The following is a 144179-nucleotide window of genomic DNA, read 5'->3' as shown; positions in this document are numbered from 1 at the left end:
TATTAACCAAAATAAATAAATAAAAATAAAACTAAATATAAAAAAAATAATAAAAATAAAAAAATAATAAAAGTAAAATAAAAAATAATAAAATAATAAAATAAAATAAAAAAATAATAAAAATCAAATAAAAACGACAAAAATGTACATAAAAATATCTCTATCGCTTACCTATACTTCAATAATCCACGCACCCCTCATTGAAAATATAAAATATATAAAAAAATGTATCAATCCCAGATACTAAAATAGATGGGCACTTGCAAGTCAGACGACACAAATCATAGGGTCATTATTTGTCACTAATGAAGCAGTTGAGGTCAAAATCTACATTCAGGCCTCTGGGCACTAAAACTTTTGCCTCAAATATCCAAAAGGATTCCCGCCTGCTAAGTTGGCGTATGTAGTTACCACCTCTCCAGTGCCTCTTCACATGTTCTATACCCCAAAATTTTAATGAGTCAGACTTTCTATCATACACTTCTCTAAAATGTTTTGACACATTATGTGAGACTTCACCTTTCTTAATATTCTTGATGTGTTCAGCCATTCTCACATTCACGGCTTTGGATGTGCGGCCTATATATTGGAGTCCGCACCCGCACTCCAACATATATACCACACTAACAGTAGAACACGTGATCAAGTCTTTAATCACATATTCCTTTCCTGTGCTGTTAGCAGTGAAAGTTTTCTTCTTGTTCTTGTTATTCTTTGTGTGGCGGCAAACGCCACATCTACCACAGGCATGGAAGCCTGATAGAAAGCTGAAAAGGGTTCTGGAAGATGTGGTCCAAGGACCCTATCCTGCTTTAAAATATTCCAATGTCGTTTGACAATGTGTTCCACCTGTTTATATTGAATCTTAAAATCAAAAACCATCCTAAAATCAACATTAGTGGATAAAGGTTTGGAAGTATCGGCCAGAAGCATATCTCTATCCATTGCTGTGACTGCCCGTTGATCTGCTAGGACTTTATTCATATCATATCCTTTGGCATGGAAACGTTCGACAAGGATATTTGTTTGCGAGATGTAATCAGTCTGATTAGAACAGTTCCTGCGTATCTGGATCAGCTGTCCCTTAGGAATGTTGAATAACCAATTCCTATGGTGGCAGCTGTCCATAGAAATTCCTGTCTGTATGTTTAAAGAAATTTTTGGTCAGAATCTGACCATGGCTTTTAAAGATTTCTAGATCCAGGAACTGTATATTATTGGTACTTACTTTCCATGTGAGCTGAATACCCCTATCGTTCTTATTCATTTTTTCCTGAAATGCGTTAAACGAGTTGATTTCCCCCTTCCAAACAATCAGTAGGTCATCAATAAATCTCTTGTAACAGGGTTCTGCAGGGCGGTTATTTAGAACCATATAATTTTCCCACTGGGCCATAAATAAATTTGCTACACTGGGGGCAAATCTTGCCCCCATAGCAACACTTCTTATTTGAAGGTAAAAGCCTCCTGCGTACCAAAAGTAGTTATGGCTTAAACAGAAATTTAAACACTCCAAAATACATTTAGAGTGTTCAGTCTCCAGCTCTGAATAACATCTCTACTGCTGGATAGCATGATGACGTCCTCACAACCTTGTATGGCTTACGTGTTTTCGAGGGAGGACCCTCTTCCTCAGAGCCAAAGTTGCCACTGACCCACCATAAACTCTCAGGAAGTTGTATAACCAGTATACACCGCCCACACCACCCTGCCATGCCCTGGGAGGGGCAAAGTTCAGGGGCAGGTGCATGTAATAGATGGTGTTCATGACATAACATAATATTATGTTATGTTATGTCATGATGAACACCATCTATTACATGCACCTGCTCATTGGGGCTTGCACCCCAGTTTGTTTTCTCCTACACCTGTCCCTGAACTTTGCCCCTCCCAGGGCGTGGCAGGGTGGTGTGGGCAGTGCATACTGGCTATATAACTTCCCGAGAGTGTATGGTGGGTCAGTGGCAACTTTGGCTCTGAGTAGGAGGGTCCTCCCTCGAAATGTGTAAACCATAAAAGGTTGTGAGGACGCCATCACGCTATCCAGCAGCAGAGAAGTGTACTGGAAGCGAGCAGTCCCTATTTCCTACATGCTCGTACACATCCTATGTTTGTGAGTATATTGTACATACCTTTGATTTTAAAAAACTTTTTTATTGGTAATGCGCAAGGTCGGTGCGCCCTTCTCTTGTCGTTTACTTCCTGATTTAAGCCATGTCTCTGCACTTCCTGTTTGCCAGATTATTGTGCTCTCTCAGCTGGTATCTTGCTCCTGCCTTCCCTGCTGCCATCCATATTGTGCTATCACACATTATAGACCCTTGGCTTGTTCCTCGACTATGCTTCTGCCTGATGCCAACCTGCAGCTGCTCATTACTGACCTTTTGGCTTGTTTACTGGCTACGCTTCTGTTTAATCCCTACCTGCTTATCTGGTATTGGACCCCTTGCTCACCTCCTGGTGGGGCAATCCTAAGGACCTGGGATGGTGGGGGAATCCTGACGTAATGGGATGTATCAGGGATGGGGAAGAGATTGAGTATAGGACTGTGGTGGAGAAATTTGTCACATGGTGTGAGGATAATCACCTGCATCTAAATGTGACAAAGGAGCTGGTTGTGGATTTGAGAAGGAGAAAGGCACCAGAGACCCCCATCTCCATCTGAGGATTGAATGTGGATTTAGAAGATAATTACAAGTATCTAGGTGTGCACATAGATAATAGGCTGGACTGGAGCAAGCACTGAGGTGCTCTACATGAAGAGCCAGAGCAGCCTCCATTTTTTGAGGAGGTCTTTTAACATCTGCCGGGTGATGCTGAAGATTTTTTTTTGAGTATGTGGTGACCAGTGCTCTCCTGTATGCATTGGCATGCTGGCAAGCTTATGGTGGCTGACACCAACAGACTCAACAAACTGATTCACAAGGCCTGTGATGTTGTTGAATTGAAGTTGGCCACTTTAACAACAGTGTTGGCGAGGAGAATGTTATTCAATGTACATCAGTCTTGGAGAACTTGTCCCAACCACTCCACAATATGCTGGTCAGTCTGCAGAGTACCATCAGTGATAGATTGTTACAACCACTATGTACCACAAAGCGAAACAGAAAATAATTTTTGCCAGTGGTCATCAGGTTATATAATTCTTCTCTGTGAGGGCTTGAGGTGAAGATTTAAATCTTCTTGGTTTATGATCAGGATTTTTATGTAGTTTTTATAGTGTGTTGGTATTATATTATATTATATTATATATTTTATAATATATATATATATATATATATATATATTATTTGAGGTAATGCATTTTGGTAGTTTGATTTTTTTTATTATTTTTAAACTGTGTTATTTATTCTATCTTGTATTTTAATCGTATGGATGGTTTATTAGAGTATAGTTTTTATTTGTTTTATGGGTGCTAGTTGCTGCTATTGGTAATTTTTTTGTGTCATTGTGTCTTGTTCTGTTCATTGTTGTGACCTTGTGTTGTCTTTGTCAGTGTAGCTGTGCCACAATAATTTCCCTTGGCATTAATAAAGTATTCTAAACATGATCATGGTGGTCAATCCCTATGGAGTTTGTAATTGATTTACCATGTTAAAGCCAATATGATATTTTACTGATTGAGTTTAGCTCTACATTGATACAACATATCAGCCACAAAGCCGATGCAAACGAAAACATGTATTTAACAAAAGTGGGAACTTTGATAGATCATTTATAGGAGTGCTCATATTAATCAGCAACACAAGCCTGTAGTATTCATAGCCATTTCCCCCTGTTCTTGTGTATTTCATTCTAGCAAATAAAGCCCATGTGTAATTATGATGTAATTAGTACATTAGACTACATTTTTCTCAAATGGGGACTGATATTGTGTTTCATAAAATGCTATATAATATGATAATTGCCTAAATATGGAAAATAAATAAATTATATTTATGATATTTGCTATGGAAAGAACTAATAAACTGACTTTTGGGATAAACTGAGTTAAGGGACAGCTGTAAGTAAGTTAATAGTATGGTTGGAATAAATGACCAAATAATTGCTGTCCCCACAGCAGTTTAAAAGGACGGAGCAGCTAAAATATGTTTCCCTCACTCTGTTTTCTGTATTCACATGCAATTGGTTTCAAATTCTCCTCAGATTTTGTCTAGCATTCACAATTTGAAGGAAGCGTTGTTTATTTGGCAGCTACACAATAACAGAATGGCAAGGATCAGCAGTAATTAGAAATGTAATTACATTTTAAAAAATGTCCTGTTGTTAATTAAAATAAAGCATATTGTTATCAGTGGAACTTCTCTTTAATTTGCCTGATCAGTTTTAGACACAATTTGCTAATGTTCTTTTCTTGGCTTTAAGAGAGTGCCTTGCTGCTGGTGACAAACAGCTGATATAACTGGAATAAGCTTCTTTTTAATGAGCCTATATTTATCTTTCCCTCAATACCACTGTTGTTTAACCAGTGAAATTACACTTTTTGGGGTTATTACCAGTACAAGTAGACCGCAAGTATTGATAAGAGGTGTCTATTATAGGTATGGGAAACTGTGTTCTATAAAGATGTGCTATCATGTTAAAGTTGAAAATAATCTGCCTTTAATATAGGCAAAGAAAATCTGAATTGCATTGCATAGTTATGCAAACTCCTTTCATTCTACCCTTGTATAAAATTCCATGTCAGAGACGTGTTGTTACAAAAAAAAAAGGATTTTTTTGTATTTGCTGTAAAATACTTTTCTTTGCATTAATTGGAGGTTACAGCTTCTGATTTAGATCAATGCTTATTAGGTACAATTCCACCTGCAGGAGTGGTACTCTACGCCCCTCTTCACATTGGTGCGATTTGACATGCGATTTGACAGGTCAAATTGCATGTCACATCGCAGTCTTTTGCAGGCAATGGGAGTGTCCCAATCGGTGTGACGCCAACCTTGCAATTTCCAAAAGTAGTTCCTGCACTACTTTTGGCGACTTCATTAGACATCTGTGCATGAACCCGCAGTCGGACTGAAATTTGGCTTTGAAATCATGCGAGTTCAGATGAAGTTGCACAATTTCAAAGCCACGTTCAGTGTAAACAAGGGCTTAGTGCATCCAATCAAAAAGCAGCACTCTGTCCTCAAGCACAGAGAAAAGGATTTTATGGTAAAAACAGATTGGACGTGCTGATGTCACCATGCTACAATGATCCCGGAAGAGTTCTACTGCCGACCAGCTTTTTATCAATGCGATTTTTATCTGTGACAATTTATGTGCAACAATTTGTATAGAATTAAAATTTAATATGTTGTACACTATAGAGTATCTCTTTAATTTCTATGAGGAGTGTTGCCTCTACAAGGCTCTGAAGTGGAACCACTGGCCTGACTACGCTGAGGATACCAAATTTGTTTATTTACTCCTCCCCTGGCTGGTTATAAGCCAAAAGCGCTGTTGACCAGTTGAGGTCTAACGCTGGATACACACTATACAATTTCCTTTACTTTTTTCTTTAGATTTACCAAAACCAATTAATATTAGGTCAAACTTAAACACTTTCAATTTTGTATGATATCAGGAAGGCACTTGCACTACATAGTTGAAGGTAAATCTAAAGGAAATCAAACAACAAAAGTTGTATAGTGTGTATCCAGCTTAACACTTCTGGTAAGGAGACAACCTTGTCCTAGTAGAGGATATACACTTGGTGGGACCTTTTTTACTGTCGTGGGGAAGATCCAATCCAAGGAGCTTGTTGGACATTTGTTAAACTCACCTAAATTTATCTATTTAAGCACTGGTGGAATCTTTTTCATCACTGAAAAGATTTAATTTTAGTATTGTGTTGAATATTTGTTTATTCACTTATTCAAATGTAGGTACTGTGTCTAATTTTCAAGGTGTATGGATGGTTTGTAAGAAATTGCATATTATTAATTTGTGCTAATCTCATGGGTTTTAGCGCAACCTCACTTTTTATATACTGCACAAGGAATGGCACATTTCTATTTGTGCTAATCTTATGGTTTACTTAGCGCAACTTCACTTTTATATAATATGCCCAGCAAAGCAGAGCCCATTGGCAGCTCCAGCACATTATTGAGAAACAGGCACTCTTTCATGCTCCAAGTTATACAGACTGGCACTAGTCATTACTACATTCATGCATAGTGGGATCAACTTTCCTGCGAGTAGCAAAGTAGAGAGAAGCCACCAAACTAAACCTAACTTCATCAAGTGACTTTACTGTAAATACTGGTGTTGAGGAAATTATTCTTCCCCTATGGCATTTGGAATATGATGATGCATGGTATGAGGGTATTTTTGATCATAGAAATTTCAAGTTTTTCCTTAGAATGGATGATTTGATCATTTATTTATTAATAGTCACCAGCAGACCTTCAAGTGACTATGCATATGCACATAATAATTTCTGAAACTACTATCTCTGGTGCTAACTAAATATGCATGATTGTTGGAGCTTTGTGGTGCTGAAAACAAATATTCAGCAGACAATTTAACTCCCAGAGTGAAACAGTAGATATTGCACACTATGGGTCACATTCAGTTAAAATCCTCTGGACTTGGTCTGTCCACTTAGGTCCAATTACCAAAAGGAGATCAATCATTTGGGAACATTGGCACTCCCCCTGACACTTGGATGGACCAATGTAATACTCTGCTATGGGGTCATACCCATGTTTATGAAGCTGCAAGCTCAGGGGTACAGTTTTCGCATGTGTATTAAATTGCATCCTTCAAACAGGGATTGAGCAGGATTCAGTGATTTTATTTGGGTAGGTGTGGTAGGTGAGGTTTTTACCACTTCAATACCATGGATGTCCTCCCAGAACATGCCTCCTGTGCACCCACTGGGGCTCTCATTAGGCATGCTAAAGGGTAGTGATAAAGGAACACTCACAGTGGTCCTTTACCATGTGATCAGCTGTGTCAAATCACAGCTGACCACATGTAAACAAACTTGCCGGTTATTGGCATACGTTTTGTCACGCGCTGTCACATGAGAAAAGGAGAGTTGTAACAGGTCAGAGTGACATAAGACATTTACACTGATAATCAGGGCACTTATCATCAGTGGCCTAATAAGTGAAGCCCCAACAGTGCCAATCAGTGCCCATCAGTGCAGCTTATCCGTGCCTCTTTTCAGAGCTCATCTGTGCCACCTAGCAGTGCCCATCAGTGCTTTCTATCAGTGCCACCTCATCAGTGCAGCCTCATCAGTGCCCCTTCATCAGTGCTGCCTCATCAGTGCCTAACAGTGTGCATCAGTGCCAGCTCATCAGTTCCTATCAGTGCAGCATCATCAGTGCAGCCTCACCAGTGCCCATCAATGTACCCTCAACAGTACCCATCAGTGCAGGCTCACCACTGCCATTCAGTGCAGCCTTATCAGTGCCACCTCATCAGGGCCCATTAGTGCTGCTTTATCATTAGACAACAGTGCAGCCTCATCAGTGCCCATAAATGCAGTCTCATCAGTGCACATTAGTGAAGAAGAAAAATTATTTATTTGCTAAATTTTATAACAGAAACAAGAAAAACTTTTTTTTTTCACAATTTCCAGTCTTTTTTGTTTTCAAAAGAAAACCCAGCGGTGATATTCATCCATATGGGTACAGTGTTTCATGGCTGCGCAATTGTCATTCAAAGTGCGACAGCACAAAGAAACTGGTCTGGGCAGGAAGGGGGTGAAAGTGCCCAGTATTGAAGTGGGTAATGGCGATAGGCATACTTATATGCTGTTATATTTTGTACAATAAATGGGGGAACATGGTTGATGGTAGTATATGTTTTAAGTTAATACTATGATAAAATATATTTTTTTACACATTCTATATAGCAAATGTCAATAGTAGTTTACTATCAGTAGTTGTTTGTGGATCCTAGTTAGCAGTAAGCTAACAAAAGTTTCTAACATTTCCTCATTCTATCCAAAACAAAAAAAATGTTTGCTTAAAGCAGAAGAATTTTTTTATCTTAATGTATTCTATGCATTAAGATAAAAAGCCTTCTGGGTGTAGCAGCCCCCCCCCCCCCCAGCACCCCTAATTCTGAGCTGCTCTGTGCAAGACCAACTGCACAGAGAAGGTAAGTATAACATGTTTGTTTTTTTTTAAACAAAACTTTACAATCCCTTTAAACAAAAGTCTTAAAACTTTATCACATTTTTAGCCAAGGAAGATTGTTGACCGATGATGCTTTCTACTTCTAATACATATATAACTTTTAAAGACGCTCCATATGGTCACCCCAGTTAAGATGAAAAAAAAATGTACTTCTATGTGTAACACATGAGAATGGTAAATCTTGTTTAACAAGCCTTAAGCTGGCCATACACTATACAATTTTCTTATTCAATTTCCTTTAGATTTACCTTAAGCTATGTAGTGCAAGGGCCTGACAGATTGCATACACATTGAAAGTGTTTAGGTTTGACCCTATATCACATGGTTTTGGTAAATCTAAAGCAAAGTTGAACAAGAAAATTGTATAGTGTATGGCCAGCCTTATGTATAAAACTGTTAAATTGGGTAGAGATTACAGGTAGACATCCCTATTAGCAAATATGAACAAGTGATTTGCCCAATGCCTTTAACAAAATCAACACAGTTATTTCTTATATCCCATATATTCATGCTAAATCAAAAGTGACCTTGCTGACTAGCCGAGGTGTGGGTATTACAACAATGACCGGTCAAATTACTAATATTTGGTGGGTAGAAATGTACACACAAAATGTAAAGTAAATGAACAGCAGAGAAATCTAAATCAAATCAATATTTGGTGTGATCACCTTTTGACTTCAAAACAGCATGAATTCTTCCAGATACACTTGCACACAATTTTAAAGGGATTCAGCAGGTAGGTTGTTCTAAACATCGGCTAACCACAGATCTTCCGTGGATGTAGGCTATATCAAATCCTTCTGTCTCTTCATGTAATCAAAGACAGACTTGTTGATGTTAAGATCAGGGCTCTGTGGGTGCCAAACCATTGCTTCCAGGACTCCTTGTTGTGTACATGATTTACACTGAAGATAATTCTTAATGACATTGGCTGTATGATTGGGGTCATTGTTTTGCTGCAAAAATACATTTGGGGCCAATTACACACCTCCCTGATGGTATGGCATGATGGATAAATATCTGCCTGTGTTTCTCAGCATTGAGAACACTATTGATTCTGATCAACTCTCCAACTCCATTTGCAGAAATACAGCCCCAAACTTGGGAACCTCCACCATACTTCACTGTGGCCTGCAGACACATATTATTGTACCGCTCTCCATCACTTCGGTGAGCAAACTGCCTCCTGTTACAACCAAATATTTCAAATTTTGACTCTTCAGTCCAGAGCACATACTGCCATTTTCTGCGCCCCATTTACTATGTTTTCATGCATTGTTGAGTCACGCATAGTTTCATGCATAGTTGAGTCACGCATAGTTTCATGCATAGTTGAGTCCACATCAGATGAGTCCAGGTATGGCTTTTTAGACCCAAATCTTCCATGAAGACCACTTCTGGCCAGACTTCTCCAGAGAATAGATGGGTGTACCAGTTCTGTGTTGATGGCACTGCTGGACATATTCTGATGTCAAAGGGAAGTAAGCCAGATGTGACTTTTATTTGCTGTGTTAGGTTTTCTTGGCTGACCACTTCATCTACGGTCCTCAGCATTGCCCATTTCTTTATGCTTCTTTAAAAGACCTTGAACAGCACATCTTGAATCCCTAGTCTGCTTTGACGTCTTTGCCTGGGAGAGACCTTGCTGATGCAGTATACTTCCCTTTTGTCTTGTTGCTGTGCTCAGTCTTGCCATGATAGATGGTATGACCTGTTACATGAAACTGCCTTACACAACCTCACCTTAGTAGAGTTTGATGGTTCCTCACCCAGTTTTAAGCCTCCTACACCACTGTTTCTGTTTGCGTTAATCACCGTGTATCAACCTGCATATGAAATTGATGATCAGCACCTGCTTGGTATAATTGGTTAAATATACACCCTACTCTAATTCTACACAATCCCTGACTTTGTGCAAGTGTAAGAATTGACACTAGTTTGAAGCCAAAGGGTAGTCACACGAATTATTGATTTTATTTAGATTTTTCTTCTGTTTGCTCACTTTTCATATTGTAAATTGATAAAAATAAGCAATGAAAAAATATTTATTTTTGAAAGCATTCATACTGCAGCACTACTCCCAAGGGAGCTCCTGATTATGGGTTCCCCTGGGTTACCATTAGCAACAGTAGAGCAATCTGGCATTTCTCCATGTGTTTTTACCTCAGACAAGAATCAGTCCAGTTTCTTTGGTTTTTACAGTCGGTTTTATTAGGAACTTGGATAGGAGAAGGGACGAGTGGGATACTCCAACTGAACAGAATTATGCACAATAGGCAGGGACGCCTTGAATAAATGCTGGTTAACGCTGAGTAACTCTGAGTAACACTGAAATTGAGCTAGTCACGGCTAGGCCACTGGTTTCAGTTTGTCACGAGCTGTGACGCAGAACTGAAGGAATTATCTGAGGTAATCTGTACTCTGAAGTAATCTTAACTGTACTGCTGAACAACCTCAGGGCCCTTCCTGGCCTCCCCTTTGCTCCTAATCTTCAGGGTTCACTACACGGCACCCCCTTTACTGTAACACTCTGAGTGAGCTGGCTCCTTGATCCCCTGACTTCTCTGGAGTGGTCCCCTCTCTTAGGCAGAAGCCTAGGCAGATCCCTCAGTACTTACAATACTGTTTTTCCCAAAGTCCTCTGCCCAACAGCTCCACTGGTAAGCACACTGGATCCTCTGCAGCCCAGCTCCACTCCTGGTCCCTATCCCGACCACCTGGACCACCTTCCTCACTCTGCAGGAGGAGAGACAGCCGTCCACCTCCTCCTGGGATTTGCTCCCGCCAAAAGAAACCCTGCCTCATGCGCTCCCCGTTTTTATCCCCAATCCCATCATGCACCTCTCCAGGTGCCAACCCACTGGGACAGTTACAAAAGCTTGTGTATCATTGGCCAGGTTACCTCCACTGTCCAACAGGCCTCCCTATTGGAGACAGTGGAGACACTCCCTCATACCAGATGAATACACACTGAGCACAGAGAGCAGGCCTAACTAAAGATCAAGCTCTCCTGATAAGCAGCAGGAAAATTAGATGCCTTTACCTAGCACCTGTGTAGGAGGGTTCTACAATACTTTACAGCATTTTACCACACCTGCCTAAAACTTTTTCTGATGTACTTGATGGATATTTAACTGCTTACCGACCACTCGCCGTAGTATTACTGCAGCAGATCGGTTCTGCCCTGCGAAATAACGTATCTGTACGTCGCTTTATGGAACAGCTAGTGGGGGCACGTAAGCATGCCTATTGACCACAGAGGGAGCCAATCAGGGGGTCTGGCGGCCATGATTTCCGCCAGGCACTCACGATCGCTCTCCATGAAGACGGAGCGGCGGTCTGCTGTTGTAAACACAGCAGACCGCTGTTTTGTCAGTTATGAACACAGGGATCCTGTGTTCCTCTTATTTAGGAACACAGGTCTCTGTGTTCATGCAGCAAGCCCCCCCCCCACAGTTAGAAAGCACCCCCTAGGGACACATTTCACTCTTTGATCGCACTGCCAGTGTCATTAGTACAGTAACAGTGCAAATTTTTAAAATTGATAATTGTAGTAATGTCACTGGTCCACCCAAAAGTGTCAAAAATGTCAGGTGTCCGATCTGTCCCCCACAATTTCACAGTCCCCCTAAAAATCGCTGATCGCCACCAATCCTAAAAAAAAAAAATTATATCTTTTCCCTAGTTTGTAAATGCGAACAAACCAATCAATATACACTTATTGGTCTTTTTTAGCAGAAAACAAATTGGCTTTAAATGATGAAAAAATTAGATTTTTAAATTTTTTGGGGGATGTTATATAGCAGAAAGTATAAAACATTTGTTTTTTTTTTTTTGTCAGAATTGTTGCTCTTTTTTTGTTTATAGCGTAAAAAATAAAAATAGCACAGGTGATCAAATATCATAAAAAAAAAGCTCTGTTTGTGGGGAAAAAAAGAACATTCATTTTATTTGGGTACAGCATTACATTACTGTGCAATTGTCAGTTAAAATAACGCAGTGCTGTATCGCAAAAGATGGTCTGGTCATTTGAGCAAATCCTTCTGGTGCAGAAGTGGTTAAAATACATGTTATTGTACCCCTATACGTGTATTTTTTTTCTGTTTTTTTATAAATAATTTTTTCTATTTTTGTAAACAATTTGATAAGGCAAAGCAAAGAGCAGTGTAGTTTTACTAAGTTCACTGACACCTTCCAACATCCTGATTAGTTGTTATAAGGTACTGCACTTTGCCATTTGCCCTGCTAAAAATATCTGACTGTTTTATTGTTAACATTCCGTCTGGAGCCATGTAAATGTAGCAAAAGTAGCAACCTTTGCATCAGGCTTTCACAGCTTATTGCATTAAGTAAATTCTTTCATTTCTGACATTTGCACCTCCATAATACATGCAGATCTATAAAACAGGTTATTTTCCTCCAGGTTATCCAGTCTCAATATGCTTTGCCTGACTGAATACAGTGTTATTATAAAAATGACTTATATTAGATTATTTCACCTCTTGTATGTTCATGGACTGTTTGGTATTTTGCTATGTTTACTTGTAGAAGACCTTTGTATTTTTCATCAGACCCATAAATTACTGCACTGACTGCTACACCTCAGCTTTGTTTCAGTGTTTTGTCAGTAAACCTAAGATGGATGGCTTCCTTTCCTCAAGCATTTTGAATATATGCATTACAAATCACACAGACTTGTGCTACAGAATACTAAATAGTAGTGCAGAGACAGAATACATCTTTGACAATATATGAGGACTGCAGACAAGACAGGCAGCAGTTAATATTTAAAGCCCAACTCCATCTTTTTTGCAATTTTCTTTTCTTTTACATTCCATACAAATAAAAAAAAAGGTTCCTGCTGCAATACTTTCCTCCTCTCTGCTGTCCCTCATAGGATCACTGCCCTCAGTCCTGGTTGTTGCTCCTTTTCTGGGTTAAATGACACCTAACATCATTCAACCCACTTCCTGTGAGCCCTGACTGTCATGGATATACCCCATGAAGCAATTACCATGTTGCCTGGGGCTTACCCCTGACCACAATGTCAAGATGTAAGGAATAACCATACCCACCAGAGGCTGTCCCAATAGTGTTACCAGACTGGCCCGAAGGCTGTAGAAAAAGGTGATTGGCAGGGAAGTGGTATACTCAAGAATGGAGTTTGGCTTTGTTGTATTGTTTAGTGTAGTTGGTAGTAGTACAACCCTACAGTAAATACACTTCCAGTGCTCTCATTGTGTATGGGAATCCAATATACCCACGTAACAAAAGGAGGATGTAATCTATATGCAGAATATCTATGTTTTTTAACTGATCTCGGGTATCAGATTATATTATTATAATAATAAAAACATGGGGATATTCTTTGCATGGATTTTGCTTGAATGGAATTTGGGATTGTTTGGAGATTTCAGAAATACTGATAAATTAAGATCTGCATGTTACATAGTTACATAGCATTTGAGGTTGAATAAAGACAATAGTCCATACAGTCCATACAAGACAATAGTCCATCCAGTTCAACTAGTGTAGGTGTGTGTGGACGTATTCATACCCCATACCCCTGAATGCTTTGATCATTGAGATGTACATCCAAGAGTCTTTTAAAAGTAGCCATACTCCCCGCAGTTACCACCATTTGTGGTAGAGAGTTCTACAATCTTATTGCCCTTACTGTAAAAAAAACCCTTGCGTAGCCTGAGGTTTAATCGCTTCTCCGCTAATCGCATTGTGTGGCCACGTGTCTTACATTCCTTGTGACTGAATAGTTTTTTTCTATGCTGAGATCACCATTGAGGTATTTGTAAATCGCTATCATGTCCCCTCTCAGGCCTCTCTTCTCCAGGGAGAATAAATCAAGCGAATTGTAAACGCTCCTCATAATTAAGGTCCTCCAATCCCCTAATTAGTTTAGTTGCCCTTCTCTGGACTATCCCCAGTTCCAGCACATCCTTTCTGAGGATTGGCGACCAGAACTGGACAGAGTACTCCAGATGTGGTCGGACCAGGGTTTTATAAAGTGGTAGGATTGTTTTATCAGGTTTTGAGCTGTTACAGGGAACTTAGTGATGAGACAGGTTAACTTTAAACTGCAATGCAACACTAAAGCAGGATCTTCTTGCAAAAAAAAGGTGGTTTCCTAGGGGAAATTTCAGATGAATGAACTGGGCAAAGTTCAACTCACTGGGCATTTGACAAACTTGGCAGGAGGTTATAAACCCTGAACATAGTGTCAAATACCTTTAACACTATGGGAGCTGAACTGCTTGCACCAACCCCTGGAACACATGACCCCTCCACTATGTATCCTAGACTACACTATCTCATCTGTGGGCCTGCATGGCAAGTGTCACCTCTATGTGTACTCTGTAATATTCTGTTTCTGCTGTCACTTTCCTTGGCAACTGTGGCGGGGGGGGGGGGGGGGAGTAAAAGGAGCACAGTCCATGCTTCATTCGCTTCAGTTATGTGCATAGAGAGATAAAAAAAAGGAGAGAAAAGTGCCACTTCTCAAGTGTAGAATTCATTTAAACATATTTATGAAATTAATAATAATAAATATTCACTCACATTTACAATGTATTAAAAAGTGTATTGGTAAGTCTTCAGCAGGTGGCAAACTTCCAGGTGGTCAATGGTGAAAAAGCCCCTCCAAATCGATGTGGTGAAAGGTGCTTGAAACCAGAAAGTTAACCATGAAAACACCAGGAAGAGCCAACAGAAGCAGCAGACTGTCTGTGTATATCCGATACAAACTGGAGAAAGATAGCAAAAAGAGGGGCGCACCGACCTAGTGCATTACCACTAAAAACATTTATTAAAAGAGTAAAATGCATAAAATATACTCAAAAGAATAGTGTGATAATACACACATATCAACAATTCCATGAATGCGTGAAAATGACTCAAAGGTGGTGCGGCACTGCGTGATGCTGAACCGCGTGCGATAAATCGCACAGAGCTGTTGTAGCTTTGGCTGACGTGTTTCAAGGGTGAAACCCCTTTGTCAGAGCCAAGAAATGCTGCTGTTGCACACTACACAGGCGGGGGGCTAAATGGAGGCTGGCTCCACCCACTCTGGACCTGCCCCATAGGGGGCAAAGGTTAACAGGCGGGAGATGATTGAAACCACTACCCATGCCAGCATAATATGCCCAACCCCCCAGCAGTAGTAGGCTGGGGCGGCTGCACTGATGCACTGCACTCCAGAGCTTCTAGACAGGGACCAGGGAGGGGGGGTATATGTATTGGAATAGCTGCCTCGCCCTCTCTCCCCCCTCCCCCCTGGTCCCTGTCTAGAAGCTCTGGAGCGAAGTGGATCCCACCCAAATCGCATCACAGCACCCAGATGACCTATCACCCACAGCAAAGGCTAGTACACTTCATGTATTTCATGTAGCTATTTTCAACATACCCACTGTCCCTTTTAAATTGGTCTGCAAGGTGATTACACTGTTTAAGTATTGTGTTATAAAATGTGTATACATGCATATATCATATTACATGTATGACCGTTAATTGCATTTACTGTATTTATGAATGTCACCATATTGACATCACCCGTTCAGGTTTATATTGTCCCGATGAGTGTTTTAGATGTTGTTTACTATAAGTGCAGCCACTCCAACCTACTACAGCTGGAGGGTTGGGCGGATTATGCTGGCGTGGGTAGTGGTTTCTATCATCCCCCGCCTGTTAACCTTTGCCCCCTATGGGGTGGGTCCGGAGTGGGTGGAGCCAGCCTCCATTTAGCCCCCCGCCTGTGTAGCATGCGGCAGAAACATTTCTTGGCTCTGAGGAAGGAGGTTCACCCTCGAAACGCGTCAGCCAAAGCCACAACAGCTCTGTGCGATTTATCGCACGAGGTTCAGCATCACGCAGTGCCGGACCACCTTTGAGTAATTTTCATGCATTCATGGAATTGTTGATATGTGTGTATTATCACACTATTCTTGTGAGTATACTTAATGCATTTTACTATTTTAATAAATGTTTTTAGTGGTAATGCACTAGGTCGGTGCGCCCCTCTTTTTGCTATCTTTCTCCAGTTTGTATTGGATTGGTCCCGAGGTGGCAGCAAGACCTTCAGTCATACCCATCCACTTTTATTGGAAACTTGCCTCTTCCTTCCCATTATTGCACTTGAGCACAGGAGATTTAAACTACATGTCTGTGTATATCACCTGGATGAGAACTACTGAGGACAGCAAGGAAGTGTTGAAGACCCACAAGTTGGCCATGATGTTGTCATGGGACATAAATGGGTATCACTGGTTAACTTCCTGATTTCAAGTACTTTATATTACATCCACTCGGAGGGGCTTGCTCACCATTGACCACCTGGAAGGTTGCCACCTGCTGGAGACTTATCTCTCTGCTTTTAAAAACCTTGTAAATGTGAGTGCATATTTATTGTTTTTTTCTCCTTCTGTTTATACAAAGTTTGCTGATGGGAGCCTCCCCAGATCCTGCTTGGAAGAGGGACTGCTGATGCTGCTATAATTTGAACTTCATGACACAGTGGTTTTATATGGACTTTTCTAAAGGACTAAAAATATTCTCTTTTTTATGTTGTTTATCATTTCATGCCTATTGCTATGTTCAGCAGTTGCCCCCTTTTTCTTGCACCAGGTGTTAGCCCCAGTTCACATTTGTGGGATTGCAGAGATCGCATGTAATTCGGAGTGCACTGCTCCTAAATTACATGCGATCTCATGTGCGGTGCGAATTTCAGCCATACACTTTGTGTATGGCTGAAATTTGCACCGCATTCCGCAATAAACTCGCACATGAGGCTTTTTTTTATCCACAGCAGAATCGGATCGCATAGTGGTTCACACTAGTGCGATCCGATTCTGTGCGAACTTGTAGATCGCACTGCGATATGCGATCGCAACTGGGGGTGTCGTTAACTTTTAATTGACACCCCCTGCGAATCGCATATGGCAGTGTATCACATATTCGCAGCGTTCCCACATCGCACAAATGTGAACCGGCATTTAATGCCATTTATAATTCCTTTTTTAGTCTAATGGACTCCTTAGGTCTCATTGACACTTCCATGCCTGGCCAATTCTGACACTCCACTCCTACATGTAAAAATCATCATTTGTTTGCTAGAAAATTACTCAGAACCCCCAAACATTATATATGCTTTTTTAGGAGAGACCCTAGGGAATAAAATATCGGTCATTTCAACTTTTTATGTCACAGTATTTGCGCAGCAATTTTTCAGACGCATTGTTTTTGGAAAAAAAACAGTTTCATGAATTTAAAAAACCGAAACACTAAAGTTAGCCAAAGTATTTTGTATAATGTGAAAGATTATGTTACACTGAGTAAATAGATACCTACCATGTCATACTTTGAAAACTGCGCACACTCGTGGAATGGTGCCAAACTTCGGTACTTAAAAATCTCCATAGGCAACGCTTTAACATTTCAACAGTTTACCTGTTTAGAGTTACAGGAGGTCTTGGGCTAGAGTTATTGCTCTCGCTCTAATGTTCACGGCAATACCTCACATGTGTGGATTGAATGCTGTTTGCATATGTAGGCGTAACGTACATATGCATTCATTTCTGCGTGCGAGCACACGGGGACGGGGGCACTTTAAATTTTTTTTATTGTTTATTTTATTTAATTTTTTTTTATTTTTACACTTTCCCTTAATTTTTTTATTTTTTTGATCACTTTTATTTCTATTACAAGGAATATAAACATTCCTTGTAATCGAAATAGTGCATGACAGGTCCTTTTTATGGAGAGATCTGGGGTCAATAAAACCTCAGATCTCTCCTGCAGGCTAAAAAGCCTGATTTAAAAAAAAAAAAAAAAACTATCTTGGCTGTCCAGCAGAGATTACGGCAGTATTTACAACTGCCAGGCCGGGCGTGATGTCATCTGGTCCTCAGTATTCTCTATGGTGTACTTCCGCTGTCGGCAGATTCCTTTTCCGGCTCGCTGATTGTACAGGCGAGCCAGTGGAAGCACCAGAAAAGTAGCTGCAGGCATCATTTAGATATCTCCACTCAAAGCCCATGACCTCATATGACGTCCAGTAGTATGGAAGTGGGTAAAGAGAACATGTTAATTGCCTGCATGTCTAGATAAGGATCTTTTACGCCAAGTGATGTGATTCCAAGTTGTAGATTCAACTCAGGATCTCCGACCTGTTTGCTTACAAAAACAAAGATCTGTCATTTGTTGGTAGTAAGAGCTCCTTCACACTTGCTCAAAATACTGATGCATATCAATGCACATTATCAGGTGCGGTTGATAAGCGCTTTTGGCTTTTTTTTGGCTATCGTGTCCTTAGCAACCTATGAGTCATCGGCTGTCAGCGGGATTCCCTGCTGACAGCTAAAAGAAAGAAAAATCTGGTAAAAAAAAGCTGCCATTCGCTCCCCCCCCCCCCCCCACCAAGTCAATACCAGCCTGATATGGATCTTGAAGGGGAACCATACGCCAACATTTTTTTTTTTTAAAAGGAGTGGAATCCCCCCCAAGACCATACTAGACTCTTTGGTCTGACATAGATTTTGAAGGAAAACCACACGCCAAATAAAAAAAATGGTGTGGGGTCCCCCAAAAGTCTGACTGTTAGGCTGACCATACATGAGTCAGTTTTTTAATTCAACCAGTTGGTTGAACAAAAAAACTGATCTGATTTCCTCATCCACTCCCATGCCATCAGAATACACTGATCAGCAGTGCAGCCTATTGCCTGCGGTGCTGGTTGAGCAGAAATATACCGACAGGGTAGTTTAACAGAAGTTGATCTTTAGATTGACTTCTCTCCAACCACAGTGCCCACATGTGTTCAAAATCAGCTGGTCCCTTCTGAATTGGACAAATTTCAATCCATGTATAGCCAGCTTTAAATGTCAGAATTGACTAGATTGCACCCTCTAACATTATCTCAGACTTATATCTAACAATAGCTGTTTGGTTCAGAAAGTTTGGCGTTTAAGGGATTCCTCTTACTAGCTAATTTATTGCAGTATTAAATCTAATAGTAAACATTTATATTTTTTATTCCTCTCATGATACTGCCAGTAAGTCTGTTGTTTTTCAACAGAACAAGCTGTCCTGCAGATTTATCAATTATGAGTGTTCAGACAAGCCATTTACCACTAACAGGGGTGCTCACAGTGATCAGCTTTTAATTATTTATGTAAAACCTTTATCCCAAAAGAAAGAAGAAAAAAGTGTTGCTGTAACTGGTTCGGTAACTGCAGTTTAGCTTCAATTTGTTAGTGTACTTAAATCTGCTAGCACCCCCTTCCTCCACCTAGATTAATAGTGTTGCTGTGTGCTGTGCTCCCTGTGCTCATTTATCCAGACTAGGAGCACTCTAATGCATTTTGCTGGGCACTCGCTGGGATGTTTGCCCGCAGAGTGCCCAACAATGCACTGCATGCTGCACAGTGCATTTTAGGACCCTAATTGGATGAAGCAATGCACCTGACCGCTCTGCATTCTAGGACCTAATTGGATGAAGCAACGTACCTGGCCACTGGGCAGGTGCAAGGCTTTGCCCAATCAGGGCACAGTGCACTGTCAGAACCCTGATTGGATAAAGTCATGATGACTTTGCCCAATCGTGGCTCACTGCTCATAGTCCCACCCCACACTATAAAAGTGTGTTGTTGAAGTGGAGATAAATAGAGCAGGGCTCAGTAATAGTTAGTGTTTTTGTGACTATGAGTGTAGAGTGTCAGTGTAGTGTCAGTGTAGTGTTAGTGTAGTGTAAGTTTAGTGTCAGTGTAGTGTGAGTATAATGTGAGTATAGTGTGTCAGTGTAGTGTGAGCATAGTGTGAATATAGTGTAGTGTGTCAGTATAGTGTGAGTATAGTGTGTCAGTGGGGTGTGAGCATAGTATAGTGGGAGTCTAGTGTGTCAGTGTAGTGTGAGTATTGTGTAGTGTCAGTGTAGTGTGAGTATAATGTGTCAGTGTGGTGTGAGCATAGTGTAGTGTGAGTATAGTGGGAGTCTAGTGTGTCAGTGTAGTGTGAGTATTGTGTAGTGTCAGTGTAGTGTGAGTATAGTGTGTCAGTGTGGTGTGAGCATAGTGTAGTGTGAGTATAGTGGGAGTCTAGTGTGTCAGTGTAGTGTGAGTATAATGTGAGTATAGTGTGTCAGTGTAGTGTGAGCATATTGTGAATATAGTCTAGTGTGTCAGTGTAGTGTGAGTATAATGTGAGTATAGTGTGTCAGTGTAGTGTGAGCATATTGTGAATATAGTGTAGTGTGTCAGTGTAGTGTGAGTATAGTGTGTCAGTGTGGTGTGAGCATAGTGTAGTGTGATTATAGTGGGAGTCTAGTGTGTCAGTGTAGTGTGAGCAGGGGAGTACTGGCAAGGGGGGCAGGGTGGCAATTGCACCCCGGGCCACTCTGAAAAGTGGTAAAAACTAGTAAATAGGCTGCACTCAGGGTTGGATTAATGTAGGGGCCAGACACTGTATACAGCTGTCAGTCCAAAACCAGGTGGGCATGGATAGTGAGCTGATTCCATGGTTCAATGGGCCACTTAAATGGACTTGCCCCCCAGGCCTAAGGCTGCCAGCCCTCCCCTGAGTGTGAGTATTGTGTAGTGTCACTGCAGTGTGAGTATAGTGTGTCAGTGTGGTGTGAGCATAGTGTAGTGTGAGTATAGTGGGAGTCTAGTGTGTCAGTGTAGTGTGAGTATTGTGTAGTGGCAGTGCAGTGTGAGTATAGTGTAGTACTACTGTAGTGCAGTGTTTAACAGCACTACATTACATTTAGTGCTGTATACAGTGCTGTATACCCCCTTTTTTTTTTCTTTTTATTAGTTGCTGCTTCTTTTTTTTTTTTAATCCCCTCCCTGCCCCCCTTTTTTAAATTGTCAGCTGTAGTCTTTCTTACTATGAAGCTAGTGGTCCTCCTTTTTATTTTATTGTTTTTTTTAAACATTTCTGTTAGGATTAGTCCTCAGTTTAAAGTGCATCAATCACCCATTTCCCAGTATCTATTAAATTTAAGTAATAAGCCCCCCCCCCCCCCCCCCCCCTCCCCACATCATTTCTGGGAGGCCTACAAGGAGAAGTGGATTCCAACAGCATCTGTGTCCACATGCAAAGGTCATGGTCCATTCTCAGGCAGGGCTTGTTTGTCTCTGTTTAGTGATGTTGCCTGTGCTATCCAGCCACAGCATGTAGAGGAGGTGATAGACTGGATTACTAAACCATCCCCATCCTCCTCATCCTCCATCACCCAAGCTGACACCAATTCGCAGCTGCCAGAGCGGCCTATCCTGCCTATTTGTCCACAGCTACTCCTGCCATAGCCCCAGCATCATGAACAGAGGAGTCAGATGAACTATTTGAAAGCAGTGTCACCCACTTGCTTCTTGAGGATGCACAGGCATCACTTGATTCTAATGTTGGTTCTGAGGTTGAGGAATTGAGTAACATGTGCCCACAGAGAGGGGAGATCACTGATAAACAACAAATTGGCAATCATGTTCCCCCAGCCGCAGTTCATTGCCAAGTTGGCTCCAGTGATAATGAGGACGGATGGGGTGATGATGATGAGGTCACTGACTGTCAGGATCAGTGTCATTACGTGGGTCACCTGCTGGTGGCACTGTTGTTCCTGGAACTGAGGGGCGCAGTTCCAGGGCCCACCAGCAGGTGTCTCCCAGCAGCTGGACTGTACTTTTAATTAAGCTGCACCTGAGGAGGACTGCTGAGGGAATATAAGCCCGCCCTTCACTGAGACTTAGTGCTTCAGTATTTTCTCTGCTAGCCGTGTCCCTGTCTGAGCCTGATCCTAAAACCTGCATCCTGAAACCTGTATTCTGATCCTGAGTCCTCTTCCCTGCATCCTGCTTCCTGTACCTGGCTCCCTGCTTTCCTTGTCTCCTGTCCCTGTCCTGTCCTGCTATTGTTTGCTTCATCCTTTTGTATATAGTTTGTTAGGTCACTATTGGGGTTTGCTGTTACATTTATATTTTGGTTACTTGTTTTTGTCCCCTGGTGTTGCTATTGGTATATGTCATTTGCTTATTAAATGTATTTGCACCTTATTCATTTGTGTCCTGATTCCTTAGTGCAGCCAATTGATCTGATCACCCTTGCTGGATGCCTGCATGTGGTATCCCTGACAGAATACTGAAGCTACTAACGATAAGATCGGTTGCACCTGGGACTTAAGCCCCGTACACACGCCACGAATATCGGCCGACCGATCATCCGACTTTTGTCCAGAGTTGTGTTGTGCTGGTTGGAATGTGCCTAGACTGCACACAAATTTTCTCGCCCAACAAAAATCTACTTCAGAAGTGATGTCATGTGTTGGTTAGCTTTCTTTGTGTTCTTTCTTCACTGAGCATGCCCAGACTTGCTCATTAGATTTTTCCCTGTCAAAATCTGTACTGACTGCACGATAATCGGCCATGTTTTGACGGCAGACAAAAATTTTATAGTCTGCACACCAGATTCTTTTCGGCTGAAAAGTCGGAGTCGGTTTTCGGAAGCATCATACTAACAAGCCGAAAATCGGCAGATCGGACGTTGACCGAAAATTCCCTGCCAATTTTCGATGCGTGTGTACGAGGCTATAGGAATTTTCTGTTTGTTGCAAGATGCAGTCAGAGGAGGTATTTTATGTTTCACTGCTTGCAACTGAGGACAGGGAATATTGCTGCCAAATTTTGAGTTCATATACTAGTGAGCAATTCTCAGAATGCATCCGTCTGGCTCATTCGCTTGTTGACCAAGGCAGCGTTTTGTTTTGTGAGATTCAGCCACTCATTCAACTCTGTGCAGATTTCATTTTTTCTAGTATCCCTAAGGGTGGTGATGATTTTTCTCCTCCTTTTAAGGCCCGTACACACGAGTGGAAATTCGGCCGGGAATTTTCGTCCAACGACCGATCTGCCAATTTTCGGCTTGTTAGTATGATGCTTCCGACAACCGACTCTGACTTTTCGGCCGAAAAATTCCTGGTGTGCAGGCTATATAATTTTTGTCGACCGTCAAAACACGTCCGATTTTCGTCTCATTAGTACAGATTTCGATGGGGAAAAATCTTATGAGCAAGACTAGGCATGCTCAGAGATGAAAGAACACATACAAAGCAATCCAACACATGACATCACTTCTGAAGTAGAATTCTGTCGTGCGGGAAAATTTGTGTGCAGCCTAGAGCACATTCCAACCAACAGACACCACTCTGGACAAAAGACGGACGACCGGTCTGCAGAAATTCGTTGCGTGTGTACGAGGCTTTAGTGTGTCTCAGGTGGAATCTCTTGTGTGGCTCCTTGAAGATGATAAACCCTATTTCATTAAACATTATTCTGTATTTTCTCCAGAGGATCTGCTGGATTGTATTAATGCTGTACACTCTCTAGTCAAGCAAGGGGATTGTAAATTGAGTTTTGTTCAGTCCTTACTCCAAACCTGGTTAGATCTCTCCCATCCTGAATCTGCTAACTCGCACCTAGACACTTCAGCCTCTAGACTTCAGTTAACTCAAAGTTGCCCCTCTCTGTTACCCATAGCAACCACAGCTGCAGTTAGGTATAGTTTGCTTTCTACTGCTTGTTCATATCCTGGCTTAACGAGTTGCACTTTTCCTGCATTTAACCTTGTGAAAACTTCCTCTACTACTCTGTTGCCCCTAGCAACCTCTCAAAAATTCTCCTCTGTAACTGTCTCTCCTTTTCCACCATCTCCCAATACTGCCATTTTGTTTCCATCTACTTCACAATCTATTCATACCCCTGCAATCACTAGCAAGATTCCTGTATCTAAACCTAAAAAGAAAAGGAGATTTTTCCTAACACATACAATTATACCTGCTACCCAGCCTGCTGATCCGGTGCCTCTTTCTCAGCCCGCTGTTCCGGTGCCCGCTGTTCTGATGCCTGCTGTTCCAGTGCCCGCTGATCTGGTGCCTCCTACTGAGCCTGCTGATCCAGTGCCCGCTGTTCTGGTGTCCGCTGATCCGGTGCCTCCTACTGAGCCTGCTGATCTAGTGCCTGCTGTTCCGGTGCCCGCTGATCCAGTGCCCATTGCTCCGGTGACCGCTACCCAGCCTGCTGATCCGGTGCCTGTTTCTCAGCCTGCTGTCCCAGTGCCCACTGTTCCGATGCCCGCTGTTCTGATGCCTGCTGTTCCAGTGCCCACTGAACTGGTGCCTCCTACTGAGCCTGCTGATCCAATGCCCACTGATCCAGTGCCTCCTACTGAGCCTTCTGATCCAGTGCCCACTGTTCTGATGCCTGCTGTTCCGGTGCTCGCTGATCTGGTGCCTCCTGAGCCTGCTGATCCAGTGCCCGCTGTTCTGGTGCTCGCTCATCCGGTGCCTCCTACTGAGCCTGCTGACCCAGTGCTTGCTGTTCCGGTGCCCGCTGATCCAGTGCCCGTTGTTCCGGTGACCACTACCCAGCCTGCTGATCCGGTGCCTGTTTCTCAGCCCGCTGTCCCGGTGCCCGCTGTTCCAGTGCCCGCTGTTCTGATACCTGCTGTTCCAGTGCCTGCTGATCTGGTGCCTCCTACTGAGCCTGCTGATCCAGTGCCTGCTGATCCGGTGCATCCTACTGAGCCTGCTGATCCAGTGCCCACTGTTCTTATGCCTGCTTTTCCAGTGCCCGCTGATCTGGTGCCTCCTACTGAGCCTGCTGTTCCAGTGCCTGCTGTTCCGGTGCCCGCTGATCCGGTGCCTCCTACTGAGCCTGCTGATCCAGTGCCCGCTGTTCTGGTGCCTGCAGTTACATTACTTGTTGATCCGGTGTCTCTTACTCAGCCCGCTGATCCAGTGCCAGCTGATCCAGTGCCTGCTGTTCCGGTGACCACTACCCAGTCTGCTGATCCTGTGCCTGCTGTTCCGGTGCCTGCTGACCCAGTGCCTGCTGTTCCGGTGCCTGCTGACCCAGTGCTTGCTGTTCCGGTGCCTGCTGACCCAGTGCTTGCTGTTCTGGTGCCTGCTGACCCAGTGCTTGCTGTTCCGGTGCCTGCTGAGCCACTGTCTGCCGCCCTGCTTGATGTGCCACGGTCTGCCACCCTGCTTGATGTGCCATGGTCTACCGCCCTGTTTGATGTGCCACTGTCTGTGGCCCAGCCTGGTGTGCCATTGCCGGATACCCTGCATGCTGCTGGCGCTCCCCTGCTTGATGTCCAGCTTGCCTTCAGTCCCAGTGTTGGGACATGTGCTGCAATGAGGGCAGGTGTATCCCTAATGTTACGCCTCTTCAGGAACTTGACCTGTGGGGTGCCTAGACGGCCTCCAGACCCTGGTGGTGGGGTGCATGATCAATCGCTGGACTCTGGTGGCACGCCTTCCGACAAGTTAAAGGACTTTGGCCTAGAGAGTGCTAGAAGACCCACAGACATGGAGGGGATACCTTTTTGGACTTTCGGGGTAGAACCACAATGGAGCATCTGGAGGCCGCTCCTCAAAGGGGGGGAACTGTCAGGATCAGTGTCATTATGTGTGTCACCTGCTGGTGGCACTGTTGTTCCTGGAACTGAGGGGCACAGTTCCAGGGCCCACCAGCGGGTGTCTCCCAGCAGCTGGACTGTACTTTTTTTGCACATGTGCATCTGATCACACTGTTGCAATTTGCAAACTCTGCCAAAAGCACATCTAGCGTGGCAAAAACACCAGCCATTCTGGTACCACATGCTTGCAAAGGCATTTAATCTCCCATCACTCAGCCTGTTGGCAAGAGCACCTGAAAGCCACACGAAAGGGACACCATTTTTCTCCTCCTCACTCCTCACCTTTCATCTTTACCCCCGCTATATCTCATGAACTCTCAGCAGCCTCCACTGACAGGGATGATGGTATAGCAAAAAGTGTCACAGGTCCTTGCAACACATCTGCCAGCAGCACATCACCAGCTGTAGAGTATAGCAGGCAATTTTTTCTTCCACAGCTGCTGCAGCGAAAAAAAAACAAAAAAACACTCCCTGCCACCCACATGCCCATCATCTAAAGTCCAGCTTGTCCAAATTGCTGGCTTTACAACTCCTGCCTTTTCATCTGGTGGATTCCGCCCTCTTCTGTGAATTTGCAGAATTTGCTGTACCCCAATGAGAGGTTTCCAGTTGCTATTTCTTTGAACGTATTCCAGCTCTGTACTATCACATGGAAGGCAATGTATTGGCATCATTGGGCAAGGCAGTCAGCAGCAAGGTCCACATTACTGCTGACACATGGTCCAGCAGTAGGGACATGACATGTATATTATAACATGGTTAGGGAGAATATACTGTATTTATTTCACAGCACACTGGGTAACTCTACTTGCAAATAGGAAGGATTCTGGACAGGGCTCAGCGCTGGAGCTTGTTGTACTGCCACTTCTCCATATAGCTAGTGGTGATGATGCAAGATCTGTCAGCTCAAACCCCTCATCCTCCTCCTCCTCCTCCATGCCCTCCGCTGCTGAATTGTCCAATGAACCACCAGAAACCCCTAAGTGTTCAAGGGGCTATTCAACGACTCAGGCTAAAAGATGCTGCTACACATTCAGTCTGTCAATACTTTACACAGGCCACCACTATTTACATGAACTTGTCATTCTAGCCATAAGAATCTGGTGGATGCAGCTAAATGGCATTGTGATGGAGGTGGTAACAACTCTACACTTGCAGTTGATTGGGTCACGTTTAGTAGACTTGTACGTCCTGCTGAATATATTCACCCTCCACTGCCTTTGCAGCATAAGGTGGAGCAGTTGGTAGGCAGTAAAAAAGCAGAGCCATATGTTTTTACCACCCCCAAAAACAAGTCTAAATGTGGCCTAAAGGAAATTATCTCACTGTGCTTATGTGATCATCATCGTTATCATCATTATGATTACACAATACAGGACCTATACTATGTGATCATCATGATGATAATGATGATGATCCCAAAAGCACTGTTTCATAAAGGGAGCCTACAGATTCAGATAAACCCCCTGCCCACAGACCCCTACAACCACCGGCCAAGGATGTGGGGAAGAGGCCCTTGTCCCCATCAAACATGGGGACAAGGTGCTTTGGGGTGGCTTCAAAACACCCCCCCCCCCATGTTGAGGGCATGTGGCCTGGTATGGTTCGGCAGGGTATGAGCACTCACTCGTCCCCTCACTTTTCTAACTTGCTGTGCTGCATGATCAGATAAGGGTCTGGCATGGATTTTGGGGGGACCCACACTATTTTTTTAAAAAAAATCCCCCTATGTCATTTTTTTTCCCTTTTTTTTTTTGCCCGCAATTCTTTTTTTCACATTCAGGCATCAGTGGGAATCCCCTGACAACTGATGAATCATCGGTTGGTAAGGATGCAGCGGCTGGCTTTCCTGCCTGCTCCTTAGCAACCAACTTATATACAGTGTTTTTACATTGTGTTTAAAGGGCAAAAAAAAAAACACAAAATACATGAAAACTGCGTGCAAAAACGCACCAAAAAAGAGAGTTTAAAAATGCAAAACGTGCCTGAAAAATGCATCAAATGCATCATACCTTGTAAACCAGCCAGAATGACAGTAAGGGTCCTTTCACATGGCATTCCACCTATTGGATTCTGCTTTGCTCAGCAGGGGGATCAATCCACTGATCCCCGCTGAGCAGGCAGGTGACAGGTCTGTCTCCACTCACTGTGCTGAAATGGACCTGTCAGAGCCCCACTCTCCTCTATGGGGAGATCAGATGAAAACGGACTGCCTATCCCTTTTCAGCCGATCCCATCCAAACCGATCCACCAGACGGACGGAAAATAGGACTACCATCCATCTGGATTTTGCGGACAGGATCAGATCGGAAAGCAGCGGGTGTCAGCAGACATGTCACTGCTGACATCCACTGCCCCATAGGGGTGAATGGAGCATCCGATCAGATCGGTCAGAAAAACTGACCAGCGGACCTGATCGGAAAGCCCATGTCAAAGGGGCCTAACAGTCGTAACTGCATTCCGAGTAGGTAGTAACACCTGTTAAATATTTCCCCCATGGTTGCCATTCTTCTAGAAAAAATATTTACCAGTGGGTTAACCACTTCTGGACCAGGCCTTTTTCTGACACGTGTTGTTTACAAAGTAAAATCTTTTTTTTTTTTTGCTAGAAAATTACTTAGAACCCCCAAACATTATATATTTTTTATTTTTAGCAGAGACTCTAGAGAATAAAATGGAGATCGTTGCAATATTTTTTATTGCATCGTATTTGCACATCGGTCTTACAAACGCAATTTTTTTTGGAAAAAATTAATTTTTTGGAATTGAAAAATTTGAAAAATTAAGAAAACAGTAAATTTAGCCCAATTTGTTTCTATAATGGGAAAGATAATGTTACGCCGAGTAAATAGATACCCAACATGTCATGCTTAAAAATTGCGCACGCTCGTGGGATGTCAACAAACATTGGTACTTAAAAATCCCCATATGCAAAATTTTAAAAATGTCTAATGGTTACTAGCTTAGAGTGTGGTCGCGACTTACATATGTGTTCGCTTCTGCGTGCGAACTAACAGGGACAGGACGCTTTACATTTTTTTTCCTACTTATTTTATCTTTTATTTTTACACTGTTTTCTTTTTTAAAATGTTAGTTTACTTTTATTCCTATTACAAGGAATGTAATAAGCATCCCTTGTAATAGAAATAAGCATGACAGGACCTCTTTAATGTGAGATCTGGGGTCAAAAAGACCTCAGATCTCACATCTACACTAAAAAAGAAAAAAAAAAGTATTTTTTTTTCATGATGAAAAAAAAATGGGCACTTTAAATCCGTTGCTAGGGAGCAATGTATGACGTTGCTCCGGTCCTCCAATGCCATAGAGTCGAGTGAGGGCCATTTTGCTGCCCTCACTCAACTTCCTGCCTGAGAGGAGAACAGACCGGATAATTTGCCCGCTGCCGGCGGGGAAAATGACCCGGAAGCGGCGGGAGGGGGGCACCTCTCCCAGCGCCCATAAGGGGGATCCCGTGGTTAATCTGCTGCTGGGACCACCCTTATATTAACCACTTTAGCTTCGGAAGATTTTGCTGCTCAATGACCAGGCCACTTTTTTCAACTTGGCACTGCATGAATTTAACTGACAATTGCGCGGTCATGCAATGCTGTACCCAAACAAAATTGATGTCCTTTTTTTTCCCACGAACAGAGCTTTCTTTTGGTGGTATTTGATCACCTCTGTGCTTTTTTTTTTTTGCGATATTAATAAAAAAGAGAGAAACTTGTGCGAAAAATTTACATTTTCTACTTTAACTGTTAAAAAATATCCAATATATTCAATTTTTGTCATATATTTAGGCCAAAATGTATTTAGCTACACGTCTTTGACAAAAAAATTCTCAATGAGCGTTTTTTTAGCCACTTTAAGACCGGAAGATTTTACCCCCTTCCTGACCAGGCCATATTTTGCAATTCGGCACTGCGTTACTTTAACAGACAAGAAATTTACGTCATTTTTTTCCCCACAAATAGAGCTTTCTTTTGGGGGTATTTTATCACCTATGTGATTTTCAATTTTTGCGCTATAAACAAAAAAAATAGCGACAATTTTGAAAAATAATTAAAAAAAAAAATAACATTTCCAAAAAAAAAACATGTAAAAATCTTTTTTTTTTTAACATTTTAGGCCAATGTGTTTTCTGCTACATATTTTTGGTAAAAAAAAAAATCACAATAAGTGTATTTTGATTGGTTTGCGCAAAAGCTATCACGTTTACTAACTACGGGAATGATTTATGTCATTTTTATTGTTTTTTTTTTTTTTTACTAGTAATTTTTTTTGCGGGACTGCGACATTTCGGCGAACAGATCGGACCCTTAACTGAAATTTTTGATACTTTTGGGGGTACCAGTGACATCACTACAGTAATCAGAGCTAAAAATATGCACTGTTACTGTAATAATGACACTGGCAGGGAAGGGGTTAACACTGTTGGTGATCAAGGGGTTAAATGTATGCCTCATGCTTACTGACGTGTGTGGGGAGAGGGGTTCTGTGAAACAAACAGAGATCGCAGATTCTACTATGCTGAATCTTGTGATCTCTCCCTGTCTGTCACAGATAAGTTTCGCCTGCTTTATTTACACAAGCAGGCGGATCTTCTCACACTTTCCCTGACGATCGGGGAAGAGAGGCGGCAATCTCGCACGCGTGCGCTCCTGAGATCACTAGGAGTCCAGCGATGTAGGTTTATGTCACTGGAAGCAGGGGAGCCGACCTGCCGCAGTAGTATTACTGTGAGCGGTCGGCAAGTTATCAGTATACAGTATCTGACAAAGGTGAGTATATTCCTCACATTTTTGAAAATATTTTATTATATCTTTTCATGTGACAACACTGAAGAAATTACACTTTGCTACAATGTAAAGTAGTGAGTGTACAGCTTGTATAACAGTGTAAATTTGCTGTCCCCTCAAAATAACCAAACACACAGCCATTAATGTCTAAACCGCTGGAAACAAAAGTGAGTACACCCCTAAGTGAAAATGTCCAAATTGGGCCCAATTAGCCATTTTCCTTCCCCGGTGTCATGTGACTCATCAGTTTCTGAGATGTGAATGGGGAGCAGGTGTGGTAAATTTTGTGTTATTGCTCTCACTCTCTCATACTGGTCACTGGAAGTTCAACATGGCACCTAATGGCAAAGAACTCTCTGAGGATCTGAAAAAAAGAATTATGCGCTACATAAAGATGGCCTAGTCTATAAGAAGATTGCCAAGACCCTGAAACTAAGCTTCAGCATGGTGGCCAAGACCATACAGTGGTTTACCAGGAAAGGTTCCATTCAGAACAGGCCTCACCATGGTTGACCAAAGAAGTTGAGTGCACGTGCTCCGCGTCATATCCAAAGGTTGTCTTTAGGTAATAGAGGTATGAGTGCTACCAGCATTGCTGCAGAGGTTGAAGGGGTGGGGGTCAGCCTGTCAGTGCTCAGACCATACGTCGCACACTGCATCAAATTGGTCTGCATGGCTGTCGTCCCAGAAGGAAGCCTCTTCTAAAGACGATGCACAAGAAAGCCCGCAAACAGTTTGCTGAAGAAAAGCAGACTAAGGACATTGATTACTGGAACCATGTCCTGTGGTCTGATGAGACCAAGATAAATTTATTTGGTTCAGATGGTGTCAAGCGTGTGTCGCGGCAACCAGATGAGGAGTACAAAGACAAGTGTGTCTTTCCTACAGTCAAGCATGATGGTTGAAGTGTCATGGTTTGGGGCTGCATGAGTGCTGCCAGCATTGGGGAACTACAGTTCATTGAGGGAACCATGAATGTCAACATGCATGATCCCCTCCCTTGGCCGCAGGGTAGTATTCCAACATGATAATGACCTCAAACACACCTCCAAGACGACCACTGCCTTGCTAAAGAAGCTAAAGAAGCTGAGGGTAAAGATGATTGACTGGCCAAGCATATCTCCATACCTAAACCCTACTGAGCATCTGTAGAGCATCCTCAAATGGAAGGTGGAGGAGGGCAAGGTCTCTAACAACCATCAGCTCCGTGATGGTGGTGGTGAAAGAGGACTCCAGTGGCAACCTGTGAAGCTCTGGTGAACTCCATACCCAAGAGGGTTAAGGCAGTGCTGGAAAATAATGGTGGCCACACAAAATATTGACACTTTGGGCTCAATTTGGACATTTTCACCTGGGGTTGTACTAACTTTTGTTGCCAGCGGTTTAGACATGAATGGCTGTATGTTGAGTTATTTTGAGGGGACAGCAAATTTACAGTGTTATACAAGCTGTACACTCACTACTTTACATTGCAGCAAAGCGTAATTTCTTTAGTGTTGTCACATGAAAAGATAGAATAAAATATTTACAAAAATGTGAGGAAGTGTACTCACATTTGTGAGATACTGTGTGTATGTATGTGTGTATATATATATATATATATATATATATATATATATATATATATATATACACTGTGGCAGGGCACATGGATCCGTGGTCGACGGAAGATACGTGTCACCGAGGTTCCTGGCCTCGGTGAGATAAGAGCCGGTAATTCTGTGTCAGCAGCAGCTAGTGCTGCTTGACAATTTTTATTTTTAGTATGGCTGCAAAGCCGAATCCAGGCCGGCTCTTATTGGGAGCAGTTAAGGTATGGGTGGGTGGCTGCTCCCCACGCTCCAGGCCAGGTCTTGCCTGGGGTTTATAAGGCAGACAGCCTAACAGGTGATTGAGAATTATCTCCATGCACCAGAAGGCTGTGGAAGTGAGTGCTGAGGCTGGAAAGGTTTCAAGCAGGTGAACTGATCCGTTGCTGTGTGTGAACAGCACCAAAGAGACACAGGTGAATGGACTTGTTGCTGTGTTTCAACCTGCCTTAAAAGACTGTCGTTTTTCCTTTTTGTTGAGTGTGAGTTAACACCAAAAAAGACTGTTACTTTTGTGTTCCTGAAGTGTAAATAAAACACTCCTGATTTACTTGAAGAATCATCTGTTTTGCCTCTATACTGCACCTGCAAAATCCTACCTACAAGAGCAAATCCCCACAACACATACACACACACATATATATATATATATATATATATATATGTATATATATATATATATATATATACATACACACATACACACACACACACACACACACACACACACACACACACACACACACACACACATATATATATATATATATATATATATATATATATATATATATATATATATATATATATACATACAGTATACAACAGACATATATCCGCTGACATCCGTTGCTCCATAGAGAGTTATGTATGGTCCAACCTGGTCTGCCTGTAAAAAAGGCCCTAATGTGTTGTTGTGCAAGGTAACAGGTCAACTTCCATTTCTGTATATTGGCATAGGGTCTTGTTCCTCATTTTGAAATTACAGTACAGGAAGAAAAAAACATAGGAGGAAGTTACTACAATGATATTTATTACATGAAAAAAAAACAAGACTTGCTCAATCCCATAACAGTACTTCAAAACACTAATTAAATCTAAATTAATCTGATGCAGGTGGCCGAAATACAGTATGTAATTATACCATTTATCATTAGTAACTTGTGTATCCAATTACGGTTTTTATAAATCAATATTTAGGTTTTTAGTGACACAAGCCTTTTTTTAAGGCTTGTGACCTTTTATACTCCAAGACCTATGGTACTGGTCACACGGATTGTGACATAAAGTATACAGTATGTTTTAATGTTTCATTTCATGATCATCAATCATGTTTTTTAATTCTGTGGTATGGATGGTTTTAATAAGATGTCACATTTGTTCAGGTTACCTATGAAATCCCTTCAGAACATAATGCAGGTTATACAGGACCAGTTCTAATCTCTCTATTATTCAATAAGGCAATCAATTAGCGCTCAGTCAAGGGACATGACTACGATTATAATAAATCCGACATCTTCCTGCTGCACAGTTATTGTGACTAATAAGATCAGAGAGGAAAACAAGAGGATAAAAGCATTTGTTAGATCTGTTAAACTGTTGCTAGCAAAATCTAATCCCCTAATTGTATCTCTTATGTGGCCTTTCCACCTGAGCATGCCTGATTGCATGTCATTGTTAAGGTTGTCAACCTTCTTTAGGAGTGACTTTTTATGTCTTTAAGATACTCATAGGAGCTTAATTTTACAGGTTGATAATGCTGCTTTGGATTATTCTTATTGTTTATTGCTATCTATTAGTAATAATCTGGCAGGTGGAGGCAGTAATCACTCAAGTAATTGATTCAACTCAGATGTATAACATTCAGAACAAACATATAGAAAGTGGCGCAAGCAGGTTTGCATTATGGGGCTATTCCAAAGTCCATGATAAAAGTCTCTAGAACTGATAGTTCAATCTCTGATAAAATAGGGACAGTCTTGTAACTCAGGGCCATCCTGGAGGGGAGCAGAATCGGACTCCAAACATGCAAAACAGAAGAGAGACAGGCGTCTCTGAGTGTAGACTGTTATACTTTATTAACAACACAATAAGGTAAAAAACTCACATGTGGTTAGAGGTGAATAGGCAAAATATATAACCGCATTGACCCAGAGCTGCACCATCCATCCAAGGAACTGTCCTGGGAACAGAGATCTGCTGTGTGTAGGGCTGTCCTGGCCAGCAGGAAGTGGAAGTGTCAGCTGTGATGGTGCACAGGACCTAGAGCTGAACCTCAGGCTGGAACACAGGGTGGACCAAAGCGTGGTCTGTGGTGACATCCCTGGTGTGCTCACGATGCGTTTCGGAGCATGCGCACTAGGGGGCAGTACCAAAGCGTACTCCTTCTTCAAGTGCTTCAGAGCTTGAAGAAGGAGCCCTACACATGGCGGATCTCTGTTGCCAGGATGGTTCCTTGGATGGACGGCACAGCTTCGGGTCACTGGTGTTATATATTTTGCCTATTAACCTCTAATCACATGTGAGTCTTTTACCTTATTGTTGTTATTAAAGTGTAACAGTAACAGTCTACACTCAGAGGCGCCTAGCTCTCTTCTGTATAACATTTGGAGCCTGCAGAGATGACACCCAAATCAATCAACATAATATACCATCCTAGACCAAAAGATTAGGGCCTGATGCATATAACATTGGATAAGAAAATACACCCAGTCACTATGGCAACAGAAATGCAACTCTTCCCACTGTTACATTCTCTTCAGCATGGGGAGCATCAGTAGAAGTTATTTCAATTTAAAAATACAATTATTTTTCACCACTTCTGCCACAGTAATCATGTTATGTAAAAGGTACACTGATTGCCCTTGGCATTTAGTTACCGTCGGTGCAAGGATTTTTGCATACAAATAAAATTTAGAGAAGAATGCCTCACAAGTCCTCACTCATAACCACCACTCTTAGGCTAATGGTACATGTGTAATTTTGTCATAAAAATTCAGTTTTTTATTGCTAAGTAAATTCTTATAAAGGAAATTACAGCTATTTTCTATGAAGTCACTAACTTACTAAATTTATAATAATTTGTAGCCTAATTGCTCAGCGATTGAGCTTTAGCAAAGTTTCATGTCAGCAACAAGTTTGCCAGTGACAATCGTTCTTCATTTACTCCTATGGTTTAGTTACAAATTACTGAAGGAGAGCGATTTGTAGCAGTGATAGAAAATATAATATTGTGGTATGTGTTTGATATGCAGCTGCTATAATGATTACAAGACTAAATACAAATAGCTGGCATTAGTGACTTGTAGCAATAGGGAAGGTAAGTGTTTTTCTAACTTTTCTTCACTGGTCTTTTTTTTTACAGCTATAATGTGGTATCTTGCCATAGAAGGGCTTGAAGTAATAAGCACACCATAGGATACCCATGTGGGAAAGGGTGGCTGACGGCCATAACAAATCGTGCTGAAGATGCTGGGTGCCAGCTAAGGCATGGAAAAATTTGACTTTTGTTCCTTCAGTATTTAGCCATTTTTAGAATTTCATTATTAAAAGGGTGTTACGCTATGGAAAGTGTTTGATTTCTTTTTTGGAGTACTATATTGATACCCAGTCAAGCAGTAGAGGAGAGGGAGTTCACTTGGGTGCAAGCTGACCCACCAAACATTGGGTCCTTACAGTACATCTGGTGAGTGGTAGGGTGTGCAGTGGTGGAGAGAATCACGATTCATAGCACCTATCACCTTTTATGCATGAACGGAGCACAATTAATGTATATAGTGTGCTCAAAAAGAATTGAAGAAGATTTGAAGAACGATCCTTGTATCACCCGTGAGTAATTAATACAATGAACTGCTTACCAGACCCATTAAGGTCTTCAGGCATATGGACAATCACAGACAGGCAGATATCATAGGTAAAGGATTCATCAGGAATACACTTCTCATATGTAGGGACCAGGCTCCAATGATGGTATAATGGAGAGTTATCATGAGAATATAGCTCATATATGGGCCAAGAAGAAAAGAAAGGGGCACATAGCGTGATACCGTTTAAAAATATGACACTGTTTATTTAAAAATTGCACTTACTAGATAAAAAGGACATGTCAGCGTGTACCAGCATATAGCATAGGCAGAGACAAGGCTGCGGCGTCCCGAAGATACAATAGAGGCTCGGACCGAATGTTGAGGGCGTGGCTTCGTCACGTCTGGAACCACCCGACTAGTTTCGTCATAGGTTGACTTCTTCAGGGGCGTGGAAACTTACAACGAAACTAAAACTTCACTTTTTAGTGAATCTAAAGCGTAAAGGTAATGATTTGAAGCATTTGTTTTTTAACAAAGTAAGCGCTTACGTAAACTGATGATTTTGGTTATATTTTAAAGAAATAAACACATAGATCACTTGTGATGCTAGTGTCATTGAGTGGTGTGGGTTATCAAAAAAGAAAGAACAGCAGTTTACTTTTAGGCTGTTTAATGAAAACTTCTTATGGCTGTCTGATCAGAACAGAAGGAAGGAAAAAGGGGGATTAACTACACTGACTTCAGTTTGAGCTTTTGAGCTCTGTAAACAAAAAACATATTAATGTAATATGTCATATTTTTCTGAATAATAAAAAAATATAATAATTTTAGTCTTGCACATAATAATTAATAAAGAAAAAAGACAGTATTAGGCCAAAAACCAACCTACCACTGATCTCCTTAAAGTTTAATCTCAGTGTAGCACCCTACAGGTAGGTGCTAGGTAAACGTATAGTGGGCCTTGTCTGCCTAACAGCAGGGCTGTGATTTGTTTAGTCAGGGTGTCATGGTTTCCAGGTGTGCCTGCTGAAGGGGGAGTCTCCCCACTGGCCCCTGTGAGAGGCTTCTCATAGGGCAGTGGAGAAAACCCAATCAGGGGACACATCCAGGCTTGTAACTACCCCAGAAGGCAGATTATGCTGCAAAGGATTCTGGGATTGGGTATAAGTTTGGGGGTGGCGCATGACACAATGTCTTTGGCAGGAGCAGAGTCCCAGGAGGGAGAGAACAGCTGTCTCTCCTCCTGTCTGAGGAAGAGGATCTCGGGGTGTTACCTGCTGATCCAGAGAGTGCTGAGCTAAGCTGAGGGGAACCGGTGTGCCGAGAACCTACGGAGAGTCAGAGGTGTCCAGTCCCAGGAAAGCCTAAACAGGTCGGGAGTACTGAGGATTGCCCCTGGGGGCCTGCCTGAAGTTAGAGGGGACCACTCCGGTGGAGGTTTCGGGGATTCAGTGCCAGCTAGCGGTGAAAGGGGCTACCTAGGTTGAGGACCCTGAAGTGACAGAAGGGGTACATAGTCAGTGGACCCAGAAGAGTCAAGGTTAAAGGGGGCACCTGCAGTTGGGCCCTGAATTGTAAAGAGCGTGCCAGTTGGAAGTTGCAGCTTTACAGAATTCTACAACATACTATCTCAAGCTAGTGCAAGGTGGAAGGGAAGTATTCCGTGAATTTGCAGTACAGCAGTGTCAGCAGTTCTACAATTCACAGTCCTGGATCTTCTGGACTTCAAGTCGAGGATTCAGCACTTCTATTGAGTGACAAAGTGCTCTCAGAGTTAGTGAGCATTGTCTTGCGCCGGCTGGCGTCAAGGAAGTGCCAACTGACATTTTTTCAGGAACAAAGTCCCAAGTGTATATAGTTGAAGCCTAAAGGAGTATCCCACTCTTTCCCTTCTCCTATCCCCTTTAAATCAAATAAAACAACAAACAAAGATTCTGGAGTTGTCGATGTCTCAGTGCTCACTACTTCATCATTAATGTAACTGCCAGAATTGTTTATGTTGTACCAATATGTTTCCCCTCTACGAATGGGATGTCATATCGTTATGTTTTTTGTGTTTTTTCTTTTGACGCTTTCATATAGACTATTCAATATAATGTTATATTTTTAAGTATCTAGTGCCTCCAAAGTCCACGTTTCTTTTTCTTTAGTTTTCCAGGTGTGAGTTGTAACACAAATCACAATAAAGGATAACACAGGTTCAGAATATGTTCTTGAAGTAGCTATTTAGTATAGGTAATATCAGGGTTTTTTTTCAGCTGGAACTTGGTGGAACTAAGTTCCACCACCTCTGGATCAGGACCTCTGCTCCCTGCTCACCACTATCACTTGTAAACACAGAAGTCTGGCTTCTGTGTTTATCAGGGACAGTTTGTCTCCCAATGGCTCCCATGGATCTGATCTCCTGAGTGGCACCCACTGAGTGCATGATGGGGACAATGGAGATGCAGGTGTCCGGGGTGCAGTGCACACTGGATGATCTCCTCACAAGTGAGAGAGGCAAAGCTAACTACAGTGTGGGGGGAGGTACTAGAGCCGACTCGGTGCTTTAGCTTAATACAGCAACAAAAGTAAAACACGTGGAAGATGGTGGAGCTTTTAAGGAGGTGGGGAGAAGCTTGGGGCAGTAGAGGGAGGGAGGGGTTGCATGCAGAGGTCACAGCTGAAGAGGTTTGAAAGTGAGATGTGGATGGGGTAGGCAGAGGTAAGCAGCTGTGGAAAAAGGCTGAACTCTGCACTCTGTATGCAGCTCATCACTATATCCTGCATTATGTACAAACTCTGCGCTCTGTGTGTAAGCCCCCTATTTCTGAACTCTGCACTCCTGGTATTTAATGCCCCTTTAAGACCCTCCCAGTGTCAGTGAAATTTGACCACACCCACTATTTGATGCTGTTCGGAGTTGATAAAATTTGGGGGGTCGTGGGAGAGATCCTGTACCTATTTTCTGAGGAAAAAAGCCCTTAGTAATATTAATAATAATAATAAAAGAATATCTGACCAAAATTATTTTCCAGTCATGCAGATAAAATTATTTTTTCTTTCTCTTTTTAAGGCTCTCATATTCTCGTGAGTGTTTTTATAAATTCTGGCGAAAGACCAAGAATTAAGGATCAAAGCAAAGAAGCACATCAACCTGAATCTACAGCTTGTATCATCGACAGATATGTATGTGTGCATATGCTCAAATATAAATTACACGTGACATATAATACATCTGTAACAAGTTAAATTAGCTAATCTTATCCAAAGATTCATAAAAAAGATTTACTTTTATTAGTTCCTAAAGGCACAGGAGAAGAATACAGAGTGCACAATAGTAACAATATAAATCCACAAAATAATATTGAACTTTTAGAGACACGGTACAATAATCTTGCACTTTGCTTTCCAACAATATGAAGTTTATATATATTACTGTCATTGTTATACGGTTTTCTGAAGCCAATCTTTTTCTACCAACACCTCTTATATTTCCCAGTGGACACACAAGGTTAAAAGTGCTGGGAATCTTCCTCCATTCACATATTGGAGGTCTTCAAAATTAAATTAACTGTGTTCAAGGTCGCTGCAATTTGTATGTAAATATGTCCAGAAAATAAATAATAAAAATAAATTATTACACTGGATAAAAATCATTTTCAGGTACCCATTACACATAAAACTTAGATCCATAGGAGAATTACAATTTATTAGCATGCCAATAAATAGGGATGCAATACATCACTGCATTTTGTATATTGATGTGTGTATATGTTATAATTTAATTACTAAGAATATAACAAGAATACCTTAACTGCCTGCACCATTGGTTATAAATATTTATTAGGAATTAATAAACTGACAGACATAAAGATACATCTCTTTCAAATATTAAAATGCTACATTTAAAGTGACCCAAGGGACCCAACCAAGGGACCCAACCAATCTACTATACTGGCTCTCATTTTCATCCTGAGATTCATCTTGGGTAGCTGTCAATCTTTTGCTAAAATCTATTGCTGCTGGCATCCTGTTTTTCTGAACAGTCCAGAATCTAAAAACTTTCAAAAATGCAAAGCGGTGTGTTTCCAGTGCAGACTTTTTTTTGAAAGCCCAAAACCCATATGTGTTTAAAAAATTAATCTTTTCTTTTTGGTGTGCTCCATTCAATGAGATTAATCTACTCCCTGATGTTGCAGTAACTTTTGTATTGCTGTGTGATGGGGAAGTAAACCTTTAGCTATATTTTTTTCAAAACAAAAGTTCATGTTACATAGTTACATAGTAGGTAAGGTTGAATAAAGACAATAGTCCATCCAGTTCAACCTGTGTAGTGTATGTGTAGTCAGTGTCGATAATAATTTCTCATATCCAAAAATTTTTAAAAAATATCAATACTCTCTGCTGACAACACCAATTGTGGAAGAGAGTTCCACATCCTTATTGCCCTGACAGTGAAAAACTGCCCACGCAGCTTAAGGTTAAACCAATTTTCCTCCAAACTTATTGTGTAGCCCTGTGCCTTCTTACACTTCCTGAGACTGAATAGTTTTTTCCTACGCTGGGATCACCATTGAGGTGTTTGTAAATCGCTATCAAGTCCCCTCTCAAGCATATCTTCTTCAGCGAGAACAAGTTTAGTGCTCGTAGTCATTCCTTGTAATTGAAGTCCTCCAGTCCCCTTTTTAATTTTGTTGCCCTTCTCTGGACACTCTCCAATTCCAGCACATCCCTTCTGAGGACTGGTGACCAGAACTGGACTCCAGATGTGGTCTGACCAGAGTTTTATAAAGTGGCAGGATTATACTTTTATCTCTGAAGTATATCACCTTTTTTATGCATGCTTATATTCTGCCAGCTCTAGTAGCCACAGCTTGACATTGCATGCTATTGCTCAGTCTGTCTTCTACTAAGACCACTAGATCTTTCTCCATCCTTGATTCCCCAGGAGGTTCTCCCCCCTAGTGAGTAGTTTAGGTTTATTTTTAGCCCCCAAGTGCATTCATTTTACATTTCTCCACATTTAACCTCATTCGCCATGTAGTTGCCTTTCACAATATTTTGTAAAATGTTTAGATCCTGATGTGAAATTATTGCCCTGCTTATTTTTGTATCGTCCGCAAAAACTCAGATTGAAATATTTATCTTATCCTCTATATCATTTATGAGTAAATTAAACAGAACTGGCCCAAAGACAGAGCCTTCGGGTACCCCACTTACCAATCCAGACCAGTGTGAGTACACGTTATTTATGACACCCCCAAAACCAGTTTTCTATCCAAGAACAAATTCTGTGGTCCATGCCTACAGATCTCAGTTTGTAGATTAAGCATTTATGGGGAACTGTATCAAATGCTTTTGCAAAATTCAGATACACTACATCCGCAGGCCTCCCTCTATCTAGATGACAGCTCACTTCCTCGTGGAATGTTGTCAGATTGGACTGGCAGAAATGACCCTTTGTAAACACATGCTGATTTCTACTAATGATACTATTTTCATTAGCAAATTTTTGGATATAGTCACTTATCATCCCCTTCATATAGATAGATTCATAATATGTTCATGAATTAAAGTGTAAAACCTTGTTCATGATATACAGTAGTACATTCAATTTTTTTCTCAAAAACACTGATGTGTAATAAGATCAGAGCAATTTCTACAGATTCCACACTAAAATGATGCAACAAAATGATGATGATAATGATGATGGGGTGTGTGTTGTAGGTTTGTGAGCTTATCATAAAGAGCACCTGTACCCAGATCATGGACAGTATTACCCCTCCTCAACAAACAGTAAAAGAGCTTTAAAAGAACCCTCTGCTGACTGCTATAGCTGCAGACACTATGGAAAAATGAATCTTCAAATATAACAAAAGAGTCACTGGAATCTCAGCCTCCCCCCTCTTGCTTCCTCAGACAGTAGGGTCTTGGCAGCCTGCCAAATGTCTAATATATACAGACAGCAGATGCTGTAAGTTGTTAGAAACTGACTGGACCCAAGCTACAGAGTGAAGAAGAAAATGTAAAAAAAAAAAAGAAGCTAATTTGCATAAAACACAGTTACAATGCCTTGAGTAAATTTCCATCCCCAGACCTCATGCATTAAAAGTAAAGGATCGTGTCTGATTTTAGAAATTAAATTAATGGTAACATGTTTACTGCAAAATCAGCAGGATGTCTTGATCAAGTTATCTGCAAAATAGTCTTTATGCTGGTTTATACTCACTATAATTAAAATATACATTTCTTAGAACAGGTTTTTCAGCAAGGCAAAACTCCCAGAAAATATATGTTCTATGAAAAAATAACATTTAAAACCTTAATATTGGCTGACTTGGACCTTTTCATTGTGACTAGCAGCTAAAACCCCAAAGAATGGGTCTACCAGTATCTGCCTACCACGTGGACAAAATCATAGTAATTTTTATTTTTTCATAAAAAAGCACTATTAACCACTTAACCACATTAACCACAGCTCTGGAGGATTTTATCCCCTTCATGACTAGGACATTCTATTGCTATTCGGCAATGCGCTACTTTTACTGGTAATTGCCGGTCATGCAACACTGTACCCAAAATACATTTTATCTATTTTCACACAAATAGAGCTTCCTTTTTGTAGTATTTCATCATCACTGGGTTTTTTATAAACTAAAAAAGGCCGAAAAAAAATTTGGGAAAAAAAATGTTTTTTATGTTCTGTTATAAATCACTAGACATTAAGCCCGTTAAATTAACGGGTGCTATAACATATGTGGTCAAACATTTGTAAAAACAGACTTCTTCCAGTTAAGCGAGAGCCTCTGTCAGCTCTGTGTCCCTGTTGCCCTAGCAACATCGGGGACATGCGCAGAGCTGACTGAGCTGCTCTCGGTTATCTCGTTCTTTTTTTCGCTCGCCCGCCGCCACTTGTAACGGCCGCTGCCGCTTAGCAGTAAGTCCACGTGAGCGCGCACCCGCCGCGTCCCCGTGAACACCTGCCGATTCAACAGTTTCGCTGGCCGCTCAAAGTCTCTGCGCTCCAAGTCCCAACGGCTGTCCGTGGGGCACATGCGCAGTAGCACAATCCCACGGACACAGAGACTGGACGCAGAGACACTTGGACTTTATTATATTAGATATCCAATGAAGACATTAAAAAATCTAATATCTTCAAAATATTCTAGCCAAAATGTATTCTGCTACATGTTTTTAATAAAAATGAGAAAAAAATACGTGTATATTGATAGATTTATGTGAAAGTTATAGTACCTACAAACTATGGTATATATATATATATATATATATATATATATATATTGGAATTTTTTTTTTTATACTACTAATACAGATGAATTGATTCAGCTTGATGCTGCTCGGCATGTGGGTGCTAGCCCTGGCTCACTCTCGAGTAACAGGATTTAGGAAAACAAATAACTGCACACCATGCCGGAGCCTCAGTCCATTAATTGAAATAACAAAGTGACACACATCAGGCAATAGCAGTGACAGATGGTTGACGCGTTTCACACAACAATACAGTGCTTATTGATAATCATTGATATTAATACAGTTTTCAGTGATAATACTATACTCTGTCACTGTACTAATGACACTGGCAGGGAAGGTGTTAATATCTAAAGTGATCAAGGGATAATCTATGCCTAATTGTGTGTAATGTGTGTAAAGTGTGCTGCTTTTTACTAAAGATTTCTCAGTTTCTCATCCCTGCTTTTTAGGGATGAGAAAATGACAGATCGCTCCCTCTGTACAGAGTACAATCACAGTGGGTGCCAGATGCGGGGTGCACATGTGCGCGCCCTAAACCCAGGAATAGGCAGCGATGTACAGGTATGCTGCTTTGCCTACAGAGGCTGCTCGCCAGCAGTACATTCACCAAGTAGCCAAGTGATTAAGTGACAATTAGTGATATGGGAATTGGGTAATACAGTATCTCAGAAAAGTGAGTACACCCCTCACATTTTTGTAATTATTTTATTATATCTTTCAATGTGACAACACTGAAGAAATAAAACTTTTCTACAATGGTAGTGTACAGCTTGTATAACAGTGTAAATTTGCTGTCCCCTCAAAATAACTCAACACACAGCCATTATTGTCTAAACCGCTGGTAACAAAAGTGAGTACACCCCTAAGTGAAAAAGTCCAAATTGGGCCCAATTAGCTATTTTCCCTTCCCAGTGTCATGAGACTCATTAGTGTTACAATGTCTATGGTGTGAATGGGGAGCAAGTGTGTTAAATTTGGTGTTATCGCTCTCACTCTCTACTACTGGTCACTGTAAGTTTAACATGGCACCTCATGGCAAGGAACTCTGAGGATCTGTAAAAAAGACTTGTTGCTCTACATAAAGATGGCCTAGGCTATATGAAGATTGCCAAGACCCTGAAACTGAGCTGCAGCATTGTGGCCAAGACCATACAGTGGTTTAACAGGACAGGTTCCACTCAGAACAGACCTCCTCATGGTCAGCCAAAGAAGTTAAGTGCACATGCTCAGCATCATATTCAGAGGTTGTCTTTGGGAAATAGATGTATGAATGCTGCCAGCATTGCTGCAGAGGTTGAAGTGGTGGGAGGTCAGCCTGTCAGTGCTCAGACCACAAGCTGCACACTGCATCAAATTGGTCTGCATGGCTGTCCTCCCAGAAGGAAGCCTCTTCTAAAGATGATGCATAAAAAAGCCTGCAAATTGTTTGCTGAAGAGAAGCAGTCTAAAGACATGGATTACTGGAACCATGGCCTGTGGTCTGATGAGACCAAGATAAACTTATTTGGTTCAAATGGTGTCAAGCGTGTGTGGCAGCAACCAGGTGAGGAGTACAAAGACAAGTGTATCTTGTCTAAAGTCATGCATGGTGGTGGGAGTATTATATGAATAGGAGAGAGAAGCCGCTCGGGTGAGGCTAAGTAGACCGATGCTGGTCAAATCCGCCATCCAACACTAGCATAAACCAAAGAAGTTGGACCGCACTTGGAAATATATGAAATCAAAAATGTATTTTATTCCTCATAAGCGAATCCATACAGACAGTGCATCAAGGGACATGCCAGGTTGAGGCGTTTCAATACACAGATGATCGCTTACTCCTAACCACACAGTGTGGTTAGGAGTAAGCGATCATCTGTGTCGTGAAACGCGTCAACCTGGCATGTCCCTTGATGCACTGTCTGTATGGATTTGTTTATGAGGAATAAAAGACATCTTTGATTTCATATATTTCTGAGTGTGGTCCAACTTCTTTGGTTAGTGATGGTGGTGGGAGTGTCATGGTGTGGGGCTGCATGAGTGCTGCCAACACTGGGGAGCTACAGTTCATTGAGGGAACCATGAATGCCAACATGTACTGTGACATACTGAAGCAGAGCATGATCTCCTCCCTTCGGAGACTGGGCCGCAGGGCAGTATTCCAACATGATAACGACCCCAAAGACACCTTCAAGATGACCACTGCCTTGCTAAAGAAGCTGAGGGTAAAGATGATGGACTGGCCAAGCATGTCTCCAGACCACAACCCTATTGAGCATCTGTGGGGCATCCTCAAATGGAAAGCGGAGGAGTGCAAGGACTCTAATATCCACCAGCTCCATAATGTTGTCATGGAAGAGTAAAAGAAGACTCCATTGGCAACCTGTGAAGCTCTAGTGAACTCCAAGCCCAAGAGGGTTAAGGCAGTGCTGGAAAATAATGGTGGCCATACAAAATATTGACACGTTGGGCCCAATTTGGACATTTCCACCTAGGGGTGTACTCACTTTTGTTGCCAGCGGTTTATACATTAATGGCTGTGTGTTGAGTTATTTTGAGGGGACAGCAAATTTACACTGTTATACAAGCTCTACACTTACTACTTTACATTGTAGCAAAGTGTAATTTCTTCAGTGTCGTCACATGAAAACGTATAATATAATATTTACAAAAATGTGAGGGGTGTACTCACTTTCGTGAGATACTGTACCCTCCCTAAGAGTCATAAAAATGTGCAGTTCCCACCAGCCCATCCTATTGTAAATGGAATAGCATCATGGACAGCAAGGCTTGGGGAGTACCTAGATAAATTCCTCCATCCAAGTGTTAAAGCCACAAAAGCATTTTTACTACTTCAGCTCTGGAAGGTTTACCCCCCCCCCCCCTTCATGACCATGCCATTTCTTGTGATACGGCACTGCGTTACTTTAACTGATAAGTGCGCGGTCGTGTGAGGCTGTACCCAAATAAAAACAGAGATCCTTTTTTCCCCACTAATAGAGCTTTCTTTTGGTGGTAATTTAACACCTCTACAGTTTTTATTTTTTTGCCTATAAACAAAAAAAGACCAACAATTTTGAAGAAAAAAAAACAATATTTTTTACCTTCTGCTATAAAACATACCCAATAAAAGTATTTAAAAAATCTAATTTCTTCATCAGTTTAGGCCAATATGTATTCTGCTACATGTTTTTGGTAAAAAATAATCCCAATAAGCATATATTGATTGATTTGCGCAAAAGATATACAAACTACATTCTACAAACTATGGGAAAGATTTATGAAGTTTTATTCTTTAACAGTAATGGTGGTGATCAGCAATTTTTAGCAGGACTGCGACATTGCGGCAGACGAATCTGATGCTAAGTGACACTTTTTGGGGACCAGTGACACCAATACAGTGGTCAGTGCTTAACCACTTAACGACCGCCCAACGACTATTTACGTCGGCAGTTTAAACCTAAATACCGGTGTTATGGCAGCAAATAGCTGCCATAACCCTGGTATTTTTTTAAACTGCGGGCGGTCGGCTTTCCGAGATGGGTGGTCCCAGCAGCGGATTCACCACAGGATCACCCTTCCGGGGCGGCGGAAGAGGTGCCCCCCCACCTCCCGCCTCATCCTGGGACTTTTCCCCGCTTACCGGACCCGCCGGCAGCGGGGAAAACGATCAGGTCCCGGATCCTCACAGACAGGATGTCGAATGAGGGCAAGCTTGCGTCACAGCTTTAACGTGACTTTATCAAGGGATAAAGTCTTGATAAAGTCACGTTTAAAGCTGTGATGCAACGCGTCGGAAGAAGCGTCTGACGTCACTTCTGGTCTTCGGTTGAGACCGGAAGTCCCTGGATCTCATTGCCTGACCGCTGCCACGCTACTTTGATACTACAGATATGCTGTTTTACCACTGACTAAATGTGAGTGTATTACTTTTTATGCTACCTAATAAATGTTTGAAAAGTTACTACACTATGAAGTGCTCCCTTTAATTTGTGGTTTGAGTCTCAAGCCCTACCCAGGTTATTTCCCCTTGATGCTTGTAACTGGTATTCCAAAGGATCCAAAAGAGCTTGCCTTAAAGGAACCATCACTGGACCTCTATTGAAGACCCTGTTACCCACTTATTGGTACAAACGCTCATTAAGAGTGTTTTGGAGGTGAGCGGCCATTTCACTCATTTATGGATTTATGCTCACCACCACAGTGCTATTAGTTTCCCGCACCATAGGAGTTTCCCGCACATCCGGCAATAACTCGTCACCAGCACTTTTTCTTATGAACTCTTGATGAACTTATGAACATTTTTTTAACGTTTTTTTATCTCCATTCATTTTTATCTCCATTTTGCCTGCTTTTTGACCATCTTTACCCGAAAATATTCTTTGTGCCCTTTTTTGCGTGTATTTATTTTTAGTCATTTTGAGCACGGTTTATCACTGATTATATTTATACTGTGCACTATTATCACTGGTACTGTGATCAGACCATTTTTTATTGGATCTGTGTTTTCTTTTTAGCATGTTGCACTTTTTAGTCTATTTTCACTATTTATTTCCTCCTAAGTGATTTTTTATCACCATTACCATTTGTGATGGATAGATAAATCCCAAGGGGAAATTGGGATTCAATAGTGCTTGCTAGTAGGAAATGGGAATATTATATGGACAATACATATTCAAATAGACTAAAATAACACTAAAATATAATTAAAAATTACATTAAAATTCATAAATAGTATACCCAATAAATAACATAAAATATTAAATCAAATAGGTGTCATAAAAGTGCATAATAGTGCCATAAAATTAGTCCGATAAAGTTCATATGTGAATTGGTGAAAACAGATTGCACTTCAGTGCAAAATAAACTGCAAAATGCTCAGTGCTGGATCTTCCAAAGGTCCGTTAATCAGTTGAGTGAAGTGACTTTTAGGGTAAATAAGATGTAAGCTTACCAGAAGTAAAGGGTCTAAGTTACCTTACGGTAAAAAGACCAATCATGCTTAGTGGCCCTCCTGGCCTCAGATCCGGTATCTGCTGGGCTATGTGCATTTCAAACCCAAATCCAAAAAAGTTGTGACACTGTACAAATTGTGAGTAAAAAAGGAATGGACTAATTTACAAATCTCATAATCTTATATTTTATTCACAATATAATATACATAACATATCAAATGTTGAAAGTGAGACATTTTGAAATGTCATGCCAAATATTGGCTCATTTTGGATTTCACGAGAGCTACACATTCCAAAAAAGTTGGGATAGGTAGCAATAAGAGGCCGGAAAAGTTAAATGTACATATAAGGAACAGCTAGAGGACCAATTTGCAACTTTTTGGGTCAATTGGCAACATGATTGGGTATAAAAAGAGCCTCTCAGGGTGGCAGTGTCTCTCAGAAGTCAAGATGGGCAGAGGATCACCAATTCCCCCAATGCTGCGGTAAATTCCTGTTAAATGTCAGATAAGCCAGCACTGGCATTGTACGAATGGCGGAAATGGCCACAGACTTTTCTGGCCTTCCTCAGGAGATCTTGGAAGCCCGGGTATCTGCTCAAGAAACGCTGCACCACAAGATTCAGGACCTATGCCAAGCATGGAACGTGTGTCAAGCGTCCCTGTCAGAGGGCGGAGAGAAGGTTGGTGCCATTGTCGCATACAACTATTCCTGGCTCAAGCTGTCATAGCATCAACCATCTCTGAGCCTGCCCCTGCAGAGCTGACAGGATCTCTGCCCCGGTGTGACTTGTATCCCCTAGACCATGGGTGTCCAATGTTTTGGCTTCTCTGGGCCAAATTGAGTGTAGAGAAATTTTCTCGGGCCGCATATAAAATATATACTATAGTTAAGGTACAAACCTGATTCCAAAAAAGTTGGGACACTGTACAAATTGTGAGTAAAAACAGAATGCAATGATGTGGAAGTTTCAAATTTCAATATTTTATTCAAAATATAACATAGATGACATATCAAATGTTTGAACTGAGAAAATGTATAATTTTAAGGGAAAAATAAGTTGATTTTAAATTTCATGGCATCAACGCATCTCAAAAAAGTAGGGACAATGCCATGTTTACCACTGTGTGGCATCCCCTCTTCTTTTTATAACAGTCTGCAAACGTCTGGGGACTGAGGAGACACGTAGCTCAAGTTTAGGAATAGGAATGTTGTCCCATTCTTGTCTAATATAGGCTTCTAGTTGCTTAACTGTCTTAGGTCGTCTTTGTCCCATCTTCCTCTTTATGATGCGCCAAATGTTTTCTATGGGTGAAAGATCTGGACTGCAGGCTGGCCATTTAAGTACCCGGATCCTTCTTCCACGTAGCCATGATGTTGTAATTGATGCAGTATGTGGTCTGGCATTGTCATGTTGGAAAATGCAAGGTCTTCCCTGAAAGAGACAAAGTATATGTTGTTCTAGAACTTGGATATACCTTTTAGCATTGATGGTGCCTTTCCAGATGTGTAAGCTGCCCATGCCGCACGCACTCATGCAATCCCATACAATCAGAGATGCATGCTTCTAAATAGAGGGCTGATAACAACTTGGGTTGTCCTTGTCCTCTTTAGTCCGGATGACATGGCATCCCAGTTTTCCAAAAATAACTTCACATTTTGATTCGTCTGACCACAGAACAGTTTTCCACTTTGTCACAGTCCATCTTAAATGAGCCTTGGCCTAGAGAAAATGCCTGCGCTTCTGGATCATGTTTAGATTTGGCTTCTTTTTTGGCCTATAGAGTTTTAGCTGGCAACGGCAAATGGCACGGTGGATTGTGTTCACCGACAATGTTTTCTGAAAGTATTCCTGAGCCCACGTTGAGATTTCCATTACAGTAGCATTCCTGTATAAGATGCAGTGCCTTCTAAGGGCCCGAAGATCATGGGCATCCAATATGGTTTTTCGACCTAGACCCTCACGCACAGAGATTGTTCCAGATTCTCTGAATCTTTGGATGATATTATGCATTGTAGATGATGATAACTTCAAACTCTTTGCAATTTTTCTCTGAGAAACCCCTTTCTGATATTGCTTCACTATTTTTTGCCGCAGCATTGGGGGAATTGGTGATCCTCTGCCCCCCTTGACTTCTGATGGACACTGCCACGCTGAGAGGCTCTTTTTATACCCAATCTTGTTGCCAACTGACCGAATAAGTTGTAAATTTGTCCTCCAGCTGTTCCTTATATGTACATTTAACTTTCCCGGCCTCTTATTGCTACCTGTCCCAACTTTTTTGGAATGTGTAGCTCTCCTGAAATCCAAAATGAGCCAATATTTGGCATGACATTTCAAAATGTCTCACTTTTAACATTTGATATGTTATCTATATTATATTGTGAATAAAATATAAGTTTATGAGATTTGTAAATTAGTCCATATCTTTTTTTACTCACAATTTGTATAGTGTCTCAACTTTTTTGGAATTGGGTTTGTACATGCAATTTCAAATTTGTATGGAATTCTTACCAGCAGGTACCGTTCCTGCACACAGCAAGAGTAATTGTGAGAGGTTATGGTATTCAGGCACCACCAACACAGGTGCATACAATTTTAATGTCGTATGTCATTTTTAACAGCAGACCCTGTCTCTGTGCCCTGTGCCCAGCAAGAGTAACTGTGGGGGGGTTACAATGTTCTGGCACCACCAAGACCAAAGGCCCAGTTTTTGGCACCTGTATGACAGGTACATGCAATTTCAAATTTGTATGGAATTCTTACCAGCAGGTCCCATTCCTACACCCAGCAAGAGTAATTGTGAGGGGTTAGTAACGGTGATCAGGCACTACCAAAATCCAAAGGCCCAATTTTTGGCACCTGTATGATAAGTACATGCGATTTCACATTTGTATGGAATTCTTACCAGCAGGTCCCATTCCTGCACACAGCAAGAATAACTGTGAGGGGTTGGTTACGGTGTTCAGGCACCACGAACACCAAAGGCCCAATTTTTGGCACCTGTTAGACAAGTACATGTGATTTCAAAATGTTATGCAATTCTTACCAGCAGGTCCCATTCCTGCACCCAGCAAGAGTAACTATGAGGGGTTGGTTATGGTGTTCAGGCACCACCAACACCGAAGACCCAATTTTTGGCACCTGTATGACAGTTTCATGCGATTTCAAATTTGTATGAAATTTTTACCAGCAGAGCCAGTTCCTGCTCACAGCAAGAGTAACTGTGAGGGGTTGGTTACGGTGTCAGGCACCACCAACACCAAAGGCCCAATTTTTTGCACCTGTATGGCAAGTACATGTGATTTCATATTTGTATGGATTTTTTTTACCAGCAGGGCCAGTTCCTGCGCACAGAAAGAGTAACTGTGAGGGTTGGTTACGGTGTTCAGGCACCACCAACACCAAAGGCCCAATTTTTGGCACCTGTAAGATAAGTACATGCGATTTCAAATTTGTATGGAATTCTTACCAGCAGGTCCCATTCCTGCGCCAAGCAAGAGTAACTGTAAGGAGTTGGTTATGGTGTTCAGGCACCACCAACACCAAAGGCCCAATTTTTGGCACCTGTATGACAAGTACATGCGATTTCAAATTTGTATGGGATTTTTACCAGCAGGGCCTGTTCCTGTGCCCAGCAAGAGTAACTGCGGGGGTTGGGGTGTTCAGGCACCAGCAACACCAAAGGCCCAATTTTTGGCACCTGTACATGCGATTTCAAACCTGTATGTATATTTGTATATGACATTTTTTCTTTTAGAAATGTCAGTATTGCTGCAGCAGGCTACATACATCGTACAGATGCGCTACTTTACAGGCACATTAAGGGGACCCCCCAGGCATGATATTTAAAGAAATTTTTCATTTTTATAGTTTCACTTTCACCACTTGCCGACCGCCGCACGGCTATTTACTGCGGCAGTCAGCCCCTTACCGCCTACGAGCCTCTAGGGGGAAAGCTCCCGCCCCCGCTCATTCACCAACAGCCCCGCGTGAGTGACCGGTGGCTCAGATGTCCACCGGTCACTCACGATCTCCCGCTGGAGAGGGAGAAAGGCAGGCGGCTAATGTAAACAAAGCCGCCTGTCATTCTCCCTGGTGTAACTGCAGAGATCATACGATCCTGCTATGTAGGATTGTATGTCTCTGTGGTTACATCTCAAGCCACGCCCCCCCCCACAGTTAGAATCACGCCCCTGGGGATACATTTAACCCCTTGATCACTAATAAAGTTAACCCCTTCCCTGACAGTGTCATTTTTACAGTAACAGTGTATATTTATAACACTGATTACTGTAGTAATGTCACTGGTACCCCCAAAAGTGTAAAAAATGTCAGTCAAGGGTCCGATCTGTCCGCCGCAATGTTGCAGCCCCGCAAAAAAAATTGCAGATCGCCGCCATTACTAGTAAAAAAAAAACAATAAAAATTACATAAATCTTTCCCGTATTTAGTAGGCGCAATAACTTTTGCGCAAACCAATCAAAATAAGCTTATTGCGATTTTTTTTTTACCAAACATTTGTAGTAGAAAACAAATTGGCCTAAAATGTTAAAAAAAATTTGATTTTTACATTTTATTTTTTGGGAATTTCATATAAAAAAAATGAAAAATATTGTTATTTTTTCAAAATTGTCGCTCTTTTTTTGTTTATAGTGCAAAAAGTAAAAATCGCACTGGTGATCAAATACCACCAAAAGAAAGCTCTGTTTGTGGGAAAAAAGGGACCTCAATTTAATTTAGGTACAGCGCCGCACGACCGTGCAATTGTCTGTTAAAATCACGCAGTGCCGAATTACAAAATAGGCCCTGGTCTTTGAGCAGCCAAATCCCCTGGGGCTTAAGTGGTTAAGCCTCATTAAAGTCAGTAAATCACTGCTCCTTTAAAAACAATTGTTTTTAAAAACTTTTTTTTCATTGCTACATGTTCCCCAGGTCAGTACCCGGACCCCTATACACTTTTTTTGGGGCAATCATTTTCATTTAAGCCTTCAAAATGAGGCCGTTTGATTTTCAGGGTTCGAGTCCTATAGACTTCAATGGAGTTAGTTTGTTCAAACTAACTTTTCCTCTGTTTGCGGTGGGTTGTTTGGCTCATCACTAGTTACGTAACATAGCACGAGGACAAATTATGCATATTAAGAGGAATTGTACAGTATGTTTGATCAAGATTTTATAGAACAATCTGATATTATCAATACCACGAGACCAGTGTTTATTAAAGAAAGGGAAGATATTTTAGATATTAAACTGAGTTTTATTTCAGACTTTCATTGCCAGTATAAAGAAATGAGGCTTAAAGCTGAGTTCCAGCCACAAAATCGACATAGTCGATTTTGGGCCATCCGCTTGCTATAGCTCACCTGAAAAAGAAACGGGTAGTTACGATTGTTTTTTTTTTTTACTTACCTTGTAATTGCAGAAAAACATACTCACCTTTCATCCACTTCCTCCCTCGGCGGCCACGGCACACGCCGTCACTTCCGCTTTGCAATGATTCCTGGGAGCTGAACGTCATCGCTCCCAGAAATCAATGCGCCTGCACCGGCCCCGACGTCAGTTCCGGTGCAGGCGCATCATACCTTGCTAAACAGCTTCTGGGCATGCCCAGAAGCTGTGCAGGGATGATGCTTCAGACACGGAAGTGACGGCGGGGCCGCGCAGTGCATCGTGGGACCGAAGAGGACGGAAGAGGACGCAGAAGAGGCTCGCGCTGGCTTTAAGCTGCCCACACCTGAGATGGCAGCGCTGGAGAAGAAATTTTAAAAGTAAGTATTTCTTCTAAAAGGAAAGTGCGAACCGGGACAGATCAGAGGCTAGCCATTGTGGAATGTACTAGCCCTGACTGTCCCGGGGGTATGTATGTTGAATGGTAAAAAGTGCAAGTGATGTTGGGACCGGCGCTACCACATAAATATTGTGTCTGTGCAATTCCATACACTGTATAATTCATATAAAACATATAAAAGTGCATATAGTGCTTAAACCAAAGTGCTGCGTGCTGTAAACCTTTTATATATTCGCATGGGCTGTGCTCAGTGTACCATATAAACACATGTATACATATAAAGTGCTGAGTGCTATTGATAACCACGTGTGTGATTGCGTGCTAAACAAAGTTTGGCGCCAGTGGGTGTACCACCAATTGCACCGTTGCTTACCGCACTCTTAGGATGGTGGCTCAGCACTCCCTGGTCACTAGAACAGAAAACAAGCCTCCATTGCGTAGTATATCCTTGTTAGGGTAAAACAACGTAGCATCCACTCACATTTAGGGAGTTCACTATCAGCTTGAGGTGTTCGCCGGGTCGCTTCCGCGTTCCACCAGCTCAAACCACCGTTCCCAGAAGTGACGTACTGACGTACGCAAACCTCGCCCTACGCGTTTCGTCATACGACGTCATCTGGAGCGTGCCATCTATCGCTACTCCCGGTCTTTTTATAGGCTGGGTCGGCGCCATCTTAGTGTACTGATTTGAGGCCGGACACGGCGGCCATCTTGGTGCACCCATACCGCAGCCTAAACAGCTTAATTCATCATGTGAACTCCCTATTTGTTACGTGTGCCGTATATATAAACATACATTTTATTTAAAACTTAGAATACGACTCCACATATTAAAACCCTGTAATATAATACATTATGTTCTGTGATATAATTGTGCGAACCAGTGATGTGTCTGATTTGATCGGGTTGAGCCGATAATCAGTGCTGCCGATAAAAAACATAAATTATGTGAATCAATAGTAAAAGTGATTCAGTGATGATGTTGACTTTTTTATATTTAATATTTAATAGTGGGCCCAAGTGACTGTGCGATTAATAGACTATAAAAAATAAAAAATTATAAAAAGTGCCCATACATGTAACAATAGTGTCGGTGAGATAAAAATCGTACAAAAAATTTTTTAATTTATTACTAAAAATATATATATAAAAACTTTATAAGAAGAAGTTCTCCATACAAATCCATCCATAGATATAAGTCCATGTTGCTTGTAACTTTGTATTTTCTGGGTTAAAACCCATAATTTATGGGTAAAAATAATAATAATGCAGTTCCAGGCGAAAAAATATTAAAAGACTGAAAGATGATACCCAATAGGATGAAAACAGGATGACGTAATAGATTGGTGAAACTGAAGGTGATAGGATACTTGCAGTTGGTTATTCCCATGAGGAAATCTTTCTTGAAATGAGGAATTTTCAGCGAAAAGTTAAAGATATAAATATTTTATATGGTAAAAAAGCTTCACTTCATAAAAAGTCTTGGAAGATGATGAAGTTAGATGCGTTAAAACCTGCATTAAATGCATTAAAACCGCATCTAAAATTGCAAAATTACAAAAAATTCAAAAAATCCGACAATGAAACAGGAGTGTGTTGATACTAAAAATATTTCTAAAACATTCCAAAAATATTTTAAAAAATATTTTAAAAATATATCAAAATTATTTGTATTAAGGAGATCTAAAAAGGTCAAAGGAGGCTCCTAAAAATTAAGGATCCCTTAAAAGCTTGTTAAAAACTCTCAAAAAGGCCTTTAAAACTGTACCCTAGAAAAAGCTTCTTAAGGAAGGTGGGTCGGAGAGGTTTCCTTAAAAATCGGTGATGAAACAGTTTAAGTCAATATCGATGTTTAGGCCTTTAGGCTGAAGGGTCTGCATCAGGTATATCCACTTCGTTTCGTTTTTAGATACATCTATTCTCTTGTTACTTCCTCTCCAGTTATTCTTTATTTTGTCTATGGCATAAAAAACCATTCCCGTGGGGTTCTTTGAATGGTGAGTCTTGAAATGTCGTGACAAGCTGTGTTTATCAAACCCCTTACGGATATTTTTAACATGTTCCCTTATGCGGACAAAAAGGGGTCTGGTGGTGCGGCCTACATATTGTAACCTACATGGACATTCCACCACGTAGGTTACATGCGTGCTTGTGCACGTTATGGTATCTTTGATCTCATAGACTTTTCCTGTACTTTGTGCCGTAAAAGATGTTGTTTTTCTTTTCTTTTCTCTTGATGTTCTACACGGTAAGCATTTTCCGCATCTAAAGAAACCTTTCAGACTGGTTGGAAGATGTATTTTCTTTGGAGGGTCAATGACATTGTGCACTAACCGATTTCTCAGGTTCGGTGCTTTTCTATAGATGAAAGTGGGTTTTGTGGGGAGGATATCTCTTAAAGTAGTGTCTGCTTTCAATATAGGCCAATGTTTCCTTATAATTTTCTCTAGGGCCTTATGTTGGGTGTTGTATCCTGTTAAAAAAGCAAACTCGGTGTTCTTATTTCCATTTGCTCTATTTGGCGTATCCTTTATCAGATTTTCCCTATCCATTTTTTCCACTATCTTCTTGATATTGATGAGTTCACTGCGTTTGTATCCTTTCTCGACAAACCTATCAATCAATATCTCAGCTTGCGTCTCAAAATCCGTTGGGTCACTGCAATTTCTCCTGATCCTCATCAGTTGCCCTTTGGGGATGTTGCCTAACCACTTGGGGTGGTGGCAGCTATTTTTAGGAATATACCCGTTCCTGTCGGTTTTCTTAAAAAATGTTTTGCTGGTGAGTCTGCCATCTTTTTTGATTAGTTCTAAGTCCAGAAACGCAATATGTTCACGATGAAAATTTCCTGAAAAAGTGATCCCATATATATTAGTGTTGATTTCGTCAAAAAATTCTTGCAAGGAATCCTCGTTTCCCTTCCAAACGATAATGATATCGTCAATGTATCGACGGTAGTATTTCAGCTCATTCCTGGGTATACTGAACACCTGTTCCTCCTCCCACTTTTGCATGAAAACGTTTGCCACACTGGGGGCATACTTAGCCCCCATGGCTACGCCTTTCTTCTGTACAAAATAACTTCCCTTATACCAAAAATAATTGGATTCCATTGCTGTTTTTAATCCTTCTAATATGAATCCAATCTGTGCTTCCTTCATATTCGTGTGGGTGTGAAGGGCCCAATCCACTGCCTGTAGGCCATCTTGTTGCTTGATGTTTGTATAGAGGGAGTTGACATCTATTGTCACCAAGATGTCACTCTCCTCTATTTCCAAATCTTTGATCTCGGCAAGCAATTGCTTGCTGTCCCTTAGGTAGGATTTACCCACTGGGACTAAAGGCTGCAGGAATTGGTCAAGGTATTCCCCTAACCTTGAATGTACAGAATTAATTCCGCTTACAATGGGGCGGCCTGGTGGCTTCTTATCATTTTTGTGTATCTTTGGAATGTAGTAGATGACTGGGGTCTTTGGTTTCTCTAGGCAAATGTACTTGGCTTCCTTATTGTTTAAAATCCCCAGCTCGTTCCCCTTCTTCACGTATTCATGTAGAGTTTTCTCAAATGCTTGTTTTGGATTTCCCTTCAGCTTAATGTAGGTGTCTTTTGTATTAAGAAGATTCTCCATTTCCTCCTCATAGTCCTTTTTGTTTAGAATCACCAGTCCTCCTCCTTTGTCCGCTGGCCTTATTACCACTCCTTTTCTTTTTTCCAGTTTTTTGATAGTATCCCATATGTTTTTTTCTTTTCTGTTCTGAATTTTTAATGCTCTAATATCTGCTTCCACCATCCGTTTAAAGACCTCCAGATTCTCATTGTGAGGATTTTTGGGGTTAAACGTGGAGCGATTTCTCAAAGTCGTGTGTTTATATTCACTGTGCGTGGATCTTTGTGTTTGCTTTTGTTTTAATGTGAAATGTTTTTTGATGTTTAACTTTCTAACATATTTATTGAGGTCTATGTAGGCCTCAAATTTGTCTAGATTCTTCCCTGGGGCATATTTGAGCCCCAGATCTAGTATTTTCAACTCCTCCTCATCAAATTGTGTGTCACTTAGATTAAAAATACCTTTGCCTATTGATTTCTTCTCCTTTTTCTGTCGTTTCTTCCCTCCTCGGGTTCCTCGTGGTTTTCGTTTCTGTCTCTTTCTTGATACCGTATTGTATCCTCTCTGTTCCCACGGTGATCCCCTTGTGGTCGTTGTTCTGTCCAATGATCCCCTCGTGGTGGTGCCCGATGCCAATTCTGCTGCCAGTGTCCCCATGGTCTGCGTGGGCCTCCTCTTCCTCGTGGGGGTCTTCCTCTGTTGCCTTGTTGAAAAAAACCCCTCCTAGGTGGGGGTGGTGGCGGTCCTCGATTGTCGTATGAAGGTTCTGTGTAATGTTCTAATGGGGCATATCTGTTGTATGTCTCATACCCATAATTGTTAATGGGTGTTCTATTGCCATATCCATTATAGTTGTTGATCGGTGTCCTATTTTGTGCATTCTGATAGCCATTCCTGGGTGTTCTAAACCCTTGGTTGTATGTATTAGGCCTGGGGGCACCCCTTGGTGGTCTGACCTCTACCTGTCCATGGGTGTTTGCCCTTGGTGTATCATTTTGGGTCCCGACCTCCATCCAGGTATCATCCTCATCTCGATCTTCCGAAGTCTCTCTTGAAGGGGTACTCACTGGGTCCACTTGTACTGTTTGTACCCCATAAACTTCATCTGCCTGCCATCTGTAAACTTCATTATTTTTATAGTCTAAAACATCTCTTTTGTATTTTTTCTGTTTTTTCCCTTGGATCATTTTGTCATATTTCTCTATTCCTTCCTGTAGTGTTTTCTCCTTATCCTTATATTCTCTTGTGTCTGCGAATGGTGCTAGTTGTTCCTTGAGTGCCACAATAATGATGAATTAAGCTGTTTAGGCTGCGGTATGGGTGCACCAAGATGGCCGCCGTGTCCGGCCTCAAATCAGTACACTAAGATGGCGCCGACCCAGCCTATAAAAAGACCGGGAGTAGCGATAGATGGCACGCTCCAGATGACGTCGTATGACGAAACGCGTAGGGCGTGGTTTGCGTACGTCAGTACGTCACTTCCGGGAACGGTGGTTTGAGCTGGTGGAACGCGGAAGCGACCCGGCGAACACCTCAAGCTGATAGTGAACTCCCTAAATGTGAGTGGATGCTACATTGTTTTACCCTAACAAGGATATACTACGCAATGGAGGCTTGTTTTCTGTTCTAGTGACCAGGGAGTGCTGAGCCACCATCCTAAGAGTGCGGTAAGCAACGGTGCAATTGGTGGTACACCCACTGGCGCCAAACTTTGTTTAGCACGCAATCACACACGTGGTTATCAATAGCACTCAGCACTTTATATGTATACATGTGTTTATATGGTACACTGAGCACAGCCCATGCGAATATATAAAAGGTTTACAGCACGCAGCACTTTGGTTTAAGCACTATATGCACTTTTATATGTTTTATATGAATTATACAGTGTATGGAATTGCACAGACACAATATTTATGTGGTAGCGCCGGTCCCAACATCACTTGCACTTTTTACCATTCTACTACCTCAGTGGTAGGTTGGGGGCAGCTTACACCACCATTTTTTAGTCCAAAAAGTACTGAAAACTCCATAGCGCTGGTATTTAAACCCTTTTCATGTATGTTGAATAGTTGACAATGAATATGAGGCACTGATAGATGGCACTTATTCACAGCACTGGTGGGCATTGATAAGTGGAACTGGTGGGCACTGCTGGGCACTGATAAGTGGCACTGGTGGGCACTGATAGGTGGCACTAGTTGGCAATGATTAGCAGCACTGGAGGGCACAGTTTTGAACCAATGTCTCTGTTACAGAAGACGATTACTGGCTTTCTTTTATTCTCCTCACGCTAATCGTGAGAAAAAAACGATAACCAGCTTCTGTTTACTTCTGTAATCACCTGTTATTGGCTGACAGGTGATCATGTGGTAAAGAACCACTGTGATTGACCCTTTATTCTGTTCTGTGATCAGCCGAGTCTGAAGAATTTGAGGATCACAGAGCACGCCGCCTGGGTGCCCCAGCGGGTGTGGGAGCAATGAGATCACGGGAGGATGTCTACTGACGTCCTCCCAGCACTGGAAGCCCACACTGTAGCCATCTTTCGGCTATAGCGCAGGAGGAAAGTGGTGACAATAAAGCATTCAGCCTATAAAATGATCATGTTTTCTGTCCCTTACTTCTGATCTATGTATCACTTTAATAAGTCACCAGCATTTACATAGCTAGTAACTAATTTATCAGAGCTTCTGTATTACCAAAAACAAATTACTATGTTACCCTTTAGCAGCCAATCTACATGAAAACAGGAACAAATCTCATTGTTAAATGGGTGTAGACTGTACTCTTTTTAAACAAATGTATGACGCCACATCCATGCAAAATGTATGCTTACTGAATAATGTTTAAAAAAAAAAATACTTGCAATACTTCTGTATTGCTTCTGTGCAGCAGACCCTCTATCTGGCATAGTCTTCTCAGTACATAGTGCTCAAGTTTAGAGAGATGAAGTGAATGCCTAAGGATACAAGATAATGGAACTGAACCTAAAGCTTCCCTGCCTTCATCTCATCTTCTTGTTCTCTTAATCAAACATAAAAAATGTTTTAGGCAACATCTATAACAACCAGAAAAGATATAAGATAAATACTGTGCACCACCAAACAATGATTTTCTTCTTCTTAAGTCAACACCCAAAAATAAACACACTATATAAAAACACAGAATTCATTTACATTGCTTGTTGTGGTGATAATTTACAAAAAAAAAAAAAATATATATATATTATGAATTTTATTCTTCATATCCAAAAGAAATGAAAAAAATAAAACATAAATATATAATTTCTTTCATTCACTTATCCATACTCATTTTAAAACATAAAGGGTTATTTATTCTGAATAAGTATTTTTCCCAACCAAGGTTGGATGTTTGGATAATTTCTAGACGGTCGCTTTGTTAATTGCACTCATACATCTGTAAATAAATACATATCTGAATTTTTCTCTCTAATTTTTCAATTTTTTTTTTACTAGTGAGGCTGGTGTTTGAGAGGAAATAGGGCTGCTTTGGGCTAGTTTCATATGTTGTTTTTCATTATATACTGCACATATCTTATTCCCTGGACCCTAAAAAGATATTCCTTCTCACATTATAGTATTTCAGCAAATCATTTATTTTAAAGACTAATAACTAGTGTGCAAGAAAGGAGATTTTTTTTCCTTCGTTCTTTGCTACTTTTTACTAACATGGTATTAGAAAGGGTTTGAACCAGTTTACCTGATGCTTTTGTCTGACTGGCCTATTTCCCCGCATAAATACTTATCCCACATACTTGATTGATTGGGTGTTTAAAAAATTTCAGGAAGGATATTTTTTTATTCTACTTCCTCCAAACAACACAATGCTATAGTTGCTAAATCTCTGTACAGATAAAAGAAAACTGTAATGCTAGCTGTCCCCCCTGGTTCCCCCAAAGGTTGCTAGGTGTTACAATATTGGAAATTACTTTTTAATATACATGTTAAAGCTCATGACAGAGTATAATTATTCACCACTTGCCGACCAGCCACCGTAGTTTTACTGTGGCAGCTTGGCTCTATTACGCGAAACGACGTACCTGTACATCGCTTCGAATAATAGATAATAGGGGCACACACACGCGCCGATTGGACAGAGGGGAACCAATCGGTGGTCTGTCTATGTAAACAAGGTAGACCGCTGTTCTGTCAGAGATGAACGCAGGGATCCTGTGTTCCTCCTATTTGGTAACACAGGTCTCTGTGTACATCCAGTGAGTCGATCCCCCATACAGTTAGAAAGCACTCCCTAGGAGTACACTTAACCTTTTGATCGCCCCTGGTGTTAACCCCTTCCCTGCCAGTGTCATTAGTGCAGTAATAGTGCATATTTTTAGCACTGATTACTGTAGTAACATCACTGGTCCCCTAAAGTGTCAGTTAGGTGTCTAATTTGTTCGCTGCAATGTTGCAGTCCTGCTAAAAATTGCTGATCGCCTCCATTACTAGTGAAAATAAATTTTTTAAATGACATAAATCTATCCCCTATTTTGTAGATGTGATAACTTTTGCGCAAACTAATCAGTATACACTTATTGGGATTTTTTTTTTAATAAAAAATATGTGGCAGAACACATATTGGCCTAATTTGATGATGAAATTTTATTTATTTTTTATTTTTTTTATTGGGAATGTTATATAGCAGAAAGTAAAAAATATTGTTTTTTTTTTTTTTTTTCAGCATTGTCGCTCTTTTTTTGTTTTTAGTGCAAAAACAAAAAAATGCAGAGGTGACAAATACCACCAAAAGAAAGCTCTATTTGTGGGAAAAAGGACAGCAATTTTATTTGGGTACAGCGTCGCACGACCGTGTAATTGTCAGTTAAAATAATGCAGTGCCTGATTGCAAAAATGGCCTGGTCATTAGGGGGAAAACCTTCCAGTCCAGAAGTGGTTAAATAGATAACTTTGGATCTGCATATGAACCTTTTTCATTTTTTATCTGGGTGAGAGGAGAAGTGCTTTTACTTACTTGATCCTTTGCTCCCCCAGCAGGTGGTACACCTCCACATTCTGGTGGTGGACTGTCCCTTTATGATAACACATCCACTGCAGGACTATGAAACCACAGTGGTCTTGATGATGTCAGGACCTTACAATACAGGCGCATGGGAGGAAGACACTGCAGAGACTGGACTAGTATTGTGGGGGATGAGGTAACTAAATATTCTTTCCTGTGTGCCCTAGACCAAAATGAGTGCTGGGATAATGGGTGGGTTTTAACATCCACATACTGCACATATGCATCATTGGGCTCACTGCACACTTCCAGCACAGAGACTAAACTGTCAAAGAAATACAGAATCTCTGTTCCCACTAATGATCAGTAACCCGGCGAGAGTGGCTCCTAGTCATGTGACAAATGTGACAGTCAATCACAGTGGTCACATGGTCATTTATTTTTTCCACCTCCCAGGAATCGAGGACCTTTTAACCACTTCAGCCCCGGAAGATTTTACCCCCTTCCTGACCAAGCCCTATTTTGCCATTACTTTAACGGACAATTGCATGGTCATGAGAGACTGTATCCAAACAAAATTTACGTCCTTTTTTTCCCCACAAATAGAGCTTTCTTTTGGTGGTATTTGATCATCTGTGCAATTTTCTATTTTTTGTGCTATAAACAAAAAAAGGGCGACAATTTTGAAAAAAAAAAAAAACAATATTTTTCACATTCTGCCAAATGACATTCCCCAAAAAAATGTAAAAATCAAAATGTTTTAACCTATTTCGGCCAATTTGTTTTGTGCTACATATTTTTGGTTAAAAAAAAAATTGCAATAAGCGTATTTTGATTGGTTTACGCAAAAGTTATCACGTCTACTAACTACGGGAAAGATTTATGTCCTTTTTATTGTTTTTTTTTCTACTAGTAATGGTGGCGATCTGCATTTTTTTTTTGCGGGACTGCGACATTGCGGTGGACAGATCGGACCAACTGACATTTTTGACACTTTTTGGGGTACCAGTGACATTACTACAGTAATCAGTGCTATAAATATGCACTGTTACTGTAAAAATGCCATTGGCAGGGAAGGGGTTAACCCTGTGGGTGATCAAGGGGTTAAATGTGAGCCTAGGGGAGTGATTTTAACTGTGGGGGGGCATGGCTTCTGAGATGACCATAGAGATATGTGATCCTATATAGCAGGATCACATGAGCTCTGTGATCATCCCAGGGAGAAGGATGGTCAGCTGTGTTTACAACAGCCAACCGTCCTTCTCTCTCAGCGGGGAACGATCGCGGGTGTCAGGCAGCAATCGGAGCCGCCTGACACACGCATCGGCTTCCCTGCTGATGAGCAGGGGCAAAGCGCACTCACCCCCTAGACTCCCGAGAGCGAGCGCCGTACAGTTACGGTGATCTGCCTGGGAGCGGCTGCCTGCCGCAGTACATCTTTGTTGTCTGTTAAAGTCACGCAGTGCTGAATCGCAAAATAGGTTCTGGTCTGGAAGGGGGTAAAATCTTCCGGGGCTTAAGTGGTTAAGGTTTACTGTTTATGAAGGAGGAAAAAATCAACAGGAATCATAAAGACTGTGTGGAGGGAACACAGATTAGAGAGAGAGAAAAGAAAAGCAAGAGTGGTGAAAAAACACACTGATCTTATCTCCCTGATATTCTCTCTTTTCTCCCATATCAACAGTCTGTGAATTTCAGCTCTGTAAAGCTACTGTCAGCCTTCCTCTCTAATGGAACACAGACATACAATCAAGGCTGGATATGTACATTTTTAGGATAATAACCGGTGTATATCACCAAATCCTCAAATACTAGAAATACAAATTCCTTAATGAAACCTGGGGAACCACAGAAAGAACAGCACTTTAACCACTTGCCAACCATCCCCCTTACACATAACATGGGGAGGCAGCTCCCACAGGCAAAATCACATACCTGTATGCGATTGCTTCCACCGGGTTTGCGTTGCGCAGGCACACTGCCGTTGACCATCTCCTGCTTTGATTTGACACAGTGGGGACCAATCAGTAGGTCCAGTGGACCCGATGTCCGCCGGGACCCACCGATCATTCACAAGAGAGGCAGAACAGAGCTCTACCTATGTAAACAAGGCAGACTGCCATTCTGTTAGTAGGGGAGACAGAGATCCTGTGTTTCTTGCCTAGCAGGTACACTCCCTAGGAGTACATTTAACCCTTTGATTGCCCCTGATGTTAACCCCTTCCCTGTGAAATAGTACAGTGACAGTGCATTTTTTTTAGCACTGATCACTGTATTGGTGTCTCCAGTCCCCGAAAAGTGTCACTTAGTGTCAGATTTGCCCGCCGCAATATCTCAGTCCCACTAAAAATTTCTGATCGCCACTGTTAATAGTAAAAAAAAATAAAAAAAAATAAAATTCCATAAAAATATCCCATAGTGTGTAGACACTATAACCTTTGTACAAACTAATTAATATAAGATTATTGGGATTTTTTTTTCACCAAAAACATGTAGCAGAATACATATTGGCCTAAACTAAAGGAGAAATTAGATTGTTTACATTTGTTATTGGGTATGCTTTTATAGCAGAAAGTTTTTTATTTTTAAAATATTGTTGTTTTTTTTTTTCAAATTGTTGCCCTTTTTTGGTTTACAGCACAAAAAATAAAATTGCAGAGGTAATAAAATACCACCAAAAGAAAGCTGTATTTGTGGGAAAAAAGGACAACCATTTTATTTGGGTACAGTGCCGTATGACTGCACAATTGTCAGTTAAGAAACGCAGTGAGGTATCGCAAAAAATGGCCTGGTCATGAAGGGGGGTAAACCTTCCAGAGCTGAAGCAGTTAAAGGTAGTTGGTCTCTCGAAAAACCACAAATACACACATGGTAAAATCAACAGCTTTATTTCATAAGCGCACAAAATAGGATAAATATATTACCTAATACTAAAATGCATAAATAGCCTGGTAGGCCAAGTTTTAGTAATCACTGAACATAATCCCCAAAAATACTTATAACTAGACATAAAGTATCCAAAACATGCATATAAAGGAGCCAGCATAACACTGTCTCAATTTGGTCCAGTAAGGTGTTGGTAAATAGTGTGCAGAGCTAGTCCTATATAATCCCATACTGGAGCGGGTGGAGCGCAACATGAAACACAGTGTCAGGGACTGTCAGGAGCAGGATAACCCAGACAAGGTTCGGGACCAGAATGCAACGCACTTCAGCGCATGCGCTGTACCACGTCGGGGCATGCACATTCCCTTCCCAAGCATTGCTCCAGGAAGGACATCATCTGGCTTCCTCCTTGTCACGGGGACTCCTTATATTTGAAACCCGGCAGTACCAGCAGCTCCTGCGGCCCATTTCACCTGGTGTTCCAGACCCACACTTTTAGATGTGCCTGTTTTTACTTGCATTGTGAGTAGCCCTACATGGGGGTTCATTAAAGTATTTAGTCATACTGCACGTAGAGACGCTTCTCTGCTTTTGTTTTTGTCTGTATGTATCCAGAATCTGCTATAACTCTACAAGAAGCTTGCCCTAGTGCTTTGGGCACCTGTGGACTTGATATGGACTCATGAAGAAAGAGAAAACAACTGGGAGTTATGTTTTTCCTCTTGAATTTTATTGTACATTTTGGGATGTAATAGGTGAGTGGGTATATAGAGTATGTGTGGAAGTCTTGAAAGTTTGCAGTTTTTCAAAGTCTATGCAAAAGAGTATAGATCTATTGTTGTTTCAAAAGGGGAATAAGTTGGATTTGAAAAATTGGAGGCCGATTTCTTTATTGAATGTGGACTGTAAGTTGATTGAGAAGTCGTTTGGTGATTGGGTGAAGTGATTGGTAAGATGTTTGGATTAGAGCAAGTATGTGCTGTGCTGGGTAGAATAATTGCTGAAAATGTGATTGCTTTAAGGTATGTGTTGTGGTATTGTAAGGAAAGGAAGCAAGCGGTTGTGGTTCTGGCAGTAGATTTTGAGAAAGCGTATGATAGGGTGTAGCATGATTTCATGTTTAAGGTGATAAGGAGAATGGGTGTGCATGAGGGGATGGTTAATTGGATTAAATGTTTGTATAGTGGGATGGTAAGCAAAGTCCAAGTTAATGAGTGGATGACAGAGGAAGTGTGTATAGGTGCAGGTGTAAGGCAGGGGTGTCCTCTGTCCCCTGTATTGTTTGTATGTGTGATTGAACCTTTGTTGCTAAAATATACATTTGTAAGGGGGGTGGAAGTGCCTGGTAGTGGAGGGAGGTATCTTAGTGTAATTGGGTATATGGATGATGTGACTGTAGTTTGTAAAAGTATAGCTGGTTTGAGAAGGGTGAAATTGTTAATCAATATTTTTTGTTTGGCAAGTGGTTTTGGGATTAATTTGGATAAAACATTTTTTGGTGAATGGAGGGATATTGATGAGAGATGGTGGAAAATATGTAGAGGTGGTATAGAAATATTGGGGGTAAGGTTCAATAATTAATTATACGTGTTGGGAGGAGGTACGTGGAAAAGAAACAACATTTTCTTGTGGTCCTTGCGGACTCTAACTCTGGAGGGGAAGACCTTGGTGATTGAGCAAGTGCTTCTGCCTCTATGTGTATTTTGTGTTTCCAGCTCCAGATCGCGTGTTGAAGAAAGTAATAAGAGTATGTTTTTTGTTTTTTTTTAGTTCGTCAAGAATGGAGAAATTGAAAGGAGAAAAGGTGATAAAAGAAAGAATAAACGGTGGGAGAGGTATTGTGAATGATTTTTTGTTATAAAGTATGTGAGGATGTGTGTAAAAAAAATAGTGGGAAAGAGAGTTTGGTGAGTTGTATGTTAAGATATGCAAGTGGACACATTTTAAGGAAATACAATTTGTGTGAGATGGATCTGAGAAAGCCAGTAGGTTTTTGTGTGCCTTGGTTTTATGTGAGGATTGAGAGGTGTATGAGAAGGTTTGGAGTACAAAGGGAGACGAAAGAAGTATGGTGTGATACTAAGGTAATGGGTGTGTTGGAAGGGAGGGAAGGTTTGGAGGTGATCGGTGAACTGAATGAACTACAAAGTAAGAGAGTATGGAGGAATGTGCGTAACAGAGAGTTAATGAATAGGCAAAAATATGTGGTGTAGATGGCGGTGTATAAGTGTTTACCAACAAGAGTGTTTCAGAGGAGAAGAAGATAGGTTGATAGTATAATATGTCTGAGGAATGGATGTAGGAGAGTGGAGAGTGTGAAGCATGTCTTATGGGAGTGTGAGTATGCAAAGGGTATATGGAGGAGTTTGAGGAAAATGGTTATAGAGACTTGTCTGGCATAGAAAGAAAGACGTTTGGGAAAATGATGTTTAGGTTATGTAAAATTGGAAAAAATGAAGAAAGAGTAATATGGATGTTGGTTAATTGTGTAAAAGAGAGTTTGTGGGATGTTTGTAACATTTAAATTTTTAGGAAGGAAGAAGTAAGTATTAAAGATTGTGTATCCATGATCTGTGGAAGGCTTTACCTATATGCGTATTGTGACTGTATGAAGTATGGTTTCGAAGCAAGCCTAAACATGTGGAGATTGAGTGAATGGAGGGAGTGGAATAGATAATGATGTGTAATATGTAAATTGTGTGGATGTAGGGAGGTAGGGAGGTTTTGGCATGTTTCTCAGGGTTGGAGGGTAAGGGGAGGTGAAAGGAATAATGTTAATAAGTAGTTACGATGGGGATAGTATGGGTACTTTTGTGCAGTACTATAATATGGTATGTAGAAAATTTACCACGCTAACACCAATAATCAGCAGCCAGCAAAAACAAATGACAATTTGTAAACAACAAGATAGATATACTGTAAATATTGCAGCGCTGGTAATACAGGTTTAAACATATACAGTATAGTGCAAAATAATGCATATAAATCAAAACATGTACTTTCTGGTGAAGAAAGTATAAATATATGTGCAAAAATAAGCAAAAAAATTTGCAAATGCGTATAAAGTGCATAAGTGACCAAAATTATTAATCATGAAAGTCCATATACACTATAAAATTATTAAATAAATAAATAAAAATAGTCCACCAATTTTTTTAAAAATAATAAAAAAATTCTTGATAAGTGCACCAAAAAGTGCAAAGTGCAGATAAATCCACTTTAGAATAAAAGGACCATGATCTTAGGCGTATGACCACCACCGGTAAATCAAGTGAATCAAAGGCTTACAAGATATCCAGGACCCAATAAAGTGTATACTCTTTGGTTCATTCGCGCTTAAGAAAAATATAGCTGTATTGCTGATTCCAGGAATCCTTCAAGGAGGACGCTACCTCCAACCCAGGCACATCATACGCAAGGTTGGGAGGACAACTTGTGGTGACTACACCTGGAAAATCTACCACAAGGAGCTCAATAGAATAGAAAACTCATAGTGTGTACCCATGTAAAACTGTTTAATAATAAAAGTAAGAACACTTACAGAGAAGTTGATAAATGTACATGGAATCAAATAATCGCAACACTTGTAGTTAGACCCTATTTATAATTTTTTATAAATTTGATGGACTATTTTTATTTATTTATTTAATAATTGCATAGTGTATATGGACTTTCATGAAAAATAATTTCTTATAATAATAATAATACTTTCTTCACCTAAAAGTACATGTATTGATTTATATGCATTATTTTGCACTATATATGCTTAAATCTGTATTACCAGTACTAAATATTGTTTTGTGGGTGGAGGTAGGAGTTTTTGTTGGTGTTGGATATATTTGCATAATTGCTGTGATATTAATATGTTCTTTCTTTCATTTTTTTTAGGGTGAGTGCAGTGCGATGGTGAAGGGACAGAGGTGGAGGGAGAGCAAAGTTGTGTGATGTTTAAGTGTAGGGAAATAGTTAAGGGAAAGATGTGGTGAAGGGATGGTGTGGGTATTTGTGTATTACCATTATTATTGATTATGATAATGTTGATGATGATTCGTTATGTTGTCATTGAGTGATTATTGGTATTTTGAATTTTTTTGTTATGCAAAGTTTGTTTTTTAATCTTTTAAGACATTTTAAATAAAAGAATACAAAAAAAAAAATATATATATATATATATATATATATATATGTATGTGTGTGTGTGTATCAGCAAAGCTGCTATTAATCTCCGTTTATTGAAATCTCTCCATCTGGTAAGGTATATATGAGCATTCACTTTGAGAGCACTCATCGTTTAAATTGATTCACAGTTCAATATTATCTACTTTGGGACTTTATTTCACATATATAGACTTTTTATTGATCTTTGATTGTTTTTATTGGTAATTATCTTCATATTTTTGCACTTATTTATTTAATAATACATTGATGTTATCTACATTCATATGAAGAGCACTTTAAAATGACAGCGCACCTAAGAGAACTAATAATGATATTGCCAAAAGTTTACTGGCCCTGTCATGATGTCAAGCTAAGCTCAAAAGCTCATCATGGCTAATTTAGTATAACATAAAAAAGGTGCTGTTTTTTTTTTTTTTTAGAATATTTTCAATTAACTCTCCTGCTTTTCTCTCTCTTTCCAACTTAATTTTCCTGGTTCACTGCAAGTTTCCTGCATTTACACCATATCTCACCCTATTGAATGTTATAACTTATTTCTGTGTGACAAAATTTAATTAAAGTCCTGGAAAAATAATTAGTAAAAATATCTGTAATGGCAGTCAGGGAAAAAAAAAATCAATGTGTTACTGAGGAGACAATAGAGTTAAAACTGTCATGAAAGATCATCAGGAACGTAAGTGAAAATTTAAAAAGGCAGCCTCAATGTAATGAAGAAGGGTACTGAAACAGCTGTGGTTTGCTGCCTCTTGGGTCCCATCTACAAATTGATTTGACATGGAAAATTTCCCAGTAGTTGCTTAAAAATTGTGAAATTCCATTAATTACATAGCAAAGAATGCACTTTCTATAATTTATAATCCATTAGCAAACTTTTTGTACTTGCTTGCCTTTACTCTGTGCACATTTTAATTTTGTACGCTAAATTTGCAAGAGCAAATTATTTTATTCTACATATTAAATAAACCCTCACAGTCATCATTGTATGTCTGATAGCAGGACAAGAAAAAAAAAAAAAAAACTGAACTTTGAACTAACAAATCCTGTAACTAGAAAGATCTGTTTCTGTGCAATTTTTTTTCAGTAGAACTATGCATGACCGTATCAGAGTGTCTATTAAAGATTTGACTTACCTCCCACACAAAACTAGATATTTATATATGTGACTAATTACAGCGTTGCTTGAGATAGCCATATGTGATGATTTTGTTGAAGACATGAGGGTGTTTTACTAAAATATGTTCAATCTAAAAAAGCGGATGTTTACTTTATTAATAAACAAGGTGAAGCTATGTAAGTTTCTGTTCACACTGAATCCGACTTTGAAATTTCAAAGCCGCAGGTCAGTGTGACTTCAGGTGCGACTTGGCAGACATCTGTGTGATTCATGCACACATCTATGCATGTCACATCTGAAATCGCAAAAAAATAGTGCAGGAACCTTTTTTTCAAATCGATTTGAACAGTTTCATTGCCAACAATAGGGTGTCACTTCTCATGCGATTTAGGCCTGTCAAATCGCATGACAAGTTGCAACAATGTGATGCTAAATGCAAAATACCCAATTGTCTGCAAAAAATGTAAAAACAATTGCACATAATTGTATGAGATTAATTCATGAGATGAATACACCATACGTTATTCACTAAGAAGTGAACATTCACTTGCAAAGTGAGCATTATCTTTACCTTTAGTAAATTAACCCCAATGTGTATGCAGTTGCTATTAGACAAGAGAACACTCCCTTTTGGGCATGTGTTGATGGGCTCTGCAGTATGCTTTTCCCCCATTTGTGTTGATGAATTCTATTTACATTTGAAATCAGTTTCAAACACTTCTGAGATCATACAAAATTCACTGACAGATGCAATTGACTTTTTAGTTGACCTCCTTGTGACCGGCATTCAGAGCGGCTATCAGAAATTTTGGGGCCCTTAAACAGCGTTAGGCCTGCCCCCCCCCCCCCAGGGCCTGACTATCAACATTCCCCAGGGCCCTCCCACTCTGGCCGTATCACCGAGTCCCATCCCATGTCCTCCCCTTCCAGTTTAATCTCCCTGATCCCATTTCCGCCTCCTCCAGTCCCATCTCCTCCATCGTATGTCATCTTTCTCCAGTCCAATCTCCTCCATTCCATGTACTCCTCCTCCATCCCATGTCCTTTTCCTCCTCTGTCCCATGTCCTTATCCCCATCCAGTCCCATCTTCTCCATCCCATGTCCTCAACCTCCTCCTCCAGTTCCATCTCCTCCATCCCATATCCTCCTCCTCTTCCATTCCATCTCCTCCATCCAATGTCCTCCTCCTCCTCCAGTTCCATCTCCTCCATCCCATATCCTCCTCCTCTTCCATTCCATCTCCTCCATCCAATGTCCTCCTCCTTCTCCAGTCCCATCTCCTCCATCTTTTGTCCTTTTCCTCCTCCAGTCCCATCTCCTCCATTCCATGTCCTCTTTCTCCATACCATCTTCTCCACCCCATGTCCTCCTTTATCCTATGTCCGCCTCCTCCAGTCCCATCTTCTCCATCCCATGCCCTCCACCTCCTCCATCCCATGTACCCCTACTTTTCTATCTTATCTCCTCCATCCCACATCCTCCTCCTCTACCCCCATATTCTCCATCCCATGTCCTCCTCCTCCAGTCCCATCTCCTCCATCCCATGTCCTCCTCTTCAAGTCCAATTTCCTTCATCCCATGTCCTCCCTTTCCTCCAGTGCCATCTCCTCTATCCCATATCCTCTATCCCATGTCCTCCTCCTCCAGTCCCATCTCCTCCATCCCATGTCCTCCTTCATCCCATTGAACTTATTTTCTCTTGAGAGGGGATATGATATCAATGTACAAATACTGTACTGATGACCCTAGCGTAGGGAACAAATTTTTCAGTGAAAGGGAATTTAAAAAGACACATGGCCATTCACTAAAATCAGAAGAGAAGCAGTTTACCCTAAACTGGGTAAAGGGTTCTTTACCGTCAGAGCAGTAAGGATGTGGAATTCTCTTCCACAAGCAGTGGTATCAGCAGGGAGCATCGATAGTTTAAAAAAACTATTAGATGGGCATCTTAACGACCACCACATACATGCGTATATGATGTACTATTAACAGCAAACACATACACTCAAAATAGGTTGATTTGATGGACTGGTGTCTTTTTTCAACCTCACTAACTATGTAACTATGTAACATATTCTGGCGTATATGGAAAGCCTCCTCACTGCTAAATAATTTTTTGTGGACAGATGTGCGCAGATGATTCCTGGGACAGATTTGTCAGATGTGTGACAGATGTTGATCATTGGAATGTGGCAGATGTTCACTTGGACAGATGTGGTAGATGTTCACTAACTATGCGCATTTGGCTTTTCCATTAGTTTAGAAGCCAACATCATCTGGTAAGAAGCCATTTGTCTCTTTGCTTAACTGGGGGCTTCTATTTGTTTTCTCTGCCGTGAGAGGAGTGCCGTCTCCACCTGCATGCTGGGACTTGTGGTTCTTCTATACAGCACAACATTTTTTTACCATTGGATTTTCTCCTGTTCATGCACTTTTCATATGGACTTCTCACTTTCAAAAATGTTTCTGGATTTATGTGCACATATATTTAAGAATTTTGTTTGATACTCATTACTATTTAGTGCTACATGTTTTTTATACAATATTATGTGATCAGGAGAGCCAATCGCAGAGCCCTCCTGGTGAGCGGTGTTGCACTGTGTCTGGGGAACACAGCCACACCAGGATTGCGCAGCTGCATGGGCATGCGGCCGCACAATCTCGCGCCTTATGAAGGACTTTCAGAAACGCCCACTCAGAAGGAGGAAATACCTACCCGGCCGTATGTATGCAGTGGCCGGGTGGGAGGAGGTTAATACACATTTCTGTACACAATCTTCTAAGTGCCTCTTTGTAAGTATCCTGGTGCCCTTTGAAAGTATTTATACTTCAAATAGGGGAGAAAGCCCTAGAGGTTGATTTACTTAAGGCAAATAGACTGTGCACTTTGCAAAGTGCAAATATATTCTGCAAGTGCAGTTGCTCCAGAGCTTAGTACATGAGATAAAGCTTCACTTTGCAAAGAATACCCAGTCACATGCAAGGAAAATAAAAAAAATGCATTTTTGCTTGCACATTATTTGGATGATAGAAGTCAGCAGAGTGTCTGCTCATTTACTAAGCTCTGGAGCAACTGCTCTTGCAGAGTGCAACTAAACTTTGCAAAGTGCACAGTCTGTTTGCCCCCCTAGTGTCTATTGAGCAGTGGCAAACGTCCATATCTCTGAAACCCTGACTGGGCTCCCACAGGGGGCGGTCGAGTGCAATAGTTCACATTTGTAGCAGCATCTTGTTCCTTTAAGTGGGGAGATCTGGAACCAAACCTTTGGCCGACTTACCTACTGTGGCACCCCCAAAGAGGTGGTCCCCCCTCTTTTTTTTAATGCTTGCTCTGATAGAGGCTGGTGCTTCCCCAAAAAGTGCAGGAAAACCTGACCAGCAATGTTAACCCTTATCTCCCAGAAAGTACCAAATTACCAGACAAACATGTGTTGGCAATAAACATATTGTCAGGACCAGGGTCACCTGCTGGTGGAACTGTGCTTCCCAGAGCGGGAAGTTTTAGTTCCAGTGCCCACCAGCAGGTGTTTTTCAGCAGTCAGCAGTTTCTAGTAATTAGTCTCCACTTGATGCTGGTTGATCCCCGTCCTGGTCTTCCCTCCCTTCCTTGCATCTCTGGCATTTCCCATGACCTGTTCCTCATCTTGTATATATTGTATTATAGTTAGAAGGTTAGGTATTTTGTAATTCAGTTAATTGTTTACTTACATCTTTATGTTAGCTATCTGCTGGTGTTTTTGGGATTCACTTTAACCACTTGCCGACCGCGTGCGGTAATACTACTGCGGCAGGGCGGCACGATCCCGTCCAGCCACGTAGTATTAACGTCATGCGCGTCTCGGCTCCCAGAGCGCGCTCCCGCGCGCCGCGGGTCCCGATGGCATTCGGTAGGGAACCGATCAATCATCAGATACTGACCAATGATTTTTGGTCAGTGTCTGTAGATCGGTCCCCACCAATGGCAATCTGTCCCCTGTCTGTGTAATGTAAACACAGACAGGGGAAGTGATGTCACTGTCCCTTCTGGAGTCCTTTCGGTTCCAGGAGAGAGACAGAGACACAGTAAAAACGTGAGTTCCACCAATACTACACTGACACACCTCACATAGGTACATTTAACCCCTTCATCACCTCTAATCACCCCCAAAACCCCTCACAGTGAACACTATATACAGTGGTATACAGATATTTTACTGATCACTGTATAAGTGTCACTTGTGAGCGTAGTTTGCGCCTGCGTTAGGCCCAAATAGGGTTAGGGTACCCGCCACCTATCCCCTAATAAAGTTTTTACCCCTTGATCAGCCCCAGTTAACCCCTTCACTACCTATTACTCTGTGCACTAAATACAGTATATAGGTAAATACTGATCACTGTATTTAGTGTCACTAGCGACCCTAATTTGCGCTTGCGCTAAGCCCAGACAGGGTTAGGGCACCCGCCACCTATCCCCTAAAAAACTTTTAACCCCTTGATCTTCCCCAGTTAACCCCTTCACTCCATATAAAACAGTGCACTAATATATACAGTATATCAGATAACTACTGATCACTGTATTTAGTGTCACTTGTGACCCTAATTTGCGCTTGCGCTAGGCCCGAATAGGTTTAGGCCACCCGCCATCTATCCTCTATAAAGGTTTAACCCCTTGATCTCCCCCAGTTTAACCCCTTCACTTCCCTGTCACAGTGTTCACTATATACAGTGATTACCGATCACTGTATTAGCGTCACGGGTGACACAACTTAGGCTAGCTAGTTAGCGTCAGGGTCCCACTACACCACCGTTACTTAGCGTCAGTTAGAGTCAAGTACACTAACACACACACACCACCATTACTAGTATAGTGTTTGAACAGATCAATATCTGATCTGATCAGAAATATACTAGCGTCCTCATAATTTAGTGTTCCCCAAACGCAGTGTTTGCACAATCAGCACTGATTCCTGCTAGCACCTGCGTTTAGCCCCCTTGCCCAGACCACCTTACCCAGGCAAGTGTAGTAATCAATAGATTACTGACACTTCCAAAAAACACATCACACAAAACCGCTGCGTTAGCAGAGTCAGGCCTGATCTCTGTTAGCACTAGCAGTTTTTCTTTGTAGCGACCAAATAGTCCTCGACAACCAGGTGCTTTTATTACCTAGTAGTCGCATCACTGTACGAGTAAATTTAGCTACCAAAATGACAAAACGTTCGTTCAGTGATGATGCTATATACAGTATAATGACCATGTCAAGTGAGAGCGATGGGGAAGCCTCACCGGCAGAATCAGGGTCAATATACGAACCAGATGACAGCAGCGGCTCCCTGACAGATAGCTCCGACAGAGGGGTCCCTGCTAGGGTCAGGCGTACCCGACCCCATTCTGGAGTTGTTGACTTGCAAGAACTGGGGGTTTCTCGTATGCAGCAGAGTGCCAGTACTAGTGCCGCTCACACTTCTCGTGAACTGGCAAGCACGAGCGGCCTAGTACATCCTGGACCTTCAACCAGCGCTGCAGTATCACCTGGTGACGTGGCGAGTCACCTGAGTGCAGTTGAAGCTGGTGCGGTGGCTAGCACGAGTAGTGGCCCGCAGCCACCGCGTATCCGAAGACAGGCCCGTAGAGCCCATAGTGTCCTCCCTGAAGCGCTGGCATATCCTAATTGGCAGCCCACAGATTCCACAGCGCCAGTACTTCCCCCATTCACCGCCCAACCCGGAATCCAAGTGGAAACAGCTGGTTTTAATCCCATAAACTTTTTTGAGCTGTTTTTCACTGAAGATCTTTTCAGATCTATTGTGGACCAATCAAATTTGTACGCTCAACAATTCATCGCCGCCAACCCAAATTCACCCCTTGCCAGACCATTCGCCTGGAATCCTATTACGATTCAGGAGTTTAAAACCTATCTGGGCCTTTCCTTCAACACGGGCATTACAAGAAAGAATGAATTGCGGTTATATTGGTCCACTGACGCAATTCATCAAATGTACGTGTTCTCTGCTGCTATGTCCAGGACTCGATACGAACAAATATTTCGGTTCATGCATTTCAACGACAATGAACTCTGTCGTTCTCGGGGAGACCCTGAATATGATCGGCTCCACAAAATTCGGCCCCTCATAGACCACTTCAATCAGCGGTTCGCAGCCTTGTTTACCCCCCAACAAGATGTCTGCGTTGACGAGTCCCTGATTAAGTTTACTGGTCGCCTTGCTATCAAACAGTACCTCCCCAGCAAGCGTGCCAGATATGGGGTCAAGTTGTATAAGCTTTGTGACAGGGCCACAGGCTATACAGTTAATTTCCGTGTCTATGAGGGAAAAGATAGCACTGTGGAGCCCCCCGACTGCCCAGGCTACATAGGGAGCAGCAGCAAGATAGTTTGGGACTTGGTGTCACCCTTATTCGGAAAGGGGTACCACTTGTACGTGGACAATTTCTATTCAAGCGTGCCACTTTTTAGACACCTCTATCAATTGCAAATTGGCGCTTGTGGCACCGTGCGATCTAATCGCCGGGGCTTCCCCCAACGGCTAGTGAATGCCCCACTGAGCTCGGGGGAGAGAGCCTGCTTGAGGTGCGATGAATTGCTTGCAGTGAAGTGGAGGGACAAAAGAAACGTTTACGTGCTGTCCTCCATTCACCCAGACACGGCAGTCCAAATTACTACGGTCACCGGTGTTGTTGTTGAGAAACCCCTCTGTGTCCACGACTATAACCGTAAAATGGGAGGGGTGGACTTCAACGACCAGATGATGGGACCGTACTTAATTGCCCGTAAGGCCAGACGCTGGTACAAAAAAGTGTCTGTATACCTATTTCAATTGGCTGTTTACAACGCTTTTGTCTTATACAAAGCGTCTGCTGGAACATTATCCTTCTTTCAATTCCAAGAAGAGATAATCAGAGCCCTTCTGTATTCAGCTGGTGCTCCTGCCCAACTTCCCCAACCAGATGCAGTGAGGCGGCTGCATGAGAGGCATTTTCCGCAATACCTCCCGAGTACCCCTACCAAACGATACCCCCAAAAAAGATGCCGTGTCTGCAGCAAGCGCGGATTTAGGCGTGATACCCGGAATTATTGTCCCGACTGTCCTGACCGACCTGGTCTTTGCCACGGTGACTGTTTCCGTCGCTACCACACACTAGTTTGGATTATTAGCGTAGGGTACAGCACGGCACAGTTTAGGGCACATTTACACAGGGTCTCAAAAGATGTTCGATGGCTATCGTCATTTTGAGAGACCCGAACCTGGAACCTGGAACTCGACGTTTGAAGAAAAAAAAAAAAAAACATAAAAGCCAAAAATAGTTGTCGTCTCAGTCATTTTTTATGTTCTTCTGCACTTCCTATGTACTTTTAATGTCCTTTGTATGTTTTTCATTCTTTTGTGACCTGTTTCTCTTGCAGGTACTTGTCGGCTACCACGCATTGATTTTATATATTCTGACACAAACAGTGTTTGCGCTCAGCATATATGGATACCTTTGCTGATAGCAGCTGTGGTGATTTTCTGATTTCAGCACTGCAGTTAAAATCTTATTTTGGTATACGTGGATAGCGCCGTGTATACCCATCATTAAATTCAGTGGGTGGTTGTTTGGGCGGTTAATGATGAGAATCCAAAAATTTTTGTTGTGTCAGTCATTTTATATGTCCTACTCTTCCTAATGTACTTTTTTTAATGTACTTTTTTTTTTCATTCTTTTGTGACCTGTTTCTCTTGCAGGTACTCGTCGGCTACCACGCATTGATTTTATATATTCTGACACAAACAGCGTTTGCGCTCAGCATATATGGATACCTTTGCTGATAGCAGCTGTGGTGATTTTCTGATTTCAGCACTGCAGTTAAAATCCTATTTTGGTATACGTGGATAGTGTCGTGTATACCCATCATTAAATTGGTTGTTTGGGCGGTTAATGATGAGTAATACTACGCATTATTCCTGTGCTGATTTCTGATAGGTTCTCTTTTTTTTCGTTCAGCCCACAGGCTGCATGAAAAAAAACAAAACCTATATGCCAAACAAAGACCAGCAATGTACTGGTACGTTGCTGGACTTTGAGTGGTTATACCAGGAAGATGCCTGCAGATTTAGGCATCATCTTGGTATCGTTTTTTACAGCAAGCGGTGGGCTTACATGTAAAAGCAATCCTAGCGGATAATTGGCCGCTAGACTGCTTTTACATGCAGTGGGAGGGGACTCCCCCCCCCCTCCTGCCGCCTTCCGTTGCCTTCCACGGTTTTTCTCGGGCTCTCCTGTCCCACCGGTTAACCCGAGAGTGCAGCTGGTGGTTCAATTATCTAACCATAGAGCTGATTGGAGATGAGAATGGCTCCAATCATCTCTATGGCCTAAGATGCCGGAGGCTACAAGCATTTCATGACTTCTGTTTCACCAGAAATAAACAGCGCCATTGGGAAATTGGGAAAGTATTTTATCACACCAATTTTGGTATGGTCAGATGCGTTAAGGTCAGAGGAAAGATCTAGAGTCTAAAAGACCCCAATTTTTTTTAAAAAGAGTACCTGTCACTACAGATTGCTATCATAGAGGAAATTTAAATTCACCGTGATAACAATAAAAATGATTAAAGAAAAAAAAAATGAAAGAAAAGGTGTCAAAATAACATAAGAAAGCAAATTAAAAAAAAAAAAGAAAAAAAAAAAAAATCAAGCCCCCCTGTCCCCCCGTGCTTGCGCGCAAATGCGAGCACAAGCGTTGGTCTACTGTCATATGTAAACCGCAATTTCAGCATGCATGTGAGGTATCGCCGCGAACACCAGGTCGAGGGCAGTAATTCTTGCGGTAGACCTCCTCTGTAAGTCCAAAGTGGTAACCTGTAAAGACTTTTAAAGGCTTTTAAAACCGTACGTAGTTTGTTGCCGCGGCACGGGCGTGCGCAATTTTTAAAGTATGTCATGTTAGGTGTCTATGAACTCGGCATAAGATCATCTTTTAAATTTTACCAAACAATTTGGAATTATATAGTGTATTTTTGCATTAAATATAAAAAAAATGTTTTTTTACGCAAAAATTGTGTTTGAAAAATGTGTGCGCAAATACCGTGTAACAAAAAAAATTGCAACATCCACCATTTTGTTCTGTAGGGCCTCTGCTTTAAAAAAATATATAATGTTTGGGGGTTCAAAGTAATTTTCTTGTGAAGAAAAAATATTTTTTCATGTAAACAAAAACTCACAGAAAAGGCTTGGTTTTCAAGTGGTTAGAAGAGTGGGTGATGTGTTGCTAAAATTGAGCATAAAATGCCAGGACTGTTCAAACACCCCCCAAATGACCCCTTTTTGGAAAGTAGACACCCAAAGCTATTTGCTGAGAGGCATATTGAGTCCATGGAGTATTTTATATTTTGCCCTAAGTTTTAGGAAAATGACAATTTGTTTTTTTTTTTTTGTTTTTTTACACAAAGTTGTCACTAAATAATATATTGCTCACGCATGCCATAGGTATATGTGAAATGACACCCCAAAATACATTCTGCTGCTTCTCCTGAGTACAGGGATACCCCATGTGTGAGACTTTTTGTCAGTCTAGCCGCATACAGGACCCGGAAAACCAATCCGCACCTTCTGGCTTTCTAAAGGCGTAAATTGTTGATCTCACTCCTTACTACCTATCACACTTTTGAAGGCCATGAAATGCCAAAATGGCACAAAACCCCCCCAAATGACCCCATTTTGCAAAGTAGACACTCCAAGCTATTAGATGAGAGGCATGATGAGTCCATGGAATATTTTATATTTTGCCACAAGTTTCAGGAAAATTATTATTTTTATTTTTTTTTTTTTTTTTTTTTTACACAAAGTTGTCAGTAAATGATATAATGCTCACACATGCCATGGGTATATGTGACATGACACCCCAAAATACATTCTGCTGCTTCTCCTGAGTAGGGATGATCGAACTTTTGAAAAGTTCGGTTCGACCAGAACACCCGAACTTCACGAAAGTTCGGCCCTGATTTCAGAACCCCATTGAAATCAATGGGACCCGAACTTCTGTAATCAAAAAACACCATTTTTAAGCCCTAAAACCCAATAAATGCCCCTAAAAAGTGCCTAGGGTTCTGGGTCATGCCCCATTAACTATTAATCACACAAAAAAAAGTTCTTAAAAATTGTCATTATTGATAAAAAAGCCAATTATTGAAAAATTAAAAAAAAAAAAAAAAAAAAAGAGATTTTTTTGATTTTTACTTTGGATTTAGTATCTGGGGGGTCTAAAAGGTGTGCATGTGAAGTTTCAGCTCTGTAGCATGTCCAGAACCATGAAAAAAAAAAAGATAATTTTTCAGTAGAACAGGGATGTGGGTCGGGACCCTCCTTTAACTTTAACACCTATATGATCTTTTTTTCTGGTTCTGGACATGCTACAGAGCTGAAACTTCACAGGTACACCTTTTAGACCCCCCAGACACAAAATCACACAAAAAAAAAGTTCTTAAAAATTGTCATTTTTGATAAAAAAGCCAATTATTGAAAAATTAAAAAAAAGAAAAAAAGAGATTTTTTTGATTTTTACTTTGGATTTAGTATCTGGGGGGTCTAAAAAGTGTGCATGTGAAGTTTCAGCTCTGTAGCATGTCCAGAACCAGAAAAAAAAAGATCGTTTGTATTAGAAAACTTTAAGCACAGGAATATGGCTTCTCTGCTGTAACACCTTGCCGGTTTAATAGCAGGCATTTTTTTGGGTTCTTTGCAGTCAGGAAAAACATCTGAACTTGTGTATAGTGGTACTGTGCACAAGTTCTGATGTTTTGCCTGCCTCCAAAACCCTCCAAAAAATGCCAGCAAAAACACACCTGGGCATTTTTTTTTTGACGCTAGCGTTTTTTTGGCATTTTTTGGGGTTCTTTTGAGGCAGGCAAAACATCTGAACATGTGTATAGGGGGGATATATAGACATATATGTCTGAATATATACCCCTAGACATATATAGGTGTGATAGTAGCAGAAATAAATGCTTGCGCTAATGAATAGTGTTGAGCGAACACGGACTGTATTATTCGTGTTCGTACCGAATAATTGGATTTTTTTTACCCGAACACGGACACGGACACTTTACTGTATGTTCGGGTAAAAATCCGTGTTCGGTCGTTTTATTTCCGGGTTTTGCATGCTTTGGCGCTCTTTTCATGGCGGGCTTTCAACAGCCAATCAACAATCGTTTAACTGGTGTGCCTTAAGCCATCCCAGCCATGCCTGCAAATGTCTTAGTAGCTGTGATTGGCCGTCTGAAGCATGTGACCAAGTCTTTATAAGTTCGAGGCAGCCGCCGCAGCAGCGTCATTCTGCTGCTTAGCTAAGGGACAGAGCACACATCAATGTGCTGGCTGCTGATTAGGGAAAGATAGGCAGGAAAAAACCATTTGTGTCCGGATAGAATTGAGGGACAGGTCGGAGTGTTTAGGCAGGGCGAGTTGTAGGCATTTTAGGGATAGAGTCTGCTGAATTATAGGGTCAGTGTCTTCTACAAACTACAATCGATATTGCTGTGTGGGGGGTGGGGTGAATCTGCACTCAATCCTGATCTACGATCTCTTCTCAATCCTGTTAGGGACAGAGTCTGCTGAATTTTAGGGAAACTGTGTTCTACAAACTACAATCGATATTGCTGTGTGGTGTGGGATTGGAGATAGGCAGGTGTCAGTGATCCACATCCATTTTTCTGTGTGTGAGCTGCAGTGAACACAATCTTTTTGGGCTGCAGTGAACACAATCTTTTTGGGCTGCAGTGAACACAATCTTTTTGGGCTGCAGTGAACAAAATCTTTTTGGGGTGCAGTGAACAAAATCTTTTTGGGGTGCAGTGAACACAATCCTTTTTGGTGTGCAGTGAACACAATCTTTGTGGGGTGCAGTGAACAAAATCCTTTGTGGGGTGCAGTGAACACAATCTTTTTGGGGTGCAGTGAACAAAATCCTTTTTGGGGTGCAGTGAACAACATCCTTTTTGGGGTGCAGTGAACACAATCTTTTTGGGGTGCAGTGAACAAAATCCTTTGTGGGGTGCAGTGAACACAATCTTTTTGGGGTGCAGTGAACACAATCTTTTTGGGGTGGAGTGAACAACATCCTTTTTGGGGTGCAGTGAACAAAATCCTTTTTGGGGTGCAGTGAACAAAATCATTTTTGGGGTGCAGTGAACACAATCTTTTTGGGGTGCAGTGAACACAATCTTTGTGGGGTGCAGTGAACACAATCTTTTTGGGGTGGAGTGAACAACATCCTTTTTGGGGTGCAGTGAACAACATCCTTTTTGGGGTGCAGTGAACACAATCTTTTTGGGGTGCAGTGAACACAATCTTTGTGGGGTACAGTGAACAGAATCTTTGTGGGGTGCAGTGAACACAATCTTTGGGGGGTACAGTGAACACAATCTTTTTGGGGTGCAGTGAACACAATCTTTGTGGGGTGCAGTGAACACAATCTTTTTGGGGTGGAGTGAACAAAATCATTTTTGGGGTGCAGTGAACAACATCCTTTTTGGGGTGCAGTGATCAAAATCCTTTTTGGGGTGCAGTGAACACAATCTTTTTGGGGTGCAGTGAACAAAATCCTTTGTGGGGTGCAGTGAACAGAATCTTTGTGGGGTGCAGTGAACACAATCTTTGGGGGGGTACAGTGAACACAATCTTTTTGGGGTGCAGTGAACACAATCTTTGTGGGGTACAGTGAACAGAATCTTTGTGGGGTGCAGTGAACACAATCTTTGGGGGGTACAGTGAACACAATCTTTTTGGGGTGCAGTGAACACAATCTTTGGGGGGTACAGTGAACACAATCTTTTTGGGGTGCAGTGAACACAATCTTTGTGGGGTGCAGTGAACACAATCTTTGGGGGGGTACAGTGAACACAATCTTTTTGGGGTGCAGTGAACAACATCCCTTTAGGGTGCAGTGAACACAATCTTTGTGGGGTGCAGTGAACAACATCCTTTTAGGGTGCAGTGAACACAATCTTTGTGGGGTACAGTGAACAGAATCTTTGTGGGGTGCAGTGAACACAATCTTTGGGGGGTACAGTGAACACAATCTTTGTGAGGTGCAGTGAACACAATCTTTGTGGGGTGCAGTGAACACAATCATTGTGGGGTGCAGTGAACTCAATCTTTGTGGGGTACAGTGAACACAATCTCATACTTCTGAAGATTTGAGGGTGCTGCCTGTTCCATACTCCCCCTACTCCTCATCTAGCCTTTTAGGGGTACAAACAATAGTAATTGGGGCCTAGTGTGGTTGTGTACGTGTGATATACATACACTTTTTTTGGATCATATTTTCTATTCCGCTATTTAATCAAAAACCTTTGGGGATCAGTTAAATTGGGGGATAGTCTGTGTTGGTACGTGTGAGAGAGATCCACCTTTCCAAGTTGTTGGGGTTCATCTCATACTTCTGAAGGTTTGAGGGTGCTGCCTGTTCCATACTCCCCCTACTCCTAGCCTTTTAGGGGTACAAACAATAGTAATTGGGGCCTAGTGTGGTTGTGTACGTGTGATATACATACACTTTTTTTGGATCATATTTTCTATTCCGCTATTTAATCAAAAACCTTTGGGGATCAGTTAAATTGGGGGATAGTCTGTGTTGGTACGTGTGAGAGAGATCCACCTTTCCAAGTTGTTGGGGTTCATCTCATACTTCTGAAGGTTTGAGGGTGCTGCCTGTTCCATACTCCCCCTACTCCTCATCTAGCCTTTTAGGGGTACAAACAATAGTAATTGGGGCCCAGTGTGGTTGTGTACGTGTGATATACATACACTTTTTTTGGATCATATTTTCTATTCCGCTATTTAATCAAAAACCTTTGGGGATCAGTTAAATTGGGGGATAGTCTGTGTTGGTACGTGTGAGAGAGATCCACCTTTCCAAGTTGTTGGGGTTCATCTCATACTTCTGAAGGTTTGAGGGTGCTGCCTGTTCCATACTCCCCCTACTCCTCATCTAGCCTTTTAGGGGTACAAACAATAGTAATTGGGGCCCAGTGTGGTTGTGTACGTGTGATATACATACACTTTTTTTGGATCATATTTTCTATTCCGCTATTTAATCAAAAACCTTTGGGGATCAGTTAAATTGGGGGATAGTCTGTGTTGGTACGTGTGAGAGAGATCCACCTTTCCAAGTTGTTGGGGTTCATCTCATACTTCTGAAGGTTTGAGGGTGCTGCCTGTTCCATACCCCCCCTACTCCTCATCTAGCCTTTTAGGGGTACAAACAATAGTAATTGGGGCCTAGTGTGGTTGTGTACGTGTGATATACATACACTTTTTTTGGATCATATTTTCTATTCCGCTATTTAATCAAAAACCTTTGGGGATCAGTTAAATTGGGGGATAGTCTGTGTTGGTACGTGTGAGAGAGATCCACCTTTCCAAGTTGTTGGGGTTCATCTCATACTTCTGAAGGTTTGAGGGTGCTGCCTGTTCCATACCCCCCCTACTCCTCATCTAGCCTTTTAGGGGTACAAACAATAGTAATTGGGGCCTAGTGTGGTTGTGTACGTGTGATATACATACACTTTTTTTGCATCATATTTTCTATTCCGCTATTTAATCAAAAACCTTTGGGGATCAGTTAAATTGGGGGATAGTCTGTGTTGGTACGTGTGAGAGAGATCCACCTTTCCAAGTTTTTGGGGTTCATCTCATACTTCTGAAGATTTGAGGGTGCTGCCTGTTCCATACCCCCCCTACTCCTCATCTAGCCTTTTAGGGGTACAAACAATAGTAATTGGGGCCTAGTGTGGTTGTGTACGTGTGATATACATACACTTTTTTTGGATCATATTTTCTATTCCGCTATTTAATCAAAAACCTTTGGGGATCAGTTAAATTGGGGGATAGTCTGTGTTGGTACGTGTGAGAGAGATCCACCTTTCCAAGTTGTTGGGGTTCATCTCATACTTCTGAAGGTTTGAGGGTGCTGCCTGTTCCATACTCCCCCTACTCCTAGCCTTTTAGGGGTACAAACAATAGTAATTGGGGCCTAGTGTGGTTGTGTACGTGTGATATACATACACTTTTTTTGGATCATATTTTCTATTCCGCTATTTAATCAAAAACCTTTGGGGATCAGTTAAATTGGGGGATAGTCTGTGTTGGTACGTGTGAGAGAGATCCACCTTTCCAAGTTGTTGGGGTTCATCTCATACTTCTGAAGGTTTGAGGGTGCTGCCTGTTCCATACTCCCCCTACTCCTAGCCTTTTAGGGGTACAAACAATAGTAATTGGGGCCTAGTGTGGTTGTGTACGTGTGATATACATACACTTTTTTTGGATCATATTTTCTATTCCGCTATTTAATCAAAAACCTTTGGGGATCAGTTAAATTGGGGGATAGTCTGTGTTGGTACGTGTGAGAGAGATCCACCTTTCCAAGTTGTTGGGGTTCATCTCATACTTCTGAAGGTTTGAGGGTGCTGCCTGTTCCATACCCCCCCTACTCCTCATCTAGCCTTTTAGGGGTACAAACAATAGTAATTGGGGCCTAGTGTGGTTGTGTACGTGTGATATACATACACTTTTTTTGGATCATATTTTCTATTCCGCTATTTAATCAAAAACCTTTGGGGATCAGTTAAATTGGGGGATAGTCTGTGTTGGTACGTGTGAGAGAGATCCACCTTTCCAAGTTGTTGGGGTTCATCTCATACTTCTGAAGGTTTGAGGGTGCTGCCTGTTCCATACCCCCCTACTCCTCATCTAGCCTTTTAGGGGTACAAACAATAGTAATTGGGGCCTAGTGTGGTTGTGTACGTGTGATATACATACACTTTTTTTGGATCATATTTTCTATTCCGCTATTTAATCAAAAACCTTTGGGGATCAGTTAAATTGGGGGATAGTCTGTGTTGGTACGTGTGAGAGAGATCCACCTTTCCAAGTTTTTGGGGTTCATCTCATACTTCTGAAGATTTGAGGGTGCTGCCTGTTCCATACCCCCCCTACTCCTCATCTAGCCTTTTAGGGGTACAAACAATAGTAATTGGGGCCTAGTGTGGTTGTGTACGTGTGATATACATACACTTTTTTTGGATCATATTTTCTATTCCGCTATTTAATCAAAAACCTTTGGGGATCAGTTAAATTGGGGGATAGTCTGTGTTGGTACGTGTGAGAGAGATCCACCTTTCCAAGTTGTTGGGGTTCATCTCATACTTCTGAAGGTTTGAGGGTGCTGCCTGTTCCATACTCCCCCTACTCCTAGCCTTTTAGGGGTACAAACAATAGTAATTGGGGCCTAGTGTGGTTGTGTACGTGTGATATACATACACTTTTTTTGGATCATATTTTCTATTCCGCTATTTAATCAAAAACCTTTGGGGATCAGTTAAATTGGGGGATAGTCTGTGTTGGTACGTGTGAGAGAGATCCACCTTTCCAAGTTGTTGGGGTTCATCTCATACTTCTGAAGGTTTGAGGGTGCTGCCTGTTCCATACCCCCCCTACTCCTCATCTAGCCTTTTAGGGGTACAAACAATAGTAATTGGGGCCTAGTGTGGTTGTGTACGTGTGATATACATACACTTTTTTTGGATCATATTTTCTATTCCGCTATTTAATTTAACTGGGCCTCCATGCGAGACCTGTGTGCCTTGTTGCGCTGTTTTGAGTACTCCACCAACATGGCCAGTGGCAATGACGCCGTTCTCAGCTTAACTATCCCACTTCTATGCCTCCTTGAAAAAACAATTCGGGCGATGATGGAAGAGGATGTGGCACAGGATGAGGAGGAGGAGGAGGATGAAGAGGTAACATTTCCAAGGCTTTCAGGGCAGTCATTCGCAAGGGGCTCCGAGGGTGGGTTCCTGCACACGCAAACGCCAGGGACGCAATTGTCCAGCAGGGGCACAGTTCTGGAGGATGAGGAGGATGAGGAGGAGGAGGAGCTGGAGGAGGAGATGGAACCATGTTCACAGCAGGGTGGCACCCAGGCCAGCTCATGGCCATCACTGGTGCGTGGCTGGGGGGATACAGAGGACACGGACGATACACCTCCCACAGAGGACAGCCTTTCGTTGCCTCTGGGCAGCCTGGCACACATGAGCGATTACATGCTGCAGTGTCTCCACAACGACCGCCGAGTTGCCCACATTCTAACTTGTGCTGATTACTGGGTGGCCACGCTGCTGGATCCCCGTTACAAGGACAACGTACCGTCCTTAATTCACTCACTGGAGCGCGATCGCAAGATGCGCGAGTACAAGCGCACGCTGGTAGACGCCATGCTGCTGGCATTCCCATCTGACAGCGGGGCCACAGTGGAAGCACAAGGCAGAGGAGGAGGAGGAGGAGGTCGCCAACGCAACCAGGGCACCGCCAGCACCTCAGAAGGCAGGGTTAGCATGGCCGAAATGTGGAAAAGCTTTGTCAGCACGCCACAACAAACAGCAGCACCAGCAGCTCAGATGGAACGTCTTAGCAGGAGGCAGCATTTTACCAACATGGTGGAGCAGTATGTGTGCACACGCCTACATGTAGTGAATGACGGGTCTGCCCCCTTCAACTTCTGGGTCTCCAAATTGGGCACATGGCCTGAGCTTGCCCTTTACGCCTTGGAGGTGCTGGCGGGGCCATGTACCTGTAGGCAAGGAGAAATAGAGCAGAGCAGGTCCCAGGGAGATCTTTCCCATCTCCTCACTGGCAATGCTATGTGCCCTAGGTGATTAGGGTGTGCCCAGGCACACCCAGCACACCCTGTGCGCACGCCTATGTCACCGCCACATCCACCACCACCTCAACTTCCCTCCTACTCCATATGGGCCTCGTCCTTCAGAGATGAAGAAGAACATTGTTTTATTTTTCTGTTTTTTTTTGTTGTTTTAAGTTATTTCCCTATCCACATTTGTTTGCAGAGCACTTGCCATGCTCTTAATTACGTTTTGCTGCCATTTGCAGCACTCTAGCCCTTTCCTTTGGTGTTTTAGAGCCATTTTAGTGCCTTAAAGTTCGGGTCCCCATTGACTTCAATGGGGTTCGGTGTCCGGGAAAAGTTCGGTAAAAGTCCGGGACACGGACCCGGACTTTTTTTTAAAGTTCGGCCGAACCCGTCGAACACGGACATCTAGGTGTCCGCTCAACCCTACTAATGAAATCATTTACAGTAATATATTTCTGCTACTATCACACCTATATATGTCTAGGGGTATATATTCAGACATATATGCCTATATATACACCCTATACACATGTTCAGATGTTTTGCCTGCCTCAAAAGAACCCCAAAAAATGCCAAAAAAACGCTAGCGTAAAAAAAAAAAAATGCCCAGGTGTGTTTTTGCTGGCATTTTTTGGGGGGTTTTGGAGGCAGGCAAAACATCAGAACTTGTGCACAGTACCACTATACACAAGTTCAGATGTTTTGCCTGCCTCAAAAGAACCCCAAAAAATGCCAAAAAAAACGCTAGCGTCAAAAAAAAAAATGCCCAGGTGTGTTTTTGCTGGCATTTTTTGGGGAATTTTGGAGCCAGGCAAAACATCAGAACTTGTGCACAGTACTACTATACACAAGTTCAGATGTTTTTCCTGACTGCAAAGAACCCAAAAAAATGCCTGCTATTAAACCGGCAAGGTGTTACAGCAGAGAAGCCATATTCCTGTGCTTAAAGTTTTCTAATACAAACAATCTTTTTTTTTATGGTTCTGGACATGCTACAGAGCTGAAACTTCACATGTACACTTTTTAGACCCCCCAGATACTAAATCCAAAGTAAAAATCAAAAAATCTCTTTTTTTTTTTTTAATTTTTCAATAATTGGCTTTTTTTATCAAAAATGACAATTTTTTAAGAACTTTTTTTGTGTGATTTTGTGTCTGGGGGGTCTAAAAGGTGTACCTGTGAAGTTTCAGCTCTGTAGCATGTCCAGAACCCCAAAAAAAGATCATATAAGTGTAAAAGAGGGGTCCCACCATCCCTGCTCTACTGAAAAATTATCTTTTTTCTGGTTCTGGACATGCTACAGAGCTGAAACTTCACAGGTACACTTTTTAGACCCCCCAGACACTAAATCCAAAAAAAGTCATGCCTGCCTCCAAAAATGCCCGATAAATGCAAGAAAAAGCGCCGTAGAGAAGCCGTATTCCTGTTCTAATAAAAATTATAAGAAAATGCTAATTTTTGGGGGGTTCTGGACATGCTACAGAGCTGAAACTTCACATGTACACTTTTTAGACCCCCCAGATACTAAATCCAAAGTAAAAATCAAAAAATCTCTTTTTTTTTTTAATTTTTCAATAATTGGCTTTTTTATCAAAAATGACAATTTTTTAAGAACTTTTTTTGTGTGATTTTGTGTCTGGGGGGTCTAAAAGGTGTACCTGTGAAGTTTCAGCTCTGTAGCATGTCCAGAACCCCAAAAAAAGATCATATAAGTGTAAAAGAGGGGTCCCACCATCCCTGCTCTACTGAAAAATTATCTTTTTTCTGGTTCTGGACATGCTACAGAGCTGAAACTTCACAGGTACACTTTTTAGACCCCCCAGACACTAAATCCAAAAAAAGTCATGCCTGCCTCCAAAAATGCCCGATAAATGCAAGAAAAAGCGCCGTAGAGAAGCCGTATTCCTGTTCTAATAAAAATTATAAGAAAATGCTAATTTTTGGGGGGTTCTGGACATGCTACAGAGCTGAAACTTCACATGTACACTTTTTAGACCCCCCAGATACTAAATCCAAAGTAAAAATCAAAAAATCTCTTTTTTTTTTTTTTTTTTTTTTAATTTTTCAATAATTGGCTTTTTTATCAAAAATGACAATTTTTAAGAACTTTTTTTGTGTGATTTTGTGTCTGGGGGGTCTAAAAGGTGTACCTGTGAAGTTTCAGCTCTGTAGCATGTCCAGAACCATAAAAAAAAAGATCGTTTGTATTAGAAAACTTTAAGCACAGGAATATGGCTTCTCTGCTGTAACACCTTGCCGGTTTAATAGCAGGCATTTTTTTGGGTTCTTTGCAGTCAGGAAAAACATCTGAACTTGTGTATAGTGGTACTGTGCACAAGTTCTGATGTTTTGCCTGCCTCCAAAACCCCCCAAAAAATGCCAGCAAAAACACACCTGGGCATTTTTTTTTTGACGCTAGCGTTTTTTTTGGCATTTTTTGGGGTTCTTTTGAGGCAGGCAAAACATCTGAACTTGTGTATAGTGGTACTGTGCACAAGTTCTGATGTTTTGCCTGCCTCCAAAACCCCCCAAAAAATGCCAGCAAAAACACACCTGGGCATTTTTTTTTTTTGACGCTAGCGTTTTTTTGGCATTTTTTGGGGTTCTTTTGAGGCAGGCAAAACATCTGAACTTGTGTATAGTGGTACTGTGCACAAGTTCTGATGTTTTGCCTGCCTCCAAAACCCCCCAAAAAATGCCAGCAAAAACACACCTGGGCATCTTTTTTTTTTTGACGCTAGCGTTTTTTTGGCATTTTTTGGGGTTCTTTTGAGGCAGGCAAAACATCTGAACATGTGTATAGGGGGTATATATAGGCATATATGTCTGAATATATACCCCTAGACATATATAGGTGTGATAGTAGCAGAAATATATTACTGTAAATGATTTCATTAGCGCAAGCATTTATTTCTGCTACTATCACACCTATATATGTCTAGGGGTATATATTCAGACATATATGTCTATATATTCCCCCTATACACATATTCAGATGTCATGTCTGACATCAAACATGTCCTCAAAAAAGCACTGGCAGTGGCAGCCCCTGCAGCATTAAAAAATGCTTGCTGGTGAGAAGCCACATGCCTGTCCCGAAGCAACACAGAGAAATGATCATTTCTCTATAGCGGTCACCCTGCTATGGAAGGGTTTTGTCACCCTGCCATAGCAGTCACTGTCAGTTAACCCTACACTACACTACGGTCCCCTGACACTTAACACTTTCCCTACAGAAACTATATTTTTGAAGCTAACTTAAGTGTAAAGGAGCACTCTAACTACACTAGATATCCCTTTCCTCACACTAAAAATAGCTAAATGACACTTTTAAAGTAAAATTAACAGAACTGCTTCCACTCTCTTCCATGTCCAGTATAACAATGCTGGGAATATGGCGGGGGCGATCTTATATACTGGGGGGCGTATTCACTAATGATTGGTCTAGGGACCCCCTAGTCACTCCAATCACATTCCTAGCATTCTCCTGCCCCCTCAATTGGCTTTTGCTAATGGTTCTGGTCCAATCACGGGCTTTTAAAGCCCATTTCCTGAAGCATTGCATTTTGGGCAGTTCTGGTTGCAGAATTCCGAACTTTTTGGGCAAAAAGTTCTAAATTCGGCCGAACCTCGAACACCCAATGTTCGGGCCGAACCGATGGTGGACCCGAACCGTTCGATCATCCCTACTCCTGAGTACAAGGATACCCCATGTGTGAGACTTTTTTGCAGTCTAGCCGCGTACAGGACCCGGAAAACCACTCCCCACCTTCAGGCTTTCTAAGGGCGTAAATTGTTGATCTCACTCCTTACTACCTATCACAATTTTGAAGGCCATGAAATGCCAAAATGGCACAAAACCCCCCCAAATGACCCCATTTTGCAAAGTAGACACTCCAAGCTATTAGATGAGAGGCATGATGAGTCCATGGAATATTTTATATTTTGCCACAAGTTTGAGGAATATTATTTTTTTTTTTTTATTTTTTTTTTTTTTACACAAAGTTGTCAGTAAATGATATAATGCTCACACATGCCATGGGTATATGTGACATGACACCCCAAAATACATTCTGCTGCTTCTCCTGAGTACAAGGATACCCCATGTGTGAGACTTTTTTGCAGTCTAGCCGCGTACAGGACCCAGAAAACCACTCCCCACCTTCAGGCTTTCTAAGGGCGTAAATTGTTGATCTCACTCCTTACTACCTATCACACTTTTGAAGGCCATGAAATGCTAAAATGGCACAAAACCCCCCCAAATGACCCCATTTTGCAAAGTAGACACTCCAAGCTATTAGATGAGAGGCATGATGAGTCCATGGAATATTTTATATTTTGCCAATCTATTTGCTGAGAGGCATGGTGAGTATTTTGCATCTCTCATTTTTTTTGGAAAATGAAGAAAAAACAGGAAAATGCATTTTTTTTCCTCTTTTTTCAATTTCCAAAACTTTGTGACAAAAAGTGAGATCTGCAAAACACTCAACATGCCTCTCTGCAAATAGCTTAGGGTGTCTACTTTCCGAAAAGGGGTCATTTGGGGGGGGGGGGGTTGTGCTGTCTTGGCATTTCATGGCCTCCGAAACTGTGATAGGTAGTCAGGAGTGAAATCAACAATTTACGCCCTTGGAAAGCCTGAAAGTGGGGGTTGGCTTTCGAGGACCTGTACTCGGCTAGACTGCAAAAAAGTCTCACACATGTGGTATCTCTGTACTCAGGAGAAGCAGCAGAATGTATTTTGGGGTGTCATTTCACATATACCCATGGCATGTGTGAGCAATATATCATTTAGTGACAACTTTGTGTAAAAAAACAAAAAAAAAAAAAAAATAATATATTTCCCGGAACTTGTGGCAAAATATAAAATATTCCATGGACGCACCATGCCTCTCAGCAAATAGCTTGGGGTGTCTACTTTGCAAAATGGGGTCATTTGGGGGGTTTTGTGCTATCTTGAAATTTCAGGGCCTCCGAAACTGTGATGGGTAGTGAGGAGTAAAATCAAAAATTTACGCCATTAGAAAACCTAAAGATGGAGATTGATTTTCGGGGTCCCGTACACAGCTAGGCTCCCAAAAAGTCTCACATATGTGGTATCCCTGTACTCAGGAGAAGCAGCAGCATATATATTTTGGGGTGTAATTACACATATACCCATGGCATGTGTGAGAAATTTATCTTTTAGTGACAACTTTGTGTTAAAAAAAAATTTTTTTTTTTTAGTCATTTTTCAAACACCTGTGACAAAAAAATTAAATATTCAATGAGCTCAACATGCCTCTCAGAACATTCCTTAGGATGTCTACTTTCCAAAAAGTGGTAATTTGGGGGGGTCTTGTACTGCCCTGCCATTTTAGCACTTCATGAATTGAGATAGGCAGTCAGAAATTAAAGTTGCGTAAAATTTCAGTATTTACACCATAGTTTGTAGACGCTATAACTTTTGCGCAAACCTATAAAAATACGCTCATTGAATTTTTTTTTGTCAAAGACATGTAGCTAAATATATTTTGGCCAAAAAAAATGACATAAATTGAGTATATTGGATATTTTTTAAAAGACAAATTTGAAAATGTCATTTTTTTGCAAAATTTTCGCTCTTTTTTTATTAATATCGCAAAAAATAAAAAGCGCAGAGGTGATCAAATACCACCAAAAGAAAGCTCTGTTTGTGGGAAAAAAAGGACGTAAATTTCGTTTGGGTACCACATTGCATGACCGCACAATTGTCAGTTAAAATCGCACAGTGCCGAAGCACAAAAAGTGGTCTGGACGGAAGACAGCAAAATCCTCCGGTGGTAAAGTGGTTAATATATATATATATATATATATATATATATACACATATACACACACACAAATTATATATATATATATATATATATATATATATATATATATATATACACACAGTGCCTTGCAAAAGTATTCACCCCCTTGAACTTTGCGACCTTTTGCCACATTTCAGGCTTCAAACATAAAGATATAAAACTGTAATTTTTTGTGAAGAATCAACAACAAGTGGGACACAATCATGAAGTGGAACAAAATTTATTGGATATTTCAAACTTTAACAAATAAAAAACTGAAAAATTGAGCGTGCAAAATTATTCAGCCCCCTTAAGTTAATACTTTGTAGTGCCACCTTTTGCTGCGATTACAGCTGTAAGTCGCTTGGGGTATGTCTCTATCAGTTTTGCACATCGAGAGACTGACATTTTTGCCCATTCCTCCTTGCAAAACAGCTTGAGCTCAGTGAGGTTGGATGGAGAGCGTTTGTGAACAGCAGTTTTCAGTTCTTTCCACAGATTCTCAATTGGATTCAGGTCTGCACTTTGACTTGGCCATTTTAACACCTGGATATGTTTATTTGTGAACCATTCCATTGTAGATTTTGCTTTATGTTTTGGATCCTTGTCTTGTTGGAAGACAAATCTCTGTCCCAGTCTCAGGTTTTTTGCAGACTCCATCAGGTTTTCTTCCAGAATGGTCCTGTATTTGGCTCCATCCATCTTCCCATCAATTTTAACCATCTTTCCTGTCCCTGCTGAAGAAAAGCAGGCTGCCACCACCATGTTTGACAGTGGGGATGGTGTGTTCAGGGTGATGAGCTGTGTTGTTTTTACGCCAAACATAATGTTTTGCATTGTTGCCAAAAAGTTTGATTTTGGGTTCATCTGACCAGAGCACCTTCTTCCACATGTTTGGTGTGTCTCCCAGGTGGCTTGTGGCAAACTTTAAACAACACTTTTTATGGATATCTTTAAGAAATGGCTTTCTTCTTGCCACTCTTCCATAAAGGCCAGATTTGTGCAGTATACAACTGATTTTTGTCCTATGGACAGAGTCTCCCACCTCAGCTGCAGATCTCTGCAGTTCATCCAGAGTGATCATGGGCCTCTTGGCTGCATCTATGATCAGTCTTCTCCTTGTATGAGCTGAAAGTTTAGAGGGACGGCCAGGTCTTCATAGATTTGCAGTGGTCTGATACTCCTTCCATTTCAATATTATCGCTTGCACAGTGAAAGTGTAACATAGCACCTCATGGTAAAGAACTCTCTGAGGATCTGAAAAAAAGAATTGTTGCTCTACATAAAAATGGCTTAGGCTATAAAAAGATTGCCAGGACCCTGAAACTGAGCTGCAGCACGGTGGCTAAGACCATATAGCGGTTTAACAGGACAGGTTCCACTCAGAACATGGTCGGCCAAAGAGGGTGAGTGCACATGCTCAGCGTCATATCCAGAGGTTGTCTTTGGGAAATAGACATATGAGTGCTGCCAGCATTGCTGCAGAGGTTGAAGGGGTGGGGGGTCAGCCTGTCAGTGCTCAGACCATACGCCACACATTGAATCAAATTGGTCTGCATGGCTGTCATCCCAGAAGGAAGCCTCTTCTAAAGATGATGCACAAGAAAGCCTGCAAAAAATTTGTTGAAGATAAGCAGAATAAGGACATGGATTACTGGAACCAAGTCCTGTGGTCTGATGAGACCAAAATAAACGTATTTGGTTCAGATGGTGTCAAGCGTGTGTGGCGGAAATCAGGTGAGGAGTACAAAGTCTTGCCTACAGTCAAGCATGGTGGTGGGAGTGTCATGGTCTGGGACTGCATGAGTGCTGCCAGCACTGGGAAGCTACAGTTCATTGAGGGAACCATGAATGCCAACATGTACTGTGACATACTGAAACAGAGCATGATCCCCTTCTTTTAGAGACTGGGTTGCAGGGCAGTATTCCAACATGATAACAATCTCAAAGATGCCCACTGCTTTGCTAAAGAAGCTGAGTGTAAAGGCGAAGGACTGGCCAAGCATGTTCCCAGACCTAAACCCTATTGAGCATCTATGGGGTATCCTCAAATGGAAGATGGAGGAGCACAAGTTCTCTAGCATCCACATGCTCCATGATGTCATCCTGGAGAAGTGGAAGAGGACTCCAGTGGCAACCTGTAAAGCTCTGGTGAACTCCATGCCCAAGAGGGTTAAGGCAGTGCTGGAAAATAATGATGGCCACACAAAATATTGACACTTTGGTCCCAATTTGGACATTTCCACTTAGGGGTGTACTCACTTTTGTTGCCAGTGGTTTAGATATTAATGGCTGTATGTTGAGCTATTTTGAGGGGACAGCAAATATACACTGTTATACAAGCTTTACACTCACTACTTTTCATCATAGAAAAGTGTAGTTTCTTCAGTGTTTTCACATGAATAAAATATGATTTAGTATTGATTTAGCATAGGGGGTGCCTGCTTGCCCCCTATTTCCTGGCCTGTTGGGCTGCATGCTAGGATAAAGGTCTGGTATTGATTTTGGTAACGGACCCCACATTATTTTTTTTTGTTACTTTTGTTAATTTTGGTTTGAGGTTCCCCTAAAAATCCATACCAGACTTAGACATTTTTTTTTGTGTGGGGTACCTCTCAAAATCCACATCAGACCCAAACAGCCTTGTATGGATTGCAGCAGGGACCCCAAGCTGATTGTATTATTTTTTATTTATTTAATAGCCACTTGTTTTGTTTACATTCTGCTGACAGTGAGGAATCCCACTGGCAGCAGATGAGTCATGGTTGTTAAGGATGTGGCGTCTCAATTCTCAATAAATCCAAATTAAAATAAATAAATGCCAAATATACTGTACAAAACAAATTCTGAAAACAAATTGGTTCCATTAACAAATGCATTCTTAAATTAATAATTGTATCCGAAATGAAAAAAAAAGAAAATTCCGGCGTACACATGTTTTGTTTCGTTTTATCTGTAGGCATGCACATGTTTACTTATGCCATCAGAAAATCAGAAACATAATGACCCCATTACTACATGGAGATTAAATCATTTCTATTATAACACAGGTGGACCTTTGTTCTACTCCTATCCCCTCCACTCCACATTCATTATTGATGTTCTATAACAAATAACCCAAGCAACTGACAGCTGAGGTTGGTGGTAGTAACGGCAGTAAAATTGCATGCACAGCAATTCAGATTCCTTGCTGTTTTAGACTAGACACTGTTTCACTGTTTTTAGGGTGTTGTGTTACAGCACTGCCTTAGATCATCTGAAAATTATTTAATAAGAATAACACATGTCTACGTTATTAAATTAATTTTTATTTAGCTTAGTTAGTGAGGCAAAGCTGTGTTGGCTTCAATCATCAAATAAAGTGCAAGCAAAAATACTGCTTGTTTAATTTTTTAAATCAAAAACCGAGTTTATTGAACTGTGAAAAAATACAACAAGCATCATACAGTAGAAGCATAGAAAGGTACAAAACCATATATGCATTAATGGGTAGGCAAGGCATCGAAGTTCAAAATAAACCCAGAAGGAGAGATAAACAAATCCCACACCACCCCCCCTAACAAAAACAAAAACAAAACAAAAAAAAAACAAGAAACAAACCCCCCATAAAGAGAAGGTCCCCCACGGTCCATAAAGCATCAGTCCAACACCACAGAGAACAGAAAACAGAGAAAACGTACACTTGCATAACCTATCAAGTGGAGCACGTCAAAGACGACTGCAGCCACTTATCTCAGATCTTATGATATCTAGCAGGGCAGCCCCGATTAACATAAATGAGCTTTTTATATGGCAGAGTAGCATTCACCTCGGCAATCCAGGCAGCCAGAGTAGGGGGTGAGGGTTGCATCCAGCTACGCGCCAAAAGCTTCCGTGCACTGAATAGCGTTTCGTGTATAAATTTCAATGTGCTCTTATTTACCTCTAGATCAGGAAATAAACCCAATAGACATTGCCGCGGATCCAGTGAGACCGGAGAGCCTATTTGATCGTGCAGAAACTGAACCACCTGCTGCCAGAAACAGTTGACACGGGGACACTGCCAGATCAGGTGCTCAAAGGTACCAGTGGATAGAGAACATTTAGGACAGTCCGGGCTGCGGGAGGGGTCAAACTTTGCCATGCGAACAGGAGTAAGATACACCCTGTGTAAGATATAAGTTTGCGTCAGCCTATCAGACAACTTAGGAGACACCAGTTTACCCACCTCCAGCACATCACTCCAGTCCTCATCATCCAACTCCCCAGCCCACTCCTCCCAGGCGGGTTTCAGAGAATACGCCAATTTCGTAGCCGACGGGGTAAGAAGAATGTCGTAAAATAGCGAAATCAATTGCTTATGTTCGTCTCCCCGCATAATCAGAACAACATCCAACGGTTGCAACTGGGGATAAGTACCACCAATCTGCGCACGCAAAGCGTGACGCAGCTGGAGAAACCAGAAAAACATAGAGTTTGGCAGTTGGAATTCGGCCTTCAATTGATCAAATTGTTTAAGACGGCCATCGCGGAGAACATGGGAGAGCAGATATATGCCATGCTGTATCCAGACCAGAGGATCTGGAACCAGCAGGAGTTTTCGAAGGCATCTATTAAACCACAAAGGGGTATCGTCGTGAAGGGGAGGGCAGCCCAGTTTTTCAGCCGCCAAGTCCCAGATCCGCTTATGGTGGAACGCATACGTGTGCCTACCAGGGCTACCAATCGCACCTGGAAGGCCTCGCAGGATATCACAAAAGGGATGAGGAAATTGGCCGGAGGAACCAGTGCTAACCAAGGACTCAAAGCGATGCCTATCTACCTTATCAAAGTAAAAGAAATGGGACAACTGCGCCGCTATATAGTATAGACTAAGATCGGGGACCGCTAGGCCGCCAAGCTTGGTAGGACACTTCAGGGCCCTCCAGGACAGTTTGTGCCTGGATGAGCCCCAAACAAAAGACTTCAAGATAGATTCCAGAACCCGAAAGAACTTCAACTGAATATATACTGGCACGTGCCAGAGAACATATAGGATCTTAGGCAACAAGATCATTTTAATCAAGCCAATGCGGCCCATGACGCCTAACGGTAACCTAGACCAAACCTGCGTCTTGCTCTTAGTCAGCGCTATGAGGGGCTCAACATTTAAGGGTACAAAGTCCGCCAAGTCCCGAGAGACCTGAATCCCCAGGTACTTGACGGAGCTAACTCTCTGCAACGGCAGAGAGGCCTGGTCCAGCGAGGGGGGGGAAGAGGTCAATAGGAAGGATATGAGACTTATCCCAATTGATTTTCAACCCAGAGAAGACCCCAAAGCTCTCAATGAGGCGGAGGGCAGTAGCGAGGGAAGGCCCAGAGTCAGCGAGATACAAAACCATATCATCGGCATATAGGCCCACCCTTTCATCCAGAGTCCCTGAAGACAGACCAACAATACCAGGGTGGTCTCTCAGCGCCATCGCCAAGGGTTCCACCGCCAAAGCGTATAGCAGGGGGGAAATGGGGCACCCCTGACGCGTCCCCCTAGAGAGGGGGAAGGCGACAGAGGTCCACCCATTCGCCACCACCCGCGCTCTCGGGGAGGTATACAGTATGGAAAGCCATTTGATGAAATTGGGGCCAAAGCCAAAGCAATGCAAACATTGCCACAGATAAGGCCATTCAAATGAATCAAATGCCTTGGCCGTATCCAAGGAAACCACCACCCTGGTACCAATCTGCGAGTGAGAAGCCTGAATATTCATGTACAACCGTCTGGTATTGAACGCAGTGTTCTTAGCAGGCATAAACCCGGTCTGGTCCGCATGCACCAGCGAAAGAATCACCTTGTTCAGACACAGGGCTAAGATTTTGGCTAGGATTTTGACATCCGTTTGTAGTAGGGATATAGGTCTATATGAACTCGGCTGACTCGGGTCCTTGCCCGGTTTAGGAATGAGCACAATAAGCGCCTCCCGCATGGAGTCTGGAAGCGTATTGGCCTCAAAGGCCGCCTGGTATATTTCGAGAAGTCTGGGGACCAGTGTCTCAGAAAACGATTGATAGAACTCAATTGGGAGTCCGTCAGCTCCAGGGGCTTTAGAATGGGCAAATAAGGACAACGCAGTCACGATTTCGGTTTCCATTATAGGAGCCTCCAAAGCCCGAAGCTGTGGGTCTGTCAGAGTAGGGAATGTAAACTGATCTAGAAACGAGCAGAGCTCCTGATCGGAGTAGGCCGCCCCAGTCGCATAAACCTCCCTGAAAAAGGCAACGAATTTGGCCACCACGGTAGCCGGCTCCGTCACGAGTTCCCCCGAGGGGGAAAGCAAGGAGATCACAACCGGGAACCGGGGGTCTAGAGTCAAGGTGGGCCAAATATGCCAACAATCGACCAGGGCGTTCGCCCTGCTCAAATATTCGTTGTCTGGCAAAAAACATACGGCGTTTAGCCCTCTCAAAACAAAGTTGGTCAGTCACCCGGGATTGTAGTTTAAGATCAGCCAAGCCAGCAGGAGAAGGGGCCTCAGCATATCCAGCCTCCAACTCTTGCAGCCAGGCAAGAGCTTGAGTGTAGGACAAATCAGAGTTGCGCTTGTGGCGATTAATATGCTCACTCAGCAAGCGTCGGCAGTGTTTTTTAAACATGTCCCAGACAATTAAGGGGGAGGCAGTGCCCGCGTTAGAGCTGAAGTAGAATTGCCATTCGCCCGCCAGCTTAGCAAGATCCGTCAAAACAGTCAACCAGAAGGGGTTTAGTCTCCAGGTCGGGGAAGGAGTCACCACCGTCCTACGTACAGTGACACAATATGGGGCATGATCAGACAAAATACGAGGACAGAAGCTCGCCCCCAGCAATCTGGGGAGGAGCTGCCGGGAAATCAGTATGAAGTCGATACGAGACATGGAGGAGTGGGAGGAGGAGAAACACGAATAAGCCCTACAGGTGGGGTACAGATGTCTCCAAGTGTCCACAAGGGCAAAGTCCGCCAGGAGACGGGCAAAGCGAGTATCACGGGAGGGGTAGGCAAGGCCCCCGGACTGTCCCAACCTATCCAGACCCGGATTTAATACAGTATTAAAATCCCCCAGCCACATGGCCAGAATGGTCGGGTGTCTAGACATGAAGGCAAACCCCTCTGCAAGGACACCAGAGCAATAGGGAGGAGGCATATACCAGGCCAGAAGCAGCAGAGGAGAGTTATCAATAATAGCTTTGAGGAATACATACCGGCCCTGAGGGTCCAATTCGACCAAATGAACAGCAAAATTAACAGATTTAGCCACCAGAACTGACACGCCCCTGGAGGAGGTAGTGTGGGTAGAGTGAAACGCCCATCCAACCCAAGGGCGTTTAAGCGCCTGCTGCAGAGAACCAGCAGCATGGGTTTCAACCAGCACAATAACATCAGCTCGCCGGCGCTTAAAATATGAAAAAACTGCGGAGCGCTTCACTCTATCCCCAAGACCGCGGACATTCCACGTCAAAAAAGTCAGGGAGGCCATATAGGGGCAAAAAACATATCAAAAACAGTCATCTCAGGTGGGAAATAGGAACCCCCAGAGCCGGCAGAGCCTCCATGGGCAGCCGCGTACCAGAAAACAGAGAAATATCATTGAACAAGTGCACAGTAGGACCATATAGAGAACAAATAAATGGACAGAGGGGGGGACCTCTCAGTAAAAAACAAAAAACATTACATTGCAAACATAAAACCCATTCCCACCCGGCTCTGCACAAACACCAACCCGTGCTAGCATAATCCCCAAACAGAGCACAAAAGGGCACCGGTATATAGCAGCACGTCCCCCTGTCCCAGACCCGGGCCCCAAAAAGGGGGAGCAGGCAAGGATCGGGGGACAATACAGAGAATACCGCAAAAATAAAACAGGCATAGGTGCATAAAATAAAAAGCAGAGTTTGTAAAACAGAAAGAAAAACAGTGGAATGCATCCGAGCAATCTGGGGGCGATTGACTCGCTGAGTAACGTGGAGAGAGAGCAAATCCCATTCCTTAGGAACAGGATCACCGCACAGTTCAGGAAGAGCTGAGTAGACTACCCAGTAGACAACAAGATCGTGCGACAGTCAGCAGTCCCAAATACCCCCAGGACATCGAGCAGGAGAAAAAAAGACTCAGAAAAAACCTCCAGGCATCACAGCTATAGGGCAGATGAGAGATATAAAAACTCCAGACTGTGAGGGGAGGGGGGGGCCCTCTGCAGAAAGCACAAAAAACACATCTCACAGTCAGGATAGTGGAAAGCCCCCCAAACCCCCCCCCCCAGTAATGCCAAAGACAGACGAGAATCAAATAGTCACCAAGGAAAGCAAGAGGCCTCAGGCTGGTGCAACATTGCGGCGGTCAAGCCAGTCCATGACCAGTGCAGGATCCTCAAAGAATTGGACGCGGTCATCCACCTCCACCCGAAGGCGAGCAGGGTACAGCATAGCATACTTTAAATGTAAGGCCCGCATGCGACGTTTAACCTCCTGGAACCGGGCCCATTGGCGCTGAACATCACTAGAGAAATCTGGAAAAATAGCCACATGTCCACTTTGATAGGGAATATTACCCTTTTCTCTGGAAAGACGAAGGATTTTATCCCTGTCCCGGAAATTAAGGAATTTGGCAATAAATGTGCGGGCCGGGGCTCCAAATGGGGGAGGCCGCGCCGGGATACGATGGGCCCTCTCCACCGCAAACATAACAGAGAAAGAATCGTGGCCATAGGTGGTAAGCAGTAGATCTTCAAGGAAACCAGAAGCCTCGTTTCCCTCAGCTCTCTCAGGCAGGCCGATGAAGCGGAGATTGCATCTGCGGAGACGATTCTTCATGTCACCGTTTAGAATGAAACTGCTGCACCTGGTGCCGGACCTCCTCGGCGGAGTGCTGCAGGGGATGCAAGATGTCCTCAGAGGCACTGATACGTGTCTCTGCCTCTGTGACCCGGTCCCTCAGCTGAGACATGTCCTGCCGAATTAGGGAGATGTCGACTTTGACTTCCTCTATTTTGGAAGTAAGGGTGCTTTGGCAGAGGGAGATGGCGTCCAGGACCTTGGCGGTATCTGCCGCCGGCTTCTCTGGGGTGGAGGAGGGGCCGGCGCCATTTTCGGCCTGTGGAGACGGTTCCTGACGGCGGAACTTAGCGAGCTGTGCACCGGCGTCCGTGCCCGCTTCGGAGGAGACATGATGCCCGGAGGTTCAGCGGGACTTGGGGGAACCAGAGAGGTAAGTAGATATCGGAGACAATGTCACAGGATAGCTAAACCGGAGATTGGGTAGACGGAGCTCTCACCACATGCGACCTATCCCATCACGCTCCAGGCCACGCCCCCTGCTTGTTTAATTTAATTGCATGTAGTTGGGTATTCTTTGCAAATTTAATTTTCACTTAAGCTGGCCATACAAACATAGATTTCCTATATTCAGTATGTGGGTTGACTACAAACATATCTGCAGCAAACTTCCACCTCTATTGTAAGAAAGTTGCTGCACTGCACATAGAAACTAGCTCAAATAATATTACATGATTTTGCTAGAGATATGAGGGTTTTTTTCTTAAATACACCACATCCTAACTTTTATGAACATTTTTTATAGGAGAATGGATACTGGGATTTTTAGGGTGCTTGGCAACATAAATTGGACTTGTATCTAAAAAAACGTTTTATTTCAAATATCCAAAGTTAAAAAGGCATTATAAAAAACCAACACAACACATTTATATGGCCTTTGTACAGAGGTTTCGCTCAACATGTTTCACCACAACTGTGACTTCCTCAGGAGACTTATAGAGCCTTGTACATGATAGCACTAAGGATAAATAAAATACATTATCAGTTAATTAGGTAGGTATGGATCCTAAAGATCCACAAAGATCTATATGAAATACAGTTATACAAAAATAATACAGATAATGATAGCATTCTTATATCAACAAGACATTTAATGAATGGTTCTATCAGAATAGAGGTACTCACCGAGGCCGAGATGCCGAGAGCGGTTCGATGTTGCGACTAAGCACACTCCGCCCCTCTGGAGGTGATACAGAGGGTGGATGGCACAAAGAGGCACAAGCTACCAGCAGGCAGGGTAGAGCTTGCGTGGAGGTCCTGTAGAACTGGAGCAGAGACTGATCAGGATCCAGCAGAAGAAGTAGGTAGAAAGTCCGGAGCAGGCTGAGGGTCAAACACAGGTAAGCAGACAATCCAGGTCACAGGCTGAGGGTCAAGGCACTGGAGATTGAAGGTGAATCCGGGTTGCAGGCAGAGGGTCAAACACAGGTAAGCAAAAGCAAAGTCCGTAAAACAAGCCAAGGTCGGGTCCAGGAGAAGAGCAGAGTAGATCAGGGTCAATCCGGGTCACAGCAGGTAAATGATCACACAGGAAACAGGAACTCAGGTACAGGAAGCTGAAAGACAAACCAGCAATTCCTCTGAGCACTTGCTCAGCTTTTATAGGCAGCCAGGAAGTCATGTGGAAGTCATGTGGTCCGTGTCATGTGACGACCAGTCTGCAGCTGAAGGTTTCTCTGACAGGTTCTCACCCTGGGTGTCTGCACGGTTTAAAAAATTTGATTGTAAAATTATGAGTGAATAGATATGCAGAGTATCAGTATGCCATAGAGGGAACATACCCCCTAGTGGGGCCTGCAAAGATGTTAGATTAATCTTAATTAAAGGTTCAAGATGGTTACATTTATTTTAATTATGTATTAAATTATAAAGTTCCCAAATCCTCTTTTAAAAATTATAACCACAAATTACCCACCGTCTCCAGGGGGGGGGGGGGGGATAATCCCAGTGGTGGGATCCAATTGGATCCTATAATCAGCTTTTTACCTCTTGTTACTTCAGAGTTTTAGACAATAATACTCCTTAGTAGTAGTAGCCTATATGAGGGATATAAATGCCAACAATCACCATGGGAATTTAGCCCACCCAGCAAGAATAGACAACACCAATCCCTTTGAGTGCTTTACAGAATCCTCTTGCCTCAATAAGAATAGCCCTCAATAACCAGAGGGAGAAAGGGTCATCAATTCATGTTTGTAATAACTTGTTTCATTCAAACAAGTAAAGCAGGCCCCAAGTGTCTGCAGTGCTTTTAGGCTAAAGCCAATCCCTAAGTGAAATAGATACCACAATATATTGGACTAAAGCTCAGTTATATCCCCATCTGTGACCATGCTATCAATCCAATGAATGTATAAAGGTAAATCTCCACTTGCAGCTAATGGGAGGAGGTTTCAATACATTGCCTGTCCAGATCTCACATCTTGTTAGTGCAGGCTTTCACCAGAGCAAACAGCCATAGCTAGCAGACCGCCGCCCTGAGAGTTTTTATATGCTCCCTCCATCCCGGCAGCCTCTGATGTCGCTGCCGGGATGCAGATGCCCATTCCCCACTGTTCCCACTCCCACCAATCACAAACTGCAGCGCAGTTGGCTGTCGTGTGCGCATGACTCAATGCGTCAGTGATGACATTGCACGCATGAGCGGAAACAGACGGGGCCATTTTGGAAGTTCCTATTCAGCACCAGACGCAATAGAATGCCCATTTCTCCATTAGGGTGATGACCTGGATATATCAGAGCATGATAAATAGTGGTTAACAGGGAATGGAGAACTACTATTTAAGAGAGCCTGTTAGCCCTACAATACCAATATGTATTGCAACACATTAGTCAAACAGGACAAAACCACAGCATCCTCATCTGTTATTAATGACTCTGGGCTAGAATAATATATTGGCACCACAGGACACCAGCTGAGGATGACCCAGGCATGTATATGGCTCCTCCCAGTCCGAAACGAGCAACGAAAAACATTGCCCAAATTTCTGGACTATAGTGACGCCGCGGGCGTCTGTTGATGTTGTCTATTCTTGCTGGGTGGGCTAAATTCCCATGGTGATTGTTTCCATGTATATTCCTTATACAGGCTACCACTACTAAGGAGAATTATTGTCTAAAACTCTAAAGTAAAAAGCTGATTACGGTGGATACTTAGTGATTATAATTTATTTATAGGATTTGGGAACTTTAGAATATAATACATGATTAAAATAAATGTAACCATCTTGAACCTTTAATTAGGATTAATCTGGGGGGCGTGGCTTGGATGTAGAGCGGAGAGGACGTCTTGGGAGCTCCTCACATCCTGACATCAATCTAACCCATACTGCTGATTTGAGCCTTGATACTTACCTACCATCCATCTGTTACTGCTTCAGCAAGTCTGCACTACAAATCTATGCCATCCAAGCGACGGTCCGTGGTCGCGCACCCTTCCACCAAACACTTGGCGCTGACCGCCACATGTCCGGACGCCATCTTGACGGAGTGGCTACAAGCTCTTCTGAAGGAGATGGAGGCGGCGCGGGTCTCTGGCCCTTCTCCAGGTGCTTTGGAAAAAGGCTTCGGATCGGATACCGAGGCGATCCTGCACGCCATAGAACACAGTAAGACTTCTCTTGTTGTCCGAATAGATCACCTGGTGGAGAAATGTAATCTCATCAGCAATGACCTTGATAAGATCCGGGGTCTCCTCACCGAAATGGAGGACCGGGTGTCCACAACTGAAGACTCTGCGGCCTGGCACTCAGGTCTCCTTGACGCGCTCCAGAGCAAAGTGGATTTCCTGATGGCCAAAGAGAAAGACGCGTAGAACCGAATGAGGTGCAATTATGTGCGGGTACTCGGCCTGCCGGAGGGAGCGGAGGTAGAGGCCCCAGTGGGCTTCTTTAAAGGGCTCTTGGGTTTGACGGAGGTGTCCCCTACCTATGTGGTGGAGCGGGCCCATCGGGTCCCCACTGGCAGGAAGATTCCGGGCGCCCCCCCAAGACCCTTCCTAGTCCGCTTCCTTAACCACTTCCATACAGAGCAGTTAGACACCCTTCCTGCCCAGACCAATTTTCAGCTTTCAGCACTCTCACACTTTGAATGACAATTGCTCAGTCATGCTACACTGTAACCAAACAAAAATTTTTATCATTTTTTTCACACAAATAGAGCTTTCTTTTGGTGGTATTTGATCACAACTGGGGTTTTTTTTTTTTCGTGATATATGCAAAAAAAGAGCAAAAATTTAAAAAAAAAACACTTTTTTTTAGTTTCAATTATAAAATTTTGCAAAAAATTAATTTTTCTTCATACATTTGGGCCAAAATGTATACTGCTACATGTCTCTGGTAAAATTAACCCAAATTAGTGTATATTATTTAGTCTGTGTGAAAGTTATTGAGTCTAGAAGCTATGGTACCAATTACTGAAAATTTAACACACCAGATGTACTGACTGCCTATCTCCTTTCTTGAGGCCCTGAAATGTCAGGACAGTACAAATACCGCCCAAATGACCCCTTTTTGTAAAGTAGACAGTCCAAGGTATTTAGTAAGAGGCATGGTGGGTTTTTTGAAGTTGTAATTTTTTCTCACAATTCTTGGGAAAATGAAGAAAAAACTTTTTTTTCTTTTTTTTTCCCACAAAGTTGTCAATTTATAAGCTATTTCTAACACATAGCATGTACACAGCAAAAATTACACCCAAAAATACATTCTGCTACTCCTTCCGAGTATGGTGATACCACATGTGTGAGACTTTTACACATCCTGGCCACAAAAAGAGACTCCACGTCCAAGAAGCACCTTCAGGCGTTCTAGGAGCATAAATACACATAAAACTTTCTTACTACCTATCACATTTTTCAAGGCCCTAGATCACCAATACAATGGAAAAGTCCACAAAATGACCCCATTTTGGAAAGCAAACACTCCAACGTATATTCTATGAGGCATTATGGGTCATTTGAACGTGTCATTTTTTTCCACAAGTTTTTGGAAAATGTGGGAAACAAATGAAAACCTTTTTTTTTTTTACACAAAGTTGTCAATTTATAGGATATTTCTAACACATAGCATGTAAATAGCAAAAATTACACCCCAAAATACATTCTGCCACTCCTCCTGAGTATGGCAATACCACATGTGTGAGACTTTTTCACAGCCTAGCCATATAGAGGGGCCTAACATCCAAGGAGCATCATCATGCATCCTAGCCACTTGCCTAGGCCTATTTTTGACATTTGGTGTTTACAAGCTAAAATCAGTTGTTTTGCTAGAAAACTGCTTAGACCCCCCAAACATTATATATTTTTTTTTAGCAGAGACCCTAGAGAATAAAATGGAGATTATTGCAATATTTTTTATCACACCGTATTTGCGCAGCGGTCTTCCAAACGCCATTTTTTTGGAAAAAATTCACTTTTTTTAATTAAAAAATAAGAAACCAGTAAAGTTAGCCCAATTTTTTTCCATAATGTGAAAGATAATGTTACGCCGAGTAAATAGATACCCAACATGTCTTGTTTCAAAATTGCGCACGCTCACGGAATGGCGACAAACTTTGGTACTTAAAAATCCCCATAGACGACAATTTAAAAATTTCTACAGGTTGCCATCTTTAAGTTACAGAGGAGGTCTAGGGCTCAAATTATTCCCCTTGCTCTAACGATCGCGGCGATACCTCACATGTGTGGTTTGAACACCGTTTACATATGTGGGCGGGGTTTCTGTATGCGTTCGCTTCTGCGCGCGAGCTCACGGGGACAGGGCGCTTTAATTTTTTTTTTTTTTACTATTTATTTTATTTATTATTTTTTATTTTTACACCGTTTAAAAAAAAAAAATGATAATTTTTATTTCTATTAAAAGGAATGTAAACATTCCTCGTAATAGAAATAGGCACGACAGGACCTCTTTTTTGTGAGATCTGGGGTCAAAAAGTCCTTTTTTGTATCGTTTTGGAAAAAAAAAAAAAAAAAGTCCTCAGATCTCACAAGTACACTAAAAGAAAGAAAAAAAAAATTATTATAAAAAATGAAAAAAAAAAAAGGACCTTTAAACTGGTTGCTAGGCAACAACATTTTCCGTAGCTCCGGTCCTCCAAGACCATAGAGTCAAGTGAGGGCAAGCTTGCCCTCACTCGACATCCTGTCTGTGAGGATCTGGGACCGGATCGTTTTCCCCGCTCCGGTCCGGTAAGCGGGGAAAAGGACCGGAACGCGGCGGGATGAGGGGGGGAGCCTCTTCCGCCATCCCGGAAGGGTGATCCCACGGCGAATTCGCCGCTGGGACCACCCTTATCGGAAAGCCAACCGTCCACCGTTTAAAAAAATACCAGGGTTATGGCAGCTATCTGCTGCCATAACACCGGTATTTAGGTTTAAACGGAGGACGTATATAAACCTTTTTGGACTTGGACATGGTGGCTGTATGAAGGGTGACAGGTACTCGGGTACTTTGTTGGGCAGGTGACAGGTACTCTGGTACTGATGAGCAGGTGGCAGGTACTCGAGTACTCCGATAGGCAGGTGACAGGTACTCGGGTACTCTGATGGGCAGGTGACAGGCAGGTGATAGGTACTGATGAGTAGTACTGATACTGATAGGTGATACTGTACTGATGGGTACTGATGATCAGTACTGATACGTGATAGGTACTGATGAGTACTGATGAGTAGTGATGGGTACTGATGAGCAGGCGGCAAGTACTCGGGTACTTCAGGCGTCAGGTACTCTGATGAGCAGGTGGAAGGTACTCGGGTACTCTGATGGGTAGGTGACAGGTACTCAGGTACTCTGATGATGGGTACTCCGTTGACAGGTACTCAAAGTACCCGAGTACCTGTCATCAGAGTACCCGAGTACCTGTCATCAGAGTACCCGAGTACCCGTCATCAGAGTACCTGAGTACCCATCATCAGAGTACCTGAGTACCCGTCATCAGAGTACCTGAGTACCTGTCATCAGAGTACCCGAGTACCCGTCATCAGAGTACCCGAGTACCTGTCATCAGAGTACCCGAGTACCTGTCATCAGAGTACCTGAGTACCTGTCATCAGAGTACCTGAGTACCTGTCATCAGAGTACCCGAGTACCCGTCATCAGAGTACCCGAGTACCCGTCATCAGAGTACCCGAGTACCTGTCATCAGAGTACCCGAGTACCCGTCATCAGAGTACCCGAGTACCTGTCATCAGAGTACCCGAGTACCTGTCATCTGAGTACCTGATGGGCTGGTGACAGGTACTCGGGTACTTTGATGGGCTAGTGACAGGTGCTCTTTATTGGGGGGGGGGCAATCAGTGTGTTTGGGGTGCACTGTAATTGGTAACTAGCTGTTACCACACTCTCTTCCTCACACAGGATCAGTGTGTGAGGAGGAGAACACGGTGACAGCTAGTTACCGTGTTCTCTGTTGACATTTGTGACCGGCTGTGATTGGACACAGCCGGTCACGTGGTAAAGAGCCAATTTCATTTGGCATTTCATTGGCTCTTTACCTAGATCGGGGATCGACTCTGTCCGAGGGACGAGCCTCGTCCCCGATCGCTGCTCTGCGCGCCCCCGGGGGCGCGCATTGCAGAGAGAACGTGCTGGAGCCGCTCATGTGATCGGCTGTGATTGACACAGCCGATCACATGGTAAACAGCCAATTTCTATTGGCTGTTTACCTTGATCAGGGATGGGCTATGTCCGAGGGACGAGCCTCACCCCCGATCGCCGCGCTGCGCGCCCCCGGGGGCGCGCAGTAGAGGGGAGATCCGGGCGACGTCATATGACGGCGGCCCGGATCCTTACAACCACTTTGCCGACGTCATTTTACATGACTCGGTATGGAAGTGGTTAATTATCGCGACCGGTGCAGAATCCTGGATGAGGCCCGCAAACACCCTGAGCTACGGTTCGAGAATGCCTCTATCCAGCTGTATGCAGATTTCTCAGCGGAGCTTCAGAAAAAGTGAAAGTCCTTCACTGACATGCGGCGCAGATTGCGGGAGAAGGGGGTTCAATATGGCATGCTTTATCCTAGCTGGCTGCAGGTCACCCTACGGAGGCACCGTGAAGTTCTTCAACACGCCGGAGGATGCTGATGCTTGGCTGCTAACCCTGCGTTAATCCGCGGATCTACTCCATTGCCTTACCTGTGGTCCGGTTTCCTCTCCTTATTGCCTGCAGGCGCTGCCAGTCTGTCTTGATCCCATCCTGGCTGGATCCCGGTCAAGGCTTCTATTTGTCTTCTTTTTTTGTCTTGCTATCCCCATTTTTTTTCTTTTTATTTTTACTCATCGTCATCTGTCATTTTTATTGAGTGCGATTGCTTGGAGGAGCTCCCCGGACTCTATATTACTTTACCCCTTATTGTTAATTTTTAGACTTTTTGTTTCTTCCTTCTCCTCTCTTCACTAGACTGAGCGGTCTTTTTTTGGTTGTGGATCCCCCTCCGCGACCGATGTTCGCTGGTTGGCAGGGTTTTTTTTGGGGACTGTTTTGAGTTTTTTCTGCTTTTTTTTTTCTGTTTTTGGCTGCATGCTTTTTCTACAATCCATGGAACTCATGTTATGTGCTGCTTTACATTTTATGTGTACCACTTTATGACGTTTTTAGGGTCAAATGTGCTTGTTGTCTGGAGTGGTGAGTGGGTGACGCGGGGGTCTTCCCTCCCTGGCCTCATTGTGGGGTCCCCTCCTATTATTCTGCTGTATTTCCTCCCCGAGTGTGATGGCAGGACTAATTAAACTTCTCTCATGGAATGTGCGGGGCCTAAACAACAAATTTAAAAGGGCATTACTATTTAAATATCTACAATCCCATAAACCACACATATTATTCTTGCAGGAAACTAATTTGCTTGGTAGTTCTGTGTTGGCCATGCACAGGCGCTGGGTGGGTCACTCCTTTTACGCCACCTACTCTTCATATGCCAGAGGGGTTCATATTCTGATTAACAAATCATTACCATGCCAGATAGACCAGGTGATTACAGACCCTAAGGGACAATATGTTATCCTTGCTCTGAAAATTGAGACACGGTTATATGTTTTTGTCAATGTAAATGTGCCCCCCCCCTCCCCTTCTCCAGCACTGTGTTGTACCAAATTTATGATCGCCTGGCTGCTTTCTCCACTCCTGGGATCTTTGTGGCTGGTGACTTCAATAATATCCTGAACGGGGAGCTGGAAACGTCGAACCCAGGTCGGCAGGCTTGCCCGGATTTTGTGAATTGGGCTTAAGCCTTGCAGCTCACTGAGCTGTGGCGGTGGAAGAACCCCCAGGCTCGTCACTACTCGCATGTCTCATCCCCCCATTGCTCGGGGGCTCGTATTGATCTTGCCTTTTGTCCGCCTTCGGCTCTCCCCTATTTGGCTTCTGCTACATACCTGCCTTCAGGCCTCTCGGACCACTCACCGCTCGAGCTTGTTTTGGAGCTGGGGGGTCGGAGAGGGGGGAATGTTGGAGGTTGGGTACTAAATGGTTGCCAGATCCTAGGGTGGAGGAGGGGATGCGAGGCAAGATTGCTCAATATTGGGAACTTAATGACCTCACGTCTCCCCCTGTGGTATGTTGGGATGCATTCAAAGCAACTATACTTGTCAAAATGAAATTATTGCCCCCTCTCCTATATATCCTGCATCAATCCCCAGTGTGGATCCCAAGACGAGTGTTTAAACAATTTCATTCACAAATAACCACGTTCCTGTGGGGAGCTCGCCCTCCACCATTCCGACTGTCCCTGCTGCAGCGTCTCTGGACTCGTGGGGGCCTTGCCTGCCCCGATTTTTTCATGTACTTTGTTGCTGGTTTGTTGACCCATGCCCATTCTGCAGTGGCACTCGAAGCAGCCCTTCTTGGGTCATATGAGGCACTGCGCAATGCCCTCTTCTGGGGCCCTAGGGCCCCATATCTCCCGTTACCATCTCCATGAAGGCGGTTATGAAGGCATAGTCCCTGGTGTCCCCCTATGCTAAGTCTGGCCCCAATCGGTTTTCTCTGAATTCCCCCTTGTGGCGGAACCCAGAGTTTCCTGAATTTTTCTCCATCCCCCATCCATCAATCTGGGCCACTAAAGGAATTCGGCAATTATCCCACATTAATTGACCTTTGATCAATTAAAATCAAAATTTTCTCTGCCCAACTCATACTTTTTCCGGTTCCTGCAGCTCCGCCACGCCTTCCGGGTCCAGTTTGGGAGTGCCCCTCTTGACCTGTCCCCGGTGGATTTGGAGTTGCTCCTCTGAGATGAGGACCTTGAGAACCTGCTCTCCTCCATCTACAGTTCCTTGTTGCCTAGTGTGCATGTGGGCCTGGAGGGGCTGCAGGAGTTCTGGGTGGCAGAGGTGCCGGAGCTGGACTCAGAGGAATGGGAGGACGTGTGGGATTATCCTTTCAAACATTTGGTTTCCTCCAGGGAGCGCTTAGTAGGGATGATCGAACGGTTCGGGTCCACCATCGGTTCGACCCGAACATTAGGTGTTCGAGGTTCGGCCGAATTTAGAACTTTTTGCCCAAAAAGTTCGGAATTCGGCAACCAGAACCGCCCAAAATGCAATGCTTCAGGAAATGGGCTTTAAAAGCCCGTGATTGGACCAGAACCATTAGCAAAAGCCAATTGAGGGGGCAGGAGAATGCTAGGAATGTGATTGGAGTGACTAGGGGGTCCCTAGACCAATCATTAGTGAATATGCCCCCCAGTATATAAGATCGCCCCCGCCATATTCCTAGCATTGTTATACTGGACATGGAAGAGAATGGAAGCAGTTCTGTTAATTTTACTTTAAAAGTGTCATTTAGCTATTTTTAGTGTGAGGAAAGGGATATCTAGTGTAGTTAGAGTGCTCCTTTACACTTAAGTTAGCTTCAAAAATTGAGTTTCTGTAGGGAAAGTGTTAAGTGTAAGGGGACCTGTCACGCCGAGCGCTCCAGGTCCTGCAGCGTCCCCGGAGCACTTCCCCTTCCTGTCCTTGCCGGATCTTGTTGCCTTTGGTACCTTGAGAAAGCTTTTGGTGTATCGTTCCCTGCCTGTGTATCTGACCTTCTGCTGTTGCCCCTGACTACGAACCTTGCCGCCTGCCTTGACCTTTTGCTCCGTCTGACCTTGCCTTTGCCTTGCCCTTCTCTACTGCGCCTAAATCAGCTGTCTTTGAGTTTGAGCTGTTACCGGAGGATACGACCTGGTTGCTACCGCCGCAGCAAGTCCATCCCGCCTTGCGGCGGGCTCTGGTGAAAACCAGTAGTAACTTAGAACCGGTCCCCTGGTACGGTCCACGCCAATCCCTCACTGACACAGAGGATCCACCTCCAGTGCAATTCCCTGCCGCCAGTCCGGACCCTGACAGTAGATCCGGCCATGGATCCCGCTGATGTGCCGCTGCCTAGTCTCGCTGACCTCACTACCGTGGTTGCCCAGCAGTCCCAGCAGATTGCCCAACAAGGACAACAACTGGCACAGTTGACCGCAATGCTGCAACAGCTTCTTCCCGCACCGCAGCAGCCGCCTGCTTCTGCTTCTGCTTCCGCTCCACCTCCGCAGCCGGTGGCCGCCACCTCCGCTAGAATCCGTTTGTCTCTCCCGGACAAGTTTGATGGGGATTCTAAGATGTGCCGGGGATTCTTGTCCCAATGTTCCCTGCACCTGGAGATGTTGGCCGACCAGTTTCCTACGGAACGATCTAAAGTGGCCTTCATGGTCAGCTTATTGTCTGGGAAGGCCTTGGCCTGGGCAACGCCACTCTGGGACCGCAACGATCCTGCCACTGCCTCCGTCCAGTCTTTCGTCTCTGAAGTCCGCAGTGTCTTTGAGGAACCTGCCGTGCCTCGTCAGCAGAAACGGCCTTGCTAAACCTCGTCCAAGGAGACGCTACAGTAGGCGAATATGCTATACAATTTCGCACACTGGCCTCTGAACTGACTTGAAACAATGACGCCCTCTGCGCAACTTTTAAAAAAGGTTAATCCAGCCATATCAAGGATGCTCTAGCCGCACGAGAGATACCTGACTCCCTGATGGAACTCATCCAGTTGGCTACTCGCATAGATATGCGCTTCATTGAAAGACGCCAGGAACTTCGCCAAGAAAAGAATCTTGTTCGCAACAGGCGTTATCCACGCCTGGCACCTCTCTTCCAGCAACCATTGCAACCAGTTGCTGCGCCTCCCGCCGAGGAGGCCATGCAAGTGGATCGGGCTCGCCTGACCCAGCAAGAAAGGTCTCGCCGGAGGAATGAGAATTTATGCTTATATTGTGGGAGTTCCAAACATATCTTAAAGGACTGTCCAGTTTGTCCACAGCGTCAGGGAAACGCTCACACCTAGTGAACGTAGAAGAGGCGTCGCTGGGTGTAGAGTCTTCCTCTCCACGCTTGATGGTTCCAGTACGGATTTCTTCTGCCGCTAAAGTCTCCTTCCCTGCACAGGCCTTCTTGGACTCTGGTTCTGCAGGAAACTTCATTAAAGCCTCCTTCATAAACCGCTTTAACATTCCTGTGATCCGTCTCGTCAAGCCTTTCTTCATTACTACAGTTAACGGTGAGAATCTAAACTGTACCGTGCGTTATCGCACAGAACCTGTGCTCATGACCATAGGAGTCCTCCACCAAGAGACCATTGAATTTTTTGTTCTACCGAACTGCACCTCTGACGTCCTTCTTGGTCTGCCCTGGCTCCAGCGCCACTCTCCTACCCTCGACTGGACCTCTGGGGACATTAAATCATGGCCATCACCTGCCACACTCGTTGCCTCAAGTCGGTACCTACTAGACAAGTCTCCGTTTCCTCACCATTGCTCGGCCTTCCTAAGGCTTATCAGGACTTCACTGACGTCTTTTGCAAGAAACAGGCGGAGGTCTTACCACCACATAGACCCTATGATTGTCCCATTGATTTGCTTCCTGGTACCACGCCACCCCGTGGCAGGATTTACCCTCTTTCCATCCCTGAAACCAAGGCCATGTCTGAATACGTTCAGGAGAACCTTAAGAAAGGTTTTATCAGGAAATCCTCTTCTCCTGCCGGAGAAGAATTTTTCTTTGTTGCCAAAAAGGATGGGTCACTACGGCCATGTATTGACTACCGCGGTCTTAACAAAATCACGGTAAAAAATCGCTACCCTTTGCCTCTCATCTCGGAACTCTTTGACCGTCTGCGCGGAGCAAGGGTCTTCACTAAGCTTGACCTCAGGGGCGCTTATAATCTCATCAGAATCCGTGATGGAGATGAGTGGAAAACCGCTTTTAATACCAGAGATGGCCACTTTGAGTATCTCGTCATGCCGTTCGGCCTGTGCAACGCTCCTGCGGTCTTTCAAGACTTTGTCAACGAGATCTTCCGGGACATGTTGTATACTTGTGTAGTGGTCTATCTCGACGACATTCTAATCTTCTCCTCCACCCTGGAGGAACACCATCACCATGTTCGTCAAGTGCTCCAGCGCCTTCGTGTCAACCATCTGTACGCCAAAATGGAAAAATGTCTTTTTGAACATAGCTGTCTGCCGTTTCTGGGATACCTAGTTTCTGGACAAGGTCTTCAAATGGACCCTGACAAACTCTCTGCAGTCTTGGATTGGCCACGCCCCTCAGGCCTTCGCTCTATTCAGCGCTTCCTTGGATTCGCCAATTATTACTGTCAGTTTGTTCCCCACTTCTCCACTATCGTGTCGCCTATTGTGGCCCTAACCAAGAAAGAAGCAAATCCCAAATCCTGGCCTCCCCAAGCTGAAGAAGCCTTTACTCGTCTTAAAGTCGCCTTCGCCTCCGCTCCAGTCTTGAATAGGCCTGATCCGCTGAAACCATTCTTCCTGGAGGTAGATGCCTCCTCTGTTGGAGCCGGAGCGGTTCTTCTTCAAAAATCTGCTAAAGGGAAAAACGTCACCTGCGGTTTCTTCTCAAAAACTTTTTCTCCTCCTGAAAAGAACTATGCCATCGGAGATCGTGAACTACTAGCCATTAAATTGGCACTGGAAGAATGGAGACACCTTCTGGAAGGATCCCCTCATCCGATCACCATCTATACTGACCACAAAAATCTCTCGTACCTTCAGTCTGCCCAGCGCCTTAATCCACGCCAGGCCAGGTGGTCATTGTTCTTTGCCCGATTCACCTTCCAAATCCATTTTCGTCCTGCTGATAAGAACATTAGGGCGGATGCCCTATCACGCTCCACTGATGCCTCCGAGGATGAAACCGTTTCTCAACACATCATTCCTCCTGAGTGTCTAATTTCAACTGCCCCTGCTTCACTGGTACCAGTTCCTCCAGGGAAAACATTTGTTCCTCCACGTCTTTGCCTGCGGACTCTCAAATGGGGTCACTCCTCTCACCTGGCGGGTCATGCTGGAATTAAAAAGACGACTTAACTAATTTCCAGACACTATTGGTGGCCTTCCTTTGAGAAAGATGTAACGGAGTTCGTTCGGGCCTGTACTGTCTGCGCACGTGATAAAACTCCCCGCCAGAAGCCTGCAGGTCTTCTTCTCCCTCTGCCAGTGCCTGAACAGCCTTGGTCCCACATAGCAATGGACTTCGTCACGGATCTTCCTGTATCCCATGGCAACACAGTCATATGGGTGGTTGTCGACAGGTTCTCTAAAATGGCACATTTCATTCCGCTTCCTGGTCTCCCTTCTGCGCCACAGCTGGCGAAGCAATTCTTTTTACACATTTTTCGTCTCCATGGTCTTCCAACACACATCGTCTCCGATAGAGGCGTCCAGTTTATCTCAAAGTTTTGGAGAGCTCTCTGCACCCAATTGAAGATCAAATTGAACTTCTCCTCTTCCTACCACCCTCAGTCCAATGAACAAGTGGAGAGGGTTAACCAGATCCTTGGTGACTACCTGCGACATTTCGTCTCCTCCCGTCAGGATAATTGGGTCGACTTGTTGCCCTGGGCCGAATTTTCTTACAACTTTAGAGACTCTGAGTCATCCACCAAATCTCCATTTTTTGTGGTGTACGGCCGTCACCCGCTTCCCCCCCTCCCCATTCCCACTTCTTCTGGAGTTCCTGCCGTTGATGACTTGACCCTGGACTTCTCCTCCATCTGGAAAGAGACTCAAAAGTCGCTCACCCTGGCCTCTTCTCGCATGAAGAGACATGCAGATAGGAAAAGAAGAACTCCTCCTGTCTTTTCTCCTGGGGACAGAGTGTGGCTCTCTGCCAAATACATCCGGTTTCAGGTCCCCAGCTATAAACTGGGTCCACGTTATCTTGGGCCTTTTAAAATCAAAAGCCAAATTAATGCTATCTCTTACAAACTCCATCTTCCTCCTTCTCTCCGTATTCACAACTCCTTTCATGTATCCCTCCTCAAACCCCTCATTCTTAACCGATTTTCCCCCAAGGTCATCGTTCCTGCTCCTGTCTCTGGGTCCTCTGACGTCTTCTCGGTGAAAGACATCCTCGCCTCCAAAGTCGTCAGAGGTCCCGAAGAGAGGTCGTGGGAACCTGAGTCCAATATCCTCGACAAAGAGCTCATCCACAGATTCCTGGGCTCCAAAAAAAGGGGGAGACCAAAGGGGGGGGGTACTGTCACACCGAGCGCTCCGGGTCCTGCAGCGTCCCCGGAGCACTCGAGGCATGCTGCGGGTAGCGGCGCTCCGGTCACCTTCCCCGACCGTGAGCGCCGCTCCCCCGCACTCCTCACTCAGTCAGTCCGCGCGGCGGGACGTTCCCGCCCGCGGACTCCACTCACCTCCCGTTCGGCTTCCTCCCGGCGCGTGCGGCCCCGCTCTCTAGGGCGCGCGCGCGCCGCTGGTCTGAAATTTAAAGGGCTAGTGCACCACTAATTGGTGCCTGGTCCAATCAGTCCAAATGGTATAAAAACCCACTTACCCTTCCTGTCCTTGCCGGATCTTGTTGCCTTTGGTACCTTGAGAAAGCTTTTGGTGTATCGTTCCCTGTCTGTGTATCTGACCTTCTGCTGTTGCCCCTGACTACGAACCTTGCCGCCTGCCTTGACCTTTTGCTCCGTCTGACCTTGCCTTTGCCTTGCCCTTCTGTACCGTGCCTAAATCAGCTGTCTTTGAGGTTGAGCCATTACCGGAGGATACGACCTGGTTGCTACCGTCGCAGCAAGTCCATCCCGCCTTGCGGCGGGCTCTGGTGAAAACCGGTAGTAACTTAGAACCGGTCCCCTGGTACGGTCCACGCCAATCCCTCACTGACACAGAGGATCCACCTCCATTGCAATTCCCTGCCGCCAGTCCGAACCCTGACAGGACCGTAGTGTAGTGTAGGGTTAACTGGCAGTGACTGCTATGGCAGGGTGACAAAACCCTTCCATAACAGGGTGACCGCTATAGAGAAATGATCATTTCTCTGAATAGCTTCGTAACTGGAATATGGCTTCTCACCAGCCAAGCATTTTTTATGCTGCAGGGGCTGCCACTGCCAGTGCTTTTTTGAGGACATGTTTGATGTCAGACATGACATCTGAACATGTGTATAGGGGGTATATACACACATATATGTCTGAATATATACCCCTAGACATATATAGGTGTTATAGTAGCAGAAATAAATGCTTGCGCTAATGAAATCATTTAAAGGAATATATTTCTGCTACTATCACACCTATATATGTCAAGGGGTATATATTCAGACATATATGTCTATATATACCCCCTATACACATGTTCAGATGTTTTGCCTGCCTCAAAAGAACCCAAAAAAAATGCCAAAAAAACGCTAGCATCAAAAAAAAATGCCCAGGTGTGTTTTTGCTGGCATTTTTTGGGGGGTTTTGGAGGCAGGCAAAACATCTGAACATGTGTATAGGGGGTATATATAGACATATATGTCTGAATATATACCCCTAGACATATATAGGTGTGATAGTAGCAGAAATAAATGCTTGCGCTAATGAAATCATTTACAGGAATATATTTCTGCTACTATCACACCTATATATGTCTAGGGGTATATATTCAGACATATATGTCTATATATACCCCCTATACACATGTTCAGATGTTTTGCCTGCCTCAAAAGAACCCAAAAAAATGCCAAAAAAACGCTAGCGTCAAAAAAAAAAATGCCCAGGTGTGTTCTTGCTGGCATTTTTTGGGGGGTTTTGGAGGCAGGCAAAACATCAGAACTTGTGCACAGTACCACTATACACATGTTCAGATGTTTTTCCTGACTGCAAAGAACCCCAAAAAATGCCTGCTATTAAACCGGGAGAGAAGCTAACTACCTGTCCTGAAAGAAAGTGTTCTAATACAAACAATCTTTTTTTTCTGGTTCTGGACGTGCTACAGAGCTGAAACTTCACATGTACACCTTTTAGACCCCCCAGATCTGAAATCCAAAGTAAAAATCAAAAAATCTCTTTTTTTTTTTTTTTTCATTTTTTCAATAATTGCCTTTTTTATCAAAAATGACAATTTTTAAGAACTTTTTTTTGTGTGATTTGGTGTCTGGGGGGTCTAAAAGGTGTACCTGTGAAGTTTCAGCTCTGTAGCATGTCCAGAACCAGAACAAAAGATCATATAGGTGTTAAAGTTAAAGGAGGGTCCCGACCCACATCCCTGTTCTACTGAAAAATTATCTTTTTTTTTTTTCATGGTTCTGGACATGCTACAGAGCTGAAACTTCACATGCACACCTTTTAGACCCCCCAGATACTAAATCCAAAGTCAAAATCAAATCTCTTTTTTTTTTTTTTTTCAATAATTGGCTTTTTTATCAAAAATGACAATTTTTAAGAACTTTTTTTTGTGTGATTAATAGTTAATGGGGCATGACCCAGAACCCTGGGCACTTTTTAGGGGCGTTTATTGGGTTTTAGGGCTTAAAAATGGTGTTTTTTGATTACCGAAGTTCGGGTCCCATTGATTTCAATGGGGTTCTGAAATCCGGGCCGAACTTTCGGGAAGTTCGGATGTTCTGGCCGAACCGAACTTTTCAAAAGTTCGATCATCCTTAGCGCTTAGTGCAGTTCAAAATACTTCATAGATTCCACCTCATGCCCTCTAGGTTACATAGAGGGTCTCCCGATATCCCCAATTCTTGCTGGCGCTGTAACTCCGAAGCTCCCTCCTATGCACATATGATTTGGCACTGTCCGTCCCTGCAGCAGTTTTGGTCTGACGTTCTTAGCTTTATCACTAGGTTGACTACCATTAATGTACCCTCTGGAATTGAGACCTGTATCCTGGGGCTTGTGAATGCGTTGGCCCATACTGTTGCTACTCGAACCTTGCTGGGGCTCCTGCTCTTCTACGCTAGGAAATTGGTGGCCATGTGTTGGAAAGAACCTAGGGCCCTAACGTTATCTCAGTGGAAAGCTCTGGTGAACCCGGTTGTTCCACTATATAAGGTGGTCTACACATACATGGGGTGCCCCAACAAATTCACTAAGGTCTGGGAACTGTGGCTTGAGGCTAAAAACACTGTTGTAGATCAGGATGTTGCGGATGTTGATATGCCCTGATCCTGCTCACGGACTGTCCCCTTTTAGCTTGTGGTGATGTGGGATCTAAGTGGCCCCTAGTGCACAATAGGCCCGAGGGAGCTCGGTGTTATGCGCATTAGTACTTCTGTAGGATGTCTGAGATTTGAATATGCTCTCTCTAAGCAGCAGTTATTGTTGGGGTGGTTGGTGGTTATAGTTAAGTTTTTATTGTTGTTCTTTTGTTTTTGTATTTTTGAGCCTGGGTATGCCCACATGTCTCTGTTTTGTACCTTGTTTTTCCAAAAATACAATAAACTGAATTTTCATTAAAAAAAAAAAAATTAGGATTAATCCCACATCTTTGCAGCTTCCACTAGGGGGTATGTTCCCTCTATGGCATACTGATACACTGCGGATCTATTCACTTATGATTTTACCATAACATTTTTGAAACCTTGCAGACACCCGGGGTGAGAACCATTCTTTAAATGTCTTGTTGATATAAGAATGCTATCATTATCTGTATTATTTTTGTAATTCATGTATAACTGTATTTCATATGGATCTTTGTGGATCTTTAGGATCCGTACTTACCTAATAAACTGATAATGTCTTTTATTTATCCTTAGTGCTATCATGTACAAGGCTCTATAAATCTCCTGAGGAAGTCACAGTTGTGGTGAAACATGTTGAGCGGAAACCTCTGTACAACGGCTATATGAATTTGTCATGTTGGTTTGTTAATGCCTTTTTAACTTTGGCTATTTGAAATAAAAGTTTGTTTTTAGATACAATGTCTAATTTTTGTTGATGAGCACCTTAAGAATCCTGTTATCCTTTCTCCTATAAAAAATAGGTCATAATACAGTCTTCCCCCATGGTCTAATCATGTATAGGCAGTCAATGGAAGAATCTGTTGCCTGTTGGGCACAGCATGTAGAAACTCCATTTTGAGGTCATGACTAGTGTTGAGCGAACACGGACTGTATTATTCGTGTTCGTACCGAATAATTGGATTTTTGTTACCCGAACACGGACCCAAAAACTTTACTGTATGTTCGGGTTTAAAATCCGTGTTCGGTCATTTTATTTCCTGTTTTGTATGTAATGGCGCGCTTTTAATGGCGGGCTTTCAACAGCCAATCAACAAGCGTTTAACTGGTGTGCTTTAAGCCATCCCAGCCATGCCTACTAATGTATTAGTAGCTGTGATTGGCCATCTGAAGCATGTGACCATGTCTTTATAAGTTCGAGAGCCCCAGCGCGCTGCGTCATTCTGCTGTAGTTTAGGGAGAGAGCACACATCATACGTGCTGGCTGCTGATTAGGGACAGACAGTGAAAAATTGTATTGTGTCCGAAAATAATGCAGGGACAGGTCGGAGTGTAGGCAGGGAAAGTTATTTGAGCATATTAGGGACAGGCTGGAGCGATTAGGCAGGGACAGTCTACATCGATTTTGCTATGTGGGGGGTGGTGCAGTGAACAATCTTTTTGCCCTCACTTGAGCCCACTGAGGAGGAGGAGGGAGAAAAAAATCTATTTTTATCAGTCAGTTGTGTGCAGCGTTCATCAGCTATATTTTACTACAAGTTAAAGGGGAATTTTTTTTTCCCCCCCTTCATAGCCTGCTTGCTGCTGACTCTCTCTGAGCGGACCGTGACATAAAACACTGCTGTGTTGTTCACATGTGCTATTGAGTGATTTTCAATTTTATACACTTTTTTCTATTCCACTATTCAATATACACCCTTTTGGGTTAAAAAAAATTAAATTGTGGCATAGTCTGTACTAATCTATTTAAAAATTACAAACTTAAAGGGGAATTTTCTTTTTTTTTCCTTTCATAGCCTGCTGCAGAACTGACTGTGACATAAAACATAAGACACTGCTGTGTTCACATGTGCTATTGAAAAATCACCAATTTTATATCATATTTTCTATTCCGCTATTCAATCTACACCCTTTGGGGTAAAAATAATTAAATTGCTGCATAGTCTGTATCGGTACGTGTGAGATACACCTTTCCAATTTTTGGGGCGCATCTTCCACCGCCGAGGATTGCAGGGTGCTTAAGTTTGCCTCCTGTTCCGAACTCCTCCTACTCCTCATCCTGCCTTTAGGGTACAAAAAATAGTAATCGGGGCCTAGTCTGGGTCTGTACGTGTAAGATAGATACACCTTTTGATATCATATTTTCTATTCCGCAATTCAATCTACACCCTTGGGGTAAAAATAATTAAATTGTGGCATAGTCTGTATCGGTACGTGTGAGATACACCTTTCCAATTTTTTGGGCGCATCTTCCACCGCCGAGGATTGCAGGGTGCTTCAGTTTGCCTCCTGCCTGTTCCGAACTCCTCCTACTTCTCATCCTGCCTTTAGGGTACAAAAAATAGTAATCGGGGCCTAGTCTGGGTCTGTACGTGTGAGATAAATACACCTTTTGATATCACATTTTCTATTCCGCTATTCAATCTACACCCTTTGGGGTAAAAACAATTAAATTGCGGCATAGTCTGTATCGGTACGTGTGAGATACACCTTTCCAATTTTTTGGGCGCCTCTTACACCGCCGAGGATTGCAGGGTGCTTCAGTTTGCCTCCTGCCTGTTCCGAACTCCTCCTACTCCTCATCCTGCCTTTAGGGTACAAAAAATAGTAATCGGGGCCTAGTCTGGGTCTGTACGTGTGAGATAGATACACCTTTTGATACCATATTTTCTATTCCACTATTCAATCTACACCCTTTGGGGTAAAAAGAATTAAATTGCGGCATAGTCTGTATCGATACATGTGAGATACACCTTTCCAATTTTTGGGGCGCATCTTCCACCGCCGAGGATTGCAGGGTGCTTCAGTTTGCCTCCTGTTCCGAACTCCTCCTACTCCTCATCCTGTCTTTAGGGTATAAAAAATTGTAATCGGGGCCTAGTCTGTGTTTGTACGTGTGAGATACACCGTTTTATAACATTTTTCCTATTCCGCTATTCAATATACACCCTTTTGGAGTGTAAAAAATTAAATTACGGCATAGTCTGTATCGGTACGTGTCAGATACACCTTTTAAATTTGTTTGGCGCATCTCCTTCCACCGCCGAGGATTGCAGGGCGCTTCAGTTTGCCTCCTGTTCCGAACTCCTCCTACTCCTCTTCCTCATCCTCATCCTCCCTTTAGGGTACAAAAAATTGTAATCGGGGCCTAGTCTGTGTTTGTACGTGTGAGATACACCGTTTTATAAAAATTTTTTCTTTTCCGCTATTCAATATACACCCTTTTGGGGTGAAAAAAATTAAATTACGGCATAGTCTGTATCGGTACGTGTGAGATACACCTTTTAAATTTGTTTGGCGCACCTCCTTCCACCGCCAAGGATTGCAGGGCGCTTCAGTTTGCCTCCTGTTCCGAACTCCTCCTACTCCTCTTCCTCATCCTCCCTTTAGGGTACAAAAAATTGTAATTGGGGCCTAGTCTGTGTTTGTACGTGTGAGATACACCGTTTTATATCCTTTTTTCTATTCCGCTATTCAATATACACCCTTTTGGGGTGAAAAAAATTAAATTTGCGGCATTCTTTGCATATTTGACTGTGAGATACACCCGTTGTATTTGTATACTGTTTTTCTATTCCGCTATTTAATAAACACCCTTTTGGGGTAAAAAAAATTAAATTGCGGCATTGTTTGCATATTTGACTGTGAGATACACCCGTGCGATACTGTTGATGTTTTGTTCCGCTATTCAATAAACACCTTTCTAGGGCAAGATCATAAATTACAGAAATATGAGGAGACCGTCAAATAGGGGCCGTGGCCTGGGTCGTGGTGCTGCTGGTAGAGCTCCTGTTGCAAGGAGAGGACGTGGTCGATCTGTGCCAGCTACAAGCACAAGTGAAACACCTTCCTCAAGTGTGAGTAGGCGACAGAACCTGCAGCAGTATTTGGTAGGGCATCATGCGCCTCTAGAAGTGATGAGGCCAGAACAAGTAGAGGCGATAGTAGATTGGTTTGCTGCTGACAGTGCCTCCAGTTCCTTCACATTGTCTCCCACCCAGACTACTGCAGAAAGGTCAGAGTTGGCACCTGCAGCCGATGTCCAACCGTCTTTCACCTCACCCCCTTTCAAATCAGGCAAGCAGTCTGAGCCCCAAGTCATGCAGCAGTCTCTTCTTCTTTTTGATGACTCTGTCAGCAGGATTTCCCAGGGCCATCCACCTAGCCCTGCCCCAGAAGTGGAAGAGATTGAGTGCAGCAATGCCCAACCACTTATTTCTCAAGATGAGTACATGGAAGGACCATCGCAGCACGTCTCCGATGATGACGAAACGCAGGTGCCAACTGCTGCAGCACTCAGAATTGTGGAGACCGACAAGGAGGGCAGGGGTGAAGACTGGGTGGAAGATGATGTGGAGGACGATGAGGCCCTCGACCCCACATGGAATGAAGGTCATGCAGGTGACCTGAGTAGTTTGGAGGAAGAGGCGGTGGTCGCACAGAGCCACCAGCACAGCAGAAGAGGGAGCAGGGTGCAGAAGCGGAGCGGTCGTGCCCTAGACACTACGCCTGCTACTGCCCAATGCAGCAAGGGACCGAGCGCACCAAAGCCAGCTCAAAGGAGTTCTCCAGCGTGGAAGTTCTTCAGAAAATGTGCTGATGACAGGACACGAGTGGTTTGCACCCTGTGCAATCAGAGCCTGAAGCGAGGCATAAACCTTCTGAACCTGAGCACAACCTGCATGATCAGGCATCTAAGTGCAAAGCACGAGCTGCAGTCGAGTAGACACCTTCAAAACCAAGAAAGGTCTCTGGCTCCTCCTGCTTCCTCTTCTGCTGCAGTCTCGGCCTCTTCATCCACCTCTGTAGTGATACTGGCACCTGCCACCCCGCAAACAGACGATCTGTCAGCAACACCACCACCTGGGTCACCAACCATCTCCACAATGTCCCGTGGAAGCGTTCAGCTTTCCATCTCCCAAACACTTCAGAGGAAGAGGAAGTACCCCCCTACCCACCCGCGATCCCTGGCCCTGAATGCCAGCATTTCAAAATTCTTGGCCTTTGAAATGCTGTCATTCCATCTGGTTGAGACGCACAGTTTTAAAAGCCTTATGTCGGTGGCTGTCCCACAGTACGTCGTGCCCAGCCGCCACTACTTTTCCAGGCAAGCCATCCCTTCCCTGCACAACCAAGTGGGGGGAAAAATCAGGTGTGCACTGCGCAACGCCATCTGTGCCAAGGTCCACCTAACTACCGATACGTGGACCAGTAAGCACGATCAGGGGCGTTATATCTCCCTAACGGCACACTGGGTAAATGCAGTGGCGGTTGGGCCTGAGGCGGATAGCAATTTGGCGCATGTCCTTCCACCACCGAGGATTGCAGAGCGCTTCAGTTTGCCTCCTGTTCCTAACTCCTCCTACTCCGCTTCCTCATCCTCTACCGCCTCCTCATCCGGTCAGCGTAACACCTTCACCACCAACTTCAGCACGGCCAGGGGTAAACGACAGCAGGCAGTTTTAAAACTTGCCTGTTTGGGGGAAAAACCACACACCGCACAGGAGTTGTGGAGGAGCATGGAACAGCAGACAAATGAGTGGCTGCTGCCAGCGAGCCTCAAGCCCGGCCTGGTGGTGTGCGATAACGGGCGAAATCTCATAGCAGCTCTGGGCCAAGCGGGTTTGACGCACATCCCTTGCCTGGCGCATGTGCTGAATTTGGTGGTGCAGAGGTTCCTTAAAAATTACCCCGATATGTCAGAGCTGCTGCAGAAAGTGCGGGCCGTCTGTGCGCACTTTCGGCGTTCTCACCCTGCTGCTGCTCGCCTGTCAGCGCTGCAGCGTAACTTCGGCCTTCCCGCTCACCGCCTCATATGTGACGTGCCCACAAGGTGGAACTCCACCTTGCACATGCTGGAAAGACTGTGCGAGCAGCAGCAGGCCATAGTGGAGTTCCAGCTGCAGCACGCACGCGTGAGTCGCTCTGCGGAACAGCTCCACTTCACCACCAATAACTGGGCCTCCATGCGAGACCTGTGTGCCTTGTTGCGCTGTTTTGAGTACTCCACCAACATGGCCAGTACCGATGACGCCGTTGTCAGCTTAACTATCCCACTTCTATGCCTCCTTCAAAAAATGATTCGGGCGATGATGGAAGAGGATGGAAGAGGATGTGGCACAGGATGAGGAGGAGGAGGAGGAGTAGGATGAAGAGGTAACATTTCCAGGGCTTTCAGGGCAGTCATTCGCAAGTGGCTCCGAGGGTGGGTTCCTGCACACACAAACGCCAGGGACACAATTGTCCAGCAGGGGCACAGTTCTGGAGGATGAGGAGGATGAGGAGATGGAGGAGGAGATGGAACCATGTTCACAGCAGGGTGGCACCCAGGCCAGCTCATGGCCATCACTGGTGCGTGGCTGGGGGGATACAGAGGACACAGACGATACACCTCCCACAGAGGACAGCCTTTCGTTGCCTCTGGGCAGCCTGGCACACATGAGCGATTACATGCTGCAGTGTCTCCACAACGACCGCCGAGTTGCCCACATTCTAACTTGTGCTGATTACTGGGTGGCCACGCTGCTGGATCCCCGTTACAAGGACAACGTACCGTCCTTAATTCACTCACTGGAGCGTGAGTACAAGCGCACGCTGGTAGACGCAATGCTGCTGGCATTCCCACCTGACAGCGGGGCCACAGTGGAAGCACAAGGCCAAGGCAGAGGAGGAGGAGGAAGAGGTCGCCAACGCAACCAGGGCACCGCCAGCAACTCAGAAGGTAGAGTTAGCATGGCTGAAATGTGGAAAAGCTTTGTCAGCACGCTACAACAAACAGCAGCACCAGCAGCTCATATGGAACATCTTAGCAGGAGGCAGCATTTCAGCAACATGGTGGAGCAGTATGTGTGCACACGCCTACATGTAGTGAATGACGGGTCTGCCCCCTTCAACTTCTGGGTCTCCAAATTGGGCACATGGCCTGAGCTTGCCCTTTACGCCTTGGAGGTGCTGGCGTGCCCTGCAGCCAGTGTATTATCTGAACGTGTATTTAGCACGGCTGGGGGCGTTATCACAGACAAGCGCAGCCGCCTGTCCAGAGACAATGTGGAAAAGCTCACGTTCATTAAAATGAACCAGGCATGGATCCCACAGGACTTTTCCGTACCTTGTGCAGAATAGAGATGGATACCGACCTTACCCAGCCATTGTTATATTTTTGATCTTTCTCACTCTTTTGGGGTGTACCCTCATTTAAAATGACTGAAAAAAAGCAGTGTTGGCTACCTTGTCCCCCTCCACCGCCACTTCCACCTACATCGCCACATCCACCGCCACCTCAACCTCCCTCCTACTCCATATGGGCCTCGTTCTTCACAGATGAAGAAAATTGTTTTATTTTTCTGTTTTTTTTTGTTGTTTTAAGTTATTTCCCTATCCACATTAGTTTGCAGAGCACTTGCCATGGTCTTAACTACATTTTGCTGCCATTTGCAGCACTCTAGCCCTTTCCATTGGTGTTTTAGAGCCATTTTAGTGCCTGAAAGTTCGGGTCCCCATTGACTTCAATGGGGTTCGGTGTCCGGGTAAAGTTCGGAAAAAGTCCGAGACACGGACCCGGACTTTTTTTTCAAGTACGGCCGAACCCGCAAAACGCGGACATCCAGGTGTCTGCTCAACTCTAGTCATGACCACACTGAGGAGAGACAATTATTGGCTGGTGGATGATACAAAGGTTTGCATACCCGTCTTTGACAGCCTTTCTGCCCTGTAATCTATTCCACTTTCTCATTGCAAATGAAGTTTGCTACCTTACCCCTTTTGTAGAGAAATTTTTATAATTGCAGATAGTGAGAGAAGAATTAGTTTTATCTGCTTTGGAAAAAATTACAGCCATCTGATTTCTTCTTCTATTTTCAGTGTAGTTATTTAGAGAGGTTTCCTTTAAGGGAGATATAGGTAATAATGTTCAGTTACGGTATTGTGTTAATGTAAATTACATTATTATATAGAATCATCAAAATCACCATTTGTTGCACTTTAATACTTTTAGCTTTTATAGTCTATTCAAATATAGTATTCATTTTTTGTACTTTTATTCGGTAGTGAATGCGGACAAAGTTAAACCATTGACTGTGACCACTGTAGGTAGTAGGGCAGGCAGTATTTGACTGTAAACTATCTTATACCTGCGGGCAGTAGAAGGATGGTATAGGCAGGGGTAGGTGGGTGGGGGAAGAGTTGTGAGTGCAAGAGTGGATAAGAGGAAGAGTGGTTAAGGCAGATTAAGGCTGATGAAGGCAGCAGAACAGTGGGGAGGTCAGTTTAAAAATGCTGAAGATGAGGGGAGTGTGGCAGGGTAGTGATAAACAGTGGAGGTTGTCAAGCAGAGCGGTGTAGGGTCAAGTTGCGAGAGTGGGAGTGTGAAGCAGAGAGTTAAGAGTTTGTAGGCTGCAGGTAAGGGGGCAAGAAAAACGGTGAGAGCAGGGATAGGTGGTTAACATGTGGCAGATTGGTAGAAGTGTTTTGAAAGAGAGAGGGGATTAGGCAGACTAGTGGGGAGGGTGTTGAAGAGGGCAAGCAGAGTGGTCTGAGCTGGAGGTTGATGGGTGTGTGAAAGTGAGTTTGACTCTCTTGCTCCCGAAGAGATCCTCACACATGCGCATTGAATATTGAAGCAAAAGAGTTGATTTAACTCTTGCACTCCTGAAAGGTTTTCACCAATATGGTGTTAGTACATGGTAGTGGCAAGTTGGTACGCACAATATGATGTTATGCGTGCCAATAGTGGCTAGTCTGTACTCACAATATGGTGAAAAGACTCTTTGCATGGGTGAAAGATGCAGTATAGACCAGCCACTAGCGCACATGAATCAGATATTATTAACATATTGCTGGTGGCTTTTTGGGTGCGCAGAAGTGAAACTCCATCCTATGCTTCCAATTTTTGCTTGCAATAGATTTTTATTAATTTTTCAAAACATTACAGCAAAAATTGTGAAATTATTCATAGTCACAGGTACAATGTTTCCAAACAAAACATATAGAGGTAGGATTGCAGAACTCAGTCATCAAAGAGAAAAAGAGAAAGAAAGAATATCATCTCAAAAGTAAACGTTGACAAACTATAACTGTTCCAGTCGTTTCACTAGTGTTTGTGCTTGTGTTACGGGTGACCCACCCCCATCAAGGGGCGGGGGTGAAGTATTTGCTGGTAGTCCAAATGTGCCAAGTAGAGTGGAATTTGATTCCATTATGAGTCGAGTAGGCGTAAGCCTTCTCCATAGAGTATTGGAAATTAACCATTCTAATGACTTCCAGGTGAGATGGGGATATGGTCTGCTTCCAGTGTTTGGCTATTAGAGTCCTGGCCGCTACCAGGATGTGGAAGCATACCGTTCTCATGTTTAAGGGTATGTTATGTATTCCTAAGTTCAGTAGTGCCATGGCCATGGTTGGTTGGGTGAGTATGCCCGTGGTGATCGAAAGAACCTCAAACACCCTCCTCCAAAAGCTGGTTATGCTCTTGCACTTCCAGAAAATATGAGAGATAGTGCCTATTTGGTCACAGTTTCGCCAGCAAAGCAGGCTCTGAGAACTAAAAAATTTAGACAGGCGATGCGGTGTGAGGTACCATCAGGTCAGAAGTTTTTGCATTTGTTCCCAGTGGTTTATGCATCTGGAGGCTATGAAGGAGGCGTGGATCGCTGTTTTCCACTGGTAATCGGAATAGGGTGTCTGAAGCTCACTCTCCCACTTAATCATGTGTGTCGTTTTATGAAAGGCGGTCTTGTGTCCTATAAGGTTGTATATGAGGGATATGCCTTTTATTGGGGTCTCTACGTTCGTGAGGAATTGCCATAGGGTGACAGGTAGCCGCAAACTTGGGCAAGGGATATTTGCGTAAAAAGCTAATTATGGCGTTATGGGTGAACATAGCTTTGCTGGGGAGATTAAATTTTGTGTGTAGGTCTTGAAAGGATTTTAATGAATCCCGTTGGTACCGTTGAGATACCGACTGTATCCCAGCAGCCGTGAGCATGGTGGTTTTCGTGAACGGAAGAAGAACATTGAATACTGTTAGAGGTATAGGGATCAACACGTCTGTCGGATGTGTGGGCTTCCGTACGATGAGAACTCGCCAGGAGCGCAGCGTCGCACGAGACGTGATTGGCATTGATCTCATGTCTAGGGGTTTCCATGCGTCAGCTAGAAGTAGTAAACCAAGATCCGACGTTCGCGTCAATGCCGCTTCTATTGGCAGCCAAGGGAGGCGACGTGTGTTGGAGAACCAGTGTTGGAGGGGGGTCAGTCTCGTCGCGTGGTAGTAATCCGTTATGTCTGGTAGCCCTAGCCCTCCCGCCTTTTTGTGACGAATCATATGCGATTGAGAACATCTGGCTCTCTTTCGCTGCCATACAAATGTGCGAAGTATTTTGGACAGGGAAGTGAGGTATGCACCGGTGATATGTATTGGAAGGGTGCGGAATATGTATAGTATTTTTGGTAGACAAAGCATTTTGAATGCCGCTATACGCCCCGCCCAGGAGATTTCGGTCGACTTGATACCATTGGTATCTGCTGTTAGGGTGGACAGTAAGGACTTCATGTTGGTGTGTAGAAATTTGGATGTGGGGAATGCCAGCTGGATCCCCAAATATTTTAGCGAGTCAGATGCCCAAGCGTATGGGAGTAGTGTTTGGAGATGCTTTCGGGTGTTGCCAGGTATATTCATACCTAAGATTTCGGATTTTCCAAAATTCACTTTATAGAAGGACACCTTGCTAAAGTCTTGAAGAATTCTATGAGCTGCTGGAAGGGACACTATAGGGTTCGATAGGCTTAAAATGACATCGTCAGCAAATAGAGTGATGACGTGCTTGGAGGGTCCAAATTTAAACCCGAAACCATGGGGGAGGTGCGTAGTAGTTCTGCCAGTGGCTCTATTAACAGGTTAAAGATGAGGGGCGACATGGGGGCATCCCTGTCGCGTACCATTTGTGATGCTAAAGGGTTTAGAAAGCATGCCCGCGGAGAGTACCTTAGCAGATGGGGAGGAGTATAAAGCCATTATGGCCGACAGGATCGGTCCCGAAAATCCAAACTTGCGTAAAACCGATTCCATGTATCCCCAGTGTATACGGTCGAACGCCTTCTCTGCGTCTATGGAAAGAAGCAGAGAAGGCGTTCTGGAGCTCTCAGCGTGATGCATTAGGTTTATCACCCTTCTGGTCACATCCGGGGCTTGCCGTCCCCAGACGAATCCCATTTGGTCTCCCCCTAGTAGCTTCGGTAAAAGGTGTGCTAGGTGGTTGGCGAGGATTTTTGCATATAATTTGGCGTCGCTGTTTAGCAGGGATATGGGTCTAAAGTTCGCTGGGGCTGTAGGGGGTTTGCCTGGTTTAGGGAGGGTTATGATGTTTGCCTGGAGCATCTCTGCTGGGAAGGTGCCCGTGGCAATTGCCGAGGAAAATGCTGACAACATGTGGGGTGAAAGAATATCATGGAGTGACCTGTAGTATTCATTTGTCAATCCATCAGGGCCTGGGGATTTATTTAAAGGAGTACCTAGAATAGTCTGGGATAGTTCTTTTGGCGTAAATGGTGCATTTAGGGATGATAGGTCTTCGGGCGTGAGAGAGGGGAGGTTCATGCGACTCAAGAAGGTAAGGATGTCCGACATCAACGTGTTGTGTGTGGTCGTGTCGTTGCGTAGGTTATACAGTGATCCATAATAGTCGGCGAAAGCGTCCGCAATTTGTTGGGGGTGCGTGTGTTTTTTGCCCGTATGGGGGTGGGTTATGAACGCTATTTTAGATTTCACTCTCCTGGCTTTGAGCCTGGAGGCCAGAAACTTGCCTGCCTTGTTATGGGCTGTACTGAATAATACTGAAGGCGGCGTTTCGCCATCATTTTGTCGTGATTGACCAGCAGAAGCCTGTGGAGTTCTGTTCTGAGGGCTGAGAGTTTGGAGGACAATATTTGTGAGGGGTGCTGTTTATTGGCCTCTTCCAAGGATTTAATGTTTTCAAGGGTGTCTCGAAGCGATTTCTGATGTTTCTTTTTCAATCTAGATGCCAATTGAATAAGAATTACTCTCACATATGCCTTATGGGCATTCCAAAGCGTGAAAGGGTCCGTGGCCGGGGTGGCGTTGTTTGTGAAGAATTCCCTGAGGTGAGTTTGGATGTGCTTGAGAGAGTCGGGGTCTGACAGAATTGAATTGTTGCACCTCCAAATGTAAGACGACGCCTGCTGAGCTGATGTAGATATGGACATATGTATGGCAGCATAGTCTGACCACGTGATGGGGGATATGGATGTATGCAGAACCATGGGCAGGATCTTCGAGTCTACCAGGAACATGTCGATCCTGGAGTAAGTGAGGTGGCATGCCGAGAAGAAGGTATAATCCCTCTCCTCCGCATGCTGGTATCTCCATATGTCGTGTAGATTTTCCACATGTAGGAGAGCTGCCATGGAAGTAGATAAGGTTTTGCTACCGGAGGTCGAGTCCAAGGCAGGGTCTGCTACAATGTTAAAATCCCCACATATGATCAATTTGCCCACCGTGAGCTTGCGAACTTTTACGAATAGTTTCCGCAGGAATTTGAGCTGGTGGCGGTTGGGAGCATACACGTTCACAATAGTATAATCACAATCATCAATATTACAGTTTAAAATAATGAACCTTCCGTCTGTATCCTCCACCACCCGAGAGTAGGTGAAGGTCACAGAGTTGCTAAAGGCCAACAGGGTTCCTCGTTTCTTTTCAGGGGAGTTTGCCATAAATACATGGGGATAGTCTGGGTGGGAGCAGCGCGGTACTGAACCGAGCTTGAAATGGGTTTCCTGAATAGCCAGGATGTCCGCCTTGTGAGACTTCGCTTCCTTCCACAACGAGAAGCGCTTTGCGGGGTGATTCAGCCCCTTAACATTCAGTGATAAAAGCTGCAAAGACATATTAGGGTTTGAGGAAGTTCAGAGAGTTCGAAGTGGGCTCGATGCTGAGGGTGAGAGCATACCATATGAAACTTGGTATAGGAAATACATAGGGGTACCTGGAGGGAAGTCGCATAAGGCTCCGATAGCTGGGTATCAAGGATGAATCAAATAGTGTTCGCGCGGAGTCCGGTGAGTGGCACAGATTAAGACTGGATGGAAGTCCGGAACACGTTGCTGAAGATGGTAACAACTGTCCATGGATGTTGCTGAAGTCGTAGCTGGGTCCTGCTTTGAAAAAGAATTGTAGAAAACAAGAAAAAAAAACACAGGTAAAAAAGGATACGGTCCTGATGGACCATAAGGGCAGCCATTGCTGCTCGGTTGGTGGGGTAGCTAGCACGATACCAAGTGCTACAGAGGGCGGGAGGGCCAGTGCGCCCAGCCTCGGAAATAGAAGTCCTTATCATTTTGAGCGGTGAGAGGACCTGGATCTGGAAGGCCTAGACACTGTATGCCAGTCAGGTTGCATACGTGGGAGTGGAGGATCTGGGTGTCTAGGTCGTTGGTCGGTGGTTTCAGGGAGGATGTGCCACTGTTTAAGGAGACGGAGGCCTTGTTCCATAGATGTGATTTAGCAGCGGAGACCCTCGTGGACCGTATCCGGATACGCACCACGCTCCTAGAAGAACTGGGCAAACGCACCAGGCGGAGACTCCTACTTGGTCAACGGCTGTTCTATGAACAGGGGAACAAAAGTGGCCCCTTGCTGGCCCGTGCGGTGCAACCTGCCCGTACCCCAAACCACATACACCAACTGCAAAGCCACGACGACAGGTTACTCTCGCGAAACTACGAGATTGCATGCCGGTTTGAAATGTACTACTGAGAATTGTACAACCTTCGCCCCACCGGACCTGACGAACCCTCTGAGCTAGCCCACACCACTCGCATTCGACAGTTAGCGCGTTTTAGCCCCTCGGCCGTCTCGGCGTCACAAGCGAGAGACCTGGAGCGGCCCTTCACTGAAGAGGAACTAGCTCAGGCCATTAAGCACTCAAAACCGGGTAAATGTCCCGGCCCTGATGGGCTGTCGCTCCAATACTACAAATGCTTTTAAACGCTCCTGACGCCGAGGCGGGATGAACGCTATCCCGTCTTCCCCATCCCTACCCACTAGCTTTTTAGAGGCCCATGTCACGGGAATCCCAAAGGAGGGTAAAGACGTCATGTGAGCCGAAAACTACAGGCCGATATCTCTGCTTAACGTCGACGTAAACTATACGCGAAAATTATAGCGAACAGACTCCTCCCCCTTATTCCCTCCCTAGTGAGCCTGGACCAGGTAGGCTTTGTCCCCAGGAGAGAGGCCCAGGACAACACGATTAAGGCCCTTAACATTCATCATGCCCTTACTGTGGAGGGAAGGCAGGGCTTCTTCCTTTCCCTAGATGCCGTGAAGGCGTTCGACAGGGTGGACTGGCGCTACATGCCCAAGGTACTGCGGGCTTTGGGACTACCCCCCCCCGCATGCTCGCCAACATCCTAGCGCTATACTCCAACCCCTCTGCCCGAGTGCGGGTAAATGGTCACCTGTTGGACGCCTTCAGCATCGGGAATGGGACGTGACAGGGGTGCCCCCTCTCGCCCCTTATCTACATTCTGACCCTCGATCCGCTACTTAACAGACTCCGCTCCAACACTAACATTACCGTACATGGAAGAGAATAGAAGGTGGCGGCCTTTGCCGACGACCTCCTGCTGTTCCTCTCCCACCCACACATTACCCTGCCCAACCTACTAAGTGACCTTGAATGTTTTGGTTCGCTATCTAATTTGAAGATTAATTATACGAAATCCCATGCACTTAACATAACACTACCTCCCGCAGTCCAAACAGCCTGTCAAACAAACTTTCCTTTTGTCTGGAGACCTGACGCCATTACCTACCTAGGCATCCAAATTCCCTGACATCTACATAGACTGTTCAATCTTAACTTTAAACCCCTCTTGACTACAATCCAGGCCGACCTGAGGAAATGGATGGGACTTTTCCTGTCCTGGTTCGGACGCATCGCCCTCATGAAAATGAACGTGCTACCAAGGGTACTATACCTCCTGCAAACAATTCCGATCTCACTGCTGGGCTCTTTTTTCTCTGAATATAGGAGGGCCTGCTCTTACTTTGTTTGGAAGCAGTCCCAGCCCCGCCTTGGGTTTTCGAAACGTATTCTCCCGAAGCTTAAGGGGGGGACCGGACTGCCAGATTTGCATGGATACTACTTGGCTTGCCATATGGCTAGGATAGTGAACTGGAGACTCCATTCTGGCTCTAAGGCGTGGGTGATGCTGGAATCTCACATGTCCAACACTGTTGATTAGGTGTGATAAGTTGTGATCAATTTTCAATGATTGGCACCATAGCTTGTAAACTCTATAACTTTCACACAATCTAAATAATAACCACTAATTTGGGTTATTTTTTTACCAAAGATATGTAGTAGTATAAATTTTGGCCCAAATTTATGAAAAAAAATTACTTATTTGCAAAATTTTATAATAGAAACTAAAGCAAAACGTTTTTTAAATGTTCACTCTTTTTTCACTTATATCGCAAAAAATAAAAAAAACCCAGTGGTGATTATATACTACCAAAAGAAAGCTCTATTTATGTGAAAAAAATGATGAAAATTGTGATTGGGTACAGCGTTGCATGACTGAGTAATAATCATTCAAAGTGTGAGAGCGCAGAAAGCTGAAAATTGGTCTGGGCAGGAAGGAGGTGTAACTGCTTTGTATGGAAGTGGTTAAACAATGGGGTAAGGCCATGTATTCCAGTGCCATGACCAGAAATGCAGTGTACATGCCTGGAATGAAAGTCCAATGACAAAGCCTCTTATCTTAATAGCAAAGAAGAAAGTTATTAAAGACAAAAGTCAGAAAGCATGAATAAAGTGCAAATACAAAAACATGGTATAGAATAATTTTTAGTTTTTGTTATTTGTATCATCCTAATTTGCATTAAAGTGAATCAGTTAATAAATGAGTAGGTTAGTATGACCCAATACTGGGAGTTAAAATTCTCATAGAGTAAAATTATGTAAAATGCCAATGAGCTATAACATAAAAGAGAGGCCATTAGAAAATTAAATACAGTATACTAGAAAAGAAGGCAGCCAAGAGAACTTAATTGGTTATATAGAATCATAAATAATATATTATATTGGTAATACATGCAGAATATGAATAAAATGCTTGTCTTAACAGGCAATGGTATAAAATGTGTACATTAGTTGTAAGCTAAAGGTGGTATACATGCCTTATACCGACCCTCTGGAAGAAAGGCTATTAGCAAGGTAAAGTTTGGTATAGACAGGATTTATGCTTGTAATGAATGCATTTTAGAGATAATACTATCATAATTAAGCACCTTAATATATCTCCATCTGATACACAGCAATTCCACAAAAAAATGTATACCATTACATAAATACTGAATTTATGTCTTCTCATAAACATAAGTTCAGAAGGCAGAATGTTTAGATTGTCTGGGTATCTCAAAGTGTCAAAAGAAACAAAGAGGAGGTTCATATACACTTCCATATGCATTATCTAGAGATCGTGATACAATATATATACATATATATATATATATATATATATATATATATATATATATATATATATATATATATATATATATATTATATATATATATATTATATATATATATATATATATATATATATATATATATATATATATTTATATTTATATATATTTATAAATATATATATTCCAAGAATAATCTTTTTTTTTTTTTTCGTAATGGACATGCATTTGCATTGCTGGATGAAGTTATTGACAATGGATTTACATCACCAAAATTTTTGAGTTTTCTTTACTAAAGGACTTTTCAAAGGGTGTTACTAAGCTCCATTCACTAAAGCAGATCGCATGAAGTATTTAGGTGTCCAGCCATATGTTCCCTAAATATTGCATATGATCCTGACATTGTAAATTCACTGTCGTTTTGTGGTATTACTCAGTAAATATTACATGGCAAAAAGGTTAAAGTGAGTTCACAGAAGGAAATACATGCATAAATGGTCCAGGTATATGGTATTTAGGGGATTTAAAAATATAATAGCCAATTTTGAGTAGTCTTTGCCTCTTTGGGTCAGTTCTCTCAACAGCACAGAAACCTAAATATGGAAATATGGAAATCATTGGGTTTGATTTACTTAACCAGTTGCCGACCGCCGCAAGTATTGGAAGAAATCTAACGTGATTCCAATATTCAAAAAGGGCCAGAGGCATATCCCGGGAAATTATAGGCCTGTCAGTTTGACATCAGTAGTATGTAAACTTCTGGAGGGGATGATAAGGGACTATATCGTAGAGTTTGCTAAGGACAACAACATCATCAGCAGTAATCAGCACGGGTTTACAAATGGGCGTTCTTGTCAAACCAATCTCCTAACATTCTACGAGGAGGTGAGCTGTGAGCTATATAGGGGGAGACCAGTGGATGTGGTGTACTTGGATTTCGCTAAGGCGTTTGATACAGTTCCCCACAAGCGCTTAATTTATAAAATAAGGTCTGCAGGTATCGATAGCAGGGTTTGCTCTTGGATACGGAACTGGCTAAAAAGGCGTGTCCAAAGGGTAGTAATAAACAGCGCATACTCAGACTGGTCTGAGGTGGTAAGCGGGGTCCCCCAAGGCTCAGTCTTGGGACCAACCTTGTTCAATTTATTCATAAACAACATTGAGGTCAGGATCAGTAGTTCGATATCAGTTTTTGCAGATGACACAAAATTGGGCAGGGCAATAACTTCACAACATGAAGCAGATATCCTACAGAATGACCTGGACAAAATAACAGAGTGGGCAACGACATGGCAAATGGTTTAACGTGGAGAAGTGTAAGGTTTTGCACTTGGGGACTAAAAACATAAAAACACAATACACGTTAGGAGGGGAGCCCTTGGGGGAATCAAAAATGGAGAAGGATCTGGGAGTCTTGGTTGATGATAGATTAGGAAACAGCATGCAATGTCAAGCGGCAGCTTCCAAAGCCAACAGAATATTAGCATGCATAAAGAAAGGGATGCATTCCAGAGATAAGACTATAATCCTTCCACTTTATAAAACTCTGGTCCGACCGCATCTGGAGTATTCTGTCCAGTTCTGGTCGCCAGTCCTCAGGAGGGATGTGTTGGAGCTGAAGAGAGTCCAGAGAAGGGCAACTAAACTAATTAGGGGATTGGAGGACCTTGACTATGAAGAGCGTCTACAATCGCTCGATTTATTCTCCCTGGAGAAGAGACGTCTGAGGGGGGACATGATAGCAATTTATAAATATCTTAATGGGGATCCCAGCTTATATAAAAAGCTGTTCATTCGAAGGGATTGCATGAGGACTCGAGGGCATACAATGCGATTAGAGGAGAAGCATTTTAACCTCAGGCAACGCGGGGGGTTCTTTACTGTTAGGGCAACAAGATTGTGGAATTCTCTACCACAAGAGTTGGTTTCTGCGGGTAGTATGGTGGCTTTCAAAAGACTCTTAGACTTACATCTCAAGGATCAGAACATTCAGGGGTATGTGAGATGATTACAGCCACACACACCTACACAGGTTGAACTAGATGGACTATTGTCTTTATTCAACCTCACCTACTATGTAACTATGTAACTATGTAACTATGTAAGTACATATACTGCGGCGGTCAGCCCTGGCCAGGCAAAGTGACGTACCGGTACGTCACTAGACTGTAAGACAATAGGCCTGTAAGCCTGTAAGCCCCCGTGAGGCGCGCTCCCATCCCGGCTTGTTCACGGAGACCTCCGTGCATGTGACCGGCGGACCCGATGTCCGCCGGTCACTCGCGATCGTCCGCTGTGAAGGGAGAAAGGCAGGCGGCTAATGTAAACAAAGCCGCGTGTCATTCTCCCCTGTGTAAAAGCACAGATCATACGGTCTTGCTATGTAGGACCGTTGATCTGTGCTGTTACATGTAAAGCCACATCCCATTACAGTTAGAAACACGCCCCTAGGGACACACTTAACCCCTCCTTCCCCAATAAAATTAACCCCTTCCCTGCCAGTGTAATTTTTACAGTAACAGTGCATATTTATAGCACTGATTACTGTATTAATGTCACTGGTAACCCCAAAAGTGTCAAAAATGTCAGTCAAGGGTCCGATCTGTCCGCCGCAATGTCGCAGTCCCGCAAAAAAAATCGCAGATCACCACCATTACTCGTTAAAAAAAAAAACAACAAAAATGACAAAAATCTTTCCCTTAGTTAGTAAACGCAATAACTTTTGCACAAACCAATCAAAATACGCTTATTGTGATTTTTTTTACCAAATATATGTAGCAGAAAACAAATTGGCCTAAAATGTTAAAGAATTTTGATTTTTACATTTTTTTTGGGGGGGGGGGGGGGGGTGAATTTATATTAAAAATTTGAAAAATATTGTTATTTTTGCAAAATTGTCGCTCTTTTTTTGTTTATAGCGCATGATCAAAAAATCACACAGGTGATCAAATACCACCAAATGAAAGCTCTGTTTGTGGGAAAAAAAGGACGTCAAATTCGTTTAGGTACAGTGTTGCACGACCGCGCAATTGTCCGTTAAAGTCATGCAGTGCCGAATCGCAAAATAGGCCCTGGTCAGGAAGGGGGTAAAATCTTCCGGGGCTTAAGTGGTTAAAGTATAACTAAAAGAAAAACTTTTCAAAAACATTTGGATAGGGTGGACGTGGATTAGAACACCTGTCAGGTTTTTGAAGTTGTCTTTGCCCCCGTTAGGGTCCTTTCACACGATCCGCCTCTGTAGGCGGATCCGTGCTGCTCAGCAGGGGATCGTAAACACTGATCCCTGCTGAGCAGGAAGGTGACAGCTCCCTCTCTGCTCTGTGAGCGGAGAGGGAGGTGGCAGAGCCCCATGCATCTCTATGGGGGAATCGGATGAGAGCGGACCACCTGTCCACTCTCATCTGATGCGATCCGATCCCCTGGAGGGATGGAAAATAGGGTTTCCATCCGTCCGGATTTCACGGACAAGATCGGATGCGGATGGCAGCGGGTGTCCGCGGACATGTCTCCGCTGACATCCGCTGGCCCATAGGGATGCATGGAGCATCCGATCAGATCCGCCTAAAAAACTGACAGGCGGATCTGATTGGAGCGGTCGTGTGAAAGGACCCTAAGGGATATTTACCCTATCTATTTGTTCTGTTTACCATTATCATTGAAAGTTTACAGTAAAAGAAAATCTCAAATTCTAGGTTGTCCCCAGAAAAGTAATAGAGGGGAAATCTTCCAATAGGGACACTGGTTCTAGTGATCTAGGGGCCCCAATGGATTCCTTTAATTTGTAGGGATTTCCTGTTTTGGCTTTGGGACAGGAAGTGAAGGTAAATCTCCCTCCTCAATGGGACACAGATTGCAAAGAAAAAAAAAAACAGACAGGGGCTATAACCCTCCCTTACTCTATCAAAAATGAAAAAAACGTTTTGCCTATAGTTCTACTTTAAGGCAAATAGACTTTGCAATTTGCAAGTTGCTCCAGAGCTCAGTACATGAGGTAAAGCTTCACTTTATAAAGAATACCCAATCACATGCAAGAAAAAAAGACAGCATTTTTGTTTGCACATGATTGGAAGATAGAAGTCGGCAGAGCTCCCCCTCATTTACTAAGCTCTGGAGCAACTTCACTTACAAGGTGCTCAGTCTATGTGCCTTTAGTAAATCCACCCTATTAGATTTTAGTGGGTGTGGGTGTGGAGTGGGTGACTGGGGACAAAGAGAAGGCAAATTTGATGATCACTCAGTTGGTGAACATCCAAAACAACTAACCTTTTAGGAAATTGCAATGACCTGAATTTGAAGTTAGAGCATTTGTCTATCTTACAAAACGTTACTCAATCTAAGGAATACAACAACGGTGTAGCTTTGTATTGTTGGAGTGAGAAGTAATTCATGCATATGAATGGTTTACTTTTTTTTTTGCTTTTATTATACCAATTTTGTTTTACAGGTCAATTATTTAATGTCAACCAGAATATGTGTACCATATGCATATACATACTCTTTTTAAAGAAATATAGCCAAATTAGGTGAAATTTTATTTACTTGAGTTAAAGGTCATTATTGCGCCTCTCACAGGGACAACATTGTTTTTAGTTTTCCCCCATTTACTAAATTTTTTTAGGATGAGTATATATTTTTTTTAACCTTTGTTCTGTGTTACATGGTCATGGCTTTTTGTGATGTCAACTTAAATTTTTTTAGGACACCAAAGATTGGAAATCTACAAACTTTTTAAATAGAGGGTCAGATCATTGTCCTTTACACTGCACAGAGCTCTGTGTGGGATATAGCCTTGGGGGCTCAGTGGGCATTCACCACATTGCTATGGAGATTGGCCATACTGCAGGGGAAGTGAATATCCTGAGTTGCACCTCAGGGAGAAGCAGGTGAGCATTTGCCACTGGTAGTACATATTGAAGGTTCCTAGAGACTCCAAAGTATTACTTCATTGTAAGTAATTTCATGGTAGTTAACATGTGGCAGCAAAGAGCTCATTAGTAGAAATGAGGTGAGAGTTTGCTTTAAACTTTGCCCTTCAGATGTTCAGATTAAATCTGTACTTAAGAGACATTCATTGGGAATTGCTCCATCAATCACTGCATAATGCACTGAAAACGGTCATTGGCCAGTCTTGCACTTGACTTCTGATAGGGATGTCAGAGGTTTTCTCTTGGTCTCTTCCAACATGGGAGAGGGTCAGTATAGTGCTTTGCAAAGTTGGGGGAAGCATAGGCTGCAACTTTTCTCTCATTCTGCCAACCCCACCCTGTCATCTTCAGCTGTAGCAGACAATTTTCTCTGCCCCAGTGCTGGAATATAAGAACAAGTATGCCCCCAGCCACCCCCATGCCCAGCAGCTCAATCACAATTTGACAAAGTCGCTGGCTGATCAGCTATTGTCTTTACAGATACAGATGGTAAGTGACAATTTAGTCACTTCCATCTCTTCCTCCTCAATGCCTTTTTTGCACAAGTTCTTCTCTGAAGCACTAGTACGCTGAAAGGGTTCATAAGGACATTAAATTGCTCAGGCAAAGCAATGCCATCCAGTGTTGTAGAAGACAGAAGCCACACTGGGGTGGTGATTCTATCTACTCTACAGGGACAGGCCCAGAGATGGTTACCCCACACTATATTGTCCTTGGAAAGGCCTTGTGTTACAAAGGTGCAGTCCTGCTTTCCACTCTTTGAGAAGGATAGTTCATACAGGTAGGGATGATCGAACTTTTGAAAAGTTCGGTTCGACCAGAACACCCCAACTTCCCGAAAGTTCGGGTCCGGATTCCAGAACCCCATTGAAATCAATGGAACCCGAACTTCGGTAATCAAAAAACACAATTTTGAAGCCCTAAAACCAAATAAATGCCCCTAAAAAGTGTCTAGGGTTCTGGGTCCTGCCCCAGGGACTATTAATCACACAAAAAAAAAGTTCTTAAAAATTGTCGTTTTTGATAGAGAGCCATTTATTGAAAAAATTATTGAAAAAAAAAAAATGAGATTTCTTTGGATTTAGTGTCTGGGGGGGTCTAAAAAGTGTACCTGTGGAGTTTCAGCTTTGAAGCATGTCCAGAACCAGAAAAAATATATAATTTTTCTTAGAATTGTTATTAGTGCAGGGATGTGGCTCCGCTCCTATCACACCTATATGTGTGTATGTGTATATATACATATATGTGTGTGTGTATATATACCCCTATACATAAGTTCAGATGTTATGCCTGCCTCCAAAGATGCCCAAAAACTGCCCAATAAACGCCTGCAACAACTCACCTGGGCGTTTTTGTTGCAGGCGTTTATTGGGCATTTTTTGGGCGTCTTTGGAGGCAGGCATAACATCTGAACTTCTGTATAGGGGTATATATACACACACACATATATGTATATATACAC

This window comes from Pelophylax lessonae (genome assembly GCF_965119305.1).
Source record: "Pelophylax lessonae genome assembly, chromosome: 6".
Taxonomy (NCBI): Eukaryota; Metazoa; Chordata; class Amphibia; order Anura; family Ranidae; genus Pelophylax; species Pelophylax lessonae.
This window is presented reverse-complemented; position numbering follows the sequence as displayed.